General features: G+C 45.0%; 3 protein-coding genes across 9 annotated transcripts; 2 read left to right on the forward strand and 1 right to left on the reverse strand.

Annotated features, from left to right (window-relative positions):
- The first annotated feature begins 5,848 nt into the window (after positions 1 to 5,848).
- LOC140206809 (NACHT, LRR and PYD domains-containing protein 3-like) lies at positions 5,849 to 42,227 on the forward strand. The gene is made up of 15 exons (XM_072275042.1): positions 5,849 to 5,960; positions 17,369 to 17,457; positions 19,203 to 19,369; positions 23,583 to 23,754; positions 23,848 to 23,913; positions 28,102 to 29,902; positions 31,045 to 31,137; positions 31,307 to 31,477; positions 31,701 to 31,871; positions 32,007 to 32,177; positions 32,379 to 32,549; positions 33,359 to 33,526; positions 33,662 to 34,489; positions 37,938 to 38,141; positions 41,499 to 42,227. Exons 2-13 carry the CDS (start codon positions 17,400 to 17,402, stop codon positions 33,747 to 33,749), a joined length of 3,297 nt encoding a protein of 1,098 aa, XP_072131143.1. The 5' UTR covers positions 5,849 to 5,960; positions 17,369 to 17,399; the 3' UTR covers positions 33,750 to 34,489; positions 37,938 to 38,141; positions 41,499 to 42,227.
- LOC140206811 (uncharacterized) lies at positions 37,085 to 45,025 on the reverse strand. 2 transcript variants are annotated; one of them, XM_072275043.1, is made up of 2 exons: positions 44,207 to 45,025; positions 37,085 to 40,206 (listed from the first exon to the last, which is right to left on the reverse strand). In XM_072275043.1, exon 2 carries the CDS (start codon positions 39,886 to 39,888, stop codon positions 38,866 to 38,868), a length of 1,023 nt encoding a protein of 340 aa, XP_072131144.1. In that variant the 5' UTR covers positions 39,889 to 40,206; positions 44,207 to 45,025; the 3' UTR covers positions 37,085 to 38,865. The 2 variants fall into 2 exon arrangements, with proteins under 2 accessions (XP_072131144.1, XP_072131145.1); XM_072275044.1 differs by lacking the exon at positions 44,207 to 45,025 and adding an exon at positions 43,944 to 44,197.
- LOC140206812 (uncharacterized) lies at positions 44,671 to 72,657 on the forward strand. 6 transcript variants are annotated; one of them, XM_072275047.1, is made up of 6 exons: positions 44,671 to 44,803; positions 54,415 to 54,485; positions 57,109 to 59,701; positions 66,800 to 68,674; positions 70,422 to 70,606; positions 72,230 to 72,657. In XM_072275047.1, exon 4 carries the CDS (start codon positions 67,205 to 67,207, stop codon positions 67,922 to 67,924), a length of 720 nt encoding a protein of 239 aa, XP_072131148.1. In that variant the 5' UTR covers positions 44,671 to 44,803; positions 54,415 to 54,485; positions 57,109 to 59,701; positions 66,800 to 67,204; the 3' UTR covers positions 67,925 to 68,674; positions 70,422 to 70,606; positions 72,230 to 72,657. The 6 variants fall into 6 exon arrangements, with proteins under 6 accessions (XP_072131148.1, XP_072131150.1, XP_072131146.1 ...); XM_072275049.1 differs by having other exon boundaries at positions 70,422 to 70,534; positions 72,230 to 72,656; XM_072275045.1 differs by lacking the exon at positions 72,230 to 72,657 and having other exon boundaries at positions 70,422 to 72,219.
- Positions 72,658 to 138,135: the final 65,478 nt, after the last annotated feature.

Raw genomic sequence — 138,135 nt, forward strand, 5'->3', positions numbered from 1 at the left:
ACTAAAAAAAAAAGCTATAAATGAGGTTGAAGCAGTCCAGGAGAAATTTACAAGGACCTTGTCGGATCTGGAGGACCTGAGTTTTAAGCAAAGATTGGATAGGTTCGCACTTTAATTCTTGGAGCGTAGAAAATAGAGGGGGATTTGACAGAGGTATAATAAATAATGAGGGGTACATATAGGATAAATACAAGCAGGAGTTTTCCACTGAGCAACACACACACACAATGCTGGAGGAACTCAGCAGGCCAGGCAACATCTATAGAAAAGTGTAAACTGTCGACGTTTCTGGCCGAGACCCTTCATCAGGACTGAGCCTGAAATGTTTATTCTTTTCGACAAATGCGGCCTCACCTGTTGAGTTCCAGTAACATTGTGTGCGTGTTGCTTTGACTTCCAGCAGCTGCAGATTTCCTCGTGTTTCTTTTTCCACTGAGGTTGGGTGAGACTACAGTCAATGGTAATGGGCGAAGTACGGAAGTTGAAAAAGCTGAAGAGGAAAATGAGGGGAAACTTTTTCGCTCACTGGATGGTGAGAATGTAGAACGAGCTGCTACCGCACTTAATGCATGCGAGCTCGTTTTCAACGTTTCAGAGAAGGTTGGGTAGGTACATGGATGGCAGGGGCATGGACGGCTGTGGTCCGAGGCAGGTCGATGCGAGTAGTCTGTTTTTTTTTTCACAGAATAGATAGGCCGAAGAGACTGTTTCTGTGTTGTACTTTTCTATGACTCTGTGAATCTATGTCTCGTTATTGGAAATGAAACCCACATCCAACTTCCATTAGTTCCCACTCACTCCGCCCTCTGAACGAAGAAGTTTCCCCTTACATTCACCTTAAATATTTCATCTTTCACGTCACACATAACCCATGACCTCTAGTTCCAGTCACACCCAACCTAAGTGGAAAAAGCCTGCTTGCATTAACCCTGTCTATACCCTCAGAAATTTATGTACAGTACCTCTGCACTATTCCCGGATTCCCTACGCCACAACAGGGGTTTCCTACGCCCAGTACAGGTCTCCGTATCCCACGCTGCGAAATCTTTCCTTGAAGTTAACTGTTTCGTAATCTCTCTCTCTCTCTCTCTCTCTCTCTCTCTCTCTCTCTCTCTCTCTCTCTCCCTCTCTCTCTCTCTCTCTCAGTTTGCGACTGTCACCAGCAATTTGGTCTGCACTCCCTTAAATATTTTAAAATTGGAAATCATTCCCTTCTAGTTCCCATTTCCCTACGGCACAACTCCCTGGGTGGTTCTAATTTCCAATCAATGCGTCACTCCCTCCCTGACAACCAGGTTAACTGCGGTGAAGATTGTCAGTTTCTCCGTCTCTCCCTCCCCGACGGCCATTCCAAGAACAGTGAGGACGTCCATCTCAAGTTCGTGCGTCACTCTTTCAGTAGCACCCATTTCAAAACACCTATCACTCTCTACATGGGCACAATTTCTGGCCATTTGGATTGGGCGTCAGTTAAGAAAGATATATTTCACAAATGTTTCAGGCACAGTGTGAATCAACAACCCGCTGGTCAACCGAGGGCGAAGGGGCGAATTCTGGTAGCAAGAATTGCCCGGATGGAAATGCTATAATCAGATAATGCTAGTGTTAATAAATGAGTAGTCATAAACACCTCTGAATTGCACATGGCCGAAAGGGTTTGGTTTGTTTTCAGAAGAAAGAATGAAATTACGTGTCTTGTAAAATGGAGTCATATAAAACTACAGCACAGAACAGGCCCTTTAGTCCATCTAGTCATTACCAAAACTAATTAAACTGCCTACTCCCACCGACCTGCACCGGAGCCATAACCCTCCATATCCCTACCATCCAGGCACCTATCCAAACTTCGATTGAACGTTGATATGGAGGTAGCATACACCATTTGCTGTCACGACCCTCTGAGTGAAAAGGTTTCTTTAAACCATGATTTCTGATTGTAGTCCTACCGAGCCTTAATAGAAAAAGGCTGCTTGCATTTACCCCTATCTAAACCCCTCATCATTTCCTGTACCTCTATCAAATCCCCTCCCAGTCTTCCATGTTCTAAAGAATCCAGTCTTATTCAGCTCGATCATTTCCTATAACTCAGGTGCCGAAGACCCGGCAGCATCTTTGTATTGTTCCTGTGTACTCTTTCAACGTTGTTTACACCTTCCCTGTAGGAAGGTGACCAAAACTACAGACAATTCTCCAAACTAGTCTTCAACATCGCATTATACAAGTTCAACTTAACATCGCATCTCCTGTACTCAATACATTGATTTATTAATGGCAAAGTGCCAAAAGCTTTCTTTACGACCCTATCTAACTGTGGCACCAATTATCAATGGATTATGCACTTGTGTCCCCAGATCCCTTTGTTCTATCATAGACCTCAGTGCCCTATCAGTCACCGTGTAAGACCTACCCTGGTTGGTTCCTCAGAATTGCAAAATATTGCACTTATCTGCATTAAATTCGATCGGTCATTTTTCAGCCATCTTTTTAGCTGCTGCAGATCCTTCTGCAGGCCATGATAACCGTCCTCACTGTCTACTACACTCGCAAACTTGGTGTTATCCGTATATATGCTCATCAGTTAATCACATTATCCTCTAGATCATTGATATAGATGATAAACAACAAAGGACCAAGCACCGACCCTGCGGCACCCCACGTCACAGGATCAACCCTACTCTTGAACGCCGAATGCTGAATGCATCCTGCATGCCGAGCGAGTGAACCTTCTTGACCAGCCTCCCTTGCGGGACCTTGTTAAATCCCTTACAAATGTCCATGTAGACAATGTCCACAGCCTTGCCTTCATCCTCTTTCCTGCTAACTCCCTTGAAAAACCCTATGTGATTGGTTAGACATGACCTACTATGCACAAAGCCATAGTGACTATCCTTATCAAGACACAATCTGCAGATACTGGAAATCCAAACAGCACGCACAAAATGTTGCAGAAACTCAGAAGAGGGCCGCACCTATGCAATAGAGTTTTGTCGGTGTTTCGTGCCGAGACACTTCATCAGGACTGGTCAGTCAACCTTTATCCAAATACTTATATATCCGGTCCCTTAGAATAGCTTCCAATAACTTTGCCACAACTGTTGTCAGAGTCATCGGCCTGTAATTTCCTCGTTTGTATTTACAGACCTTTTAGAACACGGGAACAACATTAGTTATTCTCCAACCCTCACCTGTCGCTAAGGATGTTTTGAATATCTCTGCTAGGGCCCTATCAATTTCCGCACTTGCCTTCTGCAGGATCCGAAGAAACACCTTGTTTGACCCGAAGGATTTATCCACCCTGATCTGCCTCTGGGTCCCAAACACCTCCTCCTCTGTAATCTGTTCATGATCCATGAGATTGATGCCGCTTTAGCTCATTTCTATAGACTCTGTATCCGTGTCCAGATGGAATGCAGATGCAAATAATTCATTTAAGGTCTTCGCCATCTGTTTTGGCTCCGCAGATGGATTATTATTCGGGTCTTCCAGAGGACCAGTTTTATCCCTTGCGATCCTCCTGCTCTGAACATGTCTGTGGAATCCCCAAGGATTCTCCTCCACCTTCTCTACTAGAGGAATTTCTGCCATATTTTAGCCTCCCTGGATTCTTTCTTGAGCGTTCTCCTGCACATGTTACCATATAGTATAGACCTCATATGATCCTACTTGCCATCATCTCTTTTGCTCCTCCTTCTTTCTTTTAACCAACGTCTCAATATCTCTTGCAAATCAAAGTTCTACACCTGTTAACCTTACCTTTTATTCTGATATGCACTTGCAGGCTCTGTACTCTCAAAATGTCCGTTTTGAAAGCCTCACATCTTCCAACTACATGTTTTTCTCGAAAGCAACTTGTCGCAATCCACACTTGCCAGATCCTTTCAGTTACCATCAAAATTGCTTTATTCTCAAATTTAGAATTTCAACCCCCGGGTCAGACCTAACCTTTTGCATAGCTGGATACGTATGGGAGTGCGAAGCGCAGAATCAAATACCGCTGTGATGATTGTACGCTCTGGTATTAATTGTTTGGCGACAATAAAGTATAAAGTATATTATAAGCATCGTGGTCACTGGGTGCAAAGTGTCCCTAGACACTAATTTCTGTCGTCTGCCCTGCCTTATTCCTTAATAGCAGATTCAATATGTCACACTCGCTCTTTGGGACTTCTGCGTACCGATGAAGGAAAGGATTCTTCGCCACTTTTGGCAAACTCTATCCCACCTAGTTCGTTTACAGTGGGGGGATTCCCAATCATTATGCGGGAAGTTAAAATCACCTACTATAACCTCAAGAAGTTCCTTGCAGCAGTCTGCGATGTTACAAATTTGTTCCTCTAAATCCTATGGACCGTCTGTAATAGAGCCCGTCTACCGAGGCCATAACTTTCTTATTTCTCAGTTCGACACATATCGCCTCACTAGTCGAGTTCTACAGTCTGTCCCGACGGAGCACTGCCGTGACATTTTCTCTGAAAGGTAACACTACCCCACCTATATTAATCCTCCCCGCTTTGTCACGTCTTAAAAATGGTTCCCTGAAATAGCTGTGACAGGTGTGGAGTGTTTCAGCTGAAACTCGCCTGCGCCGGACAGCCCCGTACACACACAGGGTGGAGATCTCAACCCGGCGGAATCAAATTCACAGCCCGGGACTGGCTGATTATAATAAATAAATAAATCATTATATGATAAATTTATAGAATGAAACTCCGCCCCGCTGGCTGCGTCAGAGGACTAAAGAGGAAAAGAAGAGATCTGCACGGAAATCCAGACAGAAACTACTTGCGACAGCGAGGGAACGTTCACACAGCCTCTGCAGTTCTGTCTGTGTTTGCTGCATTTGTCGTTGTCCCCTCTCCTCCTGCTGACCGACCTGTACTAAGCTGGTGAGGACCAGAACTGCGACAATCCTCATTTACCCCGGCTCATCCGGACCAGTCTGTCCGTAATCAACGACTGACGCGCTATAACCGAATAGCCCCGGGAGCGGCAGCACAGACTGAAGTTTCGGTGCACGGTCGGCACATTTGTCACCCCGGACAGCACTGAACACCGTCCGGTTTCAACATCAGAGGTAAATGCTGTCTCCGATTCTGCAAAACAGTGAGCGTTTTCAGCGGGACTCGGCTTTTGTCGGGATCGGGAGGGAACACAAGGGGAGAAGGAAGCTCTGAAATGTTCAAATTAATGAATTAATAATTGACCAAATGCATTAAAAGAAACGTCGTAGTTACCTTTCGTCATACACATTTTCTAGGGCGGTTTCTACTGAGTCAGTGCAGATGAAACTTGCGCACGGATAGTGATATTTAAAATGTCCCACGGGGCAGGGCAGGGTCCCTTCTCCGATCTCTCTCTCTCTCTCATTCTCTCTCTCTCTCTCGCTCTCTCTCTCTCTCACACACACACACACACGCACACACACACAATTAAAACTAACCACTCAGAATAACAGGGCGACCGTGAGATTTTACTGTTTTACTGTTCGGGAAGTGACAGTGGAGAATGCCACAGAGCAATTTATTTAATTGAATCGCAAAATACGATATTAAAACTACAAATGATGGAAGCTTGGAGTAAAACTAAATGCTGGAATCTCACAAAGACTGGTAGCAATCGTAACAAGTATTCCGTAAGATTGCAGACACTGGGGAACTTTCTTTTCTATATCGCCGGGTGTTTGTTATTTCTTTTCTGTAACAGAAATAATTAAATACCACATTAAACCTACTTTGTGCAGAGCTGCAGTGGAGTGTTGAACTGGTTTGTTTGGGATCCGCCCGGTGGACAGGCAGCCGCTTGCCCACAGAAAATTCGCGCTGTGAGTCTCACAGAACAGCAACACCGGCCCCTCCCCGGCAGCTACTAAATATCTGCCGCTGGACTGGTTGGAATGAAGTTAGCATAAAACAACTTGAAAAAATATCGACACGGAGACAGAACATTCTTGGTGAATTGAGGTGAGACGAATTCAGCTTCTGATATTTATTCCCGATCACTTTTTCCAATCAGCACGTTATGTGATCAGGGAATCATCAGCTCTATTGTAACCCTCCTCTGGTGGTGATGGTGTTAAGTGATCCTGCAGTTTTCCATCTGCATGTGTGAGATTTTCCACAATTGACGTCAAGGTTAAAAACAGTTCTCGAACCAGGGGTTATGATTTCAAAGCCAGCATGCGAAAAGCTGTTTAGCCAACACGGGTTCGGTTTCCAAACTTGTCTCTGCAGATAAGTACATGTTCTTTCCTCTTTGTGACTGTGCTTATTGTGAGTGTTTCGAGCTGATCTCCTGAACGTCATGTAGAAGCAAAGACTTTGATTTTGCTTGAGGGCTCGATACATAGAAAACAGTCGGGGGTGGGGAGACAGTTACAGAAAGCGGCAGGTGGTCTTGCAAAACGAAAACCATGATTTCACTGTGTGGGTCAGAAAGTTCGATGGGCTGAGTGGCCAATTTCTGCGTGGTATGTTCACAACAAAAGCTCTGACGACAGTTAACGTAAATCCATTTAATTCGAACGGACCATAACACATGTAAATTACCTGCCGCCGAGTCAAAGCCGAACATTGCAGTAATTCTATCATCCAGGCCGCTGACACAGATGATAAGCAACAACGGACCCAGCACCGATCCCTGCGGCATCCCACTCCTCACTGGTCTCCAGTCAGAGGGTCAAACCATCTTTTAGCATTTGCTGGCTTCTCCCGTTCACCACATCCAGCATTTGCAAGCCCCTGAACCTCAGACCACAAGACAGAGGAGCAGCATTAGACCATTCAGCCCATCGAGTCCGCTCCGCTATTCCATCATGGATGATCGCGGATTCCACTCAACCCCATGCACCTGCCTTCTCTCTAGATCCCTTAATGCCCAGACTGATCAGGGAACGATCAACTTCCACCTTAACTATACGCACGGACTTGGCATTTGCTGGCTTCTGCTGCAAAACCGATGTCGAAGCCAATTTATCACCACATCTAGCATTTCCAACCCCTAAGACACAGGAGCAGAATAAGGCCATTCAGCCCATCGGGCCTTCTGCCCCACACAGTGAAATCATGGTTTTCGTTTTGGATCTGGCCCAGCCGAATGAGACTGAGTCACCCGGCCTCGGGTTACCGGCAGCCCGGTCATGGCATTAGGTAGCTCTGGAACCACAGTATATTTTTGAACAGGATTGGCGAGGATGTGGTGGTCCGATCTACGACAATCGAGCATGGCTTTAATTTTAGACTAGGGCTGGATTAGACAATCTGTGACCTGGAAGAATGGGCAGTGCGTGACTTGGCTGAATGATTTTTTTTCACCTTCTGTCCGTCCGTCTGTATTGATTGTCAGTAAGGTGGAGACTTTATTTCCGATCGGCACACATTGTGGTGTTCCGGTGAGGAAATCGAGGATCCAGTTGCAGAGGGAGGTAGAAAGACCCAGAGGTTTGAGCTTCTTGATCAGAAATTGTAGGAATAATTGCGTTACTCGTTGAGATACGGCCGATAAACTGCATTCTGATGTAAGTACTCGCATTGTCAAAGTAATACAAAGCCGCGTGACGAGCTCATGAGATCACAACGTGACCTACTGTGGATACAGGCAAAATGCAATGGACCTCTTTGCTGAGGGAGGAGCTAATTCTAGCCATAGCAAACCTCTCAAAGATTTCACCGCAATAGCTTGTGTTATAAATTATAGTCTGCAATACAGCTGACGCCACTCTTCTTGGGCACGGGTATGATTGTTGCCCTTTTGACGCAGGTGTGAACTGCCAGCTGTAGAAATGAGAGATTGAAAATGTACTTAAACACACCCGCCAGTTCGTTGGCACGGCTCTCAGAATCCTACCAGGTACCTCACGGGTTCTGTCGGCTTGCCAATGTTCACCATCTTGGAAGGCTGTTTGACATCGGCCTGTAAGACAGATATCAGATACTGCAGGGATCCTCACATCTGTACTTATAATCTGGCTTTCAAAGCGTTCATGAAACTTGTTAAACTCATCCGGGAGTGAAGCACCACTGGCATTTATGATATCAGATTTTGCTTTGAATGAAGTAATAGAATGCAGACACTACATAAATTGCTGGCAAGACAGCATCTATGGAAAAGAATAAACAGAGGGAGTTTCGAGGCTAGTGACATTTGAAGTTTTCCGTTCCTCCAGAACCATCTGAGAATCAATTCATTCTGGAAAGATCATTACCAATGCTTCTACAATCTCTTCAGCCAGCTCTTTCAGACCCTGAACTGTATACCATGCGGTCCAGTTGAGGTAGCTACCTTTAGACTTCTCAGATTCCCAAGAACATTCTCCATATTAATGCAGTTTGATGCACCTCTGCCCCCGACACATTTCCAGCTTCCGGTATACTGAGAGTGTAGTAGTGGAGACTGGTGCAAAATGTTAATTCAGTTCATCCGCATTTTCCGTGTTCCGCATTATTACATCCCCACCATATTTTTTCAGCGGTCTGATGTACACTTTCGCCTCTCTTTTACACCTGATGTTGCAAAAGAAGCTTTTGACATCATCTTTAATATTATTGGCTAGCTTACCTTCGTATCCTATCTTTGCCTACATAATTACTCTTTTTCTAATTGGCTTCTGCTGTTTTTAAAAGCTTCCCCATCATCTAATTTCGCACCAAATTTTGCTCGATTATATGCCCTCTCTTTGAATTTATGTTGACTTTGACTTCTCTTGTTAGTCAAGCTTGTGTCATTATGTCTTCAGAATAAGAACATAAGAGCAGAAGAAATAGGAACAGGAGTAGGCCACACGGCCCATCGAGCCTGCCCCGCTATTCAATAAGATCATGGCTGATCAGTCCATAAACTCAGCTCCATCTACCTACCTTTTCTCCATAACCCAAAATCGATCTAACTGTATTTTAAATATATTTAGTGAAGACGTCTGAACTGCTTCCCTTGCAGAGAATTCCACAGATTCACCACTCTCTGGGAAAAGCAGTTTGTCCTCATCTCTTCTCTCCTGAATCTTGAGGAATGTCCCCCTCTTTGAGATGTATATATCCTGCGCCTTCTGAATTTATTCCCTGCATTCCAGCCACTGCTGCTGTGTCATCATCTCTGCCAGTGCGAATATGTAATCCTTCTGGCCAACCCCTCTCTCATGCCTCTGTATTTCCCTTTATTCCACTGTAAGCATCTTCTCTTAGCTTTTCATTCTCAAATTCCAGGGTGAATTCGATCATATTATGTTCAATTGTCCCTAAGGGTTCTTTTAACTTGAGGTTTCCAATCAATTCTGGTTCATTGCACAACACCCAATGAGGAATAGCTTATCCCCTTCGAGGCGCACCCACGAGATGCTCTAAAAAGCCATCCCGTAGGCATTCTAGAAGTTCTCCCTACTGGAATTTAGCACCAACCTTATTTTTCCAATCTATCTGCAGATTGAAATCGCCCCCTGACTATCGTAACTTCGTATTTTTGGCATGCATTTTCTATCTCCCGCTGCAATTTGTGGTCCACAACGGAATCAGTTCAGTTGGCCATTGCATAAATAATTCATTTGGCTCGGCACAAAATTGCAGTCTGTTAGGCCGGATGCTGTGCAGTACTGCTCTCCATGGTCGAGAAGTTTCGGGGTAACAATGGTGAAAGGAGTCAGTGGGTACAACAGGTCCGCTGGAGCCTAATGTGGGAAATGTGAGATCACCCACTTCTGTAGGAGAAATGGAAATGCTGATTATATTTAAATGATGATGGACTGAGGTGCAGTAGCTAGGGAAGGTGGTCAAAGGTGCATTGTATTTATGGTAAGGGTTATTAGGGACAGGCTGATCCAAATCTGACACTTCCCTGATTTCTCTCTGTCTCCATCTCTGGTAACAGACTGTCAGCCGTCATCTTGTATAAACCTACAGATTTCCATGGTTATGCCGAGAATGCCCTTCGCTCCCTATCCCCTGTTAAATGGCTCCTACCTTGTCCCAGTTTCTTCTCCTCCACCGCGTCTGTTGCGAGGAAGCGGCTTTCCACGTCAAGACATCAGAAAACGTTGCGACCTCTCCCGCACCTCCATTATTTCCCGTACATCCGCGCTCAACCTGTTTTCTCGCTGCCGTAATACTGATAGTTCGTCTTGTCCGTTCCTACCATCTCTGCAAATTCCGCCATCTCCAAAGCGATCTTACTACTAAACATATCTTTCCCACCCCAGCACCCTGTTTCCACAGCAATCGCTCCCTCCGCGATTGTCCTGATTATTCGACCCTCCCGACTCCAGTCCCTTATCCCTGCAAGTGGCGCAAGTGATAGAACCACCCCTCCCCATATCCCCTCGCCTCCATTCAGGGCCTCAAACAGTCCTGCCAGGTGAGGAAACACCTCTGAATCCGCTGCCGTCCAACATTCTGTCTGGTGCTAGAACTGCCCCTGCAACCACCCCTCCCCATATCCCCTCGCCTCCATTCAGGCCTCAAACAGTCCTGCCGGGTGAGGCAACACCTCTGAATCCGCTGCCGTCCAACATTCTGTCTGGTGCTCCTGACATTGGTGAGAACCGTCGTAAATTGCGAGCCGTTTCGTTGAACACTTCTGCATAATCCGCCACAAGTTGGATTTCCTCGCGGACTAACAATTTAATTGCGATTCCCATTCCCATCCCAACGTCTCGAACCATAGTCTCTTCTTGTGCTTATTGTAATAGTTGCTGTGTATAACCTAGTCCAGCTCCACTTTCCCATGAGGAGCACTGCCTTGTATTCCATCCGGACAAACTTCAACCTAATAGCGGGTCTTCCTACTGGCCTAACATTTTAACTCCGATTGGCATTCCCGTTCCCACGTCTCGATTCTTAGCCTTTTGTAGTATTTATTGTAATAGTTATTGCGCATAAATCGGGTCATCTCTTACACCTCCCTCCCCATTCTCGTGTTGAAAAACACCTTATGTTCCCTCTGGTATGATGGTATGAATACTGATTTCTCCTTCCGATAAATAAATTTCCACTCTTTCTATTCCCCATTCTGATCCTTCACTTCTGCTCACCAGCCTATAACTTCCCCTTGTTCCCATTCTCCTTCTTTTTCTCCTATTGACAACACCCCTCTTTCCAGATTCCTTCTTCTGCAGCCCTTGACCTTTCCATTACTTGACTTCATCTATCACCCTCCAGCTGGCCGTTTCCCCATCCCGCATTTTGATTCAGATATCTTCTACCTTACTTCTCAGTGCCAAAGAAGGTTTATGGCCTGAATCGTCAACAGTTTCTTCTTTTCCTTTCTGCCCACCTGTTGAGATCCTCCAAAATGGTATGTCCATTGTTTTGCACTTCCAGCATCTGCAAACTTCCTCGTCTTGAAGTGTGATAATTACTGTAACAGTTGTTTGAGTTTTGTGGAGATTGTACCTGGAATAATGTGCTCCCCATACTAACACGGGTTATACAGACCAAAGAACAAACTGCCGGAGGAACTCAGTGGGTCGGACAACATCTGTGGAGGAAAATGGACCGTCAACATTTCGGGCCGAGACCCTCCCTCTGGACTGAGAGTGGACGGGAAATAGTCCGAGAAAAGAGGTGAGGGGTGGGGATGGGGCAAGAGCTGGGGAGTGAGAGGTGGATCCAGGTGATGGGGGGAGGTGGGAAGGTGGAAATAGTGACAGGAATGGGAGGTGAGTGGTTGGGGCAACACGGGGCTGCAGAAGATAGTATTTAATACCATGGAGGATTATCTAAGAGGTTAGAGAGTATCTGTTTTAGAGGTTCAGCAGACTGATTCCTGGAGGACGATGAAGATCATTGATCGTCTTCGCATAAAACAGAGGTCGGCAGATGTGTGGAGACCGAAGGGATCGGGGAAATGGTGATCAGACAGGAACATGTGGCTAAGACTGAAGAGAAACCGCCATCTTGTTGATGGTCTGAGGGGCGGAATGGCCACCTCTTACCATTCAGTCCCTCATACTTGATGTTTCAGTGTTCCTGTCCTGTGAAGTCCCGGAGGAATGTTAATAGAAATTTGTGTTTGTAAGTATAGAAGTGATTTGAATGAAAACAGCACAATTCCAGTTTGGGTCTGAATTGTGTATTGGACCGGGATGGGAATCGAACCTCTAACAAGATCCCGCACGGCAGATGAACTGGAAGGTTAGGTCACGTGGGATTCACGGGGCGGTAGCGAGGTGGATTCAGACCGGGCTCGATGACAGCAAGCAGAGTGTGATGATTGAAGATGTATTTTGTGAAGGAAGGCTTCTGACGAGTCAGATGTGTGGGTCAGTGGCGAGACCTCGTTAATTTGTTACTCATGCCATTGATTTGCATATGAATGTACATGGCACGATTAGCAAGTTTGATACTAAATTTGGGAGTCTGGTTGATATTGCAAGAGGTTGCAATGAATTTCAAAGGGATCTTGGTCAGTTATGGATCTGGGCCTAGAAATGGAAAATAGATTTCAACTTGAACAAGGGAGCGTTGGTGCACTTGTCAGACCAGGGTGGGACTGATGTAGTGAATGGGAGGGAACGGAATGTTGTGGAACGGATTGAGAAACAAAAAAAATCATTATTGCGCAACGCAGAATACAATACAGATAGAAAATAGATACATGGTTCCTACACACAGGCTCAGCTCTGTAACAGGGTCTTCCATCTGAAATATTACCATACTGACTGCCTTGTTGAATAATTCCAGCAGTTTGTTTTATTTATGTTAAAGATGTTTCTCAACTTGCTGTTTTAGATGTATGGCGTGCCTGCATTGTGTTTAACAAGGTGTCATGTAACTATCTGATAGTAACCAGGTGACATGCTCAAAGATATATTGACCGGCGTTTAGGCGATAATAATCATCTTAAAATCCCGCCGGAGAACGTATAGCGGTACAGGACAAGATGTCACGATGCTATGGGTAAGGTTGCATTGTTCAGGATGTCAGAGTGTTTCTATATAGACTCAAATCTTATATTGCCATAGGTGTCAATGCCAGGCGACGTTAAACTGAAAGGAGACGGTGAGAATCAGGTATGACTGAGAAATCTGTATAATTCAGTGACGACAGGAATAGATGTTCCATTGTCAGCAGAAAGGTTTCACCCAACACTGCTGTAACAGCTGTCCATTACTCACCATAGCGCCACCAGTGGTAGGAGGACCAAAGCAGTGACCGCTGTCTGCTCAACCTGCCTTGTCATTCCGTTGACACATCGCTCCCGGACTAAGACACAAGATTGTTTCCTAAAAGGGAATTGCCTGCAGTATAGCGAGTAGACATCCCGGAGAAGCCCGGCATAGTACACAATCCATAGAGAGAGCGAAATTTGGTATTGTGTGACTGTGCAGCAGTTGACGGACTTCTACCGGGACAGGCTGAAGCAGGACATGGAAGGAGGGGTGCATGAAGTAAGCCTGACGTTAACGGCCGAGAATCAGTTCAGTTGTGTAGACTTAGTGTTCAATGGAAATATGACAGGAAGTTTCGGTTTGGGAAGACCGTTAAGATGTCAATGAGAACCGGGGCATTATCAGTGGGTGCCACAGGAGCTCGAGTATGTTCTGTTCTGGGTGGAGATAATTGTGTTACAATCTGTAATTGCAAACAGTGTGAATCGGGGAATACTGCCATGTTGTAATGTGTAATCATTGAATAAACCTCCACTGGAAAAGGCAAAGGAAAGGAAACAGGTGTCAGCCGGTAATCCGATGTCATGTTGGACACTGGCGGACTGAGGAGATGATTTACATCATCATTTCTGCAACTTCTCTGCAACTAATCACTCTGCTATAAAACCCTTCCAGACTTCTTTCTTCATTTGTGATCGCTATTTTCTGACTTCTGTTTTACACCGTCAAATCTGGTGAGGAATGATTTATGGATTTGGAGGCACGTCAATGAAACGAGTCACAGACCATCCAGGATCTCATTGACTGGTGGACCAGGTTCACGGTGAATGTCTCTCCGTGTGCTCTGCACTCAGAATGTACAGTCCATGAACAGACAGGATCAGCACCCGTCCGGGTGACTGCTCAGTGTGATCCCATTACAGAGCACATCATTTACTTCTCATTCTCTGTGTGAATCTGTCAGTCCCCAATATGTTCACTGTTACTCTTCACAGACAATCTCTGATCTCGCTGATAATCCTCAGCACAGTCCACGGAACCTGAAATTCATGTGTGTCGGTGTTGTGTGATGGACACTGTGGAAGAGTGAGAGATGGGAATTAGGACAGAGAAACCGAGTGTTGTGGGATTGCAGCAAGAAAAGGTGCAAAGGACTCCAAATATCTCTCAATAATATTGCAATTAACTAAATTGTGACCGTGTGGATGAGAAGCTCTCTACATCGGTAAGCACATTGTGTCTGTGAAAACGGACCCTGGGACAGTGCATGGGCTCAAGCGATTTTAAAGTTTCATAATCGCAGACTGAGCTGAAACACACAACTGCACAATTAACAGAGGAGAGAGTGTAGTAAAGACAGACATCGTAAAAACTATTAATCTTAAAGCAGCCCATTTTCATCTGATTATTAGAAGCTCTTGGACGGAAACGTAAGGAGTCTTGGCCAAAACCGTGGTTCAGCCGCTCTCACTTCCAAGAAAAAGAAATCCACAGATGTTATTTTTTATATGGGACCAGAGACAGACGAATCAGGAAGATTACACAGTGCTCACGTTTCTGTCACCTCTGTATTTGTTTTTCTCGTCCAAATTCAGACAATAAAGCCCCTCAGTTTCCCTGCACCATGGATTTGGTACATCGCTACAAATTGCCTGCAAACTTGGTCCTCACTATTCTTTCTGTTATTTGCTAAGGAAACAGGCACGGCAATGGAATGCCCACACCTATTTCTAATAACTAAACAGATTCTCTTCCTGATTATTGAAGAACATCATTTCTACCGCTGTCACATTCTGTAAAGTAACTATTTCAACAATCAGTCTTTTCCTTCGCTCCCAATCTCGCCCGAATACGTTGAACAGAGAACTTGCACACTCCTAGCAGAGCCCTGACACAGTCGCACCTCACACTGTAAGATGACACGCACCATTGAATCCTTATTTTAGAAAGGATATACTGACATTTGAGATGGTTCAGAGAAGATTCACGAGAAATATTCCACGAATGAAAGGATTTCCGTATCAGGAAAGTCTGGCAGCTCTTGGGCTGTATTCCCTGGAATTCAGGAGAATGCGGGGTTGGGGGGGGGGGGGGTTGCGGAATCTCATAGAAAGACTCCGAATGTTAAAAGCCCTGAACAGATTAGATATGACAAAGTTACTTCCCATGGTAGGGGATTCTAGGACAAGAGGATTGAAAGACGTCCTTTTAGAACTGAGATGCAGAGGAATTAGTTGAGTCAGAGGGTGGTAATTCTGTGGAATTATTGCCACGAGCAGCTGTGGAGGCCAAGTCATTGCCTGTATTTAAGACCATAAGACCATAAGATAGAGGAGCAGAGTAGGCCATTCGGCCCAGCGAGTCTGCTCCGCCGTTCAATCATAGGCTGATCCAATTTTGCCAGTCATCTCCACTCTCCTGCTTTCACCCCCATATCCTTTGATGCCCTGGCTAATCAAGAGTCTATAAGGCAGAGATAGATAGGTTCTGGAAGAATTGGATCAGCCATGATTAGCCTATTTCTGCTCCTATAACTTAGGGTCTTATGGCACGGTTCTGCTACACTCTGAGACCCTTCACAACCCTGGCCGGATCCTGACACACTGGGAGACTCCACACAACCCTGGCAAGGTTCTGAGACACTGTATTTGCATGGTTTTATTTGCCACGGACTCAATCTGTAAATTTCGCATTCTCCATTTCGGTTTACACATTCTCCATATGTCTTCCCAAAACGTGTTGGTCGGTAAATTTTTCGCCACGAATTGCTACAATGCCATTACGCACGAGGATATTATCCGAGTGAGCGAAATCTTGATTAACAGGAAGAAAAGTGAGGAACAGGACTTGTGAATGCTTATTGAAATGACAAAGGGCCAGGTAACGATCTTGTCAGAATGGTCCTGACTGTTCCAGTCCCAGTGCAAATGTCACCTACAAATACCGCAGGCAATGAGGGTACAATCATAGAGAACTTTTAATTAGATCACATCTGAAGTGTGAAGAAAATTCTGATATATTTTCTCAAAAAGATGATACCCTACAGACAGGGAGATGATGTAATAAAGGATTTAGAAGTCGAGTTGGTGTATTGTGAGAGACTAAATGGGCTGAATGTTTAGAAGCCGGAAGGGACCCCATTAAAATGTTTATACAATGTGGAATCCCGCACTGGAACATGTCTACAAAATACTTCGCTGGGCAGTCTAGTCACTAGATAGCCTGCAAACGGTTTAGCAACAAAGTGAGGAAAAATCTCTTCACTCAGATGATAGAAACACTGTGGAACTATCTACCGTGGCAGGTACGCAAAAGTTCTGGCACAGAACTCATTTAAAACGATGACCCTTTTTTGGGAAATAAAATAATCCAAGGCTGTAGCAAGGGTGAGGAAATATAGAGAAGGCTTGACCCAAAAGAAGGGCAGCAGAAACAATTAGCGGTGAATGAAAACTTTAATAATAGAGTGTAAAATAACAAGCCACAAGGCCCACACAACAAGAGAGAACAAGAACTAAACACATCAGGCTACAAGGTAAACTTTAGGGAAGGAGAGTGAAAACTGGAGCAGCTGGTTGGAATCGGCCGGATCGATGAGTCATTCGCAATTGTGGGGTGACATAGGCAGAATAATGCTATTATCTGGGCGGGGAAAGGGAGGGGTCTGCACATCCCCAGAGGAAAGTGCAGACCTCATGGGAAGAGATAGGAAAACAAGTTGAGGAGGGAAATTCCATGCAAGCTTTCTGAAGGTTGTGTGGGTGAATGAAGCAAATTAACTCACCGCTGCCTCAGTGTATTTACATTTGTACTTCAATGCACGATGAGGTTGGGGTGGGAGGGGGGGTGTTCACTGAAATAGGCTACATTTTAAAAATAGCTTCAAGTATGAAGTGTAATGTATTTGATTTGTTTACATACTATAGGGGCCGTTGAGATCAGGAACCGGGTCTATGATTCCCTCTGCATGACGTGAGCAGAACATTCCTCTGGAGACTTGTATGGGCTCTGGGACGGGAAGGGTGTGGGGTGTGGTCCGTGGTCCGAAAATATGTGTAATGAGTGATTCCCTCTGTGATCATCTGGATTATAATCCAGAAAGGATAGGTCCCAGGAGATCGGACAGTGTGTAGCCCACTGGGGCTGTGCTCCAGGGGATTTGAAAGTGCTTGAACAGGCAAAGAGTGGATGAAATGTGCGTAGGGGTTTTCAGGATAATGTTTTTCTTCTCATAATAATTTCCTTATCATCTTATTAATGTTCCATCTCTTACAGAACACCAGGAATTGGAACGCTGATCTCCATCATGGATGAAGTCGCAGCGATAAGAGAAGATCTAGCGATGTCAACAAGGAAGGACAAGGGTGTGTTACCAATGTTTTAAATATATAATTGTTGCTCCTGACAATTGAGGAGCATCTGGCTTGTGAAAATGAATTTTTATAGAGAGGGTAAATAATCTGAACTGAGGGGAGGGGTAGAGCACAAATTACAGCTACAGGGGAAACAGGAACTTTCAAATAGTTGTCATTAATTGGGCTGTCCGATGCATGAACAGATACAGGGAGAAGGCAGGAGATTGGGGCTGAGGGGAAAATGGATCAGCCATGATGAAATGCTGGAGCAGAGCTGAGGGGTCAAATGGCCTAATTCTGCTCCTATATCTTAGGGTTCTATGTAATCCAGGAGACCACGCAAAATGAAATGATCGTGAATGGCAGGTCAGACACGTTAGTTGGGGCATGACAGCAATGAGATTAGCCAGAATAAGCAGCCAGTTAGTCTGACTTGAGAGCTTGGGACGATGTTAGAGTTGATTGCAAAGTATGAGCTCTCAGGGGTACAGAGGCACATGATAAAATAGGCCATAGTCAGCATGGTTTCCTTAAGGGTAAAACCATGACTGTTGGAATTATTTGAAGTAATAAAAAGCAGGATAGAGAAAGTAGGATCAGTTGATGTTGTGTACTTAGATTTTCTGAAGGCTTTCGACAACATGCCACACGTGAAGCTGCTTAACAAGCTACGATCCCATGGTATTGCAGTTGAAAATATTCTGGCATGCATAAAGCAGTGGCTTATTGTCAGGTGGCAAAATGCGGGAATAAAGGGTGGTGTTGGGACTGGTTCTTTTTACGTTATATGTCATTGGTTTCAATGATGGAATTGATAGCTTTTTTTGCAAAGTTGAGGCTGCATGAGGATAGGTGAAGGGATAAGTACACTTGAGATCATATGGAAGCTACAAAAGGACTTAGATTTGCAGAATGGGCAAAGAAATCACGATGGACTACAGTGCCAGGAAAAGATACAGGGAGAAGCCAGGAATTTGCAACTGAAAGGGAAAAAATGGATGGGCCATGATAAAAAGGCAGAGAAGACTCAATAGGACAAATGACATAATTCTCCATGGAGCAATGCCCTGCGGCAAGAGAAATGAAAAGACCTGCAGTTGAAACAAATTATAAAAATGGAAGCTGGTGAGAGAGTAAGTGTTAGTGTTCAGTGTGAAAAACAACTCAGGTGGAATATCCTGCTCCTCTGCTCAGTCTATGGACAGAATTAAATTGTTTAAACAGATATTTAGTTATTCTGATAGAGGTGAGATTCTGAGGAATAGTTATTACTGGTGGTATTGGTAATTGAACATTGTAAATACTAAATCTAATCATTTATCAGATGTCGGTGCCACTAGTAAGGCAGTCGCTGACTATCTAATTGTAACTTTGAAAACTTTTGATCAGATAGTCATATGTGATCCCGTATCTAAAGGATGGAGCCCAGTATTCATACCGATGGCCTCAGAAGGATCAGACAATGGCTGAGACGGGGAGGCTGGGCCCGAGATATCGGACAGTTGGCATGTGAGAAAGAGGAGTGTGGTGTCTGCTCTGAGTCTGGAGTGCAGTGGCGTGGATAGAGGGAGAAGTGGAATAATTTATCTGGTCTTTGCTGAATCTTTGGATTCGGAGCTACACCGTGAGCTGAGATATTTCGTGAGCAAACTGCAGAGTGGCCACTGTTAACAAATGCCAACTGGGCCGGCTACGTAATGCTCATGTCAAGGCAACAGTCATTTCATGTTTAAATTCACCCTTCATATTCACAGGTCCTATGACGACAATCTCTGAGCACATCTCACAGTGGAACGATGAACAACTATTTCAGCTGTCAAAATTCTACCGGGAAAGACTGAAACAGGCGATTGAAGAACGGGTGGAAGAACTCACCAAAATGCTGAGACTGGAGGGACACATCAGTAAGGAAGAACACGAGGTGAGTGGGAAAAATATGGTGACTTCTGTTGGGTCTAACATCACAGAATTGAAGGTATCAATGGGAAAGAAACCAAATTGCCTCTTCTCACAGGCCTGCGGCTGTTTGGTGCAATATTAACACTGATCTCTGATCATTGTCTTCTTTGGCAGATCTGGCATCTGCACGGGAACCTGTGAGCTGGGGTGCTGGGAACTGTCTTAGGGGTGATCTCTCATTGATCATGTTATAGTTACTGTTTTATAGATTTGCTGAGTATGCCTGCAGAAAAAAGGAATCTCAGGGTTGCATGTGCCGAGATGTGTGTACTCTGACAATAAACTTTGTACTTTAAAGTTAGGGGAGCATGTTCTTTTCAAACTTAACATGCATACCACAGTGGCAAGTGAGCAGTCTGAATGTACCATCCCTGGTGAACAGATGTGAGTTAAAATTCGAGCCAATCTTTCTACAAAGCTGGAGTTTAAATTCACTCAGTCAACTCAGCCACAAAAAAAGACAGACCTTGCAGATGGTGACTCAAGACTGGTTGAATCACGGCTGTCTTTCCCTAGTTAGCTAAAATTAACCATCACCCCAGCCCTGGCCATCACCGTATCGGTTCCTCCCGTAGTGTGAGAGGCACCAGCTTCTCCAGGTGCTTTATCAGTGACCTTTCTTTCATCGAGAGTTCCAGCTGGGGTGTCTGGGTGGGGGTGGTGATGGCTGTCTATTGCACAAAGTTCTGTTTATGACTGGTCAGCACACGTGGCAAGATATAAACAGCACGTGGCCCGGGCTGTGGGCAAACACATTGTTGCTGGTGACAATTTTCAATAAACGTGGATGTGTCCACCTTCCCTTGGCATGCCATGGCGTCAGCTCACCATCAACAACCTGGAAGACAGAATTTGCAGTTAATAGTGTCATGCACCAGTTACCTTGTTCTGTGTATGAATTGTTCCACCTGATCTCATCTGAGAATATCTGGAAAGCTCCAACCTCCACATAACAAAAATCAAATCAACCGTACTGCCTTCAGCAATGGATTTAGTTTTGGCTTTAAAAATACTCAATTAGTATAGTCAGACAGTGAGAAAGAAGGGAGGAAGACAAAAGAGAGGAAATTATAGCCCAGTTAGCCTAACTTGGGAAAGTGTTGGAGTACATTATTAAGGACGAGGTTTCAGGGTACTAAGAGACAAATAATAAAATGTCAAGATCAGCATGGTTTCTGTAAAGGCAAATATTGCATGAAAAATCTGTTAGAATTTTTTGAGGAACTAAGAAGCACGGTGGACAAAGAAGACAGTGGATGTCATTTACTCAAATTTTCAGAAGGCATTCGATAAGGTATTACAAGAAAGATATTGGCATGGATAGAGGAATGGCTGACAAGCGGGAGGCAGTGAGTGGGAATACAAGGGGCATTTTCTGGTTGGCTGCCTATGACTAGTGGTGATCCTCAGGGGTCAGTTTTGGGACCACTGCTTTTCACATTGTCAAAGACTTACTGGAATGACTGGCTTTGCGGCAAGGTTTGCGGATGATACGAAGATAGATGGAGGGGTAGATAGTGCTGAGGAAGCAATGCAATTGCAGCAGGACTCTGACAAATTGGAAGAATGGGCAAACAAGTGACAGATGAAATACAGTGTTGGGAAATGTGTGATCCTGCATTTTGGTAAAAGGAGCAATAGTGCAGACTGTTATTTTTTTGGGGGAGAAAATTCAAACATCAGAGGTACAAAGGGGCTTAGGAGTTCCCATGCAAGCCTCCCAGAAGGTTAATTTACAGGTTGAGTCTATGGTAAAGAAGACAAATGCAATGTTGGCACTCATTTCAAGGGGAACAGAGTATAAGAACAAGTAGATAATGCTGAGCCTTAATAAGACCCTGGTCAGTCCGCCCTTGGAGTATTGTCAATTTTTTGGGCCCCTTATCTCAGAAAGAATGCATTCCCGCGAGAGAGAGTCCAAAGCAGGTCCACGAGGATGATTCTGGGGATAAAGGGGTCAACATATGAAGAGCATTTGGCAGCTTTGGGTCTGTACTCACTGGAATTTAGAAGAATATGTGCGGATCACATTGAAACCTATCAGATGTTGAAAGGACTAGATAAGGTGGATGTGGAGAGGGGCAACCTTTCAGAACAGAAGTAAGGAGGAATGTTTTCGGGCAAAGAGTGGTGAATCTCTGGAAGGCGCTGCCGCAGACAACGTGGAGGCCAAGTCCACGGGTACATTTGAAGGGGAAGTTGATAGATTCCTGATAGATCAGGGCATCGAGGGATATGGTGAGAGGGCGGGTGTATGGGGTTGAGAAGGACCCGGGATCAGACATGCTGCCGTGGCAGAGCGGACTCGATGGGGTGAATGGCCTAGTTCTGCTCCCATGTCTTATGGTCTTATGGACAGGCTGCCCAACGACAAGTGCAAACACAAGGGATCCCACAGATGCTGGGAATCCAGAGCAACATCTACAGAATACTGAGTGAGGAGAATACACAGTCGTGGCTTTGGGCCGAGACATCAACAGTAAAAGAATGTTATGCTGGGGTGAAGTTGTGCACTGTGGCGGATGATAGCTGAAAACAGGTTTGTGGGGAGGTGGGTGGGGAAGGTGATAGGTGGAAAAGGCAAAGGACAGAAGAAGATGGAAGCTGATAGGAGAGGAGAGGGGCCGTGTGACAAAGTGAAGGAGGAGGAGCTGCAGATGGAAGTGATGGACAGTCGAGGAGAAGAGAGCACATGATAGAAGATCCATAATTGGGAATAGTTAAAAAGAGAGAAGGGACGGAGAAGAAATGGCTAGAGGTTAGAGAAGTGAATTTTCTATCATCGGGTTAGAGGCTACACAGTCAAGATATGAGGCGTTGCTCCCAAAACCTGAGCGTGGCCTCGTCGTGGCAGTAGAGGAGGCCTTGGTCCGAGTTTCTCATGCTGGCTTCTCATCCCTTCCTTTCCAGTCCTGATGGAGAGTCTTGGCCCCGAACGTCGTTTGTTAATTTCCCTCCATAGATCCTGCAGGACCTGCTGAGTTCATCCAGAATTTTGCCATGTTGCTCATGAAGCAGTGCCTGTTGACTCTACCTGATCACAAACTGTCTTTCCCAGTGAAGATTAATCCTGCCTCTCTCATCAGTTTCTAATAATCACCCAGCCAGTGAGGTTAGTCACGAGGCATATAATCACCCGTCTTATATCTGCTGTTCTTGAATAAAAGTAAAACAAAATAAATACAGGGGTTTTCTGTTTTTCAGTAACAGAATGACTGGCTAATGAAGGTTTATCTGTTAAACGGTTAAGTTGAAATAGGTAGTGCAAAAATAAAACAAAAAAAAATGCAGTGAGGTAGTTTATGGGTTCAATATCCGTTTAGAAATCGGATGGCAGAGGAAAAGAAGCTGTTCCTGAATTGCTGAATCTGTGCCTTCTGACTTCTGCACCTCCTTCCTGATGGTGGAAATGAAAACAGGTCATGCCCTGGGTGATGGAGTTATGGATACTGACTTCCTAAGGCACCGCTTCTTAAAGATGTCTGAGATACTACAGAGGCTCGTGCCCATGATGGAGATGATTAAGTTTTAGAAGTTTCTGCAACTTACTTCGATCTTGTGCAGTAGCCCGCTCATCTCCACCAGCCACACACCCCTCGCCCCATTCTAGATGGTGTTGCAGTCAATCAGAATGCTACATGGCACTTGGTGAAAGTTTTCGAGTTTCTTAGAAGATAATGGAGATACTGAAGATAATGCCTGATTAATGTCTTTCCTCGTGTCAAATAGCAGCCCAGTTTATGTTACATCAGGCACTCAGGTACATCTAATCTGTCCAATATTGCCTTGTTTGAAGAACCTTCTGAGGCATCGTCCCTTGGTTTTCCAGTGACGGCCTCCCAGATCAATAATGCAATCTTGCATTCCCCACAATTATCAAGCTTGAAACTTCCTTACTGGTAAGTCTGTAGAAAGTTGGATATTGAACATGGGAACTGATCACATTAAACCTGTATTGATCATTCCCCACTCTGCTACAACTAGTGAATTCAGAGTTTTATTAGTTTTCATTTCCTGTTTGCCTGCTGATGACTCGATCCAAGGATTGCAGAACGAGTGACGAGCCCGTTCAGTGACTGTACCTTGGCTGCTGAGACGTCCCATGACTGGGCAGTGGCTTTGCTCATGTGCTATGTCAGTCCACTCCTCAATATATTTGTTTTTGTTATTTATAGGAAGTCACTGAACTTGTGCGGAAGCGAAACCGGCCAGAAGGATCAAATGTATTCTTCACCCTGGTGATGGGGAAAGGCTCCCGAGCCCAGAAGGTGATGTGGGAAGCATTTGTGAAAATGCAAAACAAGTTACCGAAGTTGGACAGAATATTGAAGGAAATCCAGGAGCTCGGTACAGTAAAACAACACATTGAACACAAAGTGACAATAAAAACCATTGTAACTGGAACAATATGATTCAATTTTAATTTATTGATTTAAACAGGGGCTGATATACCAGAATACATGAACATCAGCGAAGGGTTAACCGAATTACCACCTCAGTTAAAAGGTAAGAGGTTCCACTTTCTGACACCGCTGACTTGCCAGAATCAGTGTGAGCCAGAGCTGTTGCTTCCCAAGTTTGCACAGTCTGGGAGACAGGGAAAAAAAAATGTTTGATTTGAAGGGAGTGATCACGGAATTCACACCCAATCGCTCACCTGTTGCAGTTTAAACTTTTAATCATCGAATCTATGACAAATTTTGAAAATGTGACAATGAATTATATTAATTGATCCATCTATTTAGCGCCATTGGGCCTTGAACGCTTAGCGCATTCTGTGACACCTGTAGACCAGTGTTCAGATTCTGATGAACTGCTGAGTCTCATTAACTCTTACAGTGGTTCTGATATTAGATTAGATTCTGAAGACACGCAGTCCTCTTTTATTGTCATTTAGTAATGCATGCATTTAAGAAATGATACAATGTTTCCTCTGGTGTGATATCACAAAACACAGGACAGACCAAGACTGAAAAAACTAACAAATCCACATAATTATAACATATAGTTACAACACCATAACTTGATGAAGAAATCCATCAGCACAGTAAAAAGTTTGAAGTCTCTCAAATGTCCCACACCTCACGCAGACGGGAGAAGGAAGAAGAACTCTCCCTGCCATGCCCGACCACAGTCCGAATCTGAGCCATCTGAAAACTTAGGGACTCTGATCAGCTCTTCGACACTGAATACTGAGCGACATCTCTGTCCGAACGATTCGATCTCAATCTTGGTCGCCAACAGCAAGCAAAGCTGGGGATTTTGAGGCCTTCCCTCCAGAAGATTCCCTACCGCGTAGTAACGACAGCAGCAAACGGGCGTTTCAGAAATTTCTCCAGGTGTTCCTCTGTGCCTTCACGTCTGTCTCCATTGTTATGTACGCGTAACTGGGTTGCCAAACCAGCAGAAATGGATTACTCAGTTGCAGTCTGGATTACTAGAACTAAGAAAGTTTTATTAAAGAAACAAGCAACACAGTAATCGAAAGGATAATAAATGCAACAGTTCAGCAATGATAAACACACATGTGCACAGAATTAAGATAACAGCATCAATCAAGCTCTATCGTTGTCTAGGGGTAAATGACCAATTTCAAAGTGACACAAAAGTCCAGTTCGATTTAATAGTTCAGTTCGCAGTAATCGTTGCCATGGCGATGGACAACGTGGGGGGAGAGAGAGAGAGAACGGGAACGACTGATCATTCAGAAACGGCTTCCACTCACAGACCGGCGATATTTGCTCTCAAGCAGATTTCGGGCAGGTCCTTGGTGATGTCACCTGAGGTCACCGACTGTGACCCCTCCTCCAGATGCGGTCAATCCTCTGCAGTGAACCCGGCACCCAAGCAAGGGCGGACACACACCGGGTTCCCGCTGATCGTACCTTTCCACCCTGTGCATTGTCTGGTACTTCCCACCGACTCGTGAGAGGAACACTGCTTCCAGGGTCTCGTTACCTCGGGTGTCGTGTGTGTCCTGCCTTAGCGAACCTGTCCCTTTTTATCCCCCTGCTGGAGCATCACCTGTCCATCACTTCAAACAGTTCAGGGTTCAAAGGGGGAGCCGCTCCAGACAGCTCTCTCTCTCCCGTCCCTTCATTACACATCTCCAGATGCGGTTTCATTGTGTTCCTTATCTCTCTCTTGAAGACAGGTGGCAGACTAACTGCTGATCACACAGGACAGCTAACATCCATGTGTATTCTTGTCACACCATGAAATCAGAATTGTCCACAGCCCCTATTTAACGGATAAGATATCATTTTTCACTGCTCTCTCTCCTCCCACTGATGTATTGCGAAACCCCCAGACACGCTACACACGTGACACCATCTTGATTGAGCTCAAGAGCCATGAGATGCAGTAATGTTGGGTCTCTTTAAAACTCTGACTGGACCACACGTGGAAGGTTGTGTTCAGTTCTCGTTGCCTCCTTATAGGGTAGATGTGGAAACTTTAAAGAAAGTTCAAAGGAGATTTGCCAGGATACTGCCCATATTAGATTACACATCCTAGAGCAATCTAGAACTTCCCTCTTTTGAGTGGAGGAGGATGACAGGCAACTTCATACAGGTGTATAAGGTGATAAGAGACACAGGTAGAACCTACAGCCATCACCTTTTCTCCCCGGGTCGCAATGGCTAATACCAGAGAATATACATTTACTGTGATTGGGGGAATGTGCAGGAATCTGTTTTGTGGAAACAGATTTCCAGATTCGGCAAGAATGTATGAGCAGCATTCTTCATCAATGATAGCACGTGGGCTGAGCTTCCCTGTGAGCAGGTAGTATAAGGTTGTCCCCCTGCAAGGCAACAGTACGTATAGACATAATTACGATCGATACTCGGATCAGGGCTCGATCTGTGCTTGAGCACGTTGGCAGTCTTGTTAGGCAGTGTCTCCATCACAAAGGTCATATCTATCGGTTCCCAGGACAGGCTGGCTGTATCACACTGGGGAATAGTCATAGTCATAGTCATACTTTATTGATCCCGGGGGAAATTGGTTTTCATTGCAGTTGCACCATAAATAATTAAATAGTAATAAAACCACAAATAATTAAATAGTAATATGTAAATTAAGCAAGGAAATAAGTTTAGGACCAGCCTATTGGCTCAGGGTTTCTGACCCTCCAAGGGAGGAGTTGTAAGTTTGATGGCCACAGGCAGGAATGACTTCCTATGACGCTCTGTGCTGCATCTCGGTGGAATGAGTCTCTGGCTGAATGTACTCCTGTGCCCACCCAGTACATTATGTAGTGGATGGGAGACATTGACCAAGATGGAATGCAACTTTGACAACATCCTCTTTTCAGACACCACCATGAGAGAGTCCAGTTCCATCCCCACAACATCACTGGCCTTATGAATGAGTTTGTTGATTCTATTGGTGTCTGCTACCCTCAGCCTGCTGCCCCAGCACACAACAGCAAACATGATCACACTGGCCACCACAAACTTGTAGAACATCCTCAGCATCGTCCGACGGATGTTAAAGGACCTCAGTCTCCTCAGGAAATAGAGATGGCTCTGAACCTTTTTGTAGACAGCCTCAGTGTTCTTAGACCATTCCAGTTTATTGTCAATTCGTATCCCCAGGTATTTGTAATCCTCCACCATGTCCACACTGACCCCCTGGATGGAAACAAGGGTCACCAGTGCCTTAGCTCTCTTCAGGTCTACCACCAGCTCTTTAGCCTTAGAGTAGAGGCTTTCCACCGCTGCTTGCCACCCGGGCAATAGGATACGGCCTAGGTTAGAGGGAGTTAACTCCAGGGAGAGTTCAGACAAACGTGGCTTGTTTTCTCTGGATTGGTGTGGTCAGAGGGCGGAAACAGACAGAGGTTTATAAGTCACTGATAGATAGAGTTGACAGCCAGTACTTGTTTGAAATGCGTAATGCCAGAGGGCATGTGTTTAAGGTGAGAGGGGGATGCTCTGAAGGAGATGTGTCGGGACAGAGAGTGACGGGCACCTGGAGTGTGCAGCCAGGGTGGTGGTGGACGGAGACACTTAAGGGACTGTAAACACAAAGGGAAGGGAGGAATATGGAGCCTGCAGGCAGAAGGGACTGAGGTTAATTTAATATTGTGGTTGCCCATTCTTTCCAACCTCATTTTCCTCTGCAATTGAAGATATTCAGATTTTCTAAGGGCTTCATAAGGACAGTGACCTGAAAGGTTAATTCTGCTTTCTTCTACACATGCGGTGACTGTTTTGATAAGTTCTTCCAGTAGCTATTTTAACTTGACAAAACATCGCCTGTCAATATGAAGATAGTACAGATTCTGACATTGCTCATATGGCTGGACAGCATCTACAGAGGGAAATGAACAGTCGACATGTCAGGCTGAGACCCTTAACATGTGGATTTTCAAACTTTATCCTCAAAATAAAGTACCTGGAAATGAAAGGGTCTTGAGTTGGTCAACACAGGCAGTTGCAGTGGAGTATTCGAGATATGTTCACCTTCACAGCTGACAGCTCTGTGAAGACTTGATTTTATTTATTTTATTTTTTTGCATATTGGTTACAGGCCAAACAGCTGTGTCTTGGTGGATTTTCACTTTCGATGGTAACAACCACAGCACTTTAGAGTTAACTGTTGAAATTCTAGTGATTTGAATTTTGCATGTATCGCTATTAAGTTGAGAATCTAACTGTGTCAATTTTCTTTCTGTTCCCATGGAAGATGTTCATGAGAAACACAAGAAGACACTGCAGGAAGAAACTGAAAAGCTCAGAGTGAACACGATTCTGTTGAGGGAGAAGGTTAAGGTTTTCAAGCTGGTTGATCGATACGCTGAGCTGACGGTCATTTCTTCTGTTCGAGGACGGAGGTTTGTGGAACACGAGCTGCTGGCAAGAGGCCGAGACCATGAGGAGTGGAGAATGAAGCATCTTCGGGGAGAGTTGGAAAAAATCCATGCTGATCAGTTGCTTCAAAGCAGCTTTTCCCATAACATAACTTACTGGCAGCGAATAAAGAGATTCTTAGGATTTGACTCTGTGAATCCAACATCAGTGAACAGAGTGAAACCTGGGAATTCAGCAGCAGTGGCCGGAGTCCCGGGCATCGGGAAAACAACAATGATACAGAAGATTGTTTATGACTGGGCCACGGGGAAAATATACCAACACTACCATTTTGTGTTCAGTTTCAAATTCAGGGATCTAAACACCATTAACCGTGATATAAGCCTGACGGAACTGATTCTGCAACAGTATCCTTACTTTGAGAATAGTCTGGAAGAAGTCTGGAAGAACCCGGAGGGATTGCTGTTTATATTTGATGGTTTGGATGAACTAAAGGATAGAATTGATTTTACTGAGAGTCGGAGAGACACAGAACCTCAGCAATGCTGTGCAGACCCAGAATTCCGGTGCCATGTGTCGGACATTGTGTACAATTTAATCCAGCACAAACTGCTCCCAGGGTGTTCAGTGCTGGTGACCACCCGCCCCACTGCGTTACATTCATTGGAAAAGGCGGAGATTAGTGTCTGGGCTGAAATCCTGGGATTTGTTGGTGAGGAACGGAAGGATTATTTCTATAGGCATTTTGAAGATGAGACGGTGGCAGCAGCTGTTTTCAAACACGTGAAGGAGAACGAGATCCTGTACACCATGAGCTACAACCCCTCCTACTGCTGGATCCTCGCTCTAGCACTGGGCCCCTTCTTTACAAAAGGAGACAAGGACCCGCAGCAAGTTCCCAAGACCATCACCCAACTATATTCCTACTACGTTTACAACATCCTGAAAAACCACGGCCGTGAGATTGAGAACCTTCATGATGTGTTACTCAGGGTTGGTCAGATGGCCTTCACAGGAGTGTCTGAGAGGAAGATTGTGTTTACAGATGGAGATTTGATCAAGTACAAACTGCAACCTTCCCAGTTCCTGTCCGGGTTCCTGATGGAGCTTTTGGAGAGAGAGGATTCTGCCCGGTGTGTGGTGTACACATTCCCACACCTCACCATCCAAGAGTTTGTAGCTGCAGTCGCACAATACCTGACCTCAGACCTCAAGGATACTGTGAAGATCCTCGCTGAAGCCTGCTGCATGACAGATGGGCGGTTTGAGGTATTTCTCCGTTTTGTTGCTGGTCTCTCCTCGGGGTCAGCCTGGCGCTGGAAGGAGGTTCTGGGTCCATTTCCTGTCGATGCAGCCTGCCAGGTGATTGACTTTGTGAAGGGGGAGTTCAAACGTCGGAGTGGAAACACAGAGAACGAAGCCGATAAAAGGAGCCTCCTGAACACATTGCACTACCTGTTTGAGTCTCAGAATCGTGTGCTAGCTCAGGAAGCACTAGGGTCTGTGGAAAAACTTTCACTTAGTGGACTGCGACTGACCCCAATTGACTGTGCGGTCCTGTCTCATGTCATCGGACTCTGTGATACAATAAAACACCTCGACCTGGATCATTGCTACATTCAGTGTGAAGGACTCCAACGGCTGGCACCCAGTCTCTACAAATGCCAAGAGTTGGGGTAATTCTAAATATTTAGATTTTCTATCAGTGAAAATTAAAGATTTAATGTTAAATGTATTTAGCCAAATAAATAGCCCTGTGTCATTGTTTGCTCGCTTTACCGATGACTAAATATCTTAAATTTGTCACTGACTGATGATTAGCAGACTAACAGTATCGTATCCCTTCTGGAGAACGGCAGCGACTATCATCATGTGTTGCACAGGGAGCAGCCACATCCCCATTTATTGCCAAAGATCAGAGCACAGCTCTGTTGTCAGTGCGCGATCTGAGCTTCTTGTAAGTGACCAGATGTTAGCTTAACACAATAATGACACAGCCCTTTCCACTTTTCAGTCGTCTGCATCCCTTCACCCATTTGCAGCCTCTTCCTTCTCTGGGCCAGGCAGTCAAAGACTCAGTCACAACAGCCACCATCTTCATTGTCCAGTCGGTGATACATAGACGTTTATAGCAGCCAGCAAACAGTTACAATATACCGGCTGCAGCAGTTATCCTGAGACTAGAGACGTAACTGGACCAATTTTGTGGCCACCCTCACACCACATTTCAACTACTGAGCTGGAGAGTGGTATGATCTGTTTGCTGTCTATGGCTCTGCTTGAGACAGAGTCTACAAAAGTTTTTCAAGAATGGTTGGGTTTGAAATGAAAACTGACTGTTATAAATGAAGGGAATTGGTACTTTGAAAAATTGCATCTCCACCAAAATTCTGCCTGTCTGGAAAAGTTCCTTGAAGGGCTTCCCAGCTGCAGTTCGTGCTGATCTGAGATAGTACAGGAATATTGCACATGTCAGATCGAGTTTATGTTTAATTTTATGGAATGTGGCCCTTCCTCTGTGAATCTGGGATTTAATGTGCATCATAAATTATGCAGGTTTGACAAATATGAACTAAATTATAACAACAAAATAATACAGAAAGCAAAACTGGACAGAGATAAGTTTAGAAAGAGCAACAAAACACAGACCTTGAAAACAAGTGGGATGTAACATATTGGGATTAATTCTTAATGTGAGAATAATTTAGCTGAAAACTTCTTCACTACTTAATGTTTACTTGAAATATCAGAATGGCAAAATGTGTCAGGTCATGGGTCTGAGCCAGTTTGAGTCTCACAACTCTCTCTTTTCCTTCAGATTGACAAACAATGAATTGGGTGAGGGTGATTCAGCAATGAACCTAATCTCTGTAGCTCTGAGGGAGCAGGATTGTAAAATACAAAAACTGCGGTAAGAACCATACTATGAGAAGTCTGATTCTCTGATTATATCTAGAACAGAACACAGTTATGAACAATTAACAATTAACGTAACTACTGGTAAAATCTGGTGATTTATATTGAGTTGTTTCTTCTGAGGTCTCAGTCTCCCTTTTTTTCCTTTGATTATGGGACACCAGATTGGGCAATAATTGTATCACAGCCTCTCAGACTGCAATCCTCGCCTCTGCTCTCATTAAAAACCGCTCAGTGACGGAGCTCGATATGAAGGACAACAGATTGGGAGATACAGGTGTAAAAAAGCTGTTCGGAGTTCTAAATAACTCGGAATGTAAAATACAAAAATTGGGGTAAGTAGTGGAGAGTGACAGATATTGTTCTAATCTCAGTTGTACAACGTTAGTGTTATTATCAGGAACACAGATTGAATGGTGTACTAATTTTCTCTCTGGCTCTCCCTCTCTCTCTCTCTCTCTCTCTCTCACTGCCTCCCTCCCCCCTCTCCCCCCCTCGTCCCACCCCACCCTCTCTCTCCCCCTCATTTGCTCTCACTCTAATTCTTCTGGTCACAAGACTGAAGAACAATAGTTTTACAGCTTCTTGCGCCAAGAATCTTGCCTGCATTCTCAGAACAAACCACTCACTGATCAAACTGGAACTGGATAACAATAAACTGGAGGATTCAGGAGTCAAACTGCTCTCTGAGGCTCTGAGGACCCCATACTGTAAAATACAGGAACTGTGGTAAGTACCAAACTGAGAAATTGTACTTACAACTTAATGCCTAATGTTGTAGAATGTGTTTGGTACTTTTTGACCTCAGCTGGAATAATAATGACAAATTTGCATTGGGTTTCATTTGCTTCTTTTGAACTGCAGGTTATGTAGAATCGGTCTCACAGCTTCTGGCGCAGAGTATCTCGCCTCCGCTCTAGCTACTAGCCCGTCACTGGTGGATCTTGCCCTGGACTATAATAATCTGGGAGATTCAGGGGTGAAGCTGATATTTGGACCTTTGAACAGCCCAGAGTGTAAAATACAGAAACTACGGTAAGAGTCAGACTATGGAGAGGTCATATTTTACAACTACTATGTGTCTGAAATTTAATTACATTTAAGAGAGTGGATCATTGTTAGTATCAATAATGTTAAGTATACAATAAGAGATGAGGAGTATTATCAACAAACAGTGAATTGGAAGTGAAAACAGATCCTCCTCTTTCCATTTCCATCTGCGTCTCTGTCCCTCAGATTATGGGATGTCGCTCTCACAGATTCGTTCAGTGAGGATCTTGCTATCGCTCTCAAAACAAACTGCTCCCTGAAGCTTCTGTCACTGGGTGATAACAATATCGGAGATTCAGGGGTGAAACGTCTGTCTGAGGTGCTGGTGGAGCTCCAATGTAAACTACTGGAACTAGAGTAAGTATCAGTGTGACAAGGTATGTTCTTAACTGACTGTGAACATCTTTCTCAATGCGGTAAAAACGGCCCCAGGACGACGGACCTTCGTCATAAATTGGCACATTGATTACAGTGACCCAAGTGATGAGACATTCATCTCCAACGTCACCAAATATTGCTCAGATCCCAGCTGGAGTTCATGCAGTTCTGGTGATCGTGTGAAAGGAAGAATGTGACAGCGCTGCCGATGGTGCAGTGAAAGTTGACAGGATGTTGGTCTTCATTCAATATCTCGATCAGAAATGGTAACTATGCCTCCACAGATTCTACATGGCCATCTCAGTCCTCCAGCAATATGTGATTCTCTCCATATTCCAGAATCTACTGTCAAGTTGCCCTTGCTAGGGTATCTCCTGGAATGGGATATTTCTGTTATGAGAGTCTGGGGAGGCTCAGTCACTTTTCCCTGGACGGAGGAGGTTTAGAGTGGTTAATGAGATATTGAAAAGTAAGGTATAGATAAATACTACAAGACAGTTGTAGGATGGCAGAGTTTCATGGATAGAGATGGGGAATAGTTGCTGCGGTGATTTTCAACCAGAGAATGGTGCGTACCAGTACTTCACAGCTGGAGAGAGTTTTGGAAGCAGAGTCTTGACAAAGTGAGAAGAGACGCAGTAGTGGACAGAGTGGCCTGTTTCAATGCTGTATGGTGCCATGACCCAAGACTCACTAACTCTATCATCCATGTTAGTTTCAGTGAGAGTAAAAATAAAAACATACTCACGATTCATCTGACTCTTGTTCTTTGTCTTTGCGATCCCCAGTCTGCACAGTAACGGTCTGACCGATTCTTGCACAGAGTCCCTCTGCTTCGTTCTCAACAAAATGAGTTCACTGAAAATTTTGGACCTGGGAGGAAACTCATTCACAGACAAATCGACCGACTCGTTCCGCCGGCTGATACTGCGACGCAAGAGCTTGAGGAAAATCACGTGAGTACTATATTAATGTTTAATGCAATAAAACTTCACTGGGCTTTCCTGGAAATATTTGTTGCTGAATTAGCAAGACCACCGCCCTGCTAGTCAAACTGTATAACGTCCTCTGTATTCTTACATCTGTTTCAGGCTGAAGGGGAATCCATTCACTGCAGAGGGGCAAAATCAACTGATGTCATTGCGGGGAAACAGAAATGGACTTAGTGTTAAACTGTGATTCATTCAAATGTAGAGTACTATCTCCTGTGGAATAGTATTCATCGATTTCACAGTCACAACTCGGATTGAAACCCTAAACAACTGCAGCTCCGGATGAGCATGTGCCACTACACGTCATCAGGTGCCCCAGTGCTGTTTTGGGTGTCAGAGCTGTCTGGCCATTGATTAATCTTCTGCCAGATCCCTCAGTGTCTAACATCTGAGCTCCTTGGAAATGCAGACAGAACTCGCCCAAGGTCTGCTCCAGCTGTCCTGCCAAGAGATAGTGGGAATCCAAATCATTAATACTAGGTTTGAATTCATCTGGGCAAGCAGCTGTCCATTCAGACTGCAAACGTTATTCGTCAAATATCACTTTATTTTGTTGAGTTTTGGATTGATTGTGAAGAAAGCACGACAGCGCCTCTACTTTCCCGGGAGACTACGGAGGTTGGCATGTGCTCCAGTTGCACTGCCAAGAGATAGTGGGAATCTAAATTTTTAATGCCAGGTTTGAATTCATCAGGGCAAGTAGCTGCGCATTCAGACTGAGGCTACATCCACACTACGCTGGATAATTTTGAAAACAAAGCCTTTTCTCTTCGTTTTGACTCTCTGTCCACACTAAAATGGCATTTTCATCCCCCGAAAATGAAGATTTTCAGAAGCAGTCTTCAGAGTGAAGAAATCTGAAAATGCCTAATGTCTGTTTCGAGCTGAGATCCATCATCAACACTGGTATCCATTTTGAGAACAGTGGTGAGTACCTGATACGGCAGGCGTTATTAGTCTTTCACTAATTGTGTGAGATTTTGCACACTTCTACTATCATTTTGGAAATGTTATGAGAAGCAATGAGACAACAATCCAAGTCATTTGTACCTTTCTTTCCAAATGACTTGAGTGTGCAACGCTTTTCAAATGCTTCTATCATCTTCCGGAACCGAGTAAAACCATCAGTAGCTTTTTCAGTGTGTCATTTATGGAAGTGTTGCTGCAATCTTGATGGTTTCGTTGTTTACAAATAAAGCACATGGGGCGTCGCTGATCTGACAGAAAGTTATAAAACAAAACTTCAGATACGTAACATTCCAAAGACGCACTTTTTGTAGTGTCTATTTCTTAGCAAGATTAGAATTCAAGGCTTCACCTCCTTTAAATCATAAGACCATAAGATATAGGAACAGAAGTGGGCCATCCAGCCCATCGAGTCTGCTCTGCCATTCCATCGTGGGCTGATCCAATCATTCCAGTCATCCCTGCTCCTCTACTTTCACCCCATACCCATAGATGCCCTGGCTAATCAAGAAACTATCAATCTCTGCCTTAAACACAACCAATAACTTGGCCTCCACAGCCACTCATGGCAAAAAATTCCACACATTTACCATCTTCTGACTCAAGTAATTTCTCTAATCTGTCTGTCCTTTTGCAGCCTCCCAATTTCCTCAAAACATCCTGTCCCTCCAACTGACTTGATATCATCTGCATCTTTGCAACAAAACCATCAATTCTGTCATTCAAGTCATTGCCATATACAGTAACATAAAAGAATTGGTCCCAACACAGATCCCTGTGGAACACCACTGATCACCAGCAGCCAATCAGAAAAGGTTCCCTTCATTACTATTCCTTGCCTCCTGCCAATCAGCCACTGCTTTGTCCATAAGGGAGTCTTTCCTGTAACACCATGGGCTCATAACTTGATAAGCAGCCTCATGTGTGGCACCTTGTCAAAGACTTTCTGAAACTTCAGCTGCATATCATCAACTGAATCTCCTTTGTCTATCTTGCTTGTCACTTCAATTAATTCAAAGACTTTCAACATACTCGTCAGGCAAGATTTTCCCTTGAGGAAAACATGCTGAAAATGACTGAAAATACCCTGAAAACACATCCTCAATATCTGACTCCAATATCTTCCCAAAGAGTGAAGTGAACCTAAGTGGCCTATAATATCTGTTCATCTACCACCTTCCCTTCTTGAAGAGTGGACTGATATTTCCAAATTGTCAGTCTTACAGAACCATGCCAGATTGAATTGATTATTGAAACATCATTACTAATCCCTCCACAATCTCTTCAGTCACCCCTTTGAGATCTCTGGGATGTACGCCATGTGGTCCAGCTGGCCTTTACCTTCAGACCTTTCTGTTTCCCAAGAACCTGCTCCTGAGGAATGTACTATAAATATTTCTGACCACTGATATTTGGACTTCCACAGTGAAGACTGATGAAAAATACTGACTCAGTTCATCCGCCAGCTCCTCGCCTCTATTACCACTCCTCCAACATCCCTTTCCGTTGGTCCGATATGCACTCTCATCTTTCCTTTACACTTTATGCATCAGAAGAAACATTTAGGATCCTCCTTAATGGCCAGCTTACCTTCGATTTCCATATTTTCCTTCTTAATTATTTTTTTAGTTGCCTTTTGTTGGTTTTTAAAAACTTCCCAATCCTCTGACCTACCACCATTTTTTCTCTGTTGAATGCCTTCTCTTTGCTGCCTATGTTGGCTTTACCTTCCTATTAGCCACAGTTGTATCATCTTGCCTTTGGAATATGTTATGTATGTAGCCTGGTTACACAACAATGCTATTTTGCTATGTTTCATAGAAACCGTAGAAACTACAGCACAGAAACAGGCCTTTTGGCCCTTCTTGGCTGTGCCGAACCATTTTCTTCCTAGTCCCACTGACCTGCACACGGACCATATCCCTCCATACACCTGCCATCCATGTATCTGTCCAATTTATTCTTAAATGTTAAAAAAGAACCCGCATTTACCACCTCGTCTGGCAGCTCATTCCATACTCCCACCACTCTCTGTGTGAAGAAGCCCACCCTAATGTTCCCTTTAAACTTTTCCCCCCTCACCCTTAACCCATGTCCTCTGTTTTTTTTCTCTCCCCTTGCCTCAGTGGAAAAAGCCTGCTTGCATTCACTCTGTGTATACCCATCATAATTTTATATACCTCTATCAAATCTCCCTTCATTCTTCTACACTCCAGGGAATAAAGTCCTAACCTATTCAACCTTTCTCTGTAACTGAGTTTCTCAAGTCCTGGCAACGTCCTTGTAAACCTTCTCTGCACTCTTTCAACCTTATTTATATCCTTCCTGTAATTTGGTGACCAAAACTGAACACAATACTCCAGATTCGGCCTCACCAATGCCTTATACAACCTCATCATAACATTCCAGCTCTTATACTCAATACTTTGATTAATAAAGGCCAATGTAGCAAAAGCTCTCTTTATGACCCTATCTACCTGTGACGCCACTTTTAAGGAATTTTGTATCTGTATTCCCAGATCCCTCTGTTCCACTGCACTCCTCAGTGCCTTACCATTAACCCTGTATGTTCTACCTTGGTTTGTCTTTCCAACGTGCAATACCTCACACTTGTCAGTATTAAACTCCATCTGCCATTTTTCAGCCCATGGTTCTTTACTGGCAACAACCGAACTCGGCACATATGTACAGATCAATACGCACCTAATAGCACACGCAACAACGTGTTGCTACAACATAAAGTAGTTCCATATTATACAGTAGCTATACGGCACAGAATACTTTTTCCTCTTTGGTACTTATATCCTGTGCCTCCAAATTACTTACAGAAATTCCTGCCGTTCTGTTGTCATCCATTCCAGTATTCTTTACTTACTAATTCAGACCAATTCTTCTCTCATGCCTCTGTAATTCTCTTTATTCTACGGTTATATTGACACATTTCACGTTAGCTTCTCCTTCTCGCATTTCAGGGTGAATTCCATTATATTAAGATCATTTCCCCCTCTTGGTTCTTTCGCCGTAAGTTCTCTAATTAATTCCGGTTCGTTGCACAACACCCAATCGAGAATAGCTGATCCCCAGCTGGGCTCAACCAGGAGCTGCTCTAAAAAGACATCTTGTGGGCATTCTAGGAAACCTCCTCTTGGGATCCAGCACCTCCCTGATATTCCCAATATATTTGCATGACTATCTGCCAAGAATACTGTAATATTGCTGTTTTGGCATGTATTTTCCTTGTCCCATTGTGATTTGTGGAAGATATACATACTACTGTTTTGGGTCTCTGTGAAACTCCCATTGGTGTCTTTTCACTCTTGCTATTCCTTTGTTCTACCCACAATGACACAACACTTTCCGACTCTATGCTACCTCTTTCTAATGATTTGATTTTATTTTTTACCAACAGAACCATACAACCTTCTCTGCCTCCCTGTGTGTCCTATTCAAGAAACATACAAGTATATGGGACACAAGAGACCCTGCAGATACTGGGAATCTAGAGCAACACACACAATGTGCTGGAGGAGATCAGCAGGTTAGGCAGCATCTATGGTTGGGAATCAACATTTTGGGCCAAGACCCTTCCTTCATCAGAACTCTTGATACCCAGGTACCTGGAATATCAATAAGCAGAGAAAATAGAAAGTAGTGTGAAAAAGAGAAAACATATGACAAAATTGACTTCAAGGCTTAAGAACATTTGCCAAACATATTTCCATGGTATAGCAAATACAACAAAGGCAATAAACTCTTTCACTATTCCAATATTAACATATTCCTTGGCAAAATATCTTGGTTCCATTCCGATCTGGAAACTTTACAAAGAAAAATAAGAACTGAAATGACAAATTCAGAAAAGACTATTTACACTCAAACACACTTAGATTAACACTACCGAGGACAGAAGGAGGAAGAGCTATAAACGACATTAAAAAAAATCACTCAACAGTCAGATAAGATTTCTAAATTATATATTACCGGAGAAAGAGTTTAAAACAAAACTGATTCATTTGTCCCAGATCCAGAATATTAAACTCCAGTCCCATTAAAGGTGAATGTGCAGCAGAAGAAACTCCTCCCATGCCCAGTGACCAGGGTCCAGAACTGGATGATCAGTGGGAAAAATTGCAGAGTTCAACATAGTTTTAAACTTAAAACTTTTCTGACTCCAGTAGTGTGTCATAAGGTTACGTACGTGACTGAACCCCTTCCACATTCACAGCAGGTAAACAGCATCTCTGCTGTGTGAACTCACTGGTGTCTCCTAGACCAAATAGCTGGGTGAATCCCTTCCTTCAGTTCAAGCAGGTGAATGGCCTCTTTCCAATGTGTACTCACTGGTGTGCCAGTAGGTCGGATGACCGAGTGAATCCCTTCCCACACAACGAACAGCTGAACAGCTTCTCCCCAGTGTGAACTCTCTGATGTATCTTCAGTTGAAATGACCGAGTGAATCCTTTCCCACAGTCTGAGCAGGTGAATGGCCATACTCCAGTGTGGACTGACTGGTGTCTCTGGAGAGTGGATGAGTGATTGAATCCTTTCCCACAGTCTGGGCAGTTGAACAGCCACTTCCCTGTGTGGGCTGATTGGTATGTCTGTAGGCTGGATAACTGAGTGAATCTCTTCCCACAATCTGAGCAGGTGAACAACCTCTCCCCAGTGTGAACTGACTGATGTGTCAGCAGGTGAGATGACAAAGTGAATCCCTTCCCACAGTCTGAGCAGGTGAACGGCCACTCCCCAGTGTGAACTGACTGGTGTCTTAGTAAGTGAGATGACGAAGTGAATCCCATCCCACAGTCTGAGCAGGTAAACGGCCTCTCCCTGGTGTGAACTGACTGGTGAGCCAGAAGGTTGGATGATTGAGAGAATCCCTTCCCACATTCTGAGCAGGTGAATGGCCACACTCCAGTGTGAACTGATTGGTGTGTCTTTAGGCCAGATGACCTAGTGAATCCTTTCCCACAGTCTGAGCAGGTGTATGGCCATTTCCCAGTGTGAACTGACTGGTGTGCCTGTAGGTGGGATGACCGAGTGAATCCCTTCCCACAGTCTGAGCAGGTGAACGGTCTCTCCCCAGTGTGAACTCGCTGATGTACCTTCAGTTGAGATGACAGAATAAATCCTTTCCCACAGTCTGAGCAGGTAAACGGCCTCTCCGCTGTGTGAACTGCCTGGTGTGCCTGCAGGTTGGATGAGCGAGCGAATCCCTTCCCACATTCTGAGCAGGTGAATGGCCTCTCCCCAGTGTGAACTGTTTGGTGAGCTAGTAGGTTTGATGAGCGAGCGAATCCCTTCCCACAGTCCGAGCAGGTGAATGGCCGTTCCCCGGTGTGAACTGACTGGTGAGCCATTAGGTCAGATGACCGACTGAATCCTTCCCCACAAATTCAGCAGGTGGCCAGCCTCTGCCCAGTGTGAACTGATTGGTGTGTCCGCAGGTAGGATGACTGACTAATTCCCTTCCCACATACAGAACAGTGAGTGGCCTTGTCCCAGTGTGGAATTGCTGATGGACTTTCAGTTGAGATGACTGAGTGAATCCATTCCAATAGTGTGAGCAGGAAGGATGATTGAGTGAATCCCTTGATCCACTTCCTAATGGACAGGAAGGACAAAACTGGCGTGTTGTCTCTGAGATTCTGGGAGACAAATTCCTTGTCGTTCTTAACCTGTGAAAAGATTTACAAAATACATCAGTGGGTGAAGGACAACATTTCAGATGAGATCACTTTAGTCACCAAGATGTGATCTGACATCACACTGTGCTTGGGCCCTGACGATTTCTGCACTTGTCTTCCGCAGAGTCCCAGGGTTCCACGCTAATGTGCCTTAAGACAGCAAACACCCCCACCTCTGTAATCTGTACAGGGTCCATGAAGTTGATGCTGCTTTGCCTCACTTCTATAGACCCTGCGTCCAACTCCTGAAAAATAGAGATGCAAAAAAAAAAAAAAAAAAAAAAAAAAATTAAATCTCCCCCATCTATTTTGTCTCCTCACATAGATTACCATTCTGATCATCCAGAGTGGGCATGTTTCTGTACTGACCTTCTCCATGTTTCTGTGGCAGAGAAGCTGGACAAACTTGACTGGAAGGGGAAACTGGTAGGAATGACAATGGAGCAGCAATGGCTGGAGTTTCTGGGAGCAACTCGGGAGCTGAGTGATAGATACATCCCAAAGAAGTGGAAGCATTGTAAAGGCAGGAGGACACAACCATGGCTGAAAAGAGAAGCCTAAGCCAACATAAGAACCAAAGAGACGGCAAACAAAAGAACAAAAAGTATTAGGAAGCTTTTAGAAAGCAACTGACGACAACTAAAAAAAAACATCAGATGAGCTCAGGGCATGAAATTATGATTATTGTAGTCATTAATGAATCTTGGTCGCACCCAACAGTCTGAGGCATTTAGAGGAACAAAATATCCGGGGCCTCGATATCCCTTGAAAACCAAGGTTCCCTGCACCAGTTAACTTTCAACTTTTACTTTGACAGGCACATACAAACCCTACACCCTCAAAACTTCACTTCTGAAGGCCTCCCACTTACCAAGTACTCCTTTGCCAGAAAACAGCCTGTCCCAAACCACACTTGTCAGATCCTTTCTGATACCATCAAAATTGACCTTTCTCCAATTGAGAATTGAACCCATGGTTCAGTCCTCACTTTTTCTATATTAACTTGGAATCTCCTGACATTATGATCACTACATACAAAGTGTTCCGATACACTAATTTCTGTTACTAGCCCTGGATTATTTTCTAATAGCTTATTGCACACTTCTATGTCGGGAGTTCTACGTGCTGACTTCGGGCACATTTGACAAACTCTACCCATCCAGTCCTTTTATATATGGGAGCCCCAGTAATCTTTGGGAATTTAAAATCGCTCACTATATGAAGCATTCTTTCTTGGCATAGTCTGTGATCTCTCCACAAATTTATTTCTCTGAATTCCTCAGATTGTTGGGTGCAAACAAGTCCCAGTAATGGCTACAATATCACATTCCATGCCCTGAGGTCTCTGGTGTCAAGAAAACAACCTCTCTTTCATTGTCACAAAAACAAAGGAGCTGATTGTGGACTACAGGAAGAATGGAGACAGGCCAGCCCATATTTGCACCAATGGATCTGGGGTTGAGAGGGTGAACAGCTTTAAGTTCCTCGTCAGACACATCACAGAGGATCTCATGTGGTCTGTACAACAGTGCCTCTTTCCCCTCAGACAATTGTAAGAAGTTTGAAATGCAGCCCCAAATCCAAAGAACTTTCTGCAGGGACACAACTGAGAGCATCCTGACTGGCTGCATCACTGCCTGGCATGGGAACTGTACTTCCCTCAATCACAGACTTTGTAGAGTGGTGTGTACAGCCCAGCACATCTGCAGTTGTGAACTTCCCATGATTCAGGACATTTACAAAGACAGGAGTATAAAAAGGACCCGAAGGATCATTGGGGACCCGAGTCACCCCAACCACAAACTGTTCCAGCTGCTACCATCTGGGAAACAGTACCGCAGCATTAAAGCCAGAACCAACAGGATCCGGGACAGCTTCTTCCACCAGGCCATCAGACTGCTTAATTCATGCTGATACAATTGCATTTCTAAGTTATAGTGACTGTCGTGTTCTATTATAACTTACTAAAAATTGTATGTTGCACATTCAGACGGAGATGTGACATAAAGATTTTTACTCCTCATGTATGTGAAGGATGGAAGTAATAAAGTCAATTCAATTCAATTCACCCTCTCCACTATCTGTTCTGTCATTCTGGCTCCCATTCCCACTACAACTTCAGTTTAACCCAGCCTGTCTTCACCACACTAGCACCAGCAAGCCTTTCCACTACGACATTAGTCCCCTTCTAGTTCTGGTACCCTAACTACTGAATCCACATCACCCCTTTGACTTTCCTCTGCCAGGTAACCCCCCCCCCCCCCCCCCCGCACCTCCTCCAACAGTTTCTAAAGTGGTAGAACAGAGAACACAGAAAACCTACAGCACAATACAGGCCCCTCTGCCCACAAAGCTGTGCCGATCATGACCCTGGCTTAGGACTACCTGGGCTTACCCATAGCCCTCTATTTTTCTAAGCTCCATGTAGCCATCCAGGAGTCTCTTAAAAGACCCTATTGTTTCTGCCTCCACCACCACCGCCAGCAGCCCATCCCATGCACTCACCACTCTCTGCTTAAAAAAAAACTTACCCCTGATGTCTCCTCTGTACCCACTTCCAAGCACCTTAGAACTATGCCCTCTCGTGCTTGCCATTTCAGCACTGGGAAAAAGCATCTGATTATCCACATGATCAATGCCTCTCATTATCTCGTACACCTCTATTAGGTCACCTCTCATCCTCCGTCACTCCAAGGATAAAAGGCCGAGATCACTCAACTTATTCTCATAAACCATGCTCCCTAATCGACACAAAGTCCTTGTAAATTTCCTCTGCACCCTTTCTATGGTCTACCTGTTGTTGTGGGGGATGGCCACAAGAGTACTGTACACTGCGATGGCTCTTTAACCTCATTCCCCTTCCTGACTCTCACCCAGTTTCATGTGTCCTACACCTTGGGTGTAACTCACCTCTGTTCAATGTCATATCAATCACCCCTCCGACTGCTGATGAATCCAGAATTCATTCATTCCCAGCTCCAACTCCTTAAACTGGTGACACAACATGTGCACACTGAATGTTATATATGGAGGTTCTCATTTTAACAGCTAGCAAATCATGGTCAATAATCATTTTTATCTGCTCTGGGTTTGATTGATTTCATCTGCACTCTCACACAACCTACGTAGCAGGTCTGTAGCGGGTAATGAAGAATTTTCTCAACAGAGCATTTGAACACCGTCCATACGTGATTTGCTTGCTAACTGATGCTATAAAAAGTCATTTTTTCAAATATCGCTCCACTTCTTCCCACTTGCAAATTCTCCAGCAACTTTTGCGTCACCACAATACACACAGGTAACACCAGTTTCTGTTTTGTACATAAATATTTCCCCTGAACCCTCCCCCAGGTGACTGACAGTGGTAAACTCATTGATGGCAATGGCAATGAATATGAAGGGAAGGCAGTAGTCTGTCCCATTGGAGTCTGGCACATTTGTGATGTGAAAGCTACTTGTTGCCCAGTGCAAAGGTGTTTGATATCATTATGTACCCAGACAGAGTGGGTCAAAACATGTTCTCACGGGTGGAAAAGTCCAGAACAAGAGGAGGTAGAACAAGCAAAACACACAAAATGCTGGAGGAACTCAGCAGGGCAGGCAGCATCTCTGGAAAAGAGTACTAATGCTGAGTTCCTCCAACAATTTGTGTGTGTTGCTTGCATTTCCAGCATCTGCAGATTTTCTCTTGTTTGTGATTGGAAGTAGAACAAAGGTGATTTTCTCACCTGCTGATGTAAAAGATTATGTTCCCTTTCCCCGAGTTCCCAATCCTTGCATTTCGATAGCTGGAGCTCAGCTCTGTCTGAGAGATCCATCGGTTCCCATTCCCTCATCAGCCGGAAGCTCCCTGGGGCCCGTGTGCAGATCGTGGGGCTGAGAGAGAGGGACGAGAGCAGGACTGTCCCGGGATTGCGGGTCACGGTATCCGCATCTCACAACAATTGTCCCGAAGTCAGTCTTAAAATCCCGCCCGGAGATTCTCTCTTACCTCTTGCCGATCCTCCCGAGGCCTTTGTGTATTGCGCGCATGAGTGATATTCGGGAAAATGCGCAATCCTGACGGCTGCGAATGTGATCGGTGCTTCAGCGACGGCTAAATTTCCAACTCCCGGCTTTATGGGTAACCAGGGCACCATTAAAAGTTTCCGCAAGCACCGCTTCCATGTCCATACCTCAGTTTTTTTTGTGTGTATAGAAAACTCAGCGGCTATTTTAACACAGAAAGCGGCTCCCATAAACAACATACTCTATAGCAACTGGTATTCCGTGTATCTAATACCGAAGTACAACCCTCTTACAAAGGCAGAGTGGCGGGCAACTGGAGTCTCTGCCTGCGGTGGGAAACCCCACCAGTCACGTGATCTCATTTGCCCCTCCAATTTGACCGCGGATGGGCAGCATCTGCGCGTATGTTTCCGAGGCCCCGCCCTCTGGATGATGTAACACTGACGCCGCGCATGCTCACTGCATCCAGATGGGTGGTGTTTTCCTTTCCGCTCAGTGCTGAAGCCGATTCATCTGCGGCAGCGGGATCGGGAAAGGTCGGGATCACTGTCCACGGGCCGAAGTTTTCACTTTCCCATCGGTGAGTATTGAGACCGATCCCGAGCGGGGAGATCTGATGTGGGCCGTGATCCCCGAACTGAGGGCCAGTTACTCATTCAGTACCCAGTTATCTGGGCTCGTCAGAAATGTGTCGACTTCACTGAATCTGCATTGAACGATCCAAACCAGGATCCCAGGCTGTCTATTTCCACAGAATTGAAATAGGAGTCCCGTCAGCCGGTCACGTGAGGCTGTTTACCGCCAATCTGCCCCGCCCTCCGCTTTGTGACGTAGGATCACGTGGTGTGCCAGCCGTGGGGCTGGTGTGTGAGTGGCAGATTCAGCTGTTGACTCTGTGAGGCTGGGTCCTGGTGCATCACAGTTTTTGATCCAAGTAAAATGGACCCGGGGTCGAGCTGCCCGGGTTTATGAGGCGCTGAGTTCTGGGATCAGATCTTTGTTTCTGGAGTTCCTTTGGAAACAATGACTGCTGATCTGAGGAGAGACTCGAGGAAATCTGCGGATGCTGGAATTTCAAGCAACACACATAAAAGTTGCTGGTGAACACAGCAGGTCAGGCAGCATCTCTAGAAAGAGGTACAGTTAGGACAAGGGTCTCGGCCCGAAACGTCGACTGTACCTCTTCCTAGAGATGCTGCCTGGCCTGCTGCGTTCACCAGCAACTTTTATGTGTGTTGCTTGTAACCTGAGGAGAGGATGCGTTCCCATTCCATCCTCACAGGTAGTGGCTGCTCTGTGTTTGCATCAGTAGAAATAAAATAGACCAGTGTTCAAACTGTGTTTGGAAATTCCCCCTCACTGTCACCTGTCTATCAGGCAGTGGAAATAAAACAAGATGCAGGAGATCGGCACTAAAAACTGAAAATGTGTGAGGCCATTCTGATAAAACGTTATTAACCTGAATCGTTACGTTTGTTCCTCTCCCCACAGCTGTTCCTTACCTGCTGAGTGTTTCTGGTAATTCCAGTTTTTTTAATGTCACTCACCCTGGTGTGGTTTATATTTCCTGAAATGAACCTGTTTTAACCTGGAAATGCAAATGGCTCGTTCTGTGATAGTAGAACATGAAAGAAAGCACAACTTTTCCCTGGTACCAACTTGTCTGTTATTCCTGGAAATGTGTCCTGTACATTTGTTGCTATCAAGGTTTACAAGAATAATCTCAGGAATGATCGGCTTTATGTATTGTCACGTACCCCGTGACGGGTTAAAGAACCAGCAGAAATTGAAAACAGTTTGGAGTCCTGTATTGCTATTAACTAATACTATTTATTAGTAACTATGCAATACAGTAATATAAATGCAGATATATCAAACAGGTTAGCAATGAATATGGAAATCAAGCTTCTTCAAGTCTAAGGGTAAATAGATAGTCTTACGATGATGAGTAAAGTTCAGTTCAGTTTGTGGTATTGAGTTGAGTAGTGATGGAGAGAGAGAGAGAGGGAGAGATTTGAGTCTTCAGGTGAGCTGATGCTGTCGATCTTCCCGTTGTCCTCTGAAATCCTTTTGAAGTCACTGACTGTGACCACAACAAAGGGGGCCGTTCTTCTGTGGTGGAATTATCAACCCACGCGAGGGTTGGACACACAAATAGCTCCCCACCGGTCACACCCTTTTCACACTTCAAGAGCCGCTGATCGATTCTCCAAAACCCACCTTTTCTATGGGCACAACAAAGCTCATTCAGTGTCCAAAACCATTGTGTCTGTAGGTCTATCATCTGACCTTCTATTTATCTCACCGCACTGAATACCAACTGCCTATCAAGTAGCTCCTCCCTTCTCTCTGTAAGAATACAGAAGCTGAGAGTGTCCCTGCAAAAGTGTAAACATACTGCTGAAAAACCATAACATCATCTCAAAGCAGTCTTCGTCTCTCTCTCCTTCTTTCTCTCTCTTTTAACAAGGTGTCTGGTGTTGAATACACCTCTCTCTCTTTTCAAAAGCACAGTTCATAGGGGTAATTCACGACCCCTGTCACACCCCCTTCTTCAAAAAAAAATTGACACAGGCAAAACTTTTAGTTTAAATGGAAATTACAGAGTTTAAAACAATACATGTATAATTTTCAGATAACAGAGCAAAAACGTGTACAATTTCTAACTTAACATCTGGATAAATAATCAGCTATAATATTGTCAGTACCTTTCACGTGTTTGATTTTCAGATCATATTCTTGCAATATCAGACTCCAATTTAAGAACCATCTATTTTTATCCTTCATCTTAGTTAGAAACACCAATGGATTGTGATCCATGTAAACCACAAGTTGTCTCTGGGCAGGACAAATATAGACTTCAAAATATTGTAAAGCCAGAATAAGTGCTAGTAATTCCTTTTCAACAGTGGAATAAATTTTCTGGTGCCCATTAAATTTCTTGGAGAAATAAGCTACTGGGTGTTCAATGTCATCCACACCCTTCTGTAACAGTACTGCCCCAGCAGCTTCGTCACTCGCGTCTGTTGCTATAGAAAATGGTTTGGAAAAATCAGATGCTTTGAGCACATGGTGATAACACAGGATGGTTTTTAGTTGTTCAAATGCCTTCTGGCAAAGGTCACTCCATACAAATCTTTCACTCTTCGCTAGGAGTTTTGTTAGGGGGAGAGCGATGTCAGCAAAGGTCTTACAAAACTTACGATAATACCCAACCATTCCTAAAAATCTCCTCAAAGCTTTCTTGCCGGTTGGAACAGGAACCTCAGCAATAGCTTGAACCTTGGCCTGTACAGGAGCCAGTTTGCCCTGGCCTTCTACAGAGCCCAGATATGTAACTGTGGCATAGCCAGATTCACTCTTATCCAGGATCACAGTAAGATTGGCCTTGGAAAGTCTTTCAAACAGTTTTTCTGGACCTGCAATATGCTCTTCTTACATGTCATTCCAGACCACTAAATCATCAATATAAGCCCCCGTGTTTTCTAAACCTCTAATCATAGAATGGATCATTCTTTGAAATGTCCCTGGAGCATTTTTCATCCCGAAGAATAAAACATTATACTCATATATTCCAGATGATGCCAAAAATGCTGATATTTCTTTAGCCCTCTCTGTTAAAGAAACACCCCAGTATCCTTTTAACAGGTCAATTTTTGTAAGGTATTTAGCCTTTCCCACTCTATCAGTATAGTCATCCACTCTCTTTCCTTGTTCCTTCTTGTTTCCAGTTTCTTGTTCAACCATTTTACTTTTCTCTAAATTCATTCCATAAGGATGCTCTTTGATCGGCTGGGCTGAATTTACAATGACGTCATGTCCTGCAGAGATACACTGTCTTAGAATGTCAGGAAATAAATCTTAATGCTTGCTAATTAATTCTTGCAATTGTTTTTGCAGTGTAGCTTCCAACTGATGGACCTTATCAGTAATATTTTTCAAAACAATGGAATTCTTAAATCTTGTTGATACTAGATTCAAGATTCAAAAAACTTTATTGTCATTCTAACCATGCATCAGCTCTGCAGGGCAGAATGAGACAGCGTTTCTCAGGGGCAGTGTAATCATAACATAGCAAATGCAACACTAAATAATAAACATAACAATAAATAGTAAAACACAACAGCCACATGTCAGTTAAAATCAATTATAAGTGTCCAGTGCAAGTTAAAAGTGTCCAAAGCAGAGTCAGGTGGAGCAGCTATTTAGCAGTCTGACTGCCTGTGGGAGAGTGCTGTTGTGGTTTTAGTTTTGATGCTCCTGTAACGTTTGCCCGATGGCAGAAGAACAAACAGTTCATGGAGAGGGTGTGAGGGGTCTTTGATGATGTACCGTGTCTTCTGGAGGCATCGACTCTGAAAGAGGCCTTGGACAGAAGGTAGGGAAACCCCAATAACCTTCTCTGCTCCCCTAACCACCCTCTGCAAGGCTTTTTTTGCAGCTGGAGTACCAGGTTGTGATGCAAAAGGTCAGCACACTCTCAACCACGCCTCTGTAGAATGTAGTTAAGATCTTAGTGGAGAGTGATGCTTGTTTAAGCTTCCTCAGAAAGTGCAATCTCTGCTGGGCCTGTTTCACAATCCCAGTGGTGTTCCTGGACCAGGTGAGATTGTCCGAGATCTGCACCCCAAGGAACTTGATGTTTTCCACTCTCTCCACTGTGGAGCCGCTGATGCTGAGGGGTGTGTGCTCAGTAGGTTAAAATGATTCTGCACCTCTTCCCCAGCCATCACAACTCCATTTGTTTTCATAACAGTACCCACAGGTGCTACCTTATCAAACAAGTGTTTTATTTTAATTTGAACATTCTGCAAACTTTCCTTTGCAAGGTCACAGACCTTGTTAAGTCTCTCCCGCATATTGACCCATATTTCCAAATCAGACCATAGTTCTCCGAGTAGGGTCAAAGGTCATTTTGGCCTGTGACCGCACACAGGTTCAAATAGACTACACTCCAATGATTTTTGAATCGAATCTCCAACAAATAAGAGTAGGGGAACCCCCTCATGCTGTTTTTTTTTTTTCCATTTTCCACACAATATGTTTTAATCATGGCCTTAAGAGTGGAGTTGAACCATTCCAAGGCTCCCTCGGACTCTGTGTGATATGCAGATGACCCAATGTACCTAGCTCCCAATTCTACGACTATCCCCTGGAATGTTCTCGAAGTAAAGTTACTACCCTGGTCAAATTGAATTTCTTTGGGGAGACCTACCAGTGTGAAAAACTTACTGAGTGCTTTTACCACAGTCTTGGCCTTGATGTTTCCAAGAGGAACGGCTTCAGGGAACCTAGACACAGCACATATAATTGTTAACACATATTGATGACCAGCTGCAGTCTTTGGAAATGGGCCTACACAATCCACTATGAGCCTGGAAAAAGGCTCACCAAAGGCAGGTATTGGTCTAAGTGCTGCTACTTGAATAACCTGATTAGATTTCCCTCAACCTGACAGGTATGGCAAGTCCTGCAAAAATTCACAACATCCTTTCTTAAATTAGGCCAGTAAAGTTCCTTCATAATCCTGTTTCCCCCGGCATTTTTAAAGTATGACTATTCACTGTCTTTCTCACTCCATGATGTCCACCTAAAGGCATACTGTGAGCCATGTTTAAAATTTCAGCCCTGTAAACTTTCGGAAGCACTACCTGATGCACAACAGCCCAATCCTCACTTGCAGGCACAGTGGCTGATCTCCACTTCCTTATCAACACCCCATCTTTAAGATAATATCCTGCTGACTCTCTCTGAACCTCCTCTTCTGTGAGAGCTGTCTCCTTTAAAGCCATCATTTCAGAATCTCGCTTCTGTTCCTCTATAAATTCCTCCCTCAATAAGGACAAACCTTTCCCATACACCTTACTCTCATCACCTTCACTACCCTCCAAGTCCTGCTGGAATATGGAAGGTAGAAAAGTCTATCACACATCATCATCTTGGAGAGGTGTCAACCTCCCCCTCATTGTTTACTAAACTTAGCATGATCACCAGACTTATAAAAACCATGTGTATATTGTGGAAGATCCACTCATCCAAACAATCCACTTATCTGATTTCTATGACCTCTTTTTTGACTTGTTTCCATAGCAACTCCTACAGATGGCTTTTTCTCAAAACCGTAACTAATGCGTGGCTGAGGGATTGGAGCAGGGGGCAGGGATTCAAGTTTTTGGATCATTGGGACCTCTTTTGGCGCAGGCGTGACCTGTACAAAAAGGACGGGTTACACTTGAATCCTAGGGGGACCAATATCCTGGCAGGGAGATTAGCGAGGGTTACTGAGGTGACTTTAAACTAGAATGGTTGGGGGGTGGGAATCAAATTAAAGAGGCTAGGCGAGAGGAGGTTAGTTCACAACAGGGGGCTGGGAACCAGTGCAGAGAGACAGAGGGGTGTAAAGTGAGGGTAGAAGCAAAACGTACTAAGGAGAAAAGTAAAAGTGGCAGGCCGACAAATCCAGGGCAAGCATTAAAAAGGGCCACTTTTCAACATAATTGTATAAGGGCTAAGAGAGTTGTAAAAGAGCGCCTGAAGGCTTTGTGTGTCAATGCAAGGAGCATTCGTAACAAGGTGGATGAATTGAAAGTGCAGATTGTTATTAATGATTATGATATAGTTGGGATCACAGAGACATGGCTCCAGGGTGACCAAGGATGGGAGCTCAACATTCAGGGATATTCAATATTCAGGAGGGATAGACATGAAAGAAAAGGAGGTGGGGTGGCGTTGCTGGTTAGAGAGGAGATTAACACAATAGAAAGGAAGGACATAAGCCGGGAAGATGTGGAATCGATATGGGTAGAGCTGCGTAACACTAAGGGGCAGAAGACGCTGGTGGGAGTTGTGTACAGGCCACCTAACAGTAGTAGTGAGGTCAGACATGGTATTAAACAGGAAATTAGAAATGTGTGCAATAAAGGAACAGCAGTTATAATGGGTGACTTCAATCTACATGTAGATTGGGTGAACCAAATTGGTAAAGGTGCTGAGGAAGAGGATTTCTTGGAATGTATGCGGGATGGTTTTTTGAACCAACATGTCGAGGAACCAACTAGAGAGCAGGCTATTCTGGATTGGGTTTTGAGCAATGAGGAAGGGTTAATTAGCAATCTTGTCATGAGAGGCCCCTTCGGTAAGAGTGACCATAATATGGTGGAATTCTTCATTAAGATGGAGAGTGACATAGTTAATTCAGAAACAAAGGTTCTGAACTTAAAGAGGGGTAACTTTGAAGGTATGAGACGTGAATTAGCTAAGATAGACTGGCAAATGACACTTAAAGGATTGACGGTGGATATGCAATGGCAAGCATTTAAAGGTTGCATGGATGAACCACAAGAATTGTTCATCCCAGTTTGGCAAAAGAATAAATCAAAGAAGGTAGTGCACCCATGGCTGACAAGAGAAATTAGGGATAGTATCAATTCCAAAGAAGAAGCATACAAATTAGCCGGAAAAAGTGGCTCACCTGAGGACTGGGAGAAATTCAGAGTTCAGCAGAGGAGGACAAAGGGCTTAATTAGGAAGGGGAAAAAAGATTATGAGAGAAAACTGGCAGGGAACATAAAAACTGACTGTAAAAGCTTTTATAGATCTGTAAAAAGGAAAAGACTGGTAAAGACAAATGTAGGTCCCCTACAGACAGAAACAGGTGAATTGATTATGGGGAGCAAGGACATGGCAGACCAATTGGATAATTACTTTGGTTCTGTCTTCACTAAGGAGGACATAAATAATCTTCCAGAAATAGTAGGGGACAGAGGGTCCAGTGAGATGGAGGAACTGAGCGAAATACATGTTAGTAGGGAAGTGGTGTTAGGTAAATTGAAGGGATTGAAGGCAGATAAATCCCCAGGGCCAGATGGTCTGCATCCCAGAGTGCTTAGGGAAGTAGCCCAAGAAATAGTGGATGCATTAGTGATAATTTTTCAAAACTCGTTAGATTCTGGACTAGTTCCTGAGGATTGGAGGGTGGCTAATGTAACCCCACTTTTTAAAAAAGGAGGGAGAGAGAAACCGGGGAATTATAGACCGGTTAGCCTAACGTCGGTGGTGGGGAAACCGCTGGAGTCAGTTATCAAAGATGTGATAAAGACGGAAATACTTATGTGCATTCTCCTGCAGGGGTTTGAGATCCAGTTGTCAAAGGGAAGGCAGGTAAGAACTGCCACCATCTGACAAGTGGACTGCCTTAGTCAGGTTACAGCTATATGTGTATATATATATATATATATATATATATATATACACTAACCCCAGACATTACTATTGGAAGATGTTATTTGAACTGGTACGCCCACCAAGTCTGTTGGTGCAAAACTTAATTACTTAGATAAGAGAGTTCGCTAAATCAAGGTTTTAATTACAGATGGATGCACTGTCCCAGCCTTATCAGTTATTCCCTTTGCAAGGCCCTGACTAAATTACAGACAGATGATCATTCCTGTGATTATTCCCATCACTTCGCTATCCAGCCCGATTAAAATTAGTTCCCAAAGATTCAACTCCTCCTATTTTTCTGGACTCCAAAGCGGCATTGGACTATGTTAACTGTAGTTTGGTTGCAGCCGAGGTTTGAATGGTTTTAGGTCTGGTGAATTATTGTTATTTCAGAAAGAAAAGAAGCTTTCAAGATTTCTGATTTACTTCAGATGTCCTTTGATCGATGGACCATTTAAAGAAGATGTGAACTTTTTGATGTGACTGATGAATGACATTTCCGAAATCTGTTTGGTTTACTGAGCGAATTAACACAGCGAACAGATTATTAACCAGTTTGATTATTTGTGCCTATCCTCTTTTTTCCATTAACTAAGTTACAGTGTTCATAGTTCATAAGGACTTTTTCTTATATATACATAGTTGGGAGTGCTTAGAAGATAGATAGTTAGTTTTCTCTTCTAAAAACAGATTTTCATTGGGTGTGTAAGTTAAATGGAAAATGGTGCTGATTTTTCTTCCTTAGAGATTACAAAGACATTCTTCTTTTTGTTTAACTTTATGGTTTTGGCATTTTTGGAGATTGTTTCTGCATTCCCCAGCTTATTTTTAAGGATTAAGTATAAACATTTTTTTCCCTCTGCAGGGCTTTCCTATTTTAGGGCTGTGTGTTTTTTTCTGTAACTGGGGGGAGGAATTAAGGAAAGCTTTTAAAATCACCATTAAAATGGGCAGCTCGCAAAGTGTGTCTCTTTTTTTACTTCTATGGGGACGCATTTTGGCTCTTTTTGTCCGAATTTCGGGCTTTTCAGTGTGATGGGAGGACTGGGGTTAGTATTGAGTTATAAGATTAATTGTAGGATTAATTTTAGTTTTCTTTATTGTATTTTTTTCCCATTACGGAGTTCCGGAGCGTGCGTGTTTTGTATATGGTTATACTTATCACCGCCAGTTTTGATTAGCCTGCGCTGGTATGCGTGTAATTATGTGTTAAATAATTTCTTTATTTCGTGGTAGCTAAACAGATAATCATTATAAGTTGGAACGTATGTGTTTGGAATCATCCTATTAAGTGAAAGAAGACTTTTAAAATCATTAATCAATTCCAACCCAATATAATTTTTGTTCAACAAACACATATCAAAACGGGCGATCAAAATAGGTTTTTTTAAAATGTGGAAGGGCCTTCAATTTCACGCTACTTGGCAAAATAAAACAAAGGGAGTATCTAATTTTATTAAATCTAATATTTTGTTTATCCAAGAAGACATTGTGTCAGATATTAATGGTAGATTTTTAATTGTTAAAGGAACAATTTGTAATAGAAAAATTGTCCTGGTTAATCTGTGTGGACATAATGTAGATGATCCTCCTTGTTTTTAAAAATGTATTTACTTTATTGCCGGATTTAAATGAATATAGGTTGTTAATGTTTGGTGATTTCAACTGTTGTTTAAGTCCTTTGATTGACAAGAGTTCAACCAATCAGTGGCTTCCGAGTTGTTCTGCATCACTTATTAACTCCTTTTTAATTGATTATTGCCTGGTTGAGGTTTGGAGACATTGCATCCAAATGATAGAGATTATTCTTTTTTTTCACATGTTCATATAAAAAAAAATTGAGATTCGATTATTTTATAACTGATCTCCGATTTCTGTCCAAAGTCCAGAAATGTGAATATGATGCTATCATTTTCTCGGATAATGCGCCTTTAAACTTAGCTTTTGAATTGAATTATGTCGTTATAGCATATTTGCCTTGGCGTTTTCCAGAAAATTGATTACAAAGTTTGGACTTCGTCAAATTTATTGAGACTCAGGTAATTTTTTTTTTCTTTTTAATAATATGGGAGATGTGTCAAAATTGATTATATGGGATATATTTAAAGCATACAGTGTTTTGCGCGGTCAGATATCTCCTATTTAGCTAAGCTTAAGAAACGGACGAAAACAGAGTTAGATAAGATTTCAAAATAAATTAAAGACTTGCGGAATAATTATGCAATCTCTCCTAACAGTGATTTATTCAAACAAAGGGTTGAACTACCATCACAATATAATTTATGATCAACTTATTCTAATGACAGAAATTTTCTTAAATTGAAAAGTCAATTTTATGTGTTTGGAGATAAAAATAATAGGCTTTCTTTTTAAATCTTTCTATTGGACAGAATGCAACTTGGACAGAAATTTTCAAGTTCTGTCCAAGTTGCATGCCATCTTGGACAATGTCTCCCATCCACTACATAATGTACTGGGTGGGCACAGGAGTACATTCAGCCAGAGACTCATTCCACCGAGATGCAGCACAGAGCGTCATAGGAAGTCATTCCTGCCTGTGGCCATCAAACTTTACAACTCCTCCCTTGGAGGGTCAGACACCCTGAGCCAGTAGGCTGGTCCTGGACTTATTTCCTGGCATAATTTACATATTACTATTTAACTATTTATGGTTTTATTACTATTTATTATTTATGGTGCAACTGTAACGAAAAGCAATTTCCTCCGGGATCAATAAAATATGACTATGACTACCAAGTTCATAAACATAATAACAACAGTGATATGAAGAGATTGGAATTACCTTATTGTTAATAAACATATACAAAGTACTACAAATAGTACATGTGTAATAGACTTCCAAACTCTCGATATAGTTAATCATGAAGAAAAAAATAAATAAAAAGAAAGGGATGTTGCAAAGAAGAACCCCAAAAATCAAAAGAGAGCTAAAAAATAGAACTAATTGCTAAACCCCCCAGAAAAGCAAACAGAACAAAACCAATATATTAGATTAGATCGAATACATTCATTAATGTCGTCAGCTCAGCTCCTCTATTCACATATTCTAAGTTAGTAAAAAGGATTCGGAAAAGGTCAAACTACATCATATGAAAATGTTGAATAAATAGCTTACAAGTCTCTTCAAATTTAACCGAAGGATCAAAAATTACACTTCTGATTTTTTCTAAATTGAAACATGATATAGTTTGGGAAAACCATTGAAATGTAGTCGGGGGGTTGGTCTCTTTCCAATTCAATAAAACGGACCTTCTGGCCATTAATGTAACAAAGGCAACCATCTGACAGGCTGAAGAGGATAAAGGTCTATGTTCCATCATTGGCCAACAAAAAATTGCTGTAATAGGATGGGGTTGTAAATAAAAATGCAAAACTTTTGAAATAATATCAAAAATAGCTTTCCAGAATTTTTCCAAGAGAGGGCAGGACCATAACATACGAGTCAAAGAAGCCACCTCAAAGTGACATCTGTCACAAATAGGATTTATATGGGAGTAAAAACGAGCTAGATTAAGTTTAGATATGTGGGCCCTATGCACTGCCTTAAATTGTATCATAATATAGTTAGCCCATATAGAGGAAGATATATAGGTAAGTGAAGTTGAAGTTCCCTTTCCCATTCATTTTTAAATTTATCAGATCTACCTGGCTGTATTTTCATAATTATGTCATAAATAGTTGTTATTAATCCCTTCTGATAAGGATTTAAACCAAAAATGTTGTCGGTGACGTCAGTGGAGTGTGAAATCGGAAAGGTAGGCATCATTGCTAATAATAGTCATAATGAGATGCTAATAATCAGCTGTTAGCATCTCAGATAAAAGCAGCTACAGCCGAAAGACCCACTTTAAAAATTCAGAAGAGAGATGGTAGTTTATCATGTAATTATGAAGACATTAATACAAATTTTCAAGACTTTTACATTGACGTTTATAAATCTCAGTTTTCAGTTGATCCTTCTAAAATGAATGCCTATTTACAAAAGATCAATTTTTCTCAAATTTCTGTTGATGATCAACAAACTCTTGATGCTCCTATCACTGAAAATGAAATTCAGAAAGCTTTTTTTTCCAATGCAATCTGGTAAAGCTCCTGGACTGGATGGTTATTCTGTAGGATATTATATAAAAGAATGAAAAATTGCTTTCTCCATATTTGTTGGAAATGCTTAAAGATTCTCTTTTGATAGGAGAGTTACCTCCCACATTTTATGAAGCTTCTATTTCTTTAATTCTTAAGAAAGATAAAGACCCAACACACTGTGCTTCATATAGACCTATTTCATTATTAAATAAGGATGCTACAGTTATTTCAAAAATAATGGCTGATAGGCTGGAGAATATACCAGCTAAAATGATCTCTTAGGACCAAACAGGTTTTGTAAAGGGCCGTTATTCCTTCTCTAACACTCGGAGACTGTTAAATGTTATATATTCATCCTTTTCTAAGACTCCCCAAATGCATTGTCTCTCTCGATGCTGAAAAGGCATTTGACAGAGTTGAATGGAAAACTTATTTAACGTTTTGGAGAAATACAGCTTTGGTATTAATTTTAATAAGTGGATTAGAATGATATCTGAAAGCTTTATTGCTACACTTATTACCAATAATTGCAGATCTCCTTTTTCTCGGCTTTCGCAGGGTACGAGGCAAGGATGTCCACTAAGTCCCCTGTTATTTAATTTGGTGCTGGAACCCTTGGCTATTGCACTTTGTGAAGCTAAAGATATCCATGGGATTTTCATAAATAGGACTATTCATAAGATCTCCCTTTATGCTGACAATCTCTTAGTTTATATGTCGAATCCTGAAGAATACATTCCTAGTTTATTGAAACTATTAAACGAATTTGGAAAGTTTTCGAGATATAAATTAAACCTTCATAAAAGTGAATTAGTTCCTCTAAATGATTCTGCTTCTATATATGATGACATTCCTTTTAAAGTTTGTAGATGGAATCCACTTACACTGTTAGCCGGCCGAATTCATGCAGTTAAAATGATGATTTTACGAAAATATTTATATGTATTTCAAAATATCCCTTTGTTTAACTAAGAAGCTTTTTGATCAGGTTAACCCTATTATCTCATCTTTTGTTTGGAATTGTCATAAGGTGGTGGCTGGGAACGGACCCAAGTGGAAGACACAGACACTGAAGTACTAGGGACAGGACTAGGATACAGGGCGAGGGCTAGGACATTGACACAAAAACCAGGAACCCAGAACAGGACTGGACAAGAGAGCTAGGAGCCCGGGCTTGGACTCCGAGCCAGAGACTGGAGAAGGATCCAGAATCTGGGTCTTGCCTCTGGCTCGGACCCCACAAGTAGGCAAGGACGTGACTTGGCTGGCAGGCAGGACGAGGCTGGAGTCTTCAGGCTTGAGGTGAGGCAAGGCTGGAGGCTGGAGACTTGAGGCGAGGCTGGAGGCTGGAGACTTGAGGCGAGGCTGGAGGCTGGAGACTTGAGGCGAGGCTGGAGGCTGGGGACTTGAGGCGAGGCTGGAGGCTGGAGACGAGGCGAGGCTGGAGGCTGGAGTCTTGAGGCGAGGCTGGAGGCTGGAGACGAGGCGAGGCTGGAGACGAGGCGAGGCTGGAGGCTGGAGACGAGGTGAGGCTGGAGTCTTGAGGCGAGGCTGGAGGCTGGAGACGAGGCGAGGCTGGAGACGAGGCGAGGCTGGAGGCTGGAGACTTGAGGCGAGGCTGGAGGCTGGAGACTTGAGGCGAGGCTGGAGGCTGGGGACTTGAGGCGAGGCTGGAGGCTGGAGACGAGGCGAGGCTGGAGGCTGGAGTCTTGAGGCGAGGCTGGAGGCTGGAGACAAGGCGAGGCTGGAGACGAGGCGAGGCTGGAGGCTGGAGACTTGAGGTGAGGCTGGAGACTTGAGGCGAGGCTGGAGGCTGGAGACTTGAGGCGAGGCTGGAGGCTGGAGACGAGGCGAGGCTGGAAGCTGGGGACTTGAGGCGAGGCTGGAGGCTGGAGACGAGGCGAGGCTGGAGGCTGGAGTCTTGAGGCGAGGCTGGAGGCTGGAGACGAGGCGAGGCTGGAGACGAGGCGAGGCTGGAGGCTGGAGACTTGAGGTGAGGCTGGAGTCTTGAGGCGAGGCTGGAGGCTGGAGACTTGAGGCAAGGCTGGAGACTTGAGGCGAGGCTGGAGGCTGGAGATAAGACGAGGCTGGAGGCTGGAGACTTGAGGCGAGGCTGGAGGCTGGAGACGAGGTGAGGCTGGAGGCTGGAGTCTTGAGGCGAGGCTGGAGGCTGGAGACTTGAGGCGAGGCTGGAGGCTGGAGACGAGGCGAGGCTGGAGTCTTGAGGTGAGGCTGGAGTCTTGAGGCGAGGCTGGAGGCTGGAGACTTGAGGCGAGGCTGGAGGCTGGAGACGAGGCGAGGCTGGAGGCTGGGGACTTGAGGCGAGGCTGGAGGCTGGAGACGAGGCGAGGCTGGAGGCTGGAGTCTTGAGGCGAGACTGGAGGCTGGAGACTTGAGGCGAGGCTGGAAGCTGGAGACGAGGCGAGGCTGGAGGCTGGAGTCTTGAGGCGAGACTGGAGGCTGGAGACTTGAGGCGAGGCTGGAAGCTGGAGACGAGGCGAGGCTGGAGGCTGGAGACTTGAGGTGAGGCTGGAGTCTTGAGGCGAGGCTGGAGGCTGGAGACTTGAGGCGAGGCTGGAGGCTGGAGATGAGACGAGGCTGGAGGCTGGAGACGAGGCTGGAGACTTGAGGCGAGGCTGGAGGCTGGAGACGAGGCGAGGCTGGAGGCTGGAGTCTTGAGGCGAGGCTGGAGGCTGGAGAATTGAGGCGAGGCTGGAGGCTGGAGACGAGGCAAGGCTGGAGTCTTGAGGCGAGGCTGTAGGCTGGAGACTTAAGGCGAGGCTGGAGGCTGGAGACGAGGCGAGGCTGGAGACTTGAGGCGAGGCTGGAGGCTGGAGACTTGAGGTGAGGCTGGAGTCTTGAGGCGAGGCTGGAGGCTGGAGACTTGAGGCGAGGCTGGAGACTTGAGGCGAGGCTGGAGGCTGGAGACGAGGCTGGAGACTTGAGGCGAGGCTGGAGGCTGGAGACGAGGCGAGGCTGGAGGCTGGAGATGAGACGAGGCTGGAGGCTGGAGACGAGGCTGGAGACTTGAGGCGAGGCTGGAGACGAGGCGAGGCTGGAGGCTGGAGTCTTGAGGCGAGGCTGGAGGTTGGAGACTTGAGGCGAGGCTGGAGGCTGGAGACGAGGCGAGGCTGGAGGCTGGAGTCTTGAGGTGAGGCTGGAGACTGGAGACTTAAGGCGAGGCTGGAGGCTGGAGACTTGAGGCGAGGCTGGAGGCAGGCTTGGCTGGAGACTTGAGGCTTGGGGTCTTGAAGCTTGGCTTGTGGCGTGGCTCGAGGCTTGGGGTCTTGAAGCTCCTCCTGAGCAGGGCGCGGATCACCACCCGCCAGAGAAAAGGGACAGGAAGGGACAGAACTAACCGTAGGGTAACGGCAATACGGCCTGGCTTGCCCAACAGAGGCAAGGGATAGGAAGGGACAGAACCAACCGTAGGGTAATGGCAATACGGCCTGGCTTACCCGACGGAGGCTAGGGACAGGAAGGGACAGAGCCAACCGCAGGGTAATGGCAAGACGGCCTGACTTACCCAGCAGAGGCAAGGGACAGGGAGGAAGCTAGGTGCAGGGTGGCTCCAAGACTACAGGCAAGGCGATGCGAGAGTTACTGGAAAGACAAGGCAGGGCTTCAGGCGTGGAAACAGAAGGCAGGGGAAAGGGTACAAGGAGTAAGGACAAGAATATCTAGCAGCCATACCCTGGTCTCTGGAGGTATTAATGTAGCCAGCCCCAATGAGAAATAGCTGCCTCAATTAGTGCTCAACAGGAACAGAAACAGGGTAGACAGGAAAACCTGGAGCAAGGGTTGATGGACCGGACCATTAACCGGAATGCAAATTTCACGGTCCGGACCATGACAGGAAAAATAAAAGACTAAGAATTGATATATATCATTTACAAAAATTAAAAGAGGATGGAGGTCTTGCTCTGCCTAATTTAAGAATGTATTATTGGGCTGTTAATATACATTATATGTGTTTTTCGTTAAATTGGACTTATAAAAATGAACGATCACCTTGGGTTGATTTGGAATTGAAAGCTGTGAAACAGTTTCATTTAACCTCATTATTAGGACCTTCTATACCTGTACAACTGGCCAAAATTGCTGAATTAAATTTATATCCTGTGATTAAGCAGTCATTATGAATTTGGTTCCAGTTTCGTAATTTTTTTTGATCTCAAAAAATTTAAACTTTTTAGTTTATTGAAATTATTTATTTAAACCTTCATTAAGAGATCCTACCTTTCTTCTTTGGAGGAATAAAGGAGTTTATTGCTTCATTCATCTGTTCCAAGATGGCCGATTGATGTCTTTTGAGAGTTTAGCAACTAAATACTCTCGCTTGTATTCACATTTCCTGCAATATCTTTAGGTCTGTCTCTTTTACAAGAATATTTAAGTAATTTTCCATATATACAGGATTCTGTCCTGTTATATTTTATTTCAAAAATGAGCCCTTTTGTGAAAGGTTTTATTGGGAAAATTTATAATTTATTGTTACAACAGCATAATTACCCTTCACTTTAGATTAAGCAAGATTGGAAGACAGAGCTTAACATGACCTTGATAACAGAGGATTGATTGTGGATTTTGAAGTTGGTTAACTCTTCTTTGATTTGTACCAGTCACTCTTTAATTCAATTTAAAATTGTACATCATTACTATTTGACAAAGGAGAGACTGTCAAAAATGTTTCCGAATGTTGATAGTCAGTGTGATAGATGTAAAACTGAGACAGCTATATTGACACACATGTTTTGGTCGTGTTCTGTATTGAAACATTTTTGGAAATCTATTTTCTCGACAATTTCTAAAGTTTTAAAAATTAATTTATAACCTCATAAATTGACAGTTTTGTTTGGTATAATCCCTCAATGTATTCATGGTATTTCTCTATCAGACCAACATGTAATTGCATTTGTGACGTGATTGGCCAGAAGGGCTATTTTGTTGAAATGGAAAGATGCTTCTGCTCCTACTTTGATACAATGGTTCTCTCAGGTGATGCTATGTCTTAGTTTGGAGAAAATCAGAAGTCGAACTTTTGACCCTCGATCTTTAATAATAATTTTGTTGATCTTTAATAATAATTAATAAAAAAGATTTTAAAAATGAAAATCAGTTATTCCCTTTGCAAGGCCCTGACTTAATTACAGGCAGATGTTCATTCCTGTCCTTATCAACGAGTAGTCCTCTCTGTACTCAAACAAGGGTACAATATATAATGTTATGAACTAATGAGGGTATAATGTATAATGTTATCAGCTCTCAGTGTGTCTCTCTGCAAGCTGCAGAGAACTGGTAATGAGCCTGTCTTAGCTAACCGCTGAAGACAGAGTTTACTTCAGTTCAAACATTCCTATTCAGTCCCAATTATTCTTTCAGTCAGAGGTTACATAGGTTCAAAATGACTTTTTTATATATCCTCAATTTCTCAGGAGGATTCAGGGGAAATATTTATGTACAATATAGAAACTGGTGTTATCTGTGTGTATTGTGGCAATGCAGAAGTTGCTGGATAATTTACAAGTGGGAAGAAGTGGAGTGATATTTGGAAATCTGACTTATAGAAGCGCAATTTAGCAAGCAAACTACATATGGAAAATGTGCAAAAGCTCTGGGGAGAAAATCCTTCATTACCCGTTACAGGCCTGCTACATAGGTTGTGTGAGCGCGCAGATGAACTCGATCGATCCCAGAGAAGATCAAAGTTCTTATCGACAGCTGTTAAAATTAATACCTCTCTATATAAAATTCACTGTGCACATGTTATCGCTGGGTATAAAAATGCACAGTACAAGATTTATGTGCACACTGGTCATTACAAATTAGAGGGGACATTGGTGGGAAGGTGGGGAGACTCCAGTGTCCCTGATGCCCTCACCTACAAGATGTGCATCCAGCTGCAGCTTGTAACCCTGCACTTTAAGGAGTTGGAACTTGAAATGGATGAATTCCGGATCATCCAGGAGTTGGAGGGGGTGATAGATATGACATGAAGAGAGGTGAGTTACACCTAAGGTGCAGGTCACTGGAAACTGGGTGAGAGTCAGGAAGGGGAAAGAGTTTAAATAGCCATCACAGAGCACTCTTGTTGCTATCCCGCACAACAGCAGGTGGACCACTTAGGAAACCGTTGGGGGGATTACCTGGCAGAGGAAAGTCAAAGGGATGAGAGGGGATTTGTTCGTTAGGGGAACAGAACAAAAGGGGAATAATATCCTAGTGGTAAGGATTGCTAGTGCTAGTGTGGGGGGAAGGGTGATGTGGTTAAAATAAGTTGAAGTGGGAATGGCAGAACAGATAGTGGAGAGGGTGAATTGAATTGACTTTATTACATACATCCTTCACATGCACAAGGAGTAGAAATCTTTATGTTACATCTCCGTCTAAATGTGCATTATGTAATTTATACTACAAACCCCATTTCCAGAAAAGTTGGAATATTTTCCAAAATACAATAGAATCAAAAATCTGTGATATGTTAATTCATGTGAGCCTTTATTTAACTGACAAAAGTATAAAGAAAAGATTTTCAATAGTTTTACTGACCAACTTAATTGTATTTTGTAAACATACACAAATTTAGAATTTGATGGCTGCAACACACTCAACAAAAGTTGGGACAGAGGCATGTTTACCATTGTGTTACATCACCTTTCCTTTTAATAACACTTTTTAATCATTTTAGAAATGAGGATACTAATTGTAGTAGATTTGCAATTGGAAATTTTGTCCATTCTTGCTTGATATAAGACTTCAGCTGCTCAACAGTCCGTGGTCTCCGTTGTCTGATTATCCTCTTCATCATGTGCCATACATTTTCAATAGGAGATAGATCTGGACTGGCAGCAGGCCAGTCAAGCACACGCACTCTGTGTCTACAAAGCCACGCTGTTGTAGCCCATGCAGAATGTGGTCTGGCATTGTCCTGCTGAAATAAGCATGGATGTCCCGGGAAGAGACGTCGCCTTGATGGCAACATATGTCTCTCTAAAATCCTAATATACGCCTCAGAGTCAATGGTACCTTCACATACATGCAACTCACCCATGCCGTGGGCACTGATGCACCCCCATACCATCACAGATGCTGGCTTTTGCACCTTTTGTTGATAACAATCCCAATGGTCATTTTCACCTTTGGCACGGAGAACTCGAAGCCCGTTTTTTTCTGAAAACTAGCTGAAATGTGGACTCATCTGATCACAGCAGACTGTTACACAGTCTTTCGTTCCATCTGAGATGAGCTCGGGCCCAGAGAACTCGCCGGCGTTTCTGCATAGAGTTGATGTATGGCTTCCTCCTTGTGTAATACAGTTTCAAGTTGCATTTCTGGATGCAGCGACGGACTGTGTTGAGTGACAATGGTTTTCCGAAGTACTCCTGAGCCCAGGTGGCTATAATTGTCACAGTAGCATGACTTTTCTGTGCACTTTTCAATCTTATTTTAACTCTGTCCCAACTTTTGTTGAGTGTGTTGCAGCCATCAAATTCTAAATTTGTGTATATTTACAAAATACAATTAAGTTGATCAGTAAAACTATTGAAAATCTTTTCTTTGTACTTTTGTCAGTTAAATAAAGGTTCACATGAATTAACATATCACAGATTTTTGTTTTTATTGCATTTTGGAAAATATCCCAACTTTTCTGGAAATGGGGTTTGTAATTTATAATAAATTGTTTGTACATAGGACAGTCAATATAACATAGAAATGCAATTGTATCAGCATGGATTAATCAGTCTGATGGCCTGGTAGAAGATGATGTCCCAGAGCCTGTTGGTCTTTTTGCTGTGGTACCGTTTCCTGGATGGTAGCAGCAGGAACAGTTCGTGGTTGTGGTGAATTGGGTCCCCAATAACCTTCGGGCCCTTTTAACACACCTGTCTCTAAAAATGCCCTGAATAGTGGGAAGTTCAACAAATGCGCTGGGCTATCTGCACCACTCTCTGCCAGGTCCTGCGATTAAGAGAAGTACAGTTCCCATAAAAGGCAGTGATGCAGCCAGTCAGGATGCTGTCAATTGTGTTCCTGTAGAAAGTCCTTAGGATTTGGGGCACCATCCCAAACTTCAACTGTCTGAGGTGAAAGAGGTGCTGTTGTGTTTCTTTCACAACTCAACTGGTATGTACAGACCATGTGATATCCTTGTTGATGTTTATGCCGAGGAACTTAAAGCTGTTCATACTCTCAACCCCAGATCCAGTGATGTCAATAGGGGTTAGCCTGTCTCCATTCCTCCTGTCGTCCACAATCAGCTCCTTTGTTTTTGTGACAATGAGGGAGACGTTGTTTTCTTGACACCAGTCAGATGTTGTTCAGACCTCAGATAGAGTCAGCAATCAAACGTTTGAGCATGGTGCGATGAATGTGCTGAGCTGTGTATATCACAATGCAAGAAGCATCGTAGGAAAGCTAGATGAGCTCAGGACAGGGAATTATGATATTGTAGCCATTATTGGAACTTGATTGCACCCAACAATCTGAGGGATGTAGAGGAACAAGTTTGTAGAGAGATCGCAGACCATGCCAAGAAACAAAGATTAATTCAGAAAGTGATTTTAACTTTCCATATATTGACTGAGCCTCCCATTCTGTAAAAGGACCAGATGGGGTAGAGTTTGTCAAGTGTGCCCTTAATCAATACGTAGAATTCCTGACGTAGAAGTGTGCAATAAGCTATTAGGGAATGATCCAGGGCTGGTGACAGAAATTAGCGATAATAATGTCATGAAATTCAAAGTAAATAAGGAAAAAGAGAAGTCTGGTCCATGGGGTGAGATTCTAAATCGGAGAAAGGTCAATTTTGATGGTATCAGATTGTTTTGGACAGGCTGTTTTCTGCAAAGAAGCACTTGGTAAGTGGGAGGCCTTCACCAGGGAAATTTTGAGGGTGTAGAGTTTGTTTGTGCCTGCCAAAATAAAAGTTGAAAGGTGACTGGTGCAGGGGACCTTGGTTTTCAAGAGATAATGAGGCCTGGGACATTTCTTTCCCAATGCCTCAGACTTTTGGGGACCCAGACTCATTAATGACTACAATATCATAATTCCATGCCCTGAGCTCATATGACTTTTTTTTTAGTCATCTTCTGTTAGCTTCTAAAAACTTCCCAATAGGTTTTGCTCTTTTGTTTCCCCTCTCTTTGGCTTTTATGTTGATGTTGGCTTCTCATTTCAGCCACGGTTGTGTCCTCCTGCCTTTCCAATGCTTCCACTTCTTTGGGATGTATCTATCACTCAGCTCCAGAATTGCTCCCAGAAACTCCAGCCACTGCTGCTCCTTTGTCACTCCGACCGTATCCCTTCCAAACAAGTTTGACCAGCTTCTCTGTCATAGAAACATGGAGTAGTTCAGTACGGAACCAGCCTATTTGGCCCATCTAGTCAATGCCGAAAAACATTTAAGCTGTCTAATGCAACCACCTGCACCTGGACCATTGCCCTCCATTCACCTACCATCCAGGATCCCATCCAAACTTCTTCTAAATGGTGAAACCGAGCTCATATTCAACTCTTGTGCTGTCATCTCATTCCACACTCTCACGACAATTTCAGTAAAGAGCTTTGCCAAATGTTCCCGTTAAATTTTCCCCTTCCCCACTTACGCATGACTTCTGGTTGTCATCCCACCCAAACTCAGTGGAAAAAGCTGCTTGCATTTACCCTATCTATACCCTCATAATTTTGTAGACTTCAAACAAATCCTCAAAATAATGTGTAATTTCCTTTTTTAGGTGTATAAGATGATGAGGGGCATTGATGGTGTGGATAGCCAGAGGTTTTTTTTCCCAGGGCTGAAATGGCTAACACGAGGGGGCATAGTTTTAAGGTGTTTGGAAATAGATACCGAGGGGATGTCAGGGGTAAGTTTTTTACCCAGAGAGTGGTGGGTACATGCAATACACTGCCGGCTATTTGTGTGAGAGTGTTTCAGTTACTGTGGGGCCAGGCACCCATGCAGCTCAGTGGGAACAGGGAATAATACCAATGGAGAGAGTCAAACTGAGCCAGGTCACAGATTGGAGATGGCAGAAATACCCCATTCCTAATGAGACAGGGAGACTATCAGAGAATTTGATGCTCATTCCAGATACCAGCACTGTGCCCAGTTAGAAGATGATTTCTCTCTCCAACTTGGGTTGAACTTCACTGTAACAGTGTGATGTCAGTTCACGCCTTAGCAACTGAAGTGATCTCATCTGAAATGTTGTCCTTCACCCATTGATGGATTTTGTAAATCTTTTCATAGGTTAAAAATGGCAAGGAATTTGTCTACGGGAATCTTGAGAACAACACGCCAGTTTTGCTGTCTCAGCCCAGATATTTAAGTGGAGCAAGGGATTCACTCAATCATCCTTCCTGCTCAGACTGTGGGGAGGGATTCACTCGATCATCTGACCGACTGGCATGCCCGTCATTTTACACATGGGGAGAGGCCGTTCATCTACTCAGACAGCAGGAATGGATTCACTCAGTCATCTCAACTGAAGGTACGTCAGCAAGTTCACACTGGATAAGGCCATTCCTCTGTTCTGTGTGTGAGAAGGGATTCAGTTGGTCATCCCGCCCATGGACACACCAGTCAGTTCACATTGGACAAAGGCTGGTCATCTGCTGAATTTGTGGGGAAGGATTCACTCGGTCACCTGACCTAATGGCTCACCAGCGAGTTCACACCGGGGAGCGGCCTTTCACCTGTTCAGACTGTGGTAAAGGATTCACTCGGTCATCCACCCTAATGGCACACCAGCGAGTTCACACCGGGGAGCGGCCGTTCATCTGTTCAGACTGTGGGAAAGGATTCACTCGGTCATCTGACCTAATGGCACACCAGCGAGTTCACACCGGAGAGCGGCCGTTCACCTGCTCAGACTGTGGGAAGGGATTCACTCAGTCATCTACACTGAAGGAACATCAGCGAGTTCACACTGGAGAGAGGCCGTTCACTTGTTCAGACTGTGGGAAGGGATTCACTAGGTCATCTAAACTGAAGGTACATCAGAGACTTCACACTGGAGAGAGGCCATTCACCTGCTCAGACTGCGGGAAGGGATTCACTCAGTCATCCGACGTACTGGTACACCAGTCAGTTCACACTGAGGAGAGGCCGTTCACCTGCTCAGACTGCGGGAAGGGATTCACTCGGTCATCCGAACTACTGGTACACCAGTCAGTTCACACTGGGGAGAAGCCATTCAACTGCTCAGTCTGTGGGAAGAGATTCAGTCGGTCATCCACTCTTCAGAGACACCAGCGAGTTCACACTGGGGAGAAACCGTTCACCTGCTCAGAATGTGGGAAGGGGTTCACTCGGTCATCCCAACTACTGGCACACCAGTCAGTTCATACGGGAGCAACCGTTCACCTGCTGTGAATGTGGGAAAGGAATCATGTAGTCATCTCATCTGCAGAGACACCAGTGAGTTTACACCGGGACAAGGCCGTTCAGCTGTTCAGACATTGGGAAGAGTTTCTCTCAGCCTTCTCAATCAAACGTGCATCATTGAGTTCACACTGGGAGAGACGGTTCACCTGCTGTGAATGTTGGAAGGGATTCCCTCAGTAATCTAACCTTGTGACACACTACCGGGTTCACAGTGGGGAGAAAGTTTCAATAAGCTGCATGCTGGATATTTGTCCATCACCGTTGCTGAATGCAATTTCGAGAGTGACTGTCGGTGCTGAACTCTGCAATTATTGCTGCTGCTCACCACACCCAGTCCTGCACCCTGGTCACTGGGCATGGGAGGAGTTTCTTCTGCTGCACATTCACCTTTAATGGGACTGGAGTTTAATATTCTGGATAAGAGACCAATAAATCAGTTCTATTTTGAACACTGTCTCCGGTACTTAGTGAATTTATAACACACCTAGTGTACAGTAGACAGTCAACTCAGGCCGGCTGGACCCTACCAGTGATTCTGTTCCATGACAGTCCTTTTGAATTCTCCCCTGTTGTTCACCTCTCGCTCTGCCTGTGGTGATGGGTTCCAAATAGTCTCCACTCTGTGGGTGAAGAGGTTTCCCTTGAATTCTCTGCAGACTGAAGAAGTCAAGTTGACTGCAATTCTATCTGACATGCTCTTCTCCCCTGAAATCTCTGGGCTGAGGAAGAATGACATTGGTAGTTAACCTCCTCATTCATGGCTGATTTCCACATTATGGGTCATGTTCCCTGTTTCTGAAGAGTTAACATAGAAGCATAGAAAACCTACAGCAGAATAGAGTCCCCTCAGCCCACAAAGATGTGCTGAACATGTCCCTACCTCAGAAATTACTCGGGTTATCCGTAGCCCTCTATTTTTTCTGAGCTCCATGTACCGATCCAAAAGTCTCTTAAATTATCCTCCCCCACTGTTGACGGCAGCCAATTCCACCTGCTCACCACTCTCTGTGGAAAACACTTACCCCTGACATCTCTGCTGCACCTTCTCCCCAGCACCTTAAACCTGTGCCCTGTTGTGGCAGCTATTTCAGCCCTAGGAAAAAGCCTCTGACTATCTGCATGATCAATGCCTCTCATCATCTTATACACCTCTATCAGGTCACCTCTCATCCTCTGTCTCTCCAAGGAGAAAAGGCCAAGTTCACTCAACCTGTTTTCATAGGCATGCTCCCCAATCCAGGCAACATCCTTGTAAATCTCCTCTGCACTCTTTCTATGGTTTCCACACCCTTCCTGTAGTGAGGCGACCAGAACTGAGCACAGTACTCCAAGTGGGTTCTGAATAGGGTCCTATATATCTGCAACATTCCCTCCCGGCTCCTAACTTCAATTCCACAATTGATAATGGTCAATACACCATACACCTTCTTAACCACAGAGTCAACCTGCGCAGCTGCTTTGAGTGTTCTATGGACACAGACCCCAAGATTCCTCTGATCCTCCACACTGCCAGGAGTCTTAAATTAATACTACATTCTGCCATCATATTTGACCTACCAAAAGGAACCACTTCACATTTCTCTGGGTTGAACTCCATCTGCCACTTCTCAGCCCAGTTTTGCATCCTATCAATGTCCTGCTGTAACCTCTGACAGCCGTCCACACTATCCACAACACCCCCAACCTTTGTGTCATCAGCAAACTTACTAACCCATCCCTCTACTTCCTCATTCAGGAAATTTATAAAAAAAGTCACAAAGAGTAAGGGTCCCAGAACAGATCCCTGTGGCCCACCACTGGTCACCAACCTCCTGGTTGTGCCCAGCTGGGAATCAGCTATTCTGGATTTGGTGTTGTGCAATGAACCGATTTAGAGCACTTAAGGTAAAACAATTCTGAGGGGCAAGCGATCTTAATGTAATTGAATTCACCCTGAAATTTGAGATGGAGAAGCTAAAGTGAGACGTATCAGTATAACCATGGAATAAGGACAACTGCAGAGGCATGAGAAAGGAACTGGTCAAATTTGATAGGGAAAAAAAAGCACTGGCAGGGATGATGGCTTAGCATCAGTGGCTGTAATTACGGGAAGGAATTCGGAAGACACGGGATATATACATTCCGAAAAGGAAGAACTATTCCAAAGACAACATCACACAACCTCAGCGAATGAGAAGGCAAAGCCAACATAAAAGCCAAAGAGAGGGCAGATCACAGAGCAAAAATTGATGGGAAGTTAGATGATTGGGAAACTTTTCTGAACAAACAAGAGGCAATTAAAAAAGTAATTAAGAAAGAAAAGATGGAATATGAAGCTAGCTAATTACATTAAAGCTGATACCAAATGTTTCTTCGGATAAATAAACTGTAAAAGAGAGGCAACAGTGATATTGGACCAGAGGGAAACGATGTCTGGTGAGAGTGGGGTGGGTAGTAATCGTGAACAAGGAGATGGCAGGTGAACTGATTTAGTATTTTGTTTCAGTCTTCATTATGGAAGCAACCAACGGGAAGGTGGAAGTCCAGATGTCAGTGTCAGAAGTGTGTGAAGTTGCCGATACTCGAGAGAAATTTCCTGTGAAACAGAAAGGTCTGAAGGTAAATAGATCACCTGGACCAGGTGGTGTACATCCCAGAGTTCTGGAAGAGGTGGCCGAAGAGATTGTGGAGGTATTAGTAATGATGTTTCAAGAATCAATGAAGTCTGATATGGTTGCGGAAGACTCCAAATTTGGAAATGTCACTCTGCTATTCAAGAAGGGAGAGAGGTAGAAGAACAGAAGTTTCAGGACAGTTAGTCTGACCTCATTGGTTGGGTAGATATTAGTGTCAGTTGTTCGGGATGTGTTCTCAGGGCACTTTGAGGCACATAATAAAATCGGCCTTCAGCATGTTTGCCTCAAGGGAAAATCTTGCCTGAACAGTGTGTTGAAATTCTTTGAATTTATTGAAGTGGTAATAGCAAGATAGACAAAGGAGAATCGGTTGATGATGTGAACCTGCACTTTCAGAGGGTGTTTGACAAGGTGCTACACATGAGGCTGGTTAACAAGTTATGAGCCCATGATATTACAGGTGTTCCAAACTTCATGGGTATCTTGTGACTGTCTTATGACCATGATGATACAATGATACAAAGATTGGAGGTGTAGTAGACAGTGAGGAAGGTTTTCAGAGCCTGCAGAGGGACTTGGACCAGATGGAAAAATGGGCTGAAAAATGGCAGATGGAGTTTAATACAGACAAGTGTGAGGTATTGCACTTTGGAAGGACAAGCCAAGGTAGAACATACAGGGTTAATGGTAAGGCACTGAGGAGTGCAGTAGAACAGAGGGATCTGGGAATACAGATACAAAATTCCCTAAAAGTGGTGTCACAAGTAGATAGGGTTGTAAAGAGAGCTTTTGGTACATTGACCTTTATTAATCAAAGTATTGTGTATAAGAGCTGGAATGTTATGATGAGGTTGTATAAGGCATTGGTTAGGCCGAATCTGAAGTATTGTGTTCCGTTTTGGTCACCAAATTACAGGAAGGATATAAATAAGGTTGAAAGAGTGCAGAGAAGGTCTACAAGCATGTTGTCAGGACTTGAGAAACTCAGTTACAGAGAAAGGTTGAATAGGTTTGGACTTTATTCCCTGGAGCGTAGAAGAAGGAGGGGAGATTTGATAAAGGTATATAAAATTATGATGGGTATAGATAGAGTGAATGCAAGCAGGCTTTTTCCACTGAGGCAAGGGGAGAAAAAAAAACAGAGGACATGGGTTAAGGGTGAGGGGGGGAAAGATTAAAGGGAACATTAGGAGGGGATTCTTCACACAGAGAGTGGTGGGAGTATGGAATGAGCTGCCAGACGAGCTGGTAAATGCGGGTTCTTTTTTAACATTTAAGAATAAATTGGACAGATACATGGATGGGAGGTGTATGGAGGGATATGGTCCGTGTGCAGGTCAGTGGGACTAGGCAGAAAATGGTTCGGCACAGCCAAGAAGGGCCAAAAGGCCTGTTTCTGTGCTGTAGTTTCTATGGTTTCTATGATGTAATTAAGTACGTGATGAGCATGATGTAATCGTCTTGTGGAGGTCACATGATGTAATTTTCCCGCCGATGTGAGGTCACGTGATGACATGTACTCACCAGGTATATAAAGAGAGACCTCTGGTGCGATGTAGTTAGTTTTTCCAGTTGAGTTTTAAGTTTAGTTTGTTATTTAATTCGTCAGATACTCTGTTATGCTGCATATTCATTTAGTTTCCCTCTAAAGTGGAGGTCTATTTTCTATTGTGTGTAGTATTGGAGAGTGAAGACCTTACTAAAGTACAGGAACTCACAGAGTCAAGTAAAGCTGATGTCGTTCGGCTCTCTTGGAGAGGATCGACCTTTATTGAATCTTTGTTCAAGAAATAGTGACCTGCATCTGACATATCATCTGCTAAAGCAGGAAGAATTGTGCAGTAACTATTCTCCAGAGGAAAAGGTCAGTTCCTTTAAACCATTTTATTTCCGTCGCCGTGAATCCTGCGGACAAGGCAGGTTCCGGCTGGGGTCAGCAGTAATGTCACGTCCTCGAGGAATTCTTTACTTTAGGAAAGTCTCTCCTAACTGACTGTATAAATCTCTCGGACTTTTGAATTTACCATTCTAAGAACTGGGTTCGAATTTACCACTTTAAGAACTGTTTTCGCATTTACCCTTTTAAGAACTGTTTCAGAGTTGCCGTAGATCAGTTAACTTCCGATTAAGTTAGTCGTTTAAATACATTTCGCTACTTTTGAGCAGAGATTAATAAATGTTTGTTTGTTTTTATAAAACCTGACTCAATTCTATATTCATTGTTACCGGTCACTTGACATGGGAAAGATTATTGCATGGATAAAACAGTGGCTGATTGGCAGATGCAAAGGATAGTAATAACGGGGATGTTTTCTGGTTGGCTGCCGGTGACTAGCAATGTTCCACAGGACTTGGATGACAGAATTAATAGCTGTATTGCAAAGTTTGCCGATCATATCAAGAGAGCTGAAGGGCCAGGTAGTTTTGAGGAATCAGAGAGGCTATAAAAGGACTTTGGCGTTTAGAGGAAAGGGCGTAAATGAAGCAGATGGAATACCGTGTCCCGAAGTGTATAGCCATGCACATTGGGGAAAGAAATACCGAATACACTATTTTCCAAATAGTCTAAACTTGGCGGCACTTGTGCAGGATTCCTTAAAGGATAATTTGTAGGTTGAGTCGGCGGTGAGGAAGACACCGAGTCCTAGCCCAGACCCTGAGTCCCAGCCTAGTCCAGGGCCTGAGTCCTTGTGTTGTCATGGTCCGGTCCGTGGACTCAGGACTCTGGGTCTTCCAGCTGTCCCTTGTTTGGTTGAGTTAATCATGGGCACCTGATTCCCATCTTTCAGCTTGGAATATAAGTAGTCTTGTGGTTGAGTATGAGCTGCTGGTTTGTCTCGTTAGTCCCCTTTGGAGCAACCTGCTGATGGAAGGCTAGTGAAACCATCCGTGATCTCTAGGCCTGGTTGGAGGACCAACGCTTCATTGAGCCTTGTTGCCACTCGTCAGAGCAGTCATCGTGATATGGATTGGCTGTTTCTGTAGCCAGCCAAGGTTGCTGACTGCCACAAGACTCAGAGCCACCCCAGATTGAGCTCTTTTCCTGTCTTTGCCTCTGTTGGGTAAGCCAGGCCGTAATTGCCGTAACCCTGTGGTTGGTTCTGTCCCTTCCTGTACCTTGTCTCCATTGGGTAAGCAGGCCATTTGCCGTTACCCTGCGGTTGGGTCGGCCCCTTCCTGTCCTTACCTCCGTGGGGTGAAGTTCCCTGTCCTGCCCAGGAGTTCCATGTCCTGCCCAGGAGAAGGTCCAAGAATCCAGGCCTTGAAGATCACAACCCAAGCTCCAAGAACACAAGCCTCGAAGATCTAAGACCCCAGCCTGCAGCCAAGCTCAAGACCCCAACCTGCAGCCATGCTCAAGACCCAGGACCCCAGCCTGCATCAAAGCTCAGGACCCAGGACCCCAGCCTGCAGCCAAGCTCAAGACCCAGGACCCCAGCCTGCAACCAAGCTCAAGGCCCAGGACCCCAGCCTGCAGCCAAGCTCAGGGCCCAGGACCCCAGCCTGCAGCCAAGCTCAGGGCCCAGGACCCCAGCCTGCAGCCAAGCTCAGGGCCCAGGGCCCCAGCCTGCAGCCAAGCTCAGGGCCCAGGGCCCCAGCCTGCAGCCAAGCTCAGGGCCCAGGGCCCCAGCCTGCAGCCAAGCTCAGGGCCCAGGGCCCCAGCCTGCAGCCAAGCTCAGGGCCCAGGGCCCCAGCCTGCAGCCAAGCTCAGGGCCCAGGGCCCCAGCCTGCAGCCAAGCTCAGGGCCCAGGACACCAGCCTGCAGCCAAGCTCAAGGTCCAGGACCCCAGCCTGCAGCCAAGCTCAAGGCCCAGGACCCCAGCCTGTCTCCCGGCTCAGGCCTGTAGACCCCAGCCTCGTCTTGCTCTGAAGCCATGTCATGTCCTTGCCTGGTTCTGGAGTCCGAGCCCGAGGCAAGACCCAGGTTCTGGGTCTTTGTCCAGTCTTGGGCTCGGAATCGAAGCCTTGTCTCCTAGTCCATGGTTTCTAGTCCTGGTCCCACTTTCTTAAACCCAAGTCTGCATTCTTGTCCCTGCTTCTTGCCTGTATCCTGTCACGTCCCTAATCTAATTGAGTCCTGTTCCTTGTACTTCAGTGTCTGTGTCTTCCATTTACGTCCGTTCCGAACGCCCCCGTTGTGACATGTCCAGTACGCTTATTCCCGCTTCCGTTTTGCTCTTCTTGTAACGAGTAATGAAGTCAATTTTGTTAACCCTACTATAAAACGTGTTTGTGACCTGTATTTGGGTCCGCCCCGGTTCCCCCATTATGACAGAAGGCAGGCAAGTCTCCCGGACAGATGGTGTACATTCAAGGGTTTAGAAACAATTAGCTGAAGAGTTTGTGCAGACATTCGGGTCATAGAGCAGTACAGCACAGAGTAATGCCATACGGCCAGTCTAGTCTGTGCCATCCCATCAATCTGCCAAATTCCAGCAACTTCCACCGTGACCATATCCCCCATACCCCTCTCATCCATGAACCCATCCAAACTTCTCTTAAATGTTGAAATCCAACCGGCCACTTGCTCTGGCAGCCCATTCCACAATATCACCACCTCTGAGCGAAGAAGCTCCCCCTCATTTTCCTCTTAAAGAATGAGCCATGGTCTTTGAAGAATCACTAGACTTGGGAATGGTTATGGCGGACTAGAAAGTTGCAAATGCCACTCCATTCTTTAAGAGGGGAGGGAGGCATAAGAAATGAAATTACAGGACAGTTAGTCTGACCTCAGTAGTTGGGAAGATGTTGGAGTCCATTAACGATGAGGTTTCAGGGTACTTGGAGCGGATGATAAAGTACAGCCAAAGTCGGCATGGTTTTCCTCGGGAGAAATATTCCCAGATAAATCTGTTGGAATTCTGTGGTGAAATAAGAACAGCGGTGAATGTTGTTTGTTTGGATTTTCAGATGGTCTTTAACAAACAAGGTGCTGCACCTGAGGCTGATTAACAAGGCCACAGCTCATGGTATTTGGTGTTTTTGTGCCTGTTCCCGCTGGAGCTTAGAGGGGGAGTTCCCGAATACTGAAAAGCCCAGATAGGGAGGATGTGGACAGGATGTTTCCCTTAAGGCAGAGCCCAGGACTGGGGGCACACCCCCAAACTACAGGGAAATCAATTCAGAAGGGAGATGAGGAGGAAGTCTTGTGGTAATATGTTTATTCAACACGGCCGTGACTGATCTATGCTTCTGTGCCCATTCCCCTCCATCTCCACCTCAAATGTACCCAGACACCCACCTTCACGCCCTCGGGGCAGCGAATCTTAAGAAAAACGTACATTCAACTCAGCTAGATAGATAGATAGACACTTCACTGATCCTAAAATAAATTACAAGGAAGATTTAGAATTCCAATAATTTCCATATGTCTCAATTTAAAATGAGCGGCCCTTTTCGATTCCTGTCCGCTTCTCTCCCACTGATCGACAGAGATATCTAATAGTCCGTCTCTTACCCTCGTTTATCTCCCACCATCTCAATCTCTAGTTTCCATCCCCGTTTAACTCCCACTGCCCATCTCTCTTCCCTCCCATATTCCCTCCAACTTCTCTCCTGTGTCAATCCCTCCAACGCCACTCTCTGCCCCCTCACTTGCTCCCCATTTATTTCTCACCCACGTCCATCTCACTTCCCGCCATTCTCTCCCCTCACTGGTTGTCGCCGCCGTCTCTCTCCCCTCTGTTTCTCGCCTCGGACACTTCACTCCCAACTCTCCTCAGTCTGTCCCGCTCACTCTCCCTCAACCAGTCTCCCTCTTCCCCTTGGTTCTCTCTCCCTCCGTGTCTCCTTCATCTGACTCCAAATGTCAGTGAGTTCCGATGTCCAGACAGAACACCAAGGCTGGTTGCCTTGTCGACAATTGTGTCTCTGTCACCATCGCACATTGTGACGTGGGACGGGGTGCTATCCTGGTGTGAACACGGGCCGAGATTCAGTGTCGGTGTCATGGTTGTGGCGGGGGGTGGGGGGGGGGGAGCGGATGAGGACGGTGGTGGTTTGGAGACAGAAAGGGGAGAAGAGAAGTGAGAGTGACAGAAAGTTCAGGTGAGCGGAGTAAGAGAGGGAGGTGAGGGAGACGGAATGGGTGTAAAAGTGTGAGCGGAGAGGAGGAAAGGGAGAGTAAGAGAAGATGGAGGAGAGAAACAGAGAGGATGGTGTGCTGAGGAGTGAGAGGATGGTGAATGGTAGGGAGGAAAGGAGTGACAGATAAAGTGAGCGCACTATGGAGAGAGGAGGGAGCAAGATGTTGAGGAACCTGTGCACACTCAGTTTTGAGGGAGTTCCACTCCCTCTGTCCCACTCACAGTAACTCTTCTAAAGATGTATTTTCATCAATGTAACAGGATTCAGCACGCTGCGATCATGTGCTATTCTGAACTGAAATGAAAGGCCAACCCAGAGAGATGAAGAGATCATCACAGTAGAACAGTGATTCCCTCTGGGGGCGGTTACGTGTCCTAAGATGGCTTTAGGAACAAATAACACTCACCAGGCGTTCAAGATTCCTGATGGGGCGGTAATCTGTCTCGAACTTGAAGCACCAGACCTGAGCGACCGTTAGTAGAACAGGCACTTCCAAAAAAAGATGTGGCGCTGGGATACAGGAAGAAGCATAGCACTGCAGGCCTTGGGCATTCGTCATCACAACGCATCTGACACTCGGCAATCTCGTCCGACCATACAAACGTCACGGACGTTGTTGGGGATGCTTAAGTTAGCAACGAGGGTGCTCGACAGTTCGCCTTGACTTGCGGCACTAGGGGTGAAATAGGTTGGGAAACACTGCTATTGAAAAAGAGTTAGCCAATAGATGAGTGTAATTGTCCATGGATGAGATTCCCACAATGTGAGCAAACGAGGAAAGCGTCCAACGTCAGGCTCAAACTGAAGACCTCTTCCCAGAAACTGAGTGGTTCCTTGTGTCAATACAGGACCAGGCAGTTGACACAAAAATAACAAAAATGCACATTAAAAGACTAACAAGTTCAAGACGAAGTGTGCTGTGCCTCTCTCGGGCTCCAAAGCAGAATCTGTCAATTGAAACGAGAAACATTGGAGTATCCAACAACAATTAATTTCAATCTGGTTACTTACACAGGCACCATCAAGTGGCAAGCATCATTCACCAGAATCTTGCTTTAGGAATCAAAGTCATGAAAGACCCTATAGTTTACTATAAACTCTCGCCTGATCCCGTTTTGGAGTTGGAGTCTGACAATTATATTACGACCAACCCATTACACTGGACAACAAAGATTTTGCTTCCTGAATACCTCTAGGTGTATCTTTTGAATTCTGGGCTACTGATCATGAAAATCATGATGAAATTTCCCTATCACACACCATTTTTAATAAACTTATGTTTATGATTTCAATTCATAATTCAAGTCAATTAAAATGTTGCCTACAATGTAAGCTGGAAAGTTTCTTATCTTGTCCAGGCATGCTTGGGCATGCTTAGGCAGCGTGGCAGCTGCATGGCAGGACAGGTTTTAGTAATAATTATTGGGTTCAGGACTGTAAGGATGGAATTTGCTATCTCCAGGCACAAAAATTACTCTGAAGGATTTTGAAATTTGAGACAGATGTTTCCCAGAATAACTGATGCAAAGAATAAGGAAAGCCTTTTTGTTGGTCCACAATCAAACAGGTCATCAATAGAACATAGAACATAGAATAGTACAGCACAGTACAGGCCCTTCAGCCCACAATGTTGTGCCGACCTTCAAACCCTGCCTCCCATATAAGCCCCCACCTTAGATTCCTCCATATACCTGTCTAGTAGTCTCTTAAACTTCACTAGTGTATCTGCCTCCACCACTGACTCAGACAGTGCATTCCACGCACCAACCACTCTCTGAGTAAAAAACCTTTCTCTAATATCCCCCTTGAAATTCCCACCCCTTACCTTAAAGCCATGTCCTCTTGTATTGAGCAGTGGTGCCCTGGGGAAGAGGCGCTGGCTATCCACTTTATCTATTCCTCTTATTATCTTGTACATCAATGACAGGCAATTTGAAGAATTTCTACTGGGACCGGAGAAAATCATATGGAAGGCATTCAAGGAAGTTGTTGATCTTTTTTTTCTCGGCATCTACAGAGCACCATGCTACATGCAGCTGGTTGAAAGCATGCTTCAAGCATATGAAACCATGAAATGCAACATGTCACTAAAGGTTCATTTTCTGCACTCCCATTTAGACTTCTTCCCTGCAAACCTCGGTGCTGTTCGTGACGAACATGGTGAAAGGTTTCACCAGGACATCGCGGTCATGGAGAAAAGTTGCCAGGGCAACTGGAATCCATCAATGCTGGCGAATTATTGTTGGATACTTAAGCGAGAAGCCTCAGACACTGAGTACAAATGAAAATCATAAACAAAATATGTTTAACTTAGTTGAACTTTTGCAAAGCATCAGCACCATTAAGCAATTAAACATATTATAGTCGATAAAAGTTAATTTGTTATTTCTCCAAATTCCTACGTGATACAAGTAGTCTGAATTTATATTTATGTTAATCTTCAAGCAGTCTATCATAAATAAAAAAAAAAATCTGAGGAAGCAACACTTTTGAAAGATTTGTTGTCCAGATAGGGCGATACATGATCCCTGTCCGGATATCACAGGGTAAACATGCAAAGACAATTTACTTGATAGGTACAGCAACTCCTACACACAACACACAGAAATCAGTATGAGAAAATCACCAGGAATATGCTGAATTGATAGTGGAAAATGAAAGTCTGCGATTCATGAGCAGGGTAAACATTGTCCCAATTGTAGTGTATGCATTGATCGTGTGGATATTCAGAGGCTTTTTCCCGGGGCTGAAATGGTTGCCACAAGAGGACACAGGTTTAAGGTGCTGGGGAGAAGGTACAGAGGAGATGTCAGGGGTAGGTTTTTTTATGCAGAGCAGTGAGTGGGTGGAATGGGCTGCCAGCAACGGTGGTGGAGGCGGATAAGATAGGGTCTTTTAAGAGACTTTTGGATAGGTACATGGAGCTTAGAAAAATAGAGGGCTATGGGTAAGCCGAGTAATTTCTAAGGTAGGGACATGTTTGGCATAACTTTGTGGGCCGAAGGGCCTGTATTGTGCTGTAGGTTTTCTATGTTTCTATGTTTCTATACGACTGGTGTCATCCCAAAATCACTACACAATAACGTTAAACAATTGGACCTGCCGGACAATAATAAACACTGCTAGAAAAGGCTGAACATTCATCGCAACTGAGAAATGAGTTCCTTGTCTATGTCCATACTTCATGTTTTACCAGTTTTAACTGAGAAAAAATAAAAACAACGTTAAACATGCGATTGTACTGTGGTGAATACAGGGCAGCTTCAACGTGCAGTTTGCACGGGTGGAAATTTATGAAAAAATCAGGAAGCGATGTGACATTTTTCCTTGAAGCAGAGTAAGCATTTAGTTGCTCCATGGAGATTTGTCCAATTATAAACCAAATCCAGGAGTTCAGTAGTGTTAATCATTTCTCCTTGACAGGTTTATCTAATATGAAGGACAAGTACTGTAAGTTCGTGCAGACTGTTGACTTTCTTTTTCATTTCTGTCATGGTCCGGTCCATGAAGTCTGCATTCCGGTTCACGATCCGGTCCATCGATCCATGTTCCAGGTTTCCTGTTTTCCCCCTTGTTCGGTTGGTGCCTTAATTGAGGCACCTGATTCTCATTTCGGTCTGGCACGCAAGTAGCTCTGCGAACCAGGGATTGTTTGCTGGACTGTTCCCTTCCCTCTTCCTGCCGCCTGAAACTTTCGCCTACAACCTCGTCAGTATGCCCGTCAAGTTCAACAGCTGCAGTGAGACCAGAGCCTTGCCACGCCAAGATAAGGAACTATCTATGGTTGAGTTTGGAACTGTCTCTTCTTGCCTCCGTGTTTAGTGTCCGTGTCTAAGACGAGTCCCGGCCCTATGACCTGTTCCCAAGGAGGGGTCCTGGTTCTGTGTTCTCTGTTTCTGTGTTTCAAGTCTCAGGCACTGTGGTCCTGTGCTTCAAGACCAAGTCCAGGATCTGTGTTCCAGCCTTGTCCATATCTGCGCTTCGTGTCCTCACCCAGTTCTAGTGCCTCGTCCAGCCCAGGAGTACTTCGCCACCTCGGTGCTGGAGATTCCTCGTCCTGTGCTGGATCGCTCGCATCCGAATCCTCGGCAGTCATCTCGGCCCTGCGTCCAAGAAAGGGTCCCGGTCCTGCGCTCCAAGTAGGGGTCCCGGCCCCGTACCCAAGAGCTTCACTAAGCCGAGTCCAAGAGCCGAGACAAAACTAGTCCAAGATCCTCGTCCTTCCCTGGAGTACCTCGTCTAGTCCAAGAACCTCGTCCTGTCCAAGTCAAGACTTTGTGTTCTCGTCTTGTCCATGTGCCTCGTCCTGTGCAAGAGTTCCACGTCCAGTCCTGTAGCCACGTCTCGTCCTCGCCGAGATCCGGGGTCCAAGCCCGATTCAAGACCTAGGTTCCTTGTCCCTGTCCAGTCTCTGGCTCGGGAGTCCTAGCCCAGGCTCCTAGTTCCAAGTTCCTTGTCCTGGTCCCGCTTTCCTAGTCTTAGTCCTAGCCCAGGCGCGGTGTCCTTGCCTCGTCCAGGGTCTGTGTCCATGTCCTGCTTCGTTCCTTCCTGACTCCCCTAGCTTTCTTGACAAACCTAGTCCTGTTCCTAGAACTGCAGTGTCTGTGTCTTGCATCTGGGTCCGCTGCCAGGTGCAATTTTGCCGATTAGGACTTGAATGTCCCGGATCCTCTCCCGCTTTATCATTACCGAAAGGGTTGTGGCGGTTACAGGAGCCGGAATATGGTGGGGAAATAAACATAAAAAGTAGGGTGAGTTCAATAATTGGTTGGAGGTGTATGTCGCGGTCTGAAGGTGTGAATGTGTATTTTCCTGTGTTTTGCCTCTCTCGGGCTTTAAAACAGTTTTACTCTCCCCGCTACCATATTCTCCCGTGTCAGTTCTGCAGTGTCAAGATGGAAATCACCACAACCCCCTCTGAGAAGATTAGTTCTTTTGTTTATTAAGTAGTTGAACAATTGACGTGAGTGGGTATTTCGCCGCGCTAATGAGCTGCTCTCTGAACTTGGACTGAGTTACCCCATAAATAAGCGTTTGTGAGAGAGGCACAACACACTTCGTCTTGAACTTGTTAGACTTTTAATGTGCAGTTTTGTTATTTTTGTGTCATCTGCCCGGTCCTGTATTGACACAAGGAACCACTCAGTTTCTGGGAAGAGGACTCCAGCTTTCAGCCTGACGTTGGACGCTCTTCTCGTTTGCTCACATCGTGGGGATCTCATCCACGGACGTTTATGCTCATCTATTGTCTAACTCTTCCTTCTGTAGCAGTGTTTCCCAGCCTATTTCACCCCTAGTGCCGCGAGTCAAGGGGAACCGTCGAGCACCCTCGTTTCTGTGAGGTTGGTAAGGTCGGCCGAGATTGAAGAGAGGTTGCCGATGACGGCTCAAGGCCTGCAGTGCTTTGCTTCTTCCTGTGTCTCAGCGCCACATCCTGTTTTGGAAGTGCCTGCTCTACTAAAGGTCGGTCAGGTCTGATGCCTCAAGTTGGGAGGGGGGGGGTCGCTGACCGCTCCACCAATAATCCTGAACGCCCGCCCCCCGCCCGGTGATCGTTATTTGCTCCTAAAGGCATCTTCGGACACGTCATTACCCCCAGAGGTAATCACTGTTTTATTGTGATAGTTTCTTCATATTTCTGGTTTAAGCTTTCATTTCAGTTCAGAATAGCACATGCTCGCACCGTGTTGGATCCTGCTTTCGTTGATGGATATATATCCTTAGATGATTGACTGTGAGTGGGACAGAGGGAGTGGAACTCCCCCAACACTGTGTCTGAGTGTCCTCAGCTCCCTCAACATCTCGCTACCTCCTCTCTCCATAGTGAGCTCACTTTATCTGTCACTCCTTTCCTCCCTACCCTTCACCCTCCTCTCACTCCTCAGCACACCATCCTGTTTCTCTCCTCCATCTTCTCTTACTCTCCCCTTCCTCCTCTCCTCCTCTCCGCTCACACTTTTACACCCATTCCGTCTCCCTCACCTCCCTCTCTTACTCCGCTCACCTTAACTTTCTATCACTCTCACTTCTCCCCTTTCTGTCTCCAAAGCACCACCATCATCACCCGCTGCCCCCCGCCCCCCAACCATGACAGACTTACACTGAATCTCGGCCCGTGTTCACACCAGGATAGCACCCCATCCCACGTCACAATGTGCGATGGTGACAGAGACACAATTGTCGACAAGGCAACCAGCCTTGGTGTTCTGTCTGGACATCGGAACTCACTGACATTCGGAGTCGGATGAAGCAGACACTGAGGGAGAGAGAACCAAGAGGAAGAGGGAGACTGGTGGAGGGAGAGTGAACGGGACAGACTGAGGAGAGTTGGGAGGGAAGTGTCCGAGGCGAGAAACAGAGGGGAGAGAGACGGCGGAAACAACCAGTGAGCGGAGAGAATGGCGGGAAGTGAAATGGACGTGGGTGAGAAATACATGGGGAGCGAGTGAGGGGGCAGAGAGTGGCGTTGGAGGGAATGACAGAGGAGAGAGATTGGAGGGAATATGGGATGGAAGGATGATGGGGAGTTAAACTGAGATAGAAACCAGGGATTGAGACGGTGGAGATAAGCGAAGTAAAGAGACGGGCGATTTGATACCTCTGTTGATCAGTGGGAGAGAAGCGGACAGGAATCGAAAAGGGCTGCTCATTTTAAATTGAGATGTATGGAAATTATTGGAATTCTAAATCTTCCTTGTAATTTCTTTTAGGATCAGTGACGTGTTTATCTATCTACCTAGCTGAGTTGAGTGTAGGTTTTTCTTAAGATTCGCTGCCCCGAGGGCGTGAAGGCGGGTGTCTGGGTACATTTGAGGTGGAGATAGAGGGGGAATGGGCACAGAAGCATAGATCAGTCACGGCCGTGTTGAATAAACATATTACCACAAGACTTCCTCCTCATCTCCCTTCTGAATTGATTTCCCTGTAGTTTGGGGGTGTGCCCCCGGTCCTGGGCTCTGCCTTAAGGGAAACATCCTGTCCACATCCTCCCTATCTCGGCTTTTCAGTATTCGGGAACTCCCCCTCTAAGCTCCAGCGGGAACAGGCACAAAAACACCAAATACCATGAGCTGTGGCCTTGTTAATCAGCCTCAGGTGCAGCACCTTGTTTGTTAAAGACCATCTGAAAATCCAAACAAACAACATTCACCGCTGTTCTTATTTCACCACAGAATTCCAACAGATTTATCTGGGAATATTTCTCCCGAGGAAAACCATGCCGACTTTGGCTGTACTTTATCATCCGCTCCAAGTACCCTGAAACCTCATCGTTAATGGACTCCAACATCTTCCCAACTACTGAGGTCAGACTAACTGTCCTGTAATTTCATTTCTTATGCCTCCCTCCCCTCTTAAAGAATGGAGTGGCATTTGCAACTTTCTAGTCCACCATAACCATTCCCAAATCTAGTGATTCTTCAAAGATCATGGCTCATTCTTTAAGAAATGAGGGGGAGCTCCTTCGCTCAGAGCGGGTGATATTGTGGAATGGGCTGCAAGAGCAAGTGGCCGGTTGGATTTCAACATTTAAGAGAAGTTTGGATGGGTTCATGGATGAGAGGGGTATGGGGGATATGGTCACGGTGGAAGTTGCTGGAATTCGGCAGATTGATGGGTTGGCACAGACTAGACTGGCCGTATGGCATTACTCTGTGCTGTACTGCTCTATGACCCGAATGTCTGCACAAACTCTTCAGCTAATTGTTTCTAAACCCTTGAATGTACACTATCTGTCCGGGAGACTTGCCTGCCTTCTGTCATAATGGGGGAACCGGGGCGGACCCAAATACAGGTCACAAACACGTTTTGTAGTAGGGTTAACAAAATTGACTCCATTACTCGTTACAGGAAGAGCAAAACGGAAGCGGGAATAAGCGCACTGGACATGTCACAACGGGGGCGTTCGGAACGGACGTAAATGGAAGACACAGACACTGAAGTACAAGGAACAGGACTCAATTAGATTAGGGACGTGACAGGATACAGGCAAGAAGCAGGGACAAGAATGCAGACTTGGGTTTAAGAAAGTGGGACCAGGACTAGAAACCATGGACTAGGAGACAAGGCTTCGATTCCGAGCACAAGACTGGACAAAGACCCAGAACCTGGGTCTTGCCTCGGGCTCAGACTCCAGAACCAGGCAAGGACATGACATGGCTTCAGAGCAAGACGAGGCTGGGGTCTACAGGCCTGAGCTGGGAGACAGGCTGGGGTCCTGGGCCTTGAGCTTGGCTGCAGGCTGGGGTCCTGGACCTTGAGCTTGGCTGCAGGCTGGGGTCCTGGGCCTTGAGCTTGGCTGCAGGCTGGGGTCCTGGGCCTTGAGCTTGGCTGCAGGCTGGGGTCCTGGGCCTTGAGCTTGGCTGCAGGCTGGGGCCCTGGGCCTTGAGCTTGGCTGCAGGCTGGGGTCCTGGACCTTGAGCTTGGCTGCAGGCTGGGGTCCTGGGCCCTGAGCTTGGCTGCAGGCTGGGGTCCTGGGCCCTGAGCTTGGCTGTAGGTTGGGGTCCTGGGCCCTGAGCTTGGCTGCAGGCTGGGGTCCTGGGCCTTGAGCTTGGCTGCAGGCTGGGGCCCTGGGTCCTGAGCTTGGCTGCAGGCTGGGGTCCTGGGCCCTGAGCTTGGCTGCAGGCTGGGGTCCTGGGCCCTGAGGGCTGCAGGCTGGGGTCCTGGGCCCTGAGCTTGGCTGCAGGCTGGGGTCCTGGGCCCTGAGCTTGGCTGCAGGCTGGGGTCCTGGGCCCTGAGCTTGGCTGCAGGCTGGGGTCCTGGGCCCTGAGCTTGGCTGCAGGCTGGGGTCCTGGGCCCTGAGCTTGGCTGCAGGCTGGGGTCCTGGGCCCTGAGCTTGGCTGCAGGCTGGGGTCCTGGGCCCTGAGCTTGGCTGCAGGCTGGGGTCCTGGGCCCTGAGCTTTGATGCAGGCTGGGGTCTTAGGTCTTCGAGGCTTGTTTTCTTGGAGCTTGGCTTGGGATCTTCGAGGCTTGTGTTCTTGGAGCTTGGGTTGTGATCTTCGAGGCCTGGATTCTTGGACCTTCTCCTGGGCAGGACATGGAACTCCTGGGCAGGACACGGAACTTCACCCCACGGACGTAAGGACAGGAAGGGGCCGACCCAACCGCAGTGTAACGGCAAATGGCCTGCTTACCCAATGGAGACAAGTTACAGGAAGGGACAGAACCAACCACAGGGTAACGGCAAATGGCCTGCTTACCCAATGGAGACAAGGTACAGGAAGGGACAGAACCAACCACAGGGTAACGGCAATTACGGCCTGGCTTACTCAACAGAGGCAAGGACAGGAAAAGAGCTCAATCTGGGGTGGCTCTGAGTCTCGTGGCAGTCAGCAACCTTGGCTGGCTACAGAAACGGCCAATCCATACCACGATGACTGCTCTGACAAGTGGCAACAAGGATAAATGAAGCGTTGGTCCTCCAACCAGGCCTAGAGATCACGGATGGTTTCACTAGCCTTCCATCAGCAGGTTGCTCCAAAGGGGACTAACGAGACAAACCAGCAGCTCATACTCAACCCCAAGGCTACTTATATTCCAAGCTGAAAGATGGGAATCAGGTGCCCATGATTAACTCAACCAAACAAGGGACAGCTGGAAGACCCAGAGTCCTGAGTCCACGGACCGGACCGTGAACCGGAATGCGGACTTCACGGACCAGACCATGACAACACAAGGAGTCAGGCCCTGGACTAGGCTGGGACTCAGGATCTGGGCTAGGACTTGGTGGCTTCCTCACCACCGACTCAACCTACAAATTATCCTTTAAGGAATCCTGCACAAGTGCCGCCAAGTTTAGACTATTTGGAAAATAGTGTATTCGGTATTTCTTTCCCGAATGTGCATGGCTATACACTTCGGGACACGGTATTCCATCTGCTTCATTTACGCCCTTTCCTCTAAACGCCGAAGTCCTCTATAGCCTCTCTGATTCCTCAAAACTACCTGGCCCTTCAGCTCTCTTGATATGATCGGCAAACTTTGCAATACAGCTATTAATTCTGTCATCCAAGTCCTGTGGAACATTGCTAGTCACCGGCAGCCAACCAGAAAACATCCCCGTTATTACTATCCTTTGCATCTGCCAATCAGCCACTGTTTTATCCATGCAATAATCTTTCCCATGTCAAGTGACCGGTAACAATGAATATAGAATTGAGTCAGGTTTTATAAAAACAAACAAACATTTATTAATCTCTGCTCAAAAGTAGCGAAATGTATTTAAACGACTAACTTAATCGGAAGTTAACTGATCTACGGCAACTCTGAAACAGTTCTTAAAAGGGTAAATGCGAAAACAGTTCTTAAAGTGGTAAATTCGAACCCAGTTCTTAGAATGGTAAATTCAAAAGTCCGAGAGATTTATACAGTCAGTTAGGAGAGACTTTCCGAAAGTGAAGAATTCCTCGAGGACGTGACATTACTGCTGATCCCAGCCGGAACCTGCCTTGTCCGCAGGATTCACGGCGACGGAAATAAAATGGTTTAAAGGAACTGACCTTTTCCTCTGGAGAATAGTTACTGCACAATTCTTCCTGCTTTAGCAGAGGATATGTCAGATGCAGGTCACTATTTCTTGAACAAAGATTCAATAAATGTCGATCCTCTCCAATATAGCCGAACGACATCAGCTTTACTTAACTCTGTGAGTTCCTGTATTTTAGTAAGGTCTTCACTCTCCAATACTACTAACAATAGAAAATAGAACTCCACTTTAGAGGGAAACTAAACGAATATGCAGCATAACAGAATATCTGACGAATTAAATAACAAACTAAACTTAAAACTCAACTGGAAAAACTAACTACATCGCACCAGAGGTCTCTCTTTATATACCTGGTGAGAACATGTCATCAGGTGACCTCACATCGGTGGGAAAATTACATCATGTGACCTCCACAAGACGATTACATCATGCTCATCACATTATTAATTACATCATAGAACCATAGAAACTACAGCACAGAAACAGGCCTTTTGGCCCTTCTTGGCTGTGCCGAACCATTTTCTGCCTAGTCCCACTGACCTGCACACGGACCATATCCCTCCATACACCTCCCATCCATGTATCTGCCCAATTTATTCTTAAATGTTAAAAATGAACCCGCATTTACCACCTCATCTGGCAGCTCATTCCATACTCCCACCACTCTCTGTGTGAAGAATCCCCCCCTAATGTTCCCTTTAAACTTTTCCCCCCTCACCCTAAACCCATGTCCTCTGTTTTTTTTTTCTCCCCTTGCCTCAGTGGAAAAAGCCTGCTTGCATTCACTCTATCTATACCCATCATAATTTTATATACCTTTATCAAATCTCCCCTCATTCTTCTACGCTCCAGGGAATAAAATCCTAACCTATTCAACCTTTCTCTGTAACTGAGTTTCTCAAGTCCTGACAACATGCTTGTAGACCTTCTCTGCACTCTTTCAACCTTATTTATATCCTTCCTGTAATTTGGTGACCAAAACTGAACACAATACTTCAGATTCGGCATCACCAATGCCTTATACAACCTCATCATAACATTCCAGCTCTTATACTCAATACTTTGATTAATAAAGGCCAATGTACCAAAAGCTCTCTTTACGACCCTATCTACTTGTGACACCACTTTTAGGGAATTTTGTATCTGTATTCCCAGATCCCTCTGTTCTACTGCACTCCTCAGTGCCTTACCATTAACCCTGTATGTTCTACCTTGGTTTGTCCTTCCAACATGCAATACCTCACACTTGTCTGTATTAAACTCCATCTGCCATTTTTCAGCCCATTTTTCCATCTGGTCCAAGTCCCTCTGCAGGCTCCGAAAACCTTCCTCACTGTCTACTACACCTCCAATCTTTGTATCATTGTATCATCATGGTCATAAGACAGTCACAAGACACCCATGAGGTATGCAACACCTGTAATATCATGGGCTCATAACTTGTTAACCAGCCTCATGTGTGGCACCTTGTGAAACACCCTGTGAAACTGCAGGTTCACATGATCAACCGATTCTCCTTTGTCTATCTTGCTATTACCACTTCAATAAATTCAAACAATTTCAACACACTGTTCAGGCAAGATTTTCCCTTGAGGCAAACATGCTGAAGGCCGATTTTATTATGTGCCTCAAAGTGCCCTGAGAACACATCCCGAACAACTGACACTAATATCTACCCAACCAATGAGGTCAGACTAACTGTCCTAAAACTTCTGTTCTTCTATTTCTCTCCCTTCTTGAATAGCAGAGTGATATTTCCAAATTTGGAGTCTTCCGCAACCATATCAGACTTCATTGATTCTTGAAACATCATTACTAATAGCTCCACAATCTCTTCGGCTGCCTCTTGCAAAAATCTGGGATGTACACCATCTGGTCCAGGTATCTATTTACCTTCAGACCTTTTCTGTTTCCCAGGAACCTTCTCTCGAGTAATGGCAACTTCACACACTTCTGACCACGGACATCTGGACTTCCACCTTTCCGTTGGTTGCTTCCACAATGAAGACTGATATGAAGTACTAATTCAGTTCACCCGCCATCTCCTTGTCCCCAATTACTACTCACCCCACCCTCCCCAGGCATCGATTCCCCTGGTTCGATACCCACTCTTGCCTCTCTTTTACACCTTATGTATCTGAAGAAACATTTGGTATCATGTTTAATGTAATAAGCTAGCTTCATATTCCATCCTTCATTTCTTAATTACTTTTTTAGTTGCCTCTTGTTGGTATAGAAAAGTTTCCCAATCATCTAACTTCCCACCAGTTTTTGCTCTGTTATCTGCCCTCCCTTTGGCTTTTACGTTGGCTTTGCCTTCTCATCAGCCGTGGTTGTATGATGTTGTCTTTAGAATAGTTCTTCCTTTTCGGAACGTATATATCCTGTGTCTTCAGAATTGCTTCCCGTAATTACAGCCATTGATGCTTTGTCGTCATCCCTGCCAGTGTTTTTCTCCCTATCAAATTTGGCCAGTTCCTCTCTCATGCCTCTGTAATTGTCCTTATTCCACAGTTGTACTGATACATCTCACCTTAGCTTCTCCCTCACAAATTTCAGGATGAATTCTGTTATATTATGATCGCTTTCCCCTCAGGGTTCTTTTACCTTAGGTGATCTCATTCCGTTTATTGCACAACACCAAATCCAGAAATGCTGATCCCCAGCTGGGCACAACCAGGAGGTCGTTGCCCAGCTGTGTGCCTCAGTTATCTGTTCACACCCTTACTCTTCGTGATTTTTAGAAGTAACCTGGATGAGGAATTGAAGGGGTGGGTTAGTAAGTTTGCTGATGACACAGAGGTTGGGGGTGTTGTGGAGAGTGTGGAGGCCTGTCAGAGGTTACAGTGGGACATTGATAGGATGCAAAACTGGGCTGAGAGGTGGCAGATGGAGTTCAACCCAGACAAGTGTGAAATGGTTCATTTTGGTAGGTCAAATATGATGACAGAATGTAGTATCAATGGTAAGACTCTTGGCATTGTGGAGGATCAGAGGGATCTTGGGGTCCAAGTCAATAGGACGCTCAAAGCAGCTGCACAGGTGGACTCTGTGGTTAAGAAGGCATACGGTGTATTGGCCTTCATCAATCGTGGAATTGAATTTCAGAGCCGAGAGGTAATGTTGCAGCTATATTGGACCTTGGTCAAAACCCACTTGGAGTACTGTGCTCAGTTCTGGTCACCTCACTACAGGAAGGATGTGGAAACAAAAGAAAGGGTGCAGAGGAGATTTACAGGGATGTCGCCTGGATTGGGGAGCATGCCTTATGAAAACAGGTTGACTGAACTCAGCCTTTTCTCCTCAGAGCGAAGGAAGATGAGAGGTGACCTGATAGAGGTGTAAAAGATGATGAGAGCCATTGATTGTGTGGATAGTCATGGGCTTTTCCCCAGGCCTGAAATGGCTGCCACAAGAGGGCACAGGGAGTAGGTATAAAGCTTGGGAGTCGGTACAGAGGAGACGTTGGGGGTAAGATTTGTACGCAGAGAGTGGTGAGTGCATGAAATGGGCTGCCGGCAACAGTGGGGGAGGCGGACACTATAGGGTATTTTAAGAGACTTTTGGATTGGTACATGGAGCTTAGAAACAGTTATGGGTAACCCTAGTAATTTCTAAGGTAGGGGCATGTTTGGCACAACTTTGCAGGCTGAAGGGCCTGTATGGTGCTGTACGTTATTCTATGTAAACACTTCAGAAGCAGGGAAAATGACCCATAATGTGGAAATGAGCCATGAATAAGGAGGTTAACTACCAATGTCATTCTTCCTCAGCCCAGAGATTTGAGTGGTGAAGAACATCTCAGACAGAACTGCAGTCAACTTGACTTCTTCAGTCTGCAGAAAATTCAAGGGGAACCTCTTCACCCACAGAGTGGAGACTTTTGGAACCCATCATCACAGGGAGAGCGAGAGGGGAACAACAGGGGAGGACTGAAAAGGACTGTCATGGAACAGAATCACTGGCAGGGTCCAGCCGGCCTGAGTTGACTCTTTACTGTACACAGGGTGTGTTATAAATTCACTAAGTACCAGAGACAGAGTTTACAATAGAACTGATTTATTGTCTCAGATCCAGAATATTAAACTCCAGTCCCATTAAAGGTGAATGTGTAGCAGAAGTAACTCCTCCCATGCCCAGTGACCAGGGTTTCAGGTTTCAGGTTTATTATCACCGGCATTTTAAGTGAAATTTGTTGATTTAGCAGCAGCAGTTCAATGCAATACATATTTTGGCATAGATAATAATATAATACATAAATTAGAACATAGTAAATAAACAAGTAAATCAATTATGCATAATGAATACATTATTAAAATGTGTAAAAACACAAATGCTGCATATTAAAAAAGTGTCCAAAGCTTTCAAAGTCCATTCAGGAATCGGATGGCAGAAGGGAAGAAGCTGTTCCTGAATCACTGAGTGTGTGCCCTCAGGCTTCTGTATCTCCCACCTGATGGCAACAGTGAGAAAAGGGCATGCCCTGGGTGATGATGGTGCAGAACTGGGTGTGGTGACCAGCAGCAATAATTGCAGAGTTCAGCACCAACAGTCACTCTCGAAATTGCATTCAGCAACGGTGATGGACAAATATCCGGTATGCAGCTTATTGAAACTTCCTCCCCAGTGTGAACCCTGTAGTGTGTCACAAGTTTAGTTTACTGAGCAAATCCCTTCCAACATTCACAGCAGTGTATGGCCTTTCCCCAGTGAGAACTCAATGATGCACATTTGGTGGAGATGGCTGAGAGAATCTCTTCCCAATATCTGAGCAGGTGAACGTCCTCGACCCGGTGTGAACTCGCTGGTGTCTCTGTAGGCTGGATGACCGAGAGAATCTCTTCCCACAGACTGAGCAGGTGAACGGCCTCTCCCCAGTGTGAACTCGCTGGTGTCTCAGTAGGTGAAATGATGAAGTGAATCCCTTCCCACAGTCTAGTAGGTGAATGGCCTCTCCCCAGTGTGAACTGACTGGTGTCTCTGTAGGCTGGATGACTCAGTGAATCCCTTCCCACAGTCTGAGCAGGTGAACGGCTTCTCCCCAGTGTGAACTCGCTGATGACTCTGTACGTGGGATGACCGAGTGAATCCCTTCCCACAGTCTGAGCAGGTGAATGGCCTCTCTCCAGTGTGAACTCTCTGATGTACCTTCAGTTCATATGACCGAGTGAATCCCTTCCCACAGTCCGAGCAGGTGAACGGCCTCTCTCCAGTGTGAACTGACTGGTGTCTCTGTAGGCTGGATGACTCAGTGAATCCCTTCCCACATTCTGAGCAGGTGAACGGCTTCTCCCCAGTGTGAACTCGCTGGTGTCTCTGTAGGTGGGATGACTGAGTGAATCCCTCCCCACAGTCTGAGCATGTGAACGGCCTCTCCCCGGTGTGAACTCGCTGATGTACCTTCAGTTGAGATGACTGAGTGAATCCCTTCCCACAGTCTGAGCAGGTGAACAGCCTCTCTCCAGTGTGAACTCTCTGATGTACCTTCAGTTCATATGAGCAAGTGAATCCCTTCCCACAGTCTGAGCAGGTGAACGGCTTCTCCCCAGTGTGAACTCGCTGATGACTCTGTAGGTGGGATGACCGAGTGAATCTCTTCCCACAGTCTGAGCAGGTGAACGGCTTCTCCCCAGTGTGAACTCGCTGATGACTCTGTAGCTGGGATGATCGAGTGAATCCCTTCCCACAGTTTGAGCGGGTGAACGGCCTCTCTCCAGTGTGAACTCGCTGATGTACCTTCAGATTAGATGAGCAAAAGAATCCCTTCCCACATTCTAAGCAGGTGAACGGCCACTCCCCTGTGTGAACTGACTTGTGTACCAGTAGTTTGGATGACCGAGTGAATCCCTTCCCACAGTCTGAGCAGGTGAATGGCCTCTCTCCGGTGTGAACTCTCTGATGTACCTTCAGTTCAGATAACCAAGTGTATCCTTTCCCGCAGTCTGAGCAGGTGAATGGCCTCTCTCCAGTGTGAACTCTCTGATGCCCCTTCAGTTTAGATGAGTACGTGAATCCCTTCCCGCAGTCTGAGCAGGTGAACGGCCGCTCCTCGGTGTGAACTGACTGGTGAGCCATCAGGTCAGATGACCGAGTGAATCCTTCCCCACAAATTCAGCAGATGACCAGCCTCTGCCCAGTGTGAACTGACTGGTGTGTCCACAGGTGGGAAGACCGACTGAATCCCTTCTCACACACAGAACAGGTGAATGGCCTTGTCCCAGTGTGAACTTGCTGATATTCCGTCAGTTGAGATGAGGGACTGAATCCATTCCCAGTGTCTGAGCAGATGAATGGGATCTCTCCTGTGTGAAGTGACGGGTGTGCCAGTCGGTCAGATGAGCGAGTGAATCCCTCCCCACAGTCTGAGTAGGAAGGATGATCGAGTGAATCTCTTACTACAGTTCTTAAATATCTGGACAGAGACAGAAAAACTGGCGTGTTGTGTTCGAGATTCCTGTAGATAGATTCCTTGTCGTTTTTAACCTGTAAAAACATTTACAAAATCCATCAGTGGGTGAAGGACAACATTTCACACCAGATCACTTTAGTCACCAAGGTGTGATCTGACATCACACTGTCACAGTGAGGGTCAACGCAAGTTGGAGAAATCATCTTCTAACTTCTGTCCCTATCTAACTGTGATACTACATTCAGTGAAATATAGACCTGTATTCCCAGATCCCCTTTCTTCTGCAACACTCCTCAGTGCCCTACCAGTCACTGAGTACAGCCTATGTCCTATCAAAAAGCAACACCCCACACTTGCCTGCAGTAAATTCCATTTTTTGGTTTCACAACCCATTTTTGCAGCAGGTCGAGATTGCACTACAAGCCATGATAGTCTTCCTCGCTGTCCACTACACCACCAATCTTGGTGCCATCCACAAATTTGCTGATCCAGTGAACCACACTATCATCCAGATTACTGATATAAATGACAAACAACAACAGACCCAACACTGATCCCTGCGGCACACCACAAGTCACAGGGTTCCAGTCAGAGAGGCAACCATCTGCTACCACACTCTGGCATCTCTCAAAGCCAGTGTCTCATCCAATTTACTATCTCATCTTGAATGCTGAGTGACTGAACCTTCTTGACCAACCTTCCATATGAGACTCTGTCAAGTGCCTTGCTAAAGTCCATGTAGACAACATCCACTGCCTTGCCTTCATCCACTTTCCTGATAACTTCCTTGAGAGACTCTATAAGATTGGTTAGACATGACCTACCGTGTGCAACGCCATGCTGTCTATCCTTAATCAGTCCACATCTATCCAAATACTTATATATCTGGTTCCTGCACATACATTCCAATAACTTTCCCAGTACTGATGTCAAGCGCACCAACATACAATTTCTTAGTTTACTTTCAGAGCCTGCCTTGAACAGCGGAACAACATTGGCTGTCCTCCAATCCTCCAGTCCCTCACCTGTCACTAAGGATGATTTATATATCTGTGCTTGGGCCCCGACAATTTCTTCACTTGTCTTCCACAGGGTCCCAGGGAACAACTTGTCAGGCCCTGGGGATTTATCCATGGTAATTTGCCTTAAGACAGGAAACACCTCCACCTCTGTAATCTGTACAGGGTCCATGAAGTTGATGCTGCTTTGCCTCACTTCTATAGACTGTGTTCATCTCCGGTGCAAATACGGATGCAAACAAAATCTCCCCCATCTATGTTGTCTCCTCATATGGATTACCATTCTGATCTTCCAGAGGATTATTTTTTTCCCTTGCAACGTTTTTGCTCTTAACAGGTCTGCAGAATCCCTGAAGAGTCTCCTAAACCTTGTCTGCTGGGGCAACCTCATGCCTTCTTTTATTTCTTTCATAAGTGTTCACTTGAATTTCCTGTACTTCATAGGAAGGAAGGAAGGAACGTCGACTCAGACCATGACAGGCCTGCGTCAGGCATTTTCATGCCTTACAAGACGCAGGTTGGAAGTCTGTGTGGGGCGCCACTCCTCGCACAGACACTAGAGCAATGTGTGGTTAAGTGCCTTGCTCAAAGACACAAACACGCTGCCACAGCTGAGGCTCGAACTTCATAAGTATCCCATTTGTTCCTATTTTCCTGTACCTGGTATGCAACTCCTTTTTATTGATCGGGGAGATGAAAGCCAAAGGGGTGATAGAGCTGCATGTCGAGAGGTGGGGGTAGGGGGGGGATGTTTAAACTAAAGTTGCAGGGTGAATGGGAGCCTGAATAACAGAACAGATAGTGGAGGGGTTGTGGGGACAGATGTTGTTCTGTCCTCAGACAAAGTCAGGAATGAAAAAGTTGAGCATGGTGCAGTGAATATGCTCAATCCTGTATATTTCAATACAGGGAGCAGCGTAGGAAAGGCAGATGTGTTCAGGGCATGGAACAAACCCTGGAATTATGACACTAGGATCTGGCAACTGTGGACTGGGACAGGCTGCTTTATGACAAAGGTGTGCTTGGTAAATGGGAGGCCTTCAAGGTGAAGTTTTGAAAGTACAAAGCGGGTATGTGCTTGTCAGAATAAAAGGTAAAGATAGAAACTGTAGGGAACCTTGGATTTCAAGAGATATTGAGACCCTGGTGAAGCACAAAATGGAGTTGCATAACAGGGAGAGGCAGGTAGGTTCTTATGGAGTATAAGAAAAGCAAGAGAACACATAAGAAATAAATCAGGATGTCTAAAAGAAGGCATGAGATTGCCCTCACAGAAAAAATATAGGATAATCCTAACAGATTCCAGAGATAGATTAAGAGCAAAAGTATTGCAAGGGACAATGTTAGTCCTCCGAAAGACCAGAATGGCAATCCGTGTTTGGAACCAAAGCAGACGGGGAAGATCATCTCTATTTACTCAGGAGATGGACACAGAGTCTATGGAAGTGTGGGAAAGTGGCATTAACATCGTGGACCCTGTACAGATTAAAGAAGAGGGGATGTTTGCTATCCTGAGGCAGATTAGGGTGGATAAATCTCCAGGGCATGACAAGGCGCTCCCTTGGACCCCACGGGAGGTAAGTACAGAAATTGTCGAGGCCCCTAGCAGAGATAATTAAATCATCCTTGGTGACAGGGGGAGGTACCAGAGGACTGGAGAACAGCCAATGTTGTTTCGCTGTTTAACATAGAACATAGAAATCTACAACATATTACAGAGCCTTCAGGCCACAAAGTTGGGCCGACCACGTAACCTACTCTAGAAACTGCCTAGAATTTCCATAACGCAAAGCCCTCTGTTTTCATGAGCTCCATGTACCTATCGAAGAGTCTCTTAAAAGATCCTATTGTATCCGTCTCTACCACCATTGCTGGCAGTGCATTCCACTTACCCACCATTCTCTGTGGGAAAAACTTACCCGTGACATCCCCTCGGTACACATTTCGAAGCACCTTAAAACTGTGCCCCCTCGTGTTAGCCATTTCAGCCCTGGGAAAAAAGTCTCTGGCTATCCACATGATCAATGCCCCTCATCATCTTATACACCTAAAAACAGCTCTGAACATAAACAAGGAAATTATACATTGCTTTGAGTGTTTTTTCAAAGTATACAGAATTACGAGGGTAAATGCAAGTAGGTTTTTTCCACTGAGGTTGGGTGGGACTATAACCAGAGGTCATGGGTAAGTGGTGAAGGTGAAAATTTAAGGGGAATATGTGGGAAAACTCTTCACTGAAATGGTTGTGACAGTGTGGAATGAGATGCCAGCACAAGTGGTTCATGCCAGCTGAATTTCACCATTTAAGTGAAGCTGGGATAGGTACCTTGATGGTAAGGGTATGGAGGGTGATGGTCCCGGTGCAGGTGGTTGCATTAGACAGCTTAAATGTTATCATCATTGTCTAGAGGGGACAAACGGCCTGTTTCTGCACAGAATTTCTCCATGTTTCTATGACAGAGAAGCTGGCCAAACTTGACTGGAAGGGGAAACTGGTAGGAATAACGACAGAGCAGCAATTGCTGGAGTTTCTGGGAGCAACTCGGGAGCTGAGTGATAGATACATCCCAAATAAGTAGAAGCATTGTAAAGGCAGGAGGACACAACCGTGGCTGAAATGAGAAGACAAAGCCAACATCAACATAAAAGCCAAAGAGAGGGCAAATAATACAACAAAAGCTATTGGAAAGTTTTTAAAACCAACAGAAGACAACTAAAAAAAAAAATCAGATATGCTCAGGACATTGATTTATGATTTGCCGTCATTAACGAGTCTTGGTAGCACCCAACAGTCCGAGGCATTTAGAGGAACAAGATCTCCGGGGCCTCAATATCTCTTGAAAACCAAGGATCCCTGCACCAGTTACCTTTCAACTTTTATTTTGTCATGCTCATATAAACTCTACACTTTCACTATTCCACTTCTGAAGGCCTCCCACTTACCAAGTACACCTTTGATAGAAAACAGCCTTTCCCAAAACACACTTGTCAGATCCTTTCTGATGCCATCAAAATTGACCTATCCCCAATTTAGAATCTCAATCCATGGTCCAGACCTCTCTTTTTCCATATTTACTTGGAATCTCATGGCATTATGACCACCAGATACAAAGTGTTCCCATACACTAATTTTTGTCACTAGCCCTGGATCATTTCCTAATAGCTTTTTACACACTTCTACATTGGGAATTCTACATGTTGATAAGGACACATTTGACAAACTCTACCCCAGGTAGTCTTTTTCCAGTATGAACGACCCAGTCAATATTTGTAAAGTTAAAATCACTTACTATATGAACATATGTTTCTTGGCATAGTCTGCAATCTCTCTACAAATTTGTTCCTCTAAATCCCTCAGACTGTTGGATGCAACCAAGTCCCAGTAATGGCTACAATATCATTATTCTATGTCCTAAGCTCATCTGGATTTCCTACGATGCTTCTTGCATTGTGATATACACAGCTCTGCACATTCATCATACCATGCTCAACCTTTTGATTGCTGACTTTGTCTGAACAACATCTGTCTGGGTGTCAAGAAAGCAACCTCTCCCTCAATGTCACACAAAAAAAAGGAACTGGTTGTGGACTACAGAAGGAATGGAGACATCAATGAATCCAGAGTTGAGAGAGGAAACAGCTTTAAGTTCCTCGGCATGAACATCACCGAGGATCTCATCTGGTCTGTGCACACCGGCTGTGTGGTATGTGGCTGTGTACCTCTTCCACCTCAGAAGCTTGAAGAAGTTTGGGATGGGGTCCCAAATCCTAAGAATTTTCTACAGGGACACAATTGAGAGCATCCTGACCGGCTGCATCACTGCCTGGTATGGGATCTGTACTTCCCTCAATCGCAGGGCTCTGCAGAGAGTGGTGCAGACAGCCCAGAGCATCTGTAGATGCGAACTTTCCACTATTTAGGACATTTACAAAGACAGGTGCGTATAAAGGCCCGAAGGATCATTGGGGATCCGACTTACCCCAACCACAAACTGTTCCAGCTGCTACCCTCCAGAAAATGGTACTGCAGCATAAAAGCCAGGCCCAACAGGCTCCTGGACAGCTACTTCCACCAGGCCATCAGACTGATTAATTCCTACTGATGCAATTGTATTTCTATGTTATAATGACTGTACTATTTATTATAAATTACTAAAAATTACACATTGCACATTTAGATGGAGAAGTAATGTAAAGATTTCTACTCTTCATGTATATTAAGGATATAAGTCATTTCAATTCACCCTTTCCACCCATCTGTTCTGCCATTCTGGCTCCAATCCCACCTGCAACTTTAATTTAACCACCAACCCCTGCCACACACTAGCACTAGCTAGCAAGCCTCACCACTAGGATATTAGACCTCTGCTAGTTTTAATTCCCTAACTAACAAAGCCCCTATCAGCCCTTTGAAATTCCTCTGCTAGGTAATCCCCCCTAACAGTTCCGAAAGTGGTCCACCTGTTGTTGTGTGGGATAGCAACAAGAGTACTCTGCGATGGCTATTTAACCTCATTCCCCTTACTGACTCTCATCCAGTTTCCTGTGTCCTGCACCTTGGGTGTAACTCACCTCTCCTCATGTCATATCCATCACGCCCTCTAACTCCCAAATGATCTGGAATTCATCCATTTCCAGCTCAAACTCCCTAACGTGCAGGGTTACAAACTGCAGCTGGATGCACACCTAGCAGGTGAGGGTGTCAAGGACACTTGAAGTCTCCCCACCTTCCCACCAATGTCCCATCTAATTTGTAATGAGCCGTGTGCCAAAAAATCTTGTGCTGTGCAATTTTTACCCAGTGACAACAATATGTGCACACTGAACTTTAAATAGAGGTACTCATTTTAACAGCTAGTAAATCACTGTCAATAAGAACTTTGATATCCTCTGGATTTGATCAAGTTCATCTGCATTCTCACACAACCTACGTAGCAGGCCTGTAGAGGGTTAGGAAGAATTTTCTCACTCCAGCTTTTGCACACCATCCATATCTGATTTGCTTGCTAAATGACACTTTTAAAAGTCAGATTTCCAAATATCAGTCCACTTCCTCCCATTTGCAAATTTTCCAGCAACTTTTACATCGCCACAATACACACAGTTTCTGTTTTGTACATAAATATTTCCCCTGAACCCTTCCCCCAGGTGTCTGACGGTGCTGAGCTTATTGATGGCAATGCCAATGAATATCAAGGGAAAGGCAGTACTCTGTCCGGCACATTTGTGATGTGAAAGCTACTTGTTGCCCAGGACAAAAGTGTTTGATATAATTATGTACCCAGAGAGAGTGGGTCAAAACGTGTTCTCACGAGTAGAAAAGTCCAGAACAAGAGCAGGTAGAAGAAGCAACACACACAAAAAGCTGGAGGAACTCAGCAGGCCAGGCAGCATCTAAGGAAGAGTACTAATGCAGAATTCCTCCAGCAATTCGTGTGTGTTGCTTGGATTTCCAGCATCTGCAGATTTTCTCTCGTTTGTGATAGCAGGTAGAACAAAGGTGATTTAAAAGATTTGTTCCCTTTCTCCGAGTTCCCAATCCTTGCATTTAGACAGCTGGAGCCCAGTTCTGTCTGAGAGATCCATCGGTTCCCATTCCCTCATCAGCCGGAAGCTCCCCGGGGTCCGTGTACGGGTCGTGGGGCTGAGAGAGAGAGGGAAGAGATCAGGACTGTCCCGGGATTGCGGGTCACGGTGTCCGGAACTCACAGTAATTGTCCCGAATTCGATGTTGAAAACCCCACCAGCAAACTGTCTCTTACCTGGGGTCGATGTTCCGAGGCCTTTACTGTACTGCGCGCATGCGCGACATTCGAGCACAAACATCAACCTTGACACCTGCGCATTTCATCGGTGCTTCGGCGACGGCGATAATTGTGACGCAGAGCTTTCTGGGTAATCACGGTGCCATTAAAAGTTTCAGCAAAATAAACACAATCAGATAAATACCACAATAATAATTATAAAACACACAATACGGATGATTAATACATTGATCGTATATCCATGAAATGACGCTAGGCAGAGGAGTGTCTGGACATGCGGTGACTGAGAGGAAATGTTAAATTGGTGGTGATGGGGGTAGTGAAGGGTGAGTTAGAGGGTGGAGACGTTGCTCAGTCTTATTGCTTGGGGAACCTAAATATTTTTTCAGTTTGCTGGTCCTGGTGCAGATGCTATGTAGCCTCTTCCCTGATGGGAGTGGAACAAACAGTTAATGAACAGGGAGCCTTCATGGTATTACTGGCCATTTTATGGCACCAGTCTGTATATATGTCCTTGATGGGGGTCTGCTGGTGCCGGTGATGTGTTGGGCAGTTTGACTATCCGACGTACAGCCTTCCTGTTCACCACAATGTCGTTCCCGTACCTTGTAGTGATGCAACATGTTACGATGCTCTCTGCTGTACTTCTGCTGTAAGACCTGAGTATACGTGTACGATACATAGTCCATCCGTTTTCATCCTCCTGGGAAAGTCGGAATGCTGGTGAGATTTCCTGATTGTGTGGAATGTGTTCTGGGACCATGAAAGGTTGTGAGAGATGTGCATGGCTCAGGAGTTTGAAACTGCTTCCAGTTTCCACAGCTATGCTGCTGATGTAAAGATGTATGTGAGTGGTACAAGTTCTCCTGAAGTCGATAACCAATTCCTTCGTCTCATTGACATTGAGGAAGAGGGCTCAATTTGCCTGGAACCAGCACCTTAGCCCTTCAGTCTGTATGTCATCTCATTGATATTAGTGATGGACCTCACCATGGTCATGTTTTCGGCGAACTTGACAATGTGATTACCCGGGTGTTTGACTGTGCAGTCCTGTGTGAGCAGAGTGTACAGCAATGGTTTCAGCGCACAACCTGTGTTGAGGATGATGGGGAGTGAGGAGCGGTTGTACATAATGTCTTTTTGAAGCCCGTTTGTTCGGAAGTCGCACACCCTGTTGTGAGGCGGTGTATTTAGATGGAGGAGTTGGAATTTGTCATAGAGTGATTCTGTCAGTAAACAGATTGGTGAGTGGCCAATGCGGCATGATTAGAGTTTTTGATCTGTGCCATTATCAGCCGTCTCACGCTCTTTGTGATGATTGGCGGCTCTTCCACCGGGCGGTAGTTGTTTGTTTCTGAAGGTGTAGAGTTCTTTGGTACAGGGATGATGCTGGCTGATTTGAGACCTGGATGAGTGAAGTGCTGACGGTGGCCGTGAAGTCATCAGTGAGCTGGTGTGCACACTGCCGGAGTACTTGGCCAGGGATGTTTTATGGTCAGGCAGCCTCACGGAGGTTGGATCTTTGCAGAGTCCTCTCATCCGCTGTTATTACAAAGTGTGGGAGACGGTAGATTTCGTGACTTGCTTGTGTTGCGTGACTCAAAGCATTGTGTAGAGCGCCAGGGAGGGGGACGTCACTGGTACAGTCAAAGCTATTTTTCCTCACGTGGTCTGTAATGCCGTTGATGCCTAGCCAAATATGCAAAGGATTGTTCCCCAGGTTTGGGGACTCCGAAGCCAAAGGGCACAGACACAAAGGAGCAGAGAGATCAGAGACACCTGCGAGGTAATCTCAATACACAGAGCGAGTGGGTACCTGGAATGAGCTGTTCAGTGTTTTGCATCGTTGGTTATCTACCTCGGGTTTAGTATTCTCACCGTGTTTGGATACTCCCAACACTCTGTGAGCAACTGGAAATTAAACAGATACTCAAGTTGTTGGAGACCTGAAATCAAATCAGAAAATGTTTGAAGCAATTCCGACACAGAATGTTGGAGCTGAAGCATTAACTTTGTTTCTCTCTCCGCAGATATTCTGTGTTTGCCTCTTTCTGGAACATTACGTTGGAATAGAAACATAGAAACATAGAAAATAGGTGCAGGAGTAGGCCATTCGGTCCTTCGAGCCTGCACCGCCATTTATTATGATCATGGCTGATCATCCAACTCAGAACCCCGCCCCAGCCTTCCCTCCATACCCCCTGACCCCCGTAGCCACAAGGGCTACGATTTAAATGATTTAAGTCTCCTGGGAAATGGACTTGCGTAGGACACACAATTTAAATTCGTTCTCTTACAGCACAGAAAGAGGACTTTTAGCCCATCCAGCCTGTGCCATTCTCTGTCTGGACCCACTCACGTGCACCCAAACTCTAGCCCTCAGTACCTTCTTCATCCACGTACACATACAAACTTCTCCTAAATGCTGCAGTTGAAGCTGCACCTGCATTCGCGTCGCCCTCTGAGTGAAATTCCTCCTCAGGTTACCCTTAAATATTTCACTGTTTGCCTAAATCCATGATCTCACCCAACCTGAGGGGCAAAACCCTACCTGCATTCACCCTATTGATACTATCAAGGTTTTGTGAGCCTCCAGCAAGGGTTTGCATCCTGGGTCCACGGATTCCACGGTTAATAGTAGGGGTATATGGCATAAAATAGTTTGGGAACTTCTGCTAGCATTACCCCTCATTCTCCTGTGCTTCAGGGAATCAGTTTATAACTCTTTCAATCTATCCTTGTAACTCCGTTCCTTAAATACCAGCAACATCTGTGTCTGCCAGGGCTCCTGCAGTCTCTTCATTAGCCTGCCAAGAACTGTCTGGTTTAAGCTGGTCCATCTCTGACACGCCCGTGCCCTTTCCTGATCTCTCTCTGTCTCCATCTCTAGAGAGGGGATGTCAACCAACTTCTTTCATAAACCTACTGATTTCTATGATAATCTCGACCGTACCTCGTCCCAACCTATCTCCTGTAAAATGTTCTTCCCCTTTCCCAGTTTGTTTGCTTCTGCTACTTCTGTTCCCAGGATGTGGCTGTCCCCCCTCCGCTGTTCCCAGGATGTAGCTGTCCCCCCTCCGCTGTTCCCAGGATGTGGCTGTCCCCCGGATGTCGCTGTCCCCCCCCTCCGCTGTTCCCAGGATGTAGCTGTCCTCCCTCCGCTGTTCCCAGGATGTAGCTGTCCCCCCTCCGCTGTTCCCAGGATGTAGCTGTCCCCCCTCCGCTGTTCCCAGGATGTGGCTGTCCCCCGGATGTGGCTGCCCCCCTCCGCTGTTCCCAGGATGTAGCTGTCCTCCCTCCGCTGTTCCCAGGATGTGGCTGTCCCCCCTCCGCTGTTCCCAGGATGTAGCTGTCCTCCCTCTGCTGTCCTCAGGATGTAGCTGTCCTCCCTCCGCTGTCCCCAGGATGTAGCTGTCCTCCCTCCGCTCTTCCCAAGATGTGGCTGTCCCCCCCCCTCCACTATTGATGCTGTCCTCACTCACATTTACCATACGTCTGTGTTCACTCCATCTTCCACCACCATAATATTGATAGAGTTCATCTTGTCCATACCAACCACCCCTTCAAACTCTGCAACTTCCACCATCACCAAAGAGATCTTACGACTAAACATGGATTTACCTTCTTCGCTCCCACCTCGCCCTCTTCTTTCAACAGGGATTATTCCTTTCACAATTCCCTTGTTCATTCACCCCCCCCCCCTCACTAATCTCCCTTCAGCCACTTATCTCTGCAAGCGGCCTAGGTGCAACACCTACCCGTACACCTCCTCCCTCACCTCCATTCAGACACAAAACAGTCCTTCCAGGTGAGGAAACACTTCACCTGCTAGTCCGCTGGGGTCATCTATTATGTCCTGTGCTCCCGATGCAGTCCCAATGACATTGGCGAGAACCAGCATAAATTAGTAGACCGTTATATCGAGCATCTCTGTATCGTCTGCCACAAGGGGGACTTTGCAGTAGCCAAATATTTTAATTCTGATTTCCATTGCGACGACTCGATCGATGGCCTCCTCTTGTGCCAAGATGAGACCGCCCTCAGGGTGAATGAGCTACACCTTATATTCCATCTGGGTAAGCTCCAACTTGATTGTATGAGTATTGAATTCTTCTTCCAGTTAACAAATAACATCCCCCCGCCCCCCGCAATTCTCTAATCCCCACTCTGAAATTTAATTTCTCCTCACCAGCCTATTACTTCACTTGGGTCCTTTCCGTCCCTTTCTCCTATTGACTAGTCTCTGATTCTTTCTTCTCCTGCCTTTGAACTGTCCTATACTTAACTTCACCTATAACCTCCAAGTTCGCCTCTTTCTCCTCCCCGACCTTTTTATTCTGATATCTTGCCCCTCCTGCTCAGCAATGAAGAAGGCTCTTTGCACAGAATGTCGACTGCTTACTCTTTTCTGCCTGATGTGCTGAGTTCCATTAGTGTTTTGTGTGTATTGCTTTGGATTTCCAGCATTTGCAGGCTTTCTCGTGTTAAAGTATGGTAATTACCATAACAATTATTTGTGTTTTGTTGAGATTATACCGGGAATATTGTGTAAAATCCCGCTCCCCACACTAACACGGGTTATACAGACCAAAGAACAAACTGCCAGAGGAACTCAGTGGGTCGGGCAGCATCTGTGGAGGGAAATGGACCGTCAACATTTCGGGCCGAGACCCTCCCTCTGGACTGAGAGTGGACGGGAAATAGTCAGAGAAAAGAGGTGAGGGGTGGGGATGGGGCAAGAGCTGGGGAGTGAGAGGTGGATCCAGGTGAGGGGGAGGTGGGAAGGTGGAAATAGTGACAGGGGTGGGAGATGAGTGGCTGGGGCAACACGGGGGGCTGCAGAAGGTGGAAGTTAATGCCATAGAGAATGAACAATTAGGTTAGAGAGTATTTGTTTTGGAGATTCAGCAGGCGGATTCCTGGAGGACGATGAAGATCATTGATCGTCTTCACATAAAACAGAGATCGGCAGAAGTGTGGAGACCGAAGGTAATGAAGATCAGCAGGGAGCATGTGTCTGAGATGGGAGAGCAGCCGTCATGTTGATGGTTTGAAGGGCTGAATGGCATCCTGCTGTTTCTCACTTGATATTTCAGTGTTGCTGTCCCGTGAGCCCGGAGGAATGTGAATAGAAATCAGTGTTTATAAACACAGAGGTGATTTGAATGAAAACAACATATTTCCTATTTTGGTCTGAATTGCGTGTCAGACCGGGATGGGAATTGAGCAGACTTGGGGATGGGGTGGACGGAGCAATGTGGACGGGGAAGTTACGCAGGGAATATTAAAAATGTAATTGGTGTAAATATGAAATAATTGAAAAATGCGGAAGACGGGTCGGCCAGCGTGTGAGAGGTGAGATGCAGGATCACCGGTTCAGGTGGGAGACCCTCCACAAGTCACGTGATCCCGTTTCTCACTCTCATTTCAACACAGATCTGCAGCATCTGCGGGTTTTTGCTTACGAACCCTGCCCCCGCTCTGATGACGAGGCTGTCACTTTGTAAATACTCACATTCCACGGATGGGCGGTAGTTTTCTTTCCGTTCTGTGTTGAAGCGGATCGTCGGCGGGGTGCCTGGGGGGGACGGATGACTTCTCTGCCAGGCAAATGGATCAAGTTCCCATCGGTGAGTATTGAGGCCGGTGCCTAGGGGTGAATGAGACGGACAATTTCCCATCGGTAGTGTATGTAAACTTCTGACCCACTGGGAAAGTGATGAAAGAAATAAAAGCTGAAATAAATAATTCTGTCTACTATTATTCTGACATTTCATATTGTTAAAATAAAGTAGTGATCCTAATTGACCTGAGACAGTGAATGTTTTCTAGGATTTGTGAAAAACTGAGTTGAAATGTATTTGGCTAAGGTGTGTGTAAACTTCTGACTTCAACTGTAGATGCAGCCGTCTGAAATAAGACATTTTGAAAACCGATCCGCACTGGCTGTAAGGTTTTTGCTTTGACATACTTAACCCTCTCTGCAGACACTGCTTTTCACCTTGCCATAATATATGGAAAATCTCAACCGTGTAAACAGGAAACTGCAGGAACACAAACATCATCACCGCCGAAAGAGTTTTAAAACTGAGTGGATAAGTCATTGATCACTGAGACAAAGCACAGAAATGGGTTGCTTAGAAATAAAGATACAAAATAAATATCAGCAGCAAAGCCATTCTCATCTCAATTCCCCGAGAATAGTCTGACATTGTTGACGTTATCAACTCGGTCCGCTCACTGCCCCACACGATCCCTCTCGGGGATATTTCCTAACCATGGCAATACACAAACTGCTGCAAGAATTCAGTTGGTCAGTGAGCATCCATGCATGGAAGCGAACAGTCGATGTTTGAGTCCGATAGTTTTCATGGTGACTGGAAATGAAGCGAGGCGGGAGGACAGATGATTGATTGATTTGTCAGGTGAGGGTTTTTCTGTGAAATTCAGAGCTCAGCGTCTGTGCGCATGTGCCCAGCACATTTCTTGGCACAGGGAGCGGCTTTTCAACTGAAATCATGTTTAATCCGTTCCTCAAAACACTCACATTCAGATGTGAACAAAGTCGCTTTAATATTGTAATTAATGGATTCTGCAGTGTTTCAAATTTTGAAAAAAAAAACCGAGGGTCTAATTTAGATTATGAAGACACGTAGTCCCCTTTTATTGTCATTTAATAATGCATGCATTAAGAAATAATACATTATTTCCTCCGGTGTGATATCACAAAACACAGGACAAACCACGACTGAAAAAACTGAGAAAACCACATAATTATGCATGTAGTTACAACAGTGCACAATGCCATAACTTAGTGAAGACAGTCTGTGAGTACAGTAAAGTTCAAAGTTTATTAAATGTCCCACATCTCACGCAGTCGGGAGAGGGAAGAAAAACTCTCCCTGCCATCCCGACCACAATCCGACTTTGAGTTATCCGAAAACTTCGAGCTCTGGTCAGCTCTCCGACACAGAGTACTGAGCGCCATCTCTGTCCGAGCGATTCGACCTCTTTTTCGGTCGCCAAAAGCAGGCAAGGCCGGGGATTTTGAGGCCTACCCTCCGACCACACAGTAACGACAGCAGCGGACGGGCGTTTCAGAAATTTCTCCAGATGTTCCTCTACGATTTCATGTCCATTCTCCATCAAATCAGAATTGTCCACGGCCCCTATTTAACAGATACGATATCATTTTTCACCGGAGAACTGCGCACGCGCGGCGCGCTGCTATCTTCTCCTCCTTCCAGCTAATTTATATCAAATTCCGATCATCTGCAGCTGCTTTAAAATATTTTTCACAGTTCCTTTCAGATAAATCAGACCATTGTATCTGAACAACAACATTCCTTAATGTAAAAAAAATCATTATCTAGCGCAAGGAACTGGCAGGTTTCCCAGTTGCAATTGCCATTTACCTATTAAATGCTCCTGATGAAAGGGTGAGAGGGCGTGTGAGGGTAAGCGGGAAATTAGGTGTAAGGTTTATGGTGAGGGAAAGTGAGGGTGAATATGGGGGATGGGGAAAATAAGTGTGAGAGTGACTGTGAGGATGAGTAACTGCGAGCGTGAGTTTGAGGGTGAGGTTTAGAGTTAGTGCAGAGTGAGGGAGAGGGCCAGGAGGAGTGTAAGGGAAAGGTGAGGGGGAGAATGTGGAAGAGTGAGGGTGAGGATGCGCGTGAGAGACATGGGTGGGTGAGGGGGAAGGTGAGTGTGTAAGAAGTTGATCGTGCAATTGACAGCAAAGTTTGCGGTGAGAGAAAGTGTGAGGTGAAAGAGGGAAGTGAGAGTGACTGTGGGGAGTGACGGGTGGCTGAGGGGTAATTCGTGTCTGAGGGTAAGGAACGAGTTACGCGAGTCTGAGGGTAGGGAACAAGTTGGGGTGAGGGGCAGGTTGAGAATGTGGCGTCGTGATAGAGAAGGGAAAATTTAATTGGAGAGTCATTGTATGAGGGAGAAGGATGCAGAGGGCATGTGGTAGAGGAGGAAGAGTGGAAGGTTGGGAGAGAGGGAGAGGTAGAGAGCGGGTTGCAGGAGGAGTGGGGTTGGAAGACGGGAAGTGGTTGAGATGGAGTGTGAAGCAGAGACAGCGAGGCGGTGAGTGGAGAGACAGAGGGCGATGGAGAACAGATAGCGTGAGGGATAGCGGAGCGTGTGAGACATAGACAAGCCCAAAAGTAACTGAGAGAGAATAGAAGATGAAGGTTGAGTGGGCAGTAGGAGCGAGCGCGAGAGGTGAGAGGGCGTGAGTAGGAGAGAATGGAGACAGAGGGTGTGGGGAGAGGGAAGGAGAGGGAAATAGGGCGAGACAGGGGAGGGGCAGAGTTGGGGAGAGGGGGAGAGATTGGAAGTTGGGGTAAATGGGGACCGGGAGATAGGGAGGGATTGGCGAAAGCGATCGGGAAGGAGTAGTGGAAGAAGATAGAGGGAAATGGAGAGAGAGAGAGAAGGGGTGAGTGAGAGAGAAGAGAGGTGAAAGGGAAGGAGCAAAGCAAGGAAGGAATACGAATGTAGGTGCTGCGAGGGATTTAGGTTGAGAGACGGGGAGAAGAAATATAGAAAGTAGAGGAGAGCTGTGAGAGAGAGGGATGAGAAAGGAGGGGTGTGCTCGAGGGGGCGAGTTTGAATGGGTGTGTGCGAGGGGCAGCTATGAAAGAGAGGTGAATGTTTTGGGAATCGGGGAGAGAGGGATGAGAGAGATGGATAATGAGGATGATGGGTAACACGAATTTTAGAAGAACGTGAGGGGCGCTGACAGATTTGGACGACGAGGCCCTAGAGGTGAGGAAGGGGCATGAGGCAGGAGAGAAGGAGTGGGAGAAGGACGCAGGGGTGAGAACATGGGAGGTGTAAGTGAGAAAGGGGTGGAGGAGGAGTGGAAATGGCGTTGGAGGGGGTTAAGTGAGAAGAGGGAGGTGTGGAGGAGAGACGGGTGGCAGAGAGAGGCAACAAAGAGGGAGGGATGGATGAACGTGATGTGGAGGGTGAGGTGATAGAATAGGGCGGGCATAGGGAGGTTTAGTCAGAATTTGATAGATCAACACTACTTATTCAGTTCATAAGGATGTTAATCCTTGCTGTTCACGTCGCCGAACAAATGCACGCTGAGATTGTTTCCCTGTCTCCGTATCGCACACTGGGAGCTTTATCACGCTCAGTTCCCGTACTCCATATCCTACATCGATAGTCTACCTCGCACGATTACCGGTCTCCATATGACACGGCACACAAGTTCTCGTCTCCGTATCCTACACCGAGTGTTTTCCTCTGCACGGTTGCCGCTCTCCATGCAAAAATGTTAGTCTGCCAAGTTCCGTTGACCTGGTCTCCCCACCGTTTTTATCAAAGCCAGATGAGCCCAGGGCAAGGGCCAATGCATGGAATTGTGATATTGTAGCCATCAGTTTGACTTCGATGCAGGAGGGCCAGAACTGGCAGCCCAGTATTCCAGGGTCCTCCTGTTTTAGACGAGATTATAGGGGAACGAATGACGTCACTGTGAGAGAAAATGTCAAAGCAGTGTACAGTCAGAACAGATGACAGTACTCGTGTAGTGAGGGTTTAAGGGTGAAATTGAGGGGAAAAAAAACAGTGGTATGACCACGCTAATACGCGATATTTCAGAGCCCAGACATCTAAGAGGTTAGAGGAGTAAATTTATGCAGATATCGCAGAATGTTCCAAGAAATATGAGGATTTTATGGAAGATGATTTTAACTTTCTATATATTGACAAAGACTCCCATACTTTAAAAGGACTAGATGGGTTGCAGTTTTTCAAATGTGTTCAGGAAAGTTTTCTTAAACAGTACAGATAAGTCACATGGAGAGAATGTGCTATACTTGATCTCCTATTGGGGAATAAGACAGGGATGGTGAAATCAGTATCTGAAAGGTAACGCTTTGCATCGAGTGATCCTAATACATTGAATTTCAAAGTAAATATGGAAAACGATAGCGCTGGCCCGCAAGTTGAGATTCTGAACGAGAGAAAGGGCGATTGTGATGGTATCACAAAATATCTGGGAAGTGCAGATTTGGACAGAATGTTTTCTGCCAAAGGTGTGCTTGGTAAATGCGAGGCCTTCAAAAGTGAAATACTGACAGTACAAATCATGCGTGTCCCTGTCAGAATAAAAGATAACTGTAACACGTTTAGAGAAGTTTGGTTCTCAAAAGATATTGAGGTACGGGTTAGGGAAAAATGAGGTGCATCGCAGGTTTGGGAAAGGAGGGACAAATGAGACAGTTATGGAGTGTTAGGAATGCAAGGGAACACTAACGAAAGAAAACAAGAGAGCTAAAAAAAAAAGGCATCAGGCTGTCCTAGCAGACAATATGAAGGAGAAACCCTTGGGGATTCTACAGATATGATAAGGACAAAATGATTGCAAGGGACAAAGTGGTCCTCCTGAAGATCAGAATAATATTCTATGCCGACCAACTGGACTTTCTTGACTAACCTGCCATATCAAATGCCTGGCAATGTCCTTGTGAACAACATCCACTGCCTGGCCTTAATCAACTTTCCTGACATCCTTTTGTAAAAACCCTATAAGATTGATTGGACATGGCCTACTACTCACTAGGTTATGCTGAGTATCCTTATTCAGTCCCTGGCTGTCGAGATACGTACGAGGGGTGATTGATAAGTTTGTGGCCTAAAGTAGAAGGAGTCAATTTCAGAAAACCTAGCACATTTATTTTTCAACATAGTCACCTCCCACATTTACACGCTTAGTCCAGCGGTCATGGAGAACACGGATCCCTTCTTTGTAGAAGTCGGTGTCTTGGACCTTCAGAAGTAGTCGACAGCAGGGGTGATTGATAAGTTTGTAGCCTAGGTTAGACGGCCTGAAGTTATACAGCTCTCGTTACATGCACGTGCAGTCCAACTCTTTGAGTGATTATACAGAAAGTTTGAAGTTAATAACTCATCTCCTTCCACCTTTAACCACAAACTTATCAATTACCCCTGCTGTGGACTGCTGGACTAAGTGTGTAAATGTAGGAGGGGACTATGTTGAAAAATACATGTGCTAGCTTTTCGAAAATTGACTCCTTCTGCCTTAGGCCACGAACTAATCAATCACCCCACGTATATATATCCCTCATCTCAGAATACCATCCAATTATTTACCCATTACTGATTTTAGGCTTCTAATTTCCTGGGTTATGTTTAGATTCTTGTTTTAACGGGGGAACGGCATTCGCTATTCCACAATTCTCTGGTAGCTCACCTGTCGCTAAGGATGATGTAAATATCTGTGATAGGGCCCCGGAAATTTCTGCACTTGCCTCCCACTGGGTACTCGGGAGCACCTTGTCAGGTCCGGCGGATTAATCCACCTTAATTTCCTTTAGGCAGTAAACAGCTCTTCCTCTGTAGTCGGTATAGGGTCCATGAAGTTGATGTCGCTTTTATAGACGGTGTGGTTATCCTGAATAAATGAAGGTGCAAAATGTTTTTGAGGTCTCCCGCATCAGTTACGATGCATTTCACCAATGTAGAGGAGGACACATGTGGACCACTGGATACAATAGACGACGCCAAGCCGATTCGAAGGTGAGGTGTTGTCTCTCTCGGAAGGACTGGCAGGTGCAGTATTCTGGCCGTTCACAGAGCTGAGTGACGGGAGGGAGATTAGTGGGTTAGGCCGAAAGGGGAACATGGGGAGTGGGGGCAGGTGAGGGTTGGGGGAGGAGAGGGGTGAGGGACGTTTAGAGAGAGAATATGGAAGGGGAAGAAATGGGAGTCGAGAGGCGAGAGAAAAGGAAGGGGTGAAAGGATGGTCAAGGTGAGAGAGGGTTGGTGAGAAAGAATTATTTCGAAGGCTTAGAGCAAGGGCGCTAGAAGAGAGAGAGAGAGAGGGAAAGAGAGAGAGAGAGAGAGAGGGGGGGGGGCAAAGAGGGGGACGCCGAGGGAGAGAGGGAAGAAAGAGAGAAAGGATAAAGACGGCTCAGTTATCCTTTCTCCTCCTCTCCTCCCTCACCTTTTCAAACATCGCTGTCCTCTCTCTGAACTCCTCCCCCTTCTTTCCCCACACTTTGTTCCCCTACAAAAGATAACGGGGCTCGATGCTGACCAGCTCGCACCCGCAGGCCTCGTCTCCATTTCTCCAGAAAGTCCGACCCAACTCCTGCATTTGCTTGACCATTGACAATATCGCCCCGCAGCACAGCCTGAACTTGACCGACCCGATAATCTGAGAGGGCGGAAAAACTCGGGACGTGGGCTCGAGATAGGATAATGGTGCCAGCTTCTCCTGACAGCAAACTTCCTGCACGGGCGTCCTTCAATTTGCATAAACCATGGCGTGAGTCGCACACAACCTCGCCATCCCGTCTCTCAAAGCTTTCTCTCCCATCCCCTCTATTCGTGATCCATTATATCCACAGACGGTGGCCATTTCATAATGAGAACCTGCTCATAACTCCACCACCCCCATTCCCCGTTCAACCACTATTGAATGAATCACTGGCCAACTCTCCCAGTCTCGTCACTCCTAATCCCCTCAACTCCCAGTCCCCTCGCTCCGACATTTCTACTGTCCACCTCATCCTGGGTGGCGGCCATTTTGTGATTGGTACATTTGCCAACCGACCATCCAATATCATCGAATACGTCGCACTCGGAAGCTCATTATTCGCTCACTCCCTGGTCATTCATTCAACCCGAACCACCGTCCACCATCCCTCCTTACCATCCCCACCGTCCCCTTGCTCTTCTCTCCCGGACGTCAATCTAAACTTCTGCTGGGAGATACTTTACGACCCGAAATGTCAAACCATGCTCTAGTACTGGGTGATGTACAGCCCTGTCCTCATGGTCTTTGCACTCCTCCGTGTGTCAGTCCCTTCAAGGCGCCCATTTGTAATCTGTCCACTACACCCTTCCTCGATAAGCTTCGAGCGAACGGAATAGGTGGCTTTTAACAGGGAGAATTTCCACGAATGTTTCTGACGGGATGTGGATCAACAACCGTTGCGTGTGAAATGATGTTAACTGTGGGAGAGAGGTTTCTTGTGGCAACAGCTGTCCTAGTGGAAACTTAATAATTTCTTAATTTTACCAATATCAAAAACTCTCCTGAATCGCGAAGGGCTCAGAAAATCTATGGCTAGGGTCCTTCAAGATTTCTTGTGGGGGAAATTGTCGAACGTGTTTGGTTTGATTTCAGCGGAAAGGCGACTCCCTGTACCGGGGCAGTTGAGGGGTGTTCGAGCTGAAACTCGTCCTGCGCTGGACAGCCCCGTTCTCACACAGGGTGGAGCTCAGAACCTTCCAGAACCCAAGATGGATCAAATCCACAGCCTGGGATTCGCTGAATTAAACAGCCAACCTTCGCCCCATTGGTTGTGTTGGAAGAACAAGGAGGAACAATGTGAGCTCTACGCGGAAATCCAGACAGAACCTAGCTGCGACCGGGAGAGACGGTTAACGCAGCCTTTGATATTCCTGTCTGTGTTTCCTCCATTTGCCCCAGTTCCCTCTCCTCCCGACGTCGGACATATCCCGGGCCGGCGAGGGTGTGCGAACCAGAACAGCGGCCATGTATGCTTATTCCAGCTCAGCTGGACCAGTGATCTGTAATGAGCGACGGACACTACATAACAGAATAGCCTCGGGAGTAGCAGCTTAGACTGAAAACTCTGTGCATGGTGAGCACACCGCTCACCCGGGACCGCACTGAACTCCGTCCGGTTTCAACATCACAGTAAGTGTTGTCTCCGATTACTCAGAATGAGGGAGCGTTTACGGAGAGGTCAGTCTGCTTTCGGACCGGGAGGGGATGTAGTGGGAGAAGGGAGCTCTGAGATGTTCAAGTTAACAAATAAACTCCCCCTCTTCCTCTCCTTCTCTCTCTCTTTCACTCACATACAGACAACAAAACTAACTAACAGAGAGACCGTGAAATTTTACGGTCTCAGTCAGAATGCCGTAGATAGACTGATTTAATTAAACATCAAAAGAACACAAATGATTGGGAGTTTAAGGTAGAATAAAATACTGGAAACTCACAAAGTCTGATAGCAATTGTAACAAGTAAACATTCAGACTGCAGACACTGGTAAACTTTCTTTTCTATGCCATCCTCTTTTCATAGCTTTTCATGTGACAGAAATACTTCGATGCAGTACTAAAGAGTGGAGGTGGAATGTCGAACTGGTTTGTTTGTCTTCAGCAGAGAAGCCGCTCCCCGCTCTGAGGAATGTCTGCGTGTCGGAGTCCGCCCGGTGGACAGGCAGCGGCTTGCACACGGAACATCGCGCTGTGAGTCTCACAGAACAGTAACACCGGCCCCTCCCCCGCAGCTACTAACTGACCCTTGCCTGTTTGTTTGGAATGAAGTTGGAAAAAATCGACCTGAAAATATATCCACAAGGAGACTGAACATTCTTACTGAATTAAGGTGAGAATAATTTAGCTTGTGATATTTATTTCTGATCTTCATTTCAAATCGATCTACTATCTATGTTTTGGATCAGTGATGGAGAATCCATTCCCTCCAGTTTAACCCTCTTCTGGCGGCGATGGTATTTGTGTTCCTGTAGTGTCCTGTCAGCATTATTGAGATTTTTCACATTTTACGTCAAGGTTAAAAACGGATCTATAACCAAGGTTACGATTTTGAAGTAAGTGTGCAAAAAAAACTGTTTAGACAACAACGTTTCCCGTTTGCAAAACTTGTTATTTCAGGTGAATGTGTGTTGTTTTCTCTTTGAGACTGTGTTTATTGTGGGTGTTTCGAACCGATCGGCTCGACATCCTGTACAAGCAAAGCCTTTGATTCTGTTCAAGGCGACGGAACACAATAAACAGAACGGGGTGGGGGCGGCGGTGGGAAAAGGGGGGTGGGGGTGTCAGGTTACAGAAAGAGACAGGCGACAGGCGGCATTGCGGTGCAAAAGGAATAATTTTATTGTACGGGGCAGAAGGCTCGATGGGCTAAGTGGCCGATTTCTGCGCGGTATATTTACAGTAACGATTTGACTCCAGAGTTACTGTAAAACAATTAAAAAAAATTAGGACCATTACACATGTAAATTACCTACCGCTACACCAAAAACAAACATCGCAGTAATTAAACCATCCAGATCGTTGATAGAGATTATAAGCAACAATGATCCCAGCACCGATCCCCTCGGAACCCCAGTAGTATCTGGTCTCCAGTCAGAGGGCGAAACCATTTTCTACCGCTTACTGGCTTCTCCCAGGAAGCCGATGCCGAAGCTATATTACCATCTCTTCCTTAATGTTAAGCCCCTGAACCTTCTTGACTAACCTCCGATGTGGGAATCTGCTGAATATCCAGGTAGATTGTTCTCAAGTATCCTAATACTTTTTCATTCGGTAAATTAACTCTTCCCTTTTTCCCCGGAGCAGCAAGTGTCACGTTGTTCCAGTTGATACGTTACCGACATTGAATATTCTCTCACAGTTGTACTCAGTCCCCACTCTCTGGCTTACAGAGTGTTTACAGAATTCACGTTTATGTACCCTATTACTGCACGCCTCTCGCCATGAGAATTAGCATGATTTGACTCTGTTCTGCCTGCCCTCTCCCAATTCACACAGTTTTCTGCACTTCCCAATTAACGCCCTCTCTGTGTTTCTCAAAATCAAACCCTACCTTTTTTTTGCTCTTCTTAGTGCCAGCTGTATGTTGTGCAAAACTTTATTTAAGCTCTTCTGTGAATCGATATGGAGGCTTTGATAGATTTTTTTTACTAATCCGAAAGCATCGTAATTCAGTCCGGCCTGATAGCGATTACGGAGATACGGCTGTAAAATGACCGGGTCTGGGTGCTCATTACAGATTACACGATTGCTGGAAAGAACGGCAGCTCAAAAGCAAAGAGGCGACGTCGACGTTAAGTAAGGGTTTCGAGTGCTTTTCAAGTTTGATATAAGTTACGAGTAATGCAAAGTGGGCGCAATAGTCAGTTCATGTTAGCAGGGAAATCATGCTACGAAAGGAATGAACACCAGAGAGTCTGCAAGAGACGGTTAAGATTAGGTGTTACAATTGCAAAACAAGCGTGACAAGAGCTGTTCAGGCAACATGAGTTCCCCTTTACTAAAACTTGCCGTTTCCGATAAAAGCATGTTGTTTTCTCTTTGAGACTACAGTATGATTCTAACCAATTTAATGAGGTCCTACCAAGGCAAATGGTATCCATATGGAAGCCTGAATAGTTTTCTTTACTATTCCGAAAGCGTCCTCTTTCAGTCCGGCGTAATAGCGGTTACAGAGATGCGGCTGTAAGATGACCGGGTTGGGTGCTCATTATTACACCAGGTCAAAGGACAAGAGGCAGCGCAGATGTTAAGTGAGGAATCCGAATATTCTCTAAGGTTGGTATAGATGTAGCAGTAATGCAGAATGTGTGTGATTTTAAAATCAGACAATGGAAAGAGTAAACACAAGAGGGCCTGCAGAACTATTTGCTAGAATAACCCAAAAGGTCAGGCACCATCTATGGAGAGGAATTTCTCGACCCAATTCATCGAATGTATATTCCGCTCCATAAATACTGCCTATCCTCCTAACTTCTCCAGCATTTTTTGGTTGTTATGGGAACAGTGTCGACTGGACGAAGGTAAATAGCATTTGAAGGTGTGCATCTTCATATTAACAGAGGAGCAATTGCCAAAGCCATCACAAATTAAGGAGCCTGGAACATTTCTTCTTAGACTGTATGTTACAAATTACTAGGAAAAAGGTTGTTTGCCTTTGCTTCTCTCTGTGCAACAAAGAGGAATTCCTAAGAAATGTTGTGAATGTCTCTATGCTGCTGGGCGCGGGAGGTCCCTCAGCTCAGTTGGATACTTCCGGTCCATTGACACTAAAGGGTAAGAGGCCATTATCAAGCCCTACACCTGAGATCCGCCGGCATTCCTCTCAGTATGGGGATTGTGACACTGGGGCACCGGCTAGAGGCTGTACAATGCCGGTGGTCGAGGAATTCCCGCAACGCGGGTAAGCGTGATATGGGATGTGGTTCGACAAGTTCAGCTTGTTCACGTCCCAGTTACTCTTGGAAGTTGCAGTGAGGGTATTCTCCGGAGCTTCTCCGTCTGTCACAATATTAATCTGCGGGCAGATTGTTAACATCTTACATTATATGTAAAAGTATTTGAAAAAAAAAGAATAGATCAACAAGGAATGATTTTACTTTCACCGCGCTGGGGAGAAACTAACTATGAAAGTTATGAAATGGGGGAAGAAATTGTGGAGATGTGCTGTTGCCCGATTCCCAGTGTCTGAGTCCAGGAGCTGATGACCCCGGGGCTGCTGCAGCACCGTCCACACTGCAAGTGTCCTCTCAGGGCAGTGGGAGTGCACCTGCTTCAAAAAGGCCCGGATGCCCCTGTAAACAGAGCTATCAGTCGCCATTGCCCAGTGGATGGTGAAATGAAAGAGGTTATTCCCCATCACTGACGAGCATAGCAGTGACATTAATGCATCACGACGGCTGTTATTGGGTCCGGGGATGGGTATTGATCTTTGTCCGTCTATCTACGCAGTTTGTTATTGGGGAACACAGAAGAACACAGAAAGCGGCTGTTCGGCCCCATGGACCCCATCAGAATTAATCCCGAAGAGCCATCAGAACTAGATGTCATATTACAGAAAAATGTTGTAAACATTGTTGACTTTGTGGCAGTACAGTAATGCAATACATAATAATAAAGAAAAGAAAACGTGTATTACAGTAAGCATATGTTACTAAAATTTAAATGTAATAAATATTGCAAAATAATGAATTTAGTGATGTAGGTTTATGAATTCCATGTCCATCCAGAAATCGGATGGCAGAAGGAACGAAGCTGTTTCTGAACCGTTGCGTGTGTAACTTCAAGCTCCTGTACCTCCTTCTTGATGGTATCAATGGGGAGAGGACATGTCCTGCGTAATTCGGGTCTTTAATGATTGATGCCGCCATTTTGAGGCATCACTCCATGATGGAGCTGAAAGAAATTATAACTTTCCGCAGCCTTTTTCCAGCCTGTGCAGTAGCTCCCTCCGCCCGCACCCCACTGGGTGATGATGATGATGCAGCCAAGTAGAATGCTGTTCACAATATATTTGTAGAAATCAGCGAGACTTGGGTGACATATCAAATCTCTTCAGACGTCTAATGAAATATCGTCGCTGCAGTTCTTTCGTTGAAGTTGCACTTCCCAATCTGCACTCGCAGTTCATGACAGTGACAGCTGTCCCAGACTCTGGGGCTCTGTGACAAGCACAATGTTAAAAGCAAGATTAGACAGAAATTAATATGAAAAGAGAATTGTTGCTTCCTGAAAAGACACGTATCCTGTCTGATGCAATGGACCACTTAATTTACAACTTAATTTTCCCCGGGACCCATATTCCCAGGGTGATGGAACTACTGATCATCCTGTTTTCTCCCAAAAGAGACCCCCCTCAATCACTGTCTACGGATCCACACCCTTCCCACCACTCACCCCACACTCACACGTCCACCCATCACCTCTACCCACACATACAGACAGACCGCCTTCAGATCAAATTTGCAGTCAACAGGGTAAGTTGCAATGTAAGAGGTGGACAAAATCGACAAGTGAGAATATAGGACTGAAGCTGTTATATAGATAGACAGAGAAAACCTACAACACAATACAGGCCCTTCGCCCTAGAATGCTCTGCTGAACATGTACTTACTTTAGAATTATCTAGGATTACCCATAGCCCTCTATTTTTCTCAGCTCCATGTACCTATCCAGCAGTCTCTTAGAAGACCCTATCATATCCACTTCCACCACCATCGCCAGCAGCCCATTCCATGCAGTTACCACGCTCTGCGCAAAAAAAAAAAACTAACTCCTGACATTTCCTCTGTACCTACATTCAAGCACCTTAAACCTGTGTCCTGTCGTGATAGCCATTTCAGCCCTGGGAAAAAGCCTCTGAATATGCACACGAACAATGCTTCTCCTCATCTCATACATCTCTGTCAGCTCACCTCTCATCCTCCATTGCTCCCAATAGTTCACTCAACCTGTTCTTATAAGGCATGCTCCCCAATCCAGGCAACATCCTTGTAAATCTCCTCTGCACCCTCTCTATGGTTTTCACATCCTTCCTGTTGTGAGGCGACCTGAACTGAGCACAATACTCTAAGTGGGATCTGACCACGATCCTATATAGCTGCAATGTTGCATCTCGGCTCTAAACCTCAATCCCACGGTTGATGAAGGCCCATGCACCGTAAGCCTACTTAAACACAGAGTCAACCTGCGTAGCAGCTTTGCTGTCCGCACCACTCTCTGCAGGTTCCTGCGATTAAGGGAAGTACAGTTCGCATAGCAGGCAGTGACACAGCCAGTCAGGATGCTTTCGATTGTGTCCCTGTAGAAAGTTCTTAGAATTTGGAGGCCCATACCAAACTTCTTCAACCGTTTGAGGTGTAAGAGGCACTGTTGTGCCTTTTTCACTACATAGCCATGTATGTACAGACCACGTGAAATCCTCAGTGATGTGGATGCCGAGGAACTTGAAACGGTTCACTCTCTCAACACGAGATCCATTGATGAAAGAAATGTGGCAAATGTTCAGGGGATATTTGGGTGGAGTTCTGCATAGGTACATTTCAATGAGACAGGGAAGTTATTAGATTAGATTAGATTCAACTTTATTGTCATTGTGCCAAGTACAGATACAAAGCTAATGAAATGCAGTTAGCACCTGTCTAGAAATGCAAAGAATAGTGTTATTTACAAAATAGCTGTGAATAAAATAGTGCTACAGCACACAAATATAAAAGTACTGAGACAGTACAATATGGATGCAATACTGCTAGCGCTGTGATGTGAGATTCAGCAGTGTCACAGCCTCAGGGAAGAAGCTCTTCCTGTGCCTGCTGGTGAGGGAGCGGAGGCTCCTGTAGCGCCTACCAGATGGGAGGAGAGTAAAAAGTGAGATGCATCCTTGATAATGTTTTCCGCCCTGCCCCGGCAGCGTTTATGGTAGATATTCTCAATGGTGGGCATTTGGGTGCCGATAATCCGCTGGGCAGTTTTCATCACACGCTGGAGTGGTTTGCGGTCCGATACGGGACAATTGCCATACGACACTGAGATGCAGTTGGTGAGTATGCTCTCAATGGTACAGCGGTAAAAAGTCCGTCGGTATCCTGGGACAGAGGTGAGTTTTCTTGATGCTCCGCAGGAAATAAAAGCACTGTTGCGCTTTTTTGATCAGGATGGAGGAGTTCAGGGACCAGGTGAGATCCTCGGAAATGTGGACACCAAGGAACTTGAAGCTTGGTACACGCTGCACTACAGTTCCGTTGATGTAGAAGAGGACGTGAATGTGACTCCTAGCATGCCTGAAGTCCACAGTGATCTCCTTGGTTTTCTGGGTGTTAAGAGCCAGATTGTTGTCGGCACACCACACAGCCAGGTGCTGGACCTTGTCCCTGTAGGCTGTCTCATTATCGCCCTCCGATCAGTCCAACCACTGTGGTGTCGTCTCGAACTTGATTGTGGAGTTAGAACCATGTACAGGAACACATTCCTAGGTAAAAAGGGAATACAGAAGAGGGCTCAGCACACAGCCTTGAGGCATGCCAGTGTTCAGGGTGAGAGTGGAGGAGAAGAGGTTGTCTAACTTAACTGATTGCGGTCTGTCAGTCAGAAAGTCCAAGGTCCAATTGCAGAGCGATGAGCTGATACCAGGCTGGCGAAGTTTGGCGATCAGCTTGGAGGGGATCACAGTATTGAATGTGGAACTAAAGTCAATGAACAGCATTCTGACGTAAGAGTTGGGGCTGTCCAGGTGGGTCAGGGCAGAGTGAAGTGCTGTGAAGATGGCATTCTCTCTTGACCTTTTGGTGCGATAGGCAAATTGAGAGGGGTCCAGGGTAGTGGGCAGACAGGATTTCAGATGTGACAGATGTGGTATGGTACAGGAACTGTGGTGTATAAAGACTGTAATAAATCTAGTCAAGAAGAAAAGAAAGGCTTACAAAAGGTTTAGAGAGCTAGTTAATGTCAGAGATCCTGAAGATTATAAGGCTAATAGGAATGAGCTTAAGAAGGAAATTAGGAGAGCCAGAAGGGGCCATGAGAAGGCCTTGGCGGGCAGGAGTAAGGAAAACCCCAAGGCATTCTACAAGTATGTAAAGAGCAAGAGGATAAGACGTGAAAGAATAGGACCTATCAAGTGTGACAGTGGGAAAGTATGCATGGAACCGAAAGAAATAGCAGAGGTACTAAATTAAAGTTTTACTTCAGTATTCACTATGGATAGAGGATCTTGGTGACTGCAATGAAGACTTTCAGCAACTGAAAAGCTTCAGCATGTAGATATTAAGGAAGGGGATGTGCTGGAGCTTTAAGAAAGCGTCAAATTGGATAAGTCGCCGGGACCAGATGAGATGTATCCCAGGCTACTGTGGGAAGCGAAAAAGGAGATTGTTGAGCATCTGACGATGACCGTTGCATTATCAATGGGGATGGGAGAGGTTCTGGAGGATTGGAGGTTTTCGCATGTTGTTCCTTTATTCAGGTGTAAGGGGTTTCTGCTTCTATGTTATTGCGTAGGCTAATCAAAATGGCTTCTTTGTTATGTTATAATTAAAATGGCTTTTCTGTGATGTTAACTGATAAGACAGTGGTTCTTCTCCTAGCAGCTTGTTTGGGTTATATTACTGACAAGGGAGATAACGAACCAATGGGTGTCCATGTTATTATTTTTGTGGGTGATATTCTGTCTCATATGGCTGAGAACCACGTGGTTTTGCAGGTTTTTCGGGAGGAGACCTGGAGAAGAAGGACGTGCTGGACGCGCTGTACTCGACCACCGTGATTGGTCCTGAGCGGCGAGTCTAGGGGGTCAGAGGGGATCGCGTGGTGTAGAAAAGACCCCGTTATTTGAGCTCCAACTTGTGTGCATGAAGAAGTTAAACCCTGATAAGTCTGGCACCTTTTTTCCTTTCCCTTTTATATTGCATCTCTATTAATCACATAGTTCCAGTAAGATTTATAAAGTGTAATCTATAAATCGTACATTGTATGCTGTCTGATATTTGATGTGTGAGTTTGTACCCGGTGGTATTACACAGCAACGATGCAACTGTGAGACACGGTTGGGCAGGCGGTCAGGGTTTTCCCTAGATAAATACGAGCCGATAGACCTGAGCGTTACACAAGAAAGGCAATAGAGATAGCCCAGGAAATTATAGAACAGTGAGTCTTACCTCTGTGGTTGGTAAGTCGATGTAGAAGATCCTAAGAGGCAGGATTTATGAATATTTGGTGAAATATAATATGATTGGTGATGGTCAGTATAGCTTTGTCAAAGGCAGGTCGGGACTTACGAGTCTAATTGAATTTTCTGAGGATGTGACGAAACACATTGATGAAGGAAGAGCAGTAGATGTAGTGTGTATGGATTTCACCAATTAATTTGATAAGGTACCTCATGCAAGGCTTATTGAGAAAGTAAGGAGGCATGGGATCCAAGGGAACATTTATTTATTGATCCAGAACTGCCTTGTGCACAGAAGGCAAAGACTGGTTGTAGACGCATAATATTCTGCATGGATGTCAGTCACCACTGGGGTGCCTCAGAGATCTGTTCTGGGACCCTTACTCTTCCTGATTTTCAAAACTGACCCGGATGAGGAAGTGGAGGGATGGGTTTGTAAGTTTGCTGATGACAGAAAGGTTAGAAGTGTTGTGGATAGTGTGGAGGGCTGTCAGAGATTGCAGTGGAATGTCGATAGGATGCAAAACTGGGTTGAGAAGTAGCAAATGGAGTTCAACCCAGATAAGAGTGAAGTGGGTCATTTTGGTAAGTCAAATATGATGACAGAATATAGTATTAATGGTAAGGCTATTGGCAGTGTGGAGGATCAGAGGGATCTTGAGGTCCGGGTCCATAGGATGCTCAAAGCAGCTGCGCAGATTGACTCTGTGGTTAAGAAAGTGTACCGTGTATTGCCCTTCATCAATCTTAGAATTGAACTTCGGAGCCGAGAGAAAATGTTGCAGCTATATAGGACCCCGGTCCGACCCCACTTGGAGTACTGTGCTCAGTTCTGGTCGCATCACTACAGGAACGATGTGGAAGCCATAGAAGGGGTGCAGAGGACATTTACAAGGATGTTGCCTGGATTGGGAAGCGTGCCTTCTGAGAATAGGTTGAGTGAACTCGGCCTTTTCTCCTTGGAGCGACGGAGGAGGAGAGGTGACCTGATAGAGGTGTATAAAATGATGAGAGGCATTGAACGTGTGGATAGTCAGAGGCTTTTTCCCAGGGCTGAAATGGTTGCCACAAGAGGACACAGGTTTAAGGTGCTTGGGAGTCAGTACAGATGAGATATAAGGAGTAAGATTTTTTCACTCAGAGAGTGGTGAGTACGTGGAATGGGCTGCCGGCACCTGTGGTGGAAGCGGATATGATAGGGTCTTTTAAAAGACTTTTGGATAGATACGTGGAGCTTAGAAAACTAGAGGGCTATGGGTATGCCTAGTAATTTCTAAGGTAGGGCCATGTTCGGCACAACTTTGTGGGCCGAAGGGCCTGTAATGTGCTGTAGGTTTTCGATGTTTCTATGTATCTCCGTCAGTAGGGTTTAGCCTGTCTCCATTCCTCCTGTAATCCTCAACCAGCTCCTTTGTATTTGTGACATTCAGGGAGAGGTTGTTTTCTTGACATCACTGTGTTAGGAAGATGAATTCTTCCCTGTTGGCCACCTCGGCAAATTTAATTAGCAGATTGTAGCTCTGGGAGGTGATACAGTCATGGGTATACAGAGTAAAGGAAGCGGACTCAGTACGCAGCCCTGAGGGGTTCCTGTATTGAGAGTCAGAGGGCTGGAGGTGAGGGAGCCTACGCTTGCAACCTGCTGGGGGTCTGACAGGAAATCCAGGATCCAGCTGCACAAGGCAGGATCAAGACCGCGGGTTCTGAGATTCTTGGTGAGACTGGATGGAACTATGGTGCTGAATGCAGAACTGTAGTCCAAGAACACATTCCGACATAAGTGTTCTTCTTCTCCAGATGTGCAAGGACGGTATGTAGAGCAATGGTTGTGTCGTCTGTCGATCGGTTGTGTCGGTAGGCGAATTGCTGTGGTTCCAGTTCGGGTGGTAGCAAGCTGCAGATCTAGCATCAAACACAATCACACACCTGCCCTCTCACCATATCATTCGATGCCCTGACAAAGCAGTAAACTATCAACTTCCGCCTTAAATATACAGTGGCATGCAAAGGTTTGGGCACTGTTGATCAAAATTTCTGTTACTGTGAATAGCTAAGCGAGTAAAAGGTGAATTGATTTCCAAAAGGCATAAAATTAAAGATGACACATTTCTTTAATATTTTAAGCAAGAAAACATTTTTTTTAAAAGTTAAATCTTTTACAGATTCAAAATAACAAAAACTGAAAAAGGGCAGGAAGCAAAAGTTTGGGCACCCTGCAAGGCAGTACTTAGTAAGACCCTCTTTAGCAAATATCACAGTTTGTAAACGCGTATTGTAGCCAGCTAGGAGTCTTTCTATTCTTGTTTGGGTGATTTTCGCCCATTTTTCCATGCAAAAGTATTCTACTTCTGTGAGATTCTTGGGCCGTCTTGCATGCACTGCCCTCTTGAGGTCTATCCACAGATTTTCGATTATGTTTAGACCAGGGGACTGTGAGGGCCATGGCAAAACCTTCAGCCTGCGCCTCTTGAGATAGTCCATTGTGTATTCTGAGGTGTGCTTAGATTCATTATCCTGTTGTAGAATCTATCCTCTTTTCATCTTCGGCCTTTTGACGGACAGTGCGTTGTTTGCTTCCAGAATTTCCTGGTACTTAAATCAATTCATTCTAGCCTCTAACTGTAAATTTTCCCCGTGCCACTGGCTGCATCACAAACCCAAAGCATGATCAATCCACCCCCGTGGTTAACAGTTGCAGAGGGGTTCTTTTCATGAAATTCTGCACCCGTTTTTCTCCAAACATTCCTTTGCTCTTCGCGGCCAAGAAGTTCTATTCAAAAGGTTCAAAGGAACATCTAAACAAGCCTGGAAGTACGTCCTGTGGACTGATGAATTTAAAATAGAACATTTTGCTGGCAATGGCAAAGAAATGTTTGGACAAAAACGGTTGCAGAATTTCATGAAAATAACCCCTCTCCAACTGATAAACACGGAGGTGGATCGATCATGCTTTGGGCTTGTGTTGCAGCTAGTGGCACAGGGAACATTTACTGGTGGAGAGAAGAATGAATGCAATTAAATACCAGCAAATTCTGGAAGCAAACATCATACTGTCTGTAAAAAAGCAGAAAATGAAAAGAGGATGGCTTCTACAACAGGATAATGAACATAAACACACCTCAAAATACTCAAAATATTAAATAAATGTGTCCTTTATAATGTTGTGCCTTTTGGAAATCAGATCATCTGTTACTCACTTAGTTATTCACAGTAACAGAAATTTTGACCGGGGTGCCCAAACTTTTGCAAGGCACTGTACATGGTGAGAATGGGAGAGACTGAAAAAGAGAGTGATGGAGATGGCGATAAGGTAAGTGACAGGGTCGGGTGTTGGTGGGATAGGAGAGAAAGGTGGAGAAGTTGATAGACAGAGCAGAGGGGGTAAACGAGGGGAGTAATAGCTAAAAGGTGAAAGAGTGTTTAAGGGAGAAGAGTGGGAGTGATGGTGGGAGTGGGATTTCATGAGAGTGATAGAGTGGAGGATGGAGATGAGGGCGAGAGTGTGAGGAAGGAGAGGTGTTGGTGACAGGACGAGGAGAAGTGTAAGCGAGAGGGGCTGCGAGCAAGCTGGGGTGAGTGACTGGGTATTCATGGGAGAGGGATGAGCGATGGAGCAGAGCTGGATGATCAGAGAGGAGGGACTGGTAACAGAGCTGTGTGGCACAGAAGAACAAGTGAGTGAGAACGGTGTCAATGAGAGAGGGCTGAGGGAGACAGGTTTGAGGCAGAAGGGGTCAGGGTTTGGGGTGAGCACGAGGGTTGGTGCGAAAGGACGGGTGAGCGTGATGGGTGGGGAAGAGAATGGGGCGGGTGCGTGGGTTGGGGGAGACAGATGCAGAGGAAAGCAAGGTGAAAGAGAGCGGTGGTGAGGAGGTTTGGATGAGTGAGAGAGGTTCTGTGACTGGTCAGAATGATTAAACTGACTGTTTATTCATCCACAGTGGCAAAGTTGTTAATGATGGCTAATCACAAGTCACTGAGCAAATCCATGGTGAGATTACAGTTTCTGGTCTCCGTGTTCCACACTGGGAGGTTTACCACATCAGATTCCCAGCTTCTGTATCACATCATGCCCCATTCCCATTCTCCATATCCCACACCGGGAAGTTTACTCAATGCTATCCAATGCATTAATGCTCTCACTGCATTAAGTATTGTAGGAAGGGCAGATGAGCTCTGGTCATGGATCAACACCCGGAATTGTGATATCGTAAACTTAGTGAGAATTGGTTGTTGGATGGGCAGGACTGGCACTGAGTAGTACTGGTCTCTAATGTTTTAGATGTGACTGACTGTGCAGGTTTAAAGAGGGAGGGGTGGCATTACTAGTCAGAGAAAATGTTGGGGTGGTGCTCAATCGGGACAGTGAGGCGTTATGGAAGGACCGAACAAATAATAAAAAAACAAGTATGCTCACATTAATTGGGCTATAGTACAGACCGCTTTATAGTTTGAGAGATTTAAAGGAACATTTTTTTTTCAGAAGTAATCACAGAATATTGCAAGAAAAATAATTTGTTTGTAACAGACAATCTTAAATTTCCACAGCTGGACTGGGACTCCCATTCTGTGAAAATGCTGGATTAAGTTGAGTTTGGCGAAAGAGTTCAGGAAGGTTTTCTTCATCAGTACATTGATATCCCAACAAGAGAGTGTTTGACACCTTACTTCCTGTTAGGCAATGAGATAGGACACGTGACAGAAGTTTGTGCTGTGTAACTGCCTCCATATAGTGATCACAATAGGGGTGATTTTAAATGTGTGTGTGTGTTTTTTTTTTGTTTGTTTTTTCCTTTACGTCTGTATTTAATTGGGAGATAGGCAAGGAACCTCCAGAAGTGAGGTCATAAACCGAATGCAATTTATAGATGAGGAGGAATTTGCTGCCTTGGGACAAATTAGGGGATTAAATCTCCAGCGACTGTTAAATCGTTCTCTCGAACCCTTAGCAAATGCGGAAAAGGCAAGGGTCATGACAGGTATATTTAAATTATACATTCCGACAGGTGAGGTACCAGAGGATAGGAGGATGGCTAACGTTGTTCTGCTGTTGAAGAAAGGCTGAAAAATTAAACCAGAAAGCTCTAGGTCGGTGTTTCTGACAGCAGTAGTGTAAACGTTATTAGAAGCATCGCATATATAAGTATTTGAATGGACAGGACTGATTTGGGATAGTGAGTAATACTTCGTGTATTATTGCGAACTACATAGATTTTTTTTCCTTTCGATGAGGTTGGGGGAATGTTACCAGGCAAATAGATAAAGGCATGCAGTGGATGTTGTTTGCATGGACTTTTACAAACGCATTTAACAATCCCACATGGGAGGTTGCTCAAGAAATTTTATTTGCTTCACATTCAATGTAAGGAAGTAAATTGGAGTAGACGTTTTTTTTTTGGAGAAGGCAGAGTGTGGCAGTAGGTGGTTGTCTCCCTGAGACAGGGTTTATGACTAGTATAGAGCTGCAGAAATGTTAGTTGGGTCCATTGCTGTATTTTATCTATATCAATGATTGGGATGATAACGTATTTATTTTGATAAGTATATTTGCATATGACACCATGATTGGAGGTGTAGTTGACAGAGAGGCAAATTATCAGAGGTTACAGTGGGATCTGGAGCAGCTTGAAATACTGAGCTGAAATAGCAGATGGAATTTAATGCAGGCAAGTGTGAAGTGATGCACTATGGTAGGTCTAACACAGTGAACGGTAGTCACTAAAGACTGCGGTGGAACAAAAGGATCTGGGAATACATGTCCATAATTCATTGAAAGTAGTGCCAAAGGTAGATTGGGTCATTTAAAAAGAAGCCTTTAGCACAGATTGCCTTCATAAATTGATGTACTGAATGCAGGAGATGGGACGTTATTTTGAGGTTGCATAAAAAATCAGTGAGTCTGAATTTGGAGCAATGAGTACAGATTTTGTCACCTACCTATAAAGAAGAAGTAAATAAGTTTGAAAAAGTACTGAGAAAAGGTGCGGGTTGTTTCTCTGTGAGATTCGGAGCTTTGGGTCTGGCGTAAGCAGCTGACTGGCCCCGCATATTCAAAAGAACTAAGAGCGGTCATTCTACTCAGAGCAAATCCAACCGGCTCGATATTTCGCTCTCATTCGGGTGCGAAAACATTCACATTAATATTCTGCTTAACTATTTCTGCTGCAGGGAAGGGCAATAAATCCGAAAACTGATATAAAGAGCACTACTGATGGTCTTGAAACCGCAACGTTACCAATTACATTTGCTGCCCTGCTTGCTGCGAATCTCCAGAATTTTTTTATTTGTTTCTTCAGACTCACATTATCTACAGTTGTTTCTAATGTTTTTTTTTCCATCATTCCTTTAAAAAAATCAGTTTGTGACTTTCCCCAGACCATAAGATATCGTAGCAGACTTTAGCCTATCGATTCTGTTCCGCCATTCCATCATGGCTGATCCCCGATCCCACTCAACCCCATATCGTTTGATGCCCTGACCGGTTAGGTGACAATCAACTTCTGCCTTAAATATTCTGATGGACTTGGCCTGTACCGTAGTCTGTGGAAGAGCATTCCACTGATTCACTACTCTCTTGCTAAAAAATAAGTCATCCTTTACTCTGTTCTAAACGGCCACCCCCTCAATTTTGAGGTTGCACCCTCTAGATTTGGATAGCCCCATCACAGGAAACATGACGTCTACATCCACCCTAGGCAGTCATTTTAACATTCGATAGGCTTCAATGAAATACCCCAGCATTCTTCTAAATTCCAGTGAGTACAGTCCCAAAGCTGCCAAATGCTCCTCCTATGTTAACCCTTTCATTGGTGGAATCATCCTCATGATTGTCCTCTGGACACTGAACAATGACAACACAGGTTTTCTGAGATAATGGGCACCAAACTGTTGACAATACTCGAAGTATGGCCTGATTAGTGTATCATAAAGACTCAGAATTTTCTCCTTGCTTTTATATTCTAATCCCCTTGAAATAAATGAGAACAGTGCATTTGCCTTCTTTACCGCAGACTCAACCGGTAAATTAACCTTGAGTCTTGCCCAAGTACTCCTTATTCCTTCTGCACATCATGTTTGAACCTTTTCTCCATTTTGATAATATTCTGCACTATTGCTCCTTTTACAAAAATGCATTATCATACATTTCCCAATACTGTATTCAACCTGCCACTTTTTTGCCCATACTTCCAATTTTTCTAAGTCATTGCTTCATCAGCCGTACCTATCGCTCCACCTGTCTTCGTATCATCCACAAACTTTGCCACAAGCCATCAATTATCTAAATCATTGATAAACAATATGAAAAGCTGCGGCCCAAGTATTGACCTCAGAGGAACAACACTCATCACCGGCAGCCAACCAGAAAAGGCCCCTTTTATTCCCACTCACTGTCTTCAACCATTCCATTATTCATGCCAGTATCTTTCCAGTAATGCCATAGGAATTTTGTGTTAAACAGCCTCATGTGTGGCACCTTATCAGACGTCTTCTGAAAATGCAAGTAAATTACATCCACTGTCTTCCTTCTGTCCACTCTGCTTGTTACTTCCACAAAGAACTCTAGCAGATTTGTCAGGCAAGATTTCCCTTCACAGAAACCATGATGACTTTGACTTATTTTATCATTAGTCTTCAAGTACCCTGAAACCTCATTCCTAAGAATGGATTCCAACACTTTACCAACCACTCACGTTAGGATAACTGGCCTATAATTCCCTTTCTTTTATGGTCCTCTTTTCTTAAAGAGCGAAGTGATATTTACAAACTTCCAGTCCTCCGGGATTAGATTAGATTAGATTAGATTATGAGGACACACAGTCCTCGTTTATTGTCATTTAGTAATGCATGCATTAAGAAATGATACAATGTTTTTCCAGAATGATATCACGAAAACACATGACAAACCGACTTAAAAACTAACAAAAACCACATAATTATAACATATAGTTACAACAATGCAAAGCAATACCGTAATTTGATAAGAACAGACCATGGCACGGTAAAGTCTCAAAGTCTCACGAAAGTCCCATCATCTCATGCAGGCGATAAACCTCCAACGCTGTCAACTTGCCGATGCAGCATCCCAGAAGCATCCGACCATAGTCTGTCTCGGAGTCCGTCCGAAAACCCCGAGCCTCCGACCACCTCTCCGACACCGAACACCGAGCACCATCTCTGCCGAGTGCTTGGACCCAGGCCCCGGCAACAAGCAATAGCCAAAGCTGAGGATTTGGGGCCTTCGTCTCTGGAGATTCTCGATCGCACAGTAGCAGCGGCATTGAAGCAGGCATTTCAGAAGTTACCCCAGGTGTTCCTCTGTACTCCCACGGTTGTCTCTATCAAATCCAGATTGTGCATGGCCCCCATATGCCAGAATCAAGTGATTCTTGAAAGATCATGACCAATGCATCCGTTATCTCTTCAGCAGTCTCTCTCAGGACTCTGGGAAGTTGTCCGTCTGGCCCAGGTGACTTATGCACCCTAAGACATTTGAGTTTGCCTCCTACTTTTTTTTTGTAATAGCAATAGCACTCACTCCTGCTCCCTGACACTCACAGACCTGTGGCACACTGTTAGTGTCTTCCACAGAGAAGAGTGATGCAAAGTACCCATTATGTTCATCTGCCTTTCCTTGGCCCACCATTACTATTTCACCAGTATCATTTTCCAGTAGTCCAATATAAATTCTCATCTCCCTTTTACTGTTTATATAACTGAAAAATCTTCTGGTATCCTGCTTTATATTATTGGCTAGTCTTCCCTCATATTTCATCTTCACCTTTTATAACTTTTTTGGTTGCCTATTGTTGGAATTTAAAAGCTTCCCATTCACCCAACTTTCCACTCACTTATGCTGTGCTACCTTATATGCCCTTTCCTTGGTTTTTATGCAGCCCTTAACTTCCTTTATCAGCCATGGTTGCCTCCCCAGCCATTTGAGGATTTCTTCCTCTGTGCGACATATCTATCCTGAGCCTCGTGAACTATTTGCAGAAGCTTCTGCCATTATCCCCACCAGTTTCCCCCTTTCAATCCACCTGAGCAATCTCCTCTCTCATGCCTCTGTAATTCCCTTTATTCCATTGTGATACTTTTACATGTGAACTAAGCTTCTGTCACTGAAACCGCAGTATATATTCACACATATTACGATCGCTAACTCCTAAGGGTTCCTTTGCATTAAGTTCCGTAATAAGATCTGGGTATTACACAGCACCCAATCAAAGTATTGTGAACAGGAGGTAGGATGTTGAAGTTGCATAATACATTGTTAAGGCTTAATTTGGAGTATTCTATGCAAATTGGGTCACCTGCCCCCAGGAAATGTGTAAACATCGTTAAAGGTTTACTGAAAAAAAATCTATAAGGATGTTGCTGCGTCTGAAAGATTTGAGTTGTAAGGAAAGATTGAATAAGTTCAGTCTTTATTCTCTAGAATGCAGAAAATTGAGGGATTTGATAGAGGTGTACAAAATCATGAGGAATAAATACAAGCAGGATTCCTTGCACTGATGTTTGGTGTGACTACAACCAGAGGCCATGTGTAAAGAGAAAAAAAGTGAAAAGTTTAAGGGGAACTCGAGGGGATTTATCTTCGTGCGGAGGGTTATAAGAGTGTAGAACTAGCTTCCAGCACTCGTCGTACATGTGAGCTCGATTTCAATGTTTAAGTGATTAGTTAGATGGTAGACGTATGATGGAATGGCCCCAGAGCATGTTGATAGACACAGGCAATTTAAATAGCTCGGTGAAAGGCAGGTTTCTGTCCTGTACTTTTCTATGATTGTGATGGGAAGGTGTATATGAAGATTAGAGTGAGAGTGGCTGGGGGGGGGGTGGGTGGTAGAGGGAAAGAGAGAGGTGAAAGGGGAATAGAGATAGGGACATGGATAGATAGAGATAGAAAGGAGAGAGAGAGAGCAAGGAAGAGAGAATAGGGGAGATAGATGGGGCAGAGACGACGAGATGTTGAGAGGAAGGGAGTAGGCCGGAGTGTTAGGGAGAGTGGGGAGGAAAGGGGAACTGAAGAGTGGGACAAGAAGAGTTGGGCAACAGAGGGGTGAGGATGGTTGGGTGTGCACGCGAAGGCGCGATGGGGTGGATGAGCAAGAGGGGTAGTAGCAAGGGAGAGGTGGGCGACTGGCGAGGTGAGGAGTGAGGGATGCTGGGGATGTAGTGGTGGGGGGAATTCAGTGAGGAGTGAGGAGTGACTAAGGAAAAATTGGTGTGAGAATTGCTTCCAGGAGAGAGGGTGAGGGGTGGGTTTGAAGCAGACAGAGTGAAGGCGTGAGTTGCAGAGGGCAGGGTGAGCACGAATGGGTGGAGAGAAAGGAGGGGTGCGGGTGATGCGTGCTGAGCGGAGAGGGGTGAGTTGGGAGGGGAAAGAGAGAGGGATGGAGGAGAGAGCAGGGTGATGGAGAATGGCATTGGGAGCCATGGATAAATAGAGAGGAGCTGTGTCTGCTCATAATTATTAGACTATCTATTTATTCATCTACAGTGGCAAGGATGTTAGTCATGGCTGATTACAAGTCACTGAAAAAAAAATCCACTGTATGAATACGGTTCCCGGTCTCCGTGTCGCACTCCAGACTTCGTAGTGCAAGCGGTTTCCAGACTCCTATCCCACAAAGCACAATTCCCATTCTCCGTATCCCATCACGCAGCATTCGCCGTGTCCTTCTCCGACACCAGGTGTTTTGCCACACATGATTCCCATCAGGCTATCCCACACCGGGAGATGTACTGTGCACTGTTCCTGGTCTCCGTGTCAAACTGTTAACTTATCGAGTCCCATTGACCCGATCTCTGTACCCCTCCCAACCATGTACTTATCCGAGTTCCTCAAACAGACATTGTTAAGACCTCAGACAAAGTCAGCAATCAAAAGATTAAGAATGCTGTGACTAATATTCTAAGCTGGTAATATTTTAATGCAAGAAGTATGGAAAGCAAGGCAGATGAGCTCAGAGCATGGATCAACACATGGAATTATCATGTTATAGTTGTTAGTGAGAACTGGTTGCAGGAAGGGCAGGATTGGCTGCTCAATATTAAAGGGTTTTGTACTTGTAGACAGGACAGAGTCAGGGAAAACGTCACCGCCGTGCTCAGTTAAGGCACACTGGAGAACTCATCCAGTGAAGCTTTATAAGTGGAACTGAAATATACAAATGGTATTCTACTTTAGTCAGGCTATAGTACAGATCACCCGACAGTCTCAGAGATTTAGAGGACAAATTTGTAGAAATATTCGCAGACTATTGCAAGAAACATAATTTGCTATGGTAGGTGATTTAAACTTTCCGCATATAGACTGAGACATCAAAACTGTAAATTGACTGGATGTGGTAGAATTCATCAAAATGTGTTCAGGAAAGTTTTCTTAATCAGAACTGATAAGTCTCTACAAGTAAATGTGCTATACTTGATTTCCTATTACGATAGTAGGAGATTTTAATTTTCCGCATATTGATTGGGATTCCCATGCTGTTAAAGGTCGAGACGGGTCAGAGTTTGTAAAATGTGTTCAGGAAAGTTTTCTAAATCAATATATAGAGGTACCAACTGGAGAGGATGCGATATTAGATCACCTATTAGGAAACGAGTTAGGACAAGTGATGGAGGTATGTGTAGGGGAACACTTTGTTTCCAGTGATCATAACACCATTAGTTTGAAATTGATCATGGATAAAAATAGATCTGGTCCTCGGGTTGAGGTTCTAAACTGGAAAAATGCCAAATTTGAAGAAACGAGAAAGGATCGATAAGCGTGGATTCGGGCAGGTTGTTCTCTAGCAAAAATGTGATGGTAATTGGGAAGCCTTCAAAGGAGAAATTTTAGAGAGTGCAGAGTTTGTATGTTCCTGTCAGGATTGAAGGCAAAATGAATAAGAATAATGAGCCTTGGTTTTCAAGGGATATTGGAACTCTGATAAAGAAGGAAAGAGAGATGTATGACATGTATTGGAAACAGGGACAAATAAGGTGCTTGAAGAGTATAAAAATGCAAAAAAAAAGTGAGGAAAGAGGGCTAAAAGAAGACATGAGGTTGCTTTGGCAGTCAAGGTGAAGGATAATCCAAAGAGCCTCTACAGGTATATTAAGAGCAAGAGGATAGTAAGGGATAAAATTGGTCCTCTTGAAGATCAGACTGGTCGGCTATGTATGGAACCTACAGAAATCGGGAAGATCTTTAACGTCTTTTGCGTCTGCATTTACTGCGGAAATTGGCATGGAGTCAATGGAAATAAGGCAAACAAGTAGTGAGGTCATGGAACCTATACAGATTGAAGAGGATGAGGTGAATGCTATCTTGAGGCAAATCAGAATTGATAACTCCCTAAGATCTGACAGGTATTCCCTCGGACCTTGAAGGAGACTAGTGTTGAAATTGCAGGGGCCCTGGCAGATATATTTAAAATGTCGGTATCTCTGGGTGAGGTGCTGGAGGATTGGAGGATAGCTCATGTTGTTCCATTGTTTAAAAAGTCTCTAAAAGAAATCCGGGAAATTATAGGCCGCTAAATTTGACGTTGGTGGTAGGTAAATTATTGGAAGGAGTACTAAGAGATAGGATCTACAAGTATTTGGATAGACAGGGACTTATTAGGGGGAGTCAACATGGCTTTGTGCATTGTAGGTCATGTTCAACAAATCTATTAGAGTGTTTCGATGAGGTTACCAGGAAAGTGGATGAAGGGAAGGCAGTGGATGCTGTCTACATGGACCTCAGTAAGGCCCTTGACAAGGTCCCGCATAGGAAGTTAGTTAAGAAGATTCAGTCACTAGGTATACATGGAGAGGTGGTAAATTGGATTCGACATTGGCTCGATGGAAGAAGCCAGAGAGTGGTGGTAGAGAATTGCTTCTCTGAGTGGAGGCCTGTGACTAGTGATGTGCCACAGGTCAGAATTATTGGATTAAATATTTATTCATCCACAATGTCATGGATGTTCGTCATGGCTGATCACAAGTCACTGAACAAATTCACCCTGAGATTGTGGTTCCCTGTCTTGGTGTTCCACAGCTGGGGCGTTTACCACACACAAGTCCCGGTCTCAACTCCCACACGGGGATTTTTCTGCAAACGATACCTGGTCTTTGGATCTTATCGAGCACCATTTCCGGTCTCCACATCCCACACCGGATGCTTTACAATGAATTATTCCTATTCTCCCTTTCCCACACCTGGCGTTTTATTGTGCACGATTCCAGTTCTCCGTGTCAAACTGCAAATCCGCCGAATCCATATATAACCATCATTACAACACGGAAACAGGCCATCTTGGCCCTTCTTGTCCATGCCGAACGCTTACTCTCACCTAGTCCCACTGACCTGCACTCAGCCCATCACCTTCCATTCCTTTTCTTTCCATATAGCTATCGAATTTTATTTTAAATGACAATATCGAAACTGCTTTTACTACTTCTGCCGGAAGCTCATTCCACACAGCTACCACTCTCTGAGTAAAGAAGTTCCCCCTCATGTTACCCCTAAACCTTTGCCCCTAACTCTCAACTCATGTCCTCTTGTTTGAATCTCCCCTACTCTCAATCCCATTGACCTGTCCTCCATTCTCTCCCATCCATGTACCTATCCAAGTATCTCAAACAGATGTTGTTAAGACCTCAGACAAAGTCAGGAATTGAAGGTTAACCATGTTGTGATTAGTGTTCTCAGCTGCGTATATTCCAGTGCAACGAGTATTGAAGGAAAGGCAGATGAGCTTAGGTCATGGATCAACACATGGAATTATTATATTGTCATCATTATTAAGACTGGCTTGCAGAGGACTGGCAGCTCAATATTCTGGGGATCCGTTGTTTTAGACGTGACATAGTGTGAGGGATTAAAGACGTAGGGCTGGCTTAGGGAAAGTGTCATGACAGTGTGCAGTAAGGACATATGGGAAAACTCATCTAGTGGGGCTTTATGGGTAGACTGGAAAAATAAAAATTGTTTGAACATGTTAATGAGTGTACCTTATAGACCACCCAAAAGTCCACGGGATTTAAAGGAACAAATTAGTGGACATCAGAGAATATTGCAAGAAACATAATTTGTTATAATTTGATTTTAATCTTCGACATACGGACTGGAACTCTCATACTGTATATTGAGTAGATATACTTATGTATTTGACAAATTGTCATGGTCCGGTCCGTGAAGTCCGCATTCCGGTCCACAGTCCCGTCGGGGACTCAGGACTCCAGGTCTTCCAGCTGTCACTTGTTTTGTTTGAGTTAATCATTGGCACCTGAAGCCCATCTTGGGGCTTGGAATATAAGTGGCTTTGGGGTCGAGTATGGGCGCCTGTTTTGTCTTGACAAGATTTTCTGGGTGCAAGGCTAGAGCGGCCAATTACCATCTGCAGGCCGTGTTGGAGAACCATTGCTTCATGGAGCCATGCTGTCGGTAGTTGGATCTGTGCTGATATCCATTGTTGTTTGTCATCGATATCAATGATCTTGATGATAATTAGATTATCCGGATCAGCAAATTTGCGGATGACACCAAGGTTTGGGGTGTATTTGACAGGGAGGAACACGATCAGAGCTTGTAGCGGGATATCCATCAGGTGTAAAAATGGGCTGATAATGGCAGATGGAATTTAATGCGAGCTTACAAGCTGCGTACGTCGGTAGGAGCAACCAGAATAGGTGCTACACGGTGAAGAAAGTAGGGCACTGAGTGCGGTAGAACAAAGGCACCTGGGAACAAAGGTCCACAATTCATTGAAAGTGGCGGCACGAATAGTTAAGATAGCAAAGAAATCTTTGGTAAATTGGCCTTAATAAATTATTCAGAACAGGAGATTGCATTATATGTTGTAGGTGTATAAGACGTTTATATGGCCTAATTTGGAGTATTGTGTGCAGCTTACGTCATCTACCTACAGGAAAGATGTAAATAAGTTTGACAGAGTACAACGAAAATTTACAAGGATGTTGCCGTGATTGGTGGACCAGAGTTATAAGGGAAAATTGGATAGTTACAACTTTGTTCCTTGGAACGCAGAAGATTTCAGGGAGCTTTGAAGGAAGTCTACAAAATCATGAGGGGTATTGATAGGGTACATGGAGTAGAGGGATGGAGAGAGTGAGGTTTAGGTCAGGGGATAGTGGGGAGTGTCATTGTCCGGTTCAGGTTCCCTTTAAATTCATTTTGTTCGTGTTACAATCCGGACCATTGACTCCCTGTTTTCCCGTCTCCCTCGGGCTTGGTTATTAAAGACAATTTACTCCCGACTGAAGTCTTTGGCTTCAGCCGTTCGGTGCGAGAGCATTATGCTGTGTAACGACGTCGCTGAAGCTAGTACGAGCCAAAGTAATCTTCCCGGAGCAAGCCAAGTCTTCTCGCGTGCACATGCAGCGGTCGTGCATGCAGCCTGGTACAGCCGTTCCGATCTATTCTTACTTTCTTCTTCTTACTTTTTAATTTACGTTTTTTTTTGTTTTTCTCACGGTAACACGTCGAAGCTGCATCCTCTCTAACATGCTGGTAGAGAGAGTTTTATTTGGGTTTTCTTTCGCGCTGGAAATGGTTACATCCCGACACGCGAGACAGAAGTAAAGTC

The sequence above is a fragment of the Mobula birostris genome, chromosome 13 (assembly GCF_030028105.1).
Source record: "Mobula birostris isolate sMobBir1 chromosome 13, sMobBir1.hap1, whole genome shotgun sequence".
Taxonomy (NCBI): Eukaryota; Metazoa; Chordata; class Chondrichthyes; order Myliobatiformes; family Myliobatidae; genus Mobula; species Mobula birostris.

Coding starts and splice junctions, on each gene's coding strand:
- LOC140206811 (XM_072275043.1), bottom strand. CDS start 39,888: ATGGCTCACCAGTCAGTTCACACCGGGGAACGGCCATTCACCTGCTCG.
- LOC140206812 (XM_072275047.1), top strand. CDS start 67,205: ATGGCTCACCAGCGAGTTCACACCGGGGAGCGGCCTTTCACCTGTTCA.
- LOC140206809 (XM_072275042.1), top strand. CDS start 17,400: ATGGATGAAGTCGCAGCGATAAGAGAAGATCTAGCGATGTCAACAAGG. Junction 31,138..31,306: donor TGTAAAATACAAAAACTGCG/GTAAGAACCATA, acceptor ATGGGACACCAG/ATTGGGCAATAATTGTATCA. Junction 33,527..33,661: donor AAGAGCTTGAGGAAAATCAC/GTGAGTACTATA, acceptor CATCTGTTTCAG/GCTGAAGGGGAATCCATTCA.